At 52.7% G+C, this 138,014-nt stretch overlaps 6 protein-coding genes and 1 non-coding gene across 14 annotated transcripts; 5 read left to right on the top strand and 2 right to left on the bottom strand.

The window, feature by feature from the left end:
• The first annotated feature begins 7,652 nt into the window (after positions 1-7,652).
• Positions 7,653-22,384, top strand: MAP1S (microtubule associated protein 1S). Of its 2 annotated transcripts, none has more exons than XM_025989658.2 (7): positions 7,653-7,840; positions 9,147-9,248; positions 10,696-10,778; positions 11,574-11,714; positions 12,386-14,720; positions 21,089-21,324; positions 22,140-22,384. In XM_025989658.2, the coding sequence occupies exons 1-7, from the start codon at positions 7,717-7,719 to the stop codon at positions 22,293-22,295; spliced, it is 3,177 nt and encodes a 1,058-aa protein (XP_025845443.2). In that variant the 5' UTR covers positions 7,653-7,716; the 3' UTR covers positions 22,296-22,384. The 2 variants fall into 2 exon arrangements, with proteins under 2 accessions (XP_025845443.2, XP_025845445.2); XM_025989660.2 differs by lacking the exon at positions 7,653-7,840 and adding an exon at positions 7,927-8,811.
• A 13,137-nt stretch (positions 22,385-35,521) lies between these two features.
• Positions 35,522-62,985, top strand: FCHO1 (FCH and mu domain containing endocytic adaptor 1). Of its 5 annotated transcripts, none has more exons than XM_025989656.2 (27): positions 35,522-35,622; positions 41,271-41,341; positions 45,417-45,508; positions 46,886-46,960; positions 48,043-48,184; positions 49,265-49,417; positions 49,662-49,766; positions 51,210-51,308; positions 51,401-51,497; positions 52,673-52,717; positions 52,831-52,909; positions 53,412-53,436; positions 53,810-53,867; positions 54,314-54,492; positions 54,577-54,601; positions 54,994-55,045; positions 55,592-55,683; positions 56,046-56,321; positions 57,973-58,085; positions 58,198-58,285; positions 58,432-58,540; positions 59,273-59,428; positions 59,778-59,910; positions 60,333-60,532; positions 61,741-61,796; positions 62,147-62,311; positions 62,705-62,985. In XM_025989656.2, the coding sequence occupies exons 2-27, from the start codon at positions 41,315-41,317 to the stop codon at positions 62,725-62,727; spliced, it is 2,664 nt and encodes an 887-aa protein (XP_025845441.2). In that variant the 5' UTR covers positions 35,522-35,622; positions 41,271-41,314; the 3' UTR covers positions 62,728-62,985. The 5 variants fall into 5 exon arrangements, 4 of the variants coding, with proteins under 4 accessions (XP_025845441.2, XP_025845442.2, XP_072577359.1 ...); XR_011994447.1 differs by having other exon boundaries at positions 35,543-35,622; positions 58,003-58,085; positions 61,611-61,796; XM_025989657.2 differs by having other exon boundaries at positions 35,543-35,622; positions 58,003-58,085.
• Positions 62,986-75,888: 12,903 nt separating this feature from the next.
• On the top strand, positions 75,889-96,331 carry B3GNT3 (UDP-GlcNAc:betaGal beta-1,3-N-acetylglucosaminyltransferase 3). The gene is made up of 4 exons (XM_072721256.1): positions 75,889-76,039; positions 88,392-88,451; positions 90,420-91,006; positions 92,412-96,331. Exons 3-4 carry the CDS (start codon positions 90,440-90,442, stop codon positions 92,961-92,963), a joined length of 1,119 nt encoding a protein of 372 aa, XP_072577357.1. The 5' UTR covers positions 75,889-76,039; positions 88,392-88,451; positions 90,420-90,439; the 3' UTR covers positions 92,964-96,331.
• A 4-nt stretch (positions 96,332-96,335) lies between these two features.
• On the bottom strand, positions 96,336-98,238 carry INSL3 (insulin like 3). Of its 2 annotated transcripts, none has more exons than XM_025989852.2 (2): positions 98,053-98,238; positions 96,336-96,902 (listed from the first exon to the last, which is right to left on the bottom strand). In XM_025989852.2, the coding sequence occupies exons 1-2, from the start codon at positions 98,234-98,236 to the stop codon at positions 96,700-96,702; spliced, it is 387 nt and encodes a 128-aa protein (XP_025845637.1). In that variant the 5' UTR covers positions 98,237-98,238; the 3' UTR covers positions 96,336-96,699. The 2 variants fall into 2 exon arrangements, with proteins under 2 accessions (XP_025845637.1, XP_072574945.1); XM_072718844.1 differs by having other exon boundaries at positions 96,336-96,819; positions 98,053-98,236.
• A 2,717-nt stretch (positions 98,239-100,955) lies between these two features.
• JAK3 (Janus kinase 3) lies at positions 100,956-119,987 on the bottom strand. 2 transcript variants are annotated; one of them, XM_025989780.2, is made up of 24 exons: positions 119,730-119,987; positions 116,365-116,557; positions 115,784-115,907; positions 115,370-115,481; positions 115,046-115,191; positions 114,365-114,659; positions 113,649-113,771; positions 113,393-113,550; positions 112,418-112,529; positions 111,988-112,174; positions 111,335-111,462; positions 110,987-111,118; positions 109,835-109,919; positions 108,910-109,037; positions 108,083-108,215; positions 107,855-108,006; positions 107,549-107,699; positions 106,749-106,888; positions 106,483-106,672; positions 105,921-106,045; positions 105,486-105,658; positions 104,294-104,411; positions 103,815-103,925; positions 100,956-102,241 (listed from the first exon to the last, which is right to left on the bottom strand). In XM_025989780.2, exons 2-24 carry the CDS (start codon positions 116,546-116,548, stop codon positions 102,128-102,130), a joined length of 3,321 nt encoding a protein of 1,106 aa, XP_025845565.2. In that variant the 5' UTR covers positions 116,549-116,557; positions 119,730-119,987; the 3' UTR covers positions 100,956-102,127. The 2 variants fall into 2 exon arrangements, with proteins under 2 accessions (XP_025845565.2, XP_072577355.1); XM_072721254.1 differs by having other exon boundaries at positions 114,365-114,616; positions 119,730-119,875.
• Positions 119,988-131,542: 11,555 nt separating this feature from the next.
• On the top strand, positions 131,543-135,018 carry RPL18A (ribosomal protein L18a). The gene is made up of 5 exons (XM_025989655.2): positions 131,543-131,648; positions 132,918-133,097; positions 133,740-133,869; positions 134,522-134,631; positions 134,860-135,018. The coding sequence occupies exons 1-5, from the start codon at positions 131,631-131,633 to the stop codon at positions 134,950-134,952; spliced, it is 531 nt and encodes a 176-aa protein (XP_025845440.2). The 5' UTR covers positions 131,543-131,630; the 3' UTR covers positions 134,953-135,018.
• On the top strand, positions 134,245-134,378 carry LOC112913340 (small nucleolar RNA SNORA68). Its single transcript, XR_003233668.1, has one exon. It is a non-coding gene; the product is annotated as a small nucleolar RNA SNORA68 (small nucleolar RNA).
• Positions 135,019-138,014: the final 2,996 nt, after the last annotated feature.

Below are 138,014 nucleotides of genomic sequence, written 5' to 3'. Positions count from 1 at the left end.
CGGGTCTCCAGGATCGCGCCCTGGGCCAAAGGCAAGCGCCAAACCGCTGCGCCACCCAGGGATCCCAGAATGATAGTTTAAAACAAAACAAGGACTCCCTTCAACAATTATTGAGCTCTTCCTGTGTACCTTACACGCCATCCCCCAGCTATGTACAATCATTTCCATTTTACAGATGAGGAAAACTGAAGCACAAAGAAAGGACTCTGGGAGCCAAGGTGGTTCTATGCCCAATGTGAGAATGTCAAGAGTATGTGAGGCTCATCCACTGTTGGCCCTGGGTCCAGCTCAGGGGAGGGATCAGTAGGAACCTAGAACCTCTGCCCTCTCCAGCCTCCAAACCCCCACAGCCACCACTGCTCCCAAATAAATCCCTTGCCATGCTCCAGACCAGGGCTGCACCCTCATTCATGCCACCCCTTCAGATCTTGCTTTCCCACCACAGATGACCTGGACTTGTACCCAGATGTGGAGGGGTGGGGGGTATGAGGGGCTAAGAATATTCGACTAGGGGCCTTGATGCTGTCACTTTTGACAGATGGGAAAACCGCAGATCAGAGACACCAAGGTATTTGCCCAAGATACACAGGCAATATAAGGCACAGCTGGACTTGAACTCAGGGCTTTGGGCCCTCGTGCTTCTAGGAATACCATGAAGGCACTGTCAGGCAGGGCTGTGTCAACCCCTCTCACCCAGAATTCCCAAGGACTCTAGGGTCCTCTGAAAATGTTGAGACTCATACACACTGATTCGGAATGCAAAAGGTAAACTGCAAAGTTCAAATGAATCAATGTTTAATTATGTTCAGGAACAGGGCATCAGCTTTATTGGGATTAAAGTTGATGCATCAGAAAACAGGTCTGGGGTAGGATGTGGTCTTGCTGGGAAGACCCCAGCTGGGTCACTGCCAGTTGTCTACTGAAGAGAGCTACCTGTGGCCAGTCGATTTCCAAAGGAAAATAATAAATTACAGGATAGCTAACCAGGTGAGAGTTTAGCACATGCTGGGCTGGATCCTGCACGTTTTAAATCATTTAATCTCCACAGAGACCCTCCTAGGTGGAGGCGGTTATGATAGGGGTTCAAATGATGGGGAAACTGAGGCACGGAGCAGTCACAAGCTGGGGAGGGACATAGTTGGGATTTGAAACCCACCAGGCTTGAGGGGTGAACCTTTGACCTCCGTGTTGTCCTCAGCCTTGTGTTTCCTGTCCAGTCATTAGTGGGATGGGAGATGCGAGGACAATGGTGACTGTCTGACTTGGTTTGGGTGTGGATGTAAGGACATGGTGCTGCCTGGGGTGGGAAGCCTGGTGGACCCATCTCTGTCCCCTCTAGCCAGCTCCCAAGACTGCAAGCCACCCAGGCAGGTCACCTCCTGCTCTGGATCAGATCGGGGCTTCAAAGATGAAATTCAGGGACAACTGTGTGGCTCCATCGTTGAGCCTCTGCTTTTGGCTCACGTGGTGATCCTGGAGTCCTGGCATCGAGTCCGGCATAAGCTCCCCAAAGGGAGCCTGCTTCTCCCTCTACCTATGTCTCTGCCTCTATCTATGGGTCTCTCATGAATAAATAAATAAAATCTTAAGAAACCAAAAAAAAGGGCAGCCCCGGTGGCTCAGCGTTTTAGCACCGCCTTCAGCCTAGGGCGTGATCCTGGAGACCTGGGATTGAGTCCCACGTCAGGCTCCCTGAGTGGAGCCTGCTTCTCCCTCTGCCTGTGTCTCTGCCTCTCTCTCTCTCTCTCTCTCTCTCTCTCTCTCTCCCCGCCCACCAGGCTCTGGTGGCTCTGTGCCCCCACCTCTCCCGCCCGCCTCGCCCCCTCTGCCTTGGCCTCCTCATCTTCTCTAGCATCCTCCTCCAGACTTGTCCTCCTGGATGTCTTTAATTCCTCCGACACAACTCTCCTGCTGGCCTTTGCACGCTGCTGTTCCCACCGCCAGGAACCCCCTTCCTCTCTCTTCTCCTGGATGAGCTGCCTTCTTTCCTGCTCTCAGCTGAAATGCTCCCTCTTCCTGAAAATCTTCCTTGACCCCCAAGGCTGGGTGGAGAACTCCCTGTGCTCTCCACATCATACCAGTTTTCTTGTCTGTCTCCCAATCAGGTCAGCAAGCTCCTTAAAAGCCAGGACGAGATCCCAGAAAATACTGTCTCCCCTTTGCCTGGTGTTCTAGTACGTGCTTAGGTGCTCCTGAAACATGTCAAGCGGAATCATGAATGAATGAATCTAGTATTAAAAATTAGGGAGCCCTCGGGCCTCTTGAGAACACTGAGCTGGGCGCTCCTCAAGGCAGGGCCGCTGCTGGCCTGGGACAGGGTCTGGCTGGCACGCAGGGTGCGCTCCACACACGTGTGTGGGAGGAGGGAAGGGACACACGTCATTTCTGGAGATGACGTGCTCAATATTGGCTCGGAGCACCACTCCAAGGTCCTCTGCAGCCCCCAGGGACCTAACCAGGTCCAACCCGCCACCTCCCTCCAGCCGCTCACGACCGAGGGCCGGCCCCGAGGCGGGGCTGGGGGCGTGGCCTGAGGGAGAGGAAGGGGCGGGAACTTGCATCCTGAGCCACCATTGGGCGCCCGCCGCGCGGCCTCGTCCAATCCGCCCTGGGGGCGGAGTTAGGGCGCGCCGGGGGCAGGTGGGAGCGGAGCGGAGGAAATCGCCATTTCTGGAGGCGCCTTTGCATGGATTGGGGGGGGGTTGCGGGTGGGGCTGAGGGTCCTCGCGGAGGACTGGGCTAGGAACGAACAAAATGCAGCCTCCCCCACTCACAATTGCCCCCCTCCCGCCGCCGCACCCTGGCGATTTGGCACGATGAAGTGATGGCAAGCGGGCCACCGTCTGGACCGGGCTGCTCCAGCTAAGTGGTCAAGAGCCCAGCCAGCCTCCAAAACTGAGGGCATTCAAATCCGAGGTCTGCCACGTGCTGTGTGATGCTGGGCACGTCACTTACCCTGTCTAGCCCTGTTTCCTCACCTGCACAACGGAATGGGTAGTGATGCGCGTTGATCTCATAAAATGCTTGGAACCAGCTCATGATTGTTTTTACAGTTCACATTCTATGTCCCCTTTGCCCCCACACTGTCCATGGGTCCCCACAGCCCTCAGACTAAAATCCACACACCTCCCTGTGACCCGGAGGCCCTGTGTGGCCCACCCCCACAAGCCTCCCCGGCCACACCCTCTTGCATTTCCTAGTTACCCCATCCAGCCACTCTGTGGTCTTCTTAGTCTTCCTGCACACCCAGTCTGTTCTGGCCTCAGGGCCTTTGCACATGCTTTTTTCCTCCACAGGAAATGCTCTTCCTCCTCCAGGTGCTCCTTGTACTGTCCCATACTTGTCCCAATTCCTCCTCCATCAGGTTCTGACTCAAGTGTTGCTTCCCCTGGGAAGTCCTCCTAGATGTCTCCAGGTTTGGTTGGGACCCCCTTGTTCTATTCACAGGTCTCAAATATCTCACATGCATGGACCTCTATCCACAAGCAACAAATCAGTCCTCCATCACCACCACTCCACCAGGCCCATGGGGGTGGGGGTGGGGAAAGTTGTTTTTCCTCCCACATATCTCACCTGGGGAAACAAGCTCCACTGCAAGGAAGTGGTTTGGAACAGGCCCAGGCATCTCTTTGGGCAGAATCATGTCATCTTGGCCTCATTTAACCCAAGCAATATATTCCAAAGTAAAAACGTTCAGTACCTGCTGCTTCTGCTCTGGGAGAGCGAATTGGAACCACAGCTTCTATCCAGGAGACACCTGCTGGCCCCTGAAAAGCACCCATGTCCCTCCCCTCCAGAGTATCTCTATACTCCACTTCTCCTTGAAGCTCATCCATGACCTTTTGGGGAGTCTGTGTCTGGTTCTGACTCCTCCAGCCTGGGGACTCCTTGGGACCAGGCTGGGGTGAGGTTGGCCCAGAGGATTCAGGCTGAAGTGTTTGTTGAACTAATGAATATATCATCTGCCTTTTGTGCACTCCTCAAAAGCCTCGCTCCAATGTCCCTTTTTCAAGGATACCTTCCCTGTCTCCCCAGACAAAGCCCTCACTTCTCTACTCCTAACCCTTCCAGCTGTGGGACCCACCCTTCAGCCCAATCCTGTCGCCCCAGGGCTGGGGGAACATCTGTGGATAGCTCTTCCTCCGACATACTGAGATCTCCTTGGGAACCAGGACTGAGACCTCTCAGGGGCACAGGAAGTTGTTAAAAAGTGCTTGCAGATGAGATGAATGAACAAATGAATGATGAATGAATAGTGCAGGGCCTGGTATCAGAGGTCCTGGGTTTTACATCCCAGCCAGGGTGCTGAACACTGAATCTGTTCCTTGACCTCTCCAAATCTCACTTGTCCATTTATTAAATATGTTTACTCAGAGAGTAAACACAAATTGTTGCAAGGGTGAAATGAACACATAAAGCATACAGTCCCAGGGACTTCAGGCTCCCTTCAGGCCCAGACTGGAAGTGATGTGCACCTAGGACCAACAGTTATGATCCCCTTCCCAGCACCCAGAACTAGGGTTCTCAATACACATGCTTAATGGATGCCATAGATGTACAGCACTGGTGAGAGGGATAGAAGGAGGAAAGAAAGGCAAATACTAAAGAGGCTGAAATTGAAATATTGGTGAGGATGGATGTAGCACAGACTTCCTCACCAACCCCTTGGGAAAACAGTCTGGCCATCTCTTACCCTATCTCCCAGCCATCCTGCCCCTAGGCATTTACTGGGAGAGAATGAGGTATAGTCACTAAAAGACATGTACAAAAAAGGTTCAAAACAGTTTTATCCATGATAGCCCCAAATTGGAAACAACCCAAATGTCCACCGACAGGGGAAATGGACAAACAGGGAAAAACTGGTACCCAGAGGTTTTAATAACAATAATAGTAACGATGGTGATGATAAAATCCAGGTGTTTGCAAGGACACAGAGGCCTTGGAACTCTCATATATTGCTGACGGGAATGTGAAATGGTGCAGCCGCCGTGGAAAATGCTCTGGCAGTTCTTCAAAAAAACTAAACATAGAATTACCATGTGACCCAGCAGTTCCACTCCCAGGCTTATACACAAGGGAATGGAGAGCTGGTATTCAACAAAAACGTATCCATGAATGTTCACAGCAGCACTTGTCACAATAGCAAAAAGGCAGAAACAACTCCAGCATCCACCAATGTATGAATGGATAAACAAGATGTAGTAAAACCATACAAAGGAATAAAGTAGTCAGACATGGATACAACATGGATGTACCTTGAAACAATATGCTGAGGGAAGGAAGCCAGATAGAAATGGCCACACAGTGTATGAAATGTCCAGAACAGATAAATCTGTAGGGGCAGAAAGTAGAATAGTGGTTGCCAGGGGCTGAGGGAATGGAACGGCAATAGGGTTTCCTTTTAAGAGGATGCAAGTTGTTTGGAGCTAGTATTAGTGAAGGTTGCATGACATTGTGCTGTCTTTGAATTATATACTTTGAGATGATTAAAAGAAGTTATATATTATATGTATTTTACCACAACGTAAAAAAAAAAAAAAAAAGCATTCCCTAAGAATGCTACACAGCCATGAAAAGGACCAATGTGTGCTCCTTACCGTAAGAGAAACCAGAATCAAGAGTGGCCACCCTCTGTGATCCCATTTAGGTGAAGTTTAGAACCAGGTAAAACTCACCTATGATGACAGAGTTCGGGGCAGTGGTTGCCTTGAGAGAGGGGAGTGTCAACTGTAGAGTCCAAGGAACTGCCAGGAGCTGGGAATGTCCTAGATCCTGACCAGAGGGCCATCGCCCTCATCAACCACCACTTTTGACACTTGTGAACTTGACCGTGCCTTATGTTAAGCCTCAAGAAAAATGTTAAAAAGAGAAAAGAATTACCAGGGAAAGAAAACAAAAGTGCCCAGCAGTCCTGAAGGCTGAGAGTTCCATTTTTCCCCACAAATGGTATCATCTGATCCCTCTAGGGACAGATGACCTTGAAACAGGCATAGAGCTGGGTGGAGACAAAGGCAGGAGGGAAGTAACCTGAGTCTGCTGCCTGGGATTTCAGAAATGATACCCCAGATGCTTCATCCCTGGGGAAATGCTCCCCACATTTCCCATACAAGCATCATCAACCTGGATGACAGAAAAACCTTAGGACTCCAGAACATTCAGAACATCAGCCCCCACAGTCCTTAGGGAGAACCTTTCCTCCCAAGTCAGACACCCTGGTGGAGACACATCCTCACACATCAGGGCCCTTTAAGACAAACTAGAATTGATAGCAACAGTCATAACTCACAGCCGTAGGCAGGAGGAAGACCATAGACTTCAGTCAGAAGGTCCTGGGTTCAAGTCTTACCCAGTAAATATACATGAAATAATAAGTAATAAATGAGTGGTAGACTAATGGGCTTTTCATCTCCATTCCACAAGCCTTTATCATGCATTTCCAGGATGCTCAGCCTTGTCTTACAAAAGGCCAGGGCTCAGAGAGGCCTCTGACTAGCCTGGCCTCCAACTCCCAGCCTGGTAGGGGAGATAGAGCCTGATAGAGACACTCCCAGTCCTATTATTGCTCAGAGCAATAATGTAAGAAATCACAGGCAGCCAGGACACGGGGGAGGGAGCTAAGAAGGAGGGACTGGGATAGAGGAAGAATGCCAGGGCCAAAAAGGGAGAGGAAGTGGAGTACTGGAACGTTAGACAGCACGTGGCCAGTGACTGTTACACACTGACCAGAGAGGAAGTTGGGCTAAACAACCCCAGATAACGAAGGGCGGCAGGAGGCCAATCCTGTTTCCCAGGCCTTTCCATTTCTGTCTTGATTTGTCTTGTATACGTCCAGAGATGGAGACCTCACTTCCAAGAGAGGCAGCTCAGCCCTCCCTGGGCACAGACAACCATTGAAAAGTTTGATGCAACAAAATATTTTTATGTAGTGGCCACCATAGCTTCAAGGGCTGAATGAGATTGTTTGGGGAAGGGAGGGGTACCCATGCGAGACAGGCAGTCAGTGCCTGCCACAGGCTGGTTCTAGAACCAGACTCACTTGGCTTCTACTCTGCTCTACCACTTAAGGGGCTGGTGACTTAATTTCTCCAAGTCTCGGTTTCTTTTCCTCTGAAATGAGCATAATAACATCACTTACCTCATAAATTTATTCAATGAGCTAATGCAGTAAAATGCCTGGCACATAGGTGCAAACGTGTCACCCTGCTCCAGGGCCCAGAGTGCTCTGGAATGTGCCCCAAACACAAAAGTACTTTCCTACCTCTAAGACTTTGCACATGCTCTAACTTCTGCTTCAGATGCTCTGGCCCCACCACTCACACCTGTCAAACTCCTACACATCCCTTAAAACCCTAGCTATTCGATACCTTTCTTTTCTCTGTTAAGCCCTGACCCAGGGAGCTAGGAGCATGTGGGCCTGGTTCCGATTGGGGCCCCTGCGATCATGAGCCCCCGGAGGGCACGTGGCAGGCATGCAGTTAAAGCTTGTTGAATGAATGAAGGACGCATGGACGAAGGAATGGGCAGTTGGGGCGGGGCGGCCAAAGTGGAGATCCGCTTAGGTACCCGCGTCCCCAGCAGCCAAGACCTGAAGGGGGGCGGCCGGGGGCAGGCGAGGGGCGAGGAGGCTTCCGGGCGGGGTCTCCAGTTCTTCCGGTTCGGCCCCTTTAAGGGGCGGGGCCAGCGGGTGGGCGCTCGGAGCGTCAGTGCGGCGCGAAGATGGCGGCGGCAGCGGCGGCGGGTCCCGGGGCTGCCCTGGCGCCGAGCTCGCTGCTGCTCGTGGTGGGCGGCGAGTGCGGGTGCTCGGGGCTGCTTGCCTACGTGCTGGAGGAGCTCGAGCGAGGTCGGGCCGGCCTGGGGGCGCGGGAGGCGGGCGCGGCCGTGCGTCTGGGCCCGAGGGCTGGGGGGTGGGGCGGCCGGGCTGGGGGCGGGGGAGGAGGGGAGGGGGGGCGGCGGGATCCAGAGGCCGGGAGGCTCGAGCCTCCTCACCGTGTTAGGTGCACGGCGCGGGCTGAGGCCTTGGGTGCCCACGGAGGGGGCGGCGCCCGGGCCTGTTGGGCTGCCCCGCCCCGACTCGGGTGCAGCCCAGGGATGGGACTCGAGCCGGGCTCTGGGACCCGCGTGATTGGGCAGCACGGACCATAGCTCCGCTTCCCGCCCAGCGAGCCGGCCGAAGGGGGGGGTCGTCTCGAATCCCCTGGTCTTCGCAGCCTAGACGTCGTGGAGGGAGCAGGGGTGGAGAGGCCGGGCCCGCAGCCGCGGGGCCCATATTCCGTTGCTCCACAGGGAGCTTGCTAATTGGGGTGTGGGCGGGCGCGGCCTGCCCGGGGGATTTGGCATCTGGGGAGGTGAGTCATGGGTGCACCTGCAAGGTTCACCTGCAGCCACTTGGCACGGTGGAACCGGCGGGCTCGGGCGTGGTGCACCCCACACCGTGTTTGGAGGCCATTCATCCCCCCCCAATCAGATGGGCAGGGCCTGCGGTCTGGCGCCTGTAAAATGGGAAGGCAGCGCGCACTTCTGTTCTGGTGCTCGGGAATGTCGTCAGTCTGCGCCTGAGTCCTCCTCCTTCCCTCCCCACTGGCCCATGCGCAGGGATTGTGTGGAGACCACAGGCAGGTTCAGCTCTGCTCTCACAGAGCCAACAGTCTGGTAGGGAGATAGACCCAAAATGGGTGAGGAGGTGGAACAGGTTTTAAGCTCACAAGCTGTCAGCAGTGCTCAGAAGGATGCAAGGGGCTGAGGACCTGAAGGGTAGAGAGTCAGATGGAAGGGCCTCCTGAGAGCAGGAGCAGCTGGTGCAAAAGCCAAGAGGTAGGAGCCTGTCTGGCAGGATGGAGGAGCTGTGAGACCAGTGGCGGGGGTCGGGGAGATGATGGAGGGGAGGAGATGACTGTTTAATAGGAGGTGGGAGCTTTGGTACTGATGTGACTCTTCTCTGAAATGCTGAGTTACGCTTTGGGTTCCTTGATGCGGGTGCAGGGGCACTTTGGGTAGTTGTGAAACTCCAGGCTGTTGCATAGTGGGGGCAGGTTGAGGGGAGGGGCTGGGATTGCTCCCACCTGCCAGATGCTAGGTACTGAGATTTCCGGGGAGCCCAGCTGATTCCCTCTCTCACTTCTCCTGCTCTCCTTTTCCCCCCATGACAGGCATCCGGTCCTGGGACATTGACCCTAGCATTTGCAGCCTTGACGAGCAGCTCAAGGTTTTTGTGTCCCGGCACTCTGCCACCTTCTCCAGCATTGTGAAAGGTGAGACTGGGGACCCTGCATGCCTCAGCTGCTCCCCTTCCATATGCTTCACCAGGCATATGTTCTCCAAGTGTGAGCTCTGTGACAGGCATTGGGGGGAGGGGGGTCAGGTACACTTGTAAAGAACAGCAATAATACAGCTCAGCTCTACAGAGTGCAGAGCAGGGGTGGGCCCTGACCCAGTGCTAACTCCCTTGGACATCAGTTATACACAAGACAGGAACTCCTGTTTTTGTCCCCATTTTGCAGATGAGGCAGCTGAGTGGGAGGGGCCGGGGGGATCTCCAAAAGTGGGTTCTTTGGATGAAAGGCATCTGGGGTTGGTGTGTCAAGTGGAGGGAGGGGCCTAGGTGAGGTGAGAAGATATTTGGAAAGTGAGGGGCTGCTTGAGGGGCCCTGGAGGGTGGAGTGTGGGCCCCGTGTGGCAGGGACTGGGTCTGGCTTGTGTCTGTGACCCCTGTACAGGACTGGGTGCACAGTAGGTGCTCAGTAGATGGGGAGCTGGGAAAGGAGCAAGATCGAGAAAGGGAGGCCTGGACCACCTCTGCACCGTGCAGGGTGACCCACTGCACAGAGCAGCAGCTGGGCAGGTTCCAGGTGTGTCCTGCAGTCTCTCTTGCCTCAGCCAGCCCGTTGAGTCAGCTCCAGGCTGCTGCAGGAGAGGAAGGAAGTGTCCTTCGCCTCATTGTCCTAACCATTCCTGGTGGCTTCCTGACCCCTCACGAGATGGGGGGGCTGGAAATCCTATCTGCTCTGTGTGACCATGGCAGCCATTTCCTCTCTCTATGCCTTGGTTTCCCCACCGGAATGGGGCAATATCCGTACATGATAATAAGCATGTGATAAATTGATAAAAAGTTGACCAGTGCCAAAAGGTCCTTACTTCTCCAGCCTCAGTCCTGGTGCTCCATTTTTGAAACATTGGGCTCTGGGGGCAGACCAGGTTCAGATTCCAGAATCATCCCTACTCCCCTCTTCATGGCCCCCTTGCCCCCATGCTCCCCTATTCTAGCCTCACCTGCCACTTTGTGATCCTCAGACACTTGGAGCCCAGGCCTGCTTCAGAGCCTTTGCCCACGTTCTCCCCTTTTCCTGGTATCCCTCATTGGCCCTCCCTGGGCTCAGGCTTCTTGCCTATAAAATGGGGGTGACAGTGGCATCCCCCATAGGGCTGACTACTGTGAATTGGGGCCTGCAAGCAGTAGAGTCTATGTTGTCATTGCTGTTTCCAGTTTGAGGCCTGCCAAGGCAGATTTCCTGTTCTTGCCTCATCCTGACCTATAGCTCTACCTTGTGCTGTTGACCCTCAGATGACCCTGAGAAGCAGAGTTCTGGAGGGGTTTATGGCTGCCTGGAGTCACACAGGGAGTCAGGGTTCAACACCGGGACAGCCTGGCCCGGTACACATGGCCCAGCCCCAGACTTACTGTGCCCAATTTCCTCGCAGGCCAGCGGAGTTTGCACCACCGTGGAGACACCCTGGAGACCCTGGTCCTCCTAAATCCATCAGACAAGTCCCTATGTGATGAGGTATGGAATAGTTGTCTCCTGTAGGGAGTAGGCTGCCAGGACCAGAGCCATCCCAAGTCCTGACTTCCTGCCTCCCTGACTTTGTGCTGTTGGAAATCCTCTTGACACCCCGTTGCATCACCCCCCTCCAGGAAGTCTCCCCAGGTGGACCCAGCTGCAGCTTATTCCCTCCTCACGGGCGATGGTGGGAGCAGGTGAAGTCAGGAAAGATTAGAGTTTGGGAGGAAGGAACAGAGTGGGGAATGTCTGGAGGCTGGAAGTCAGGATTTGACTTTTGCATCTTGTGCCTCCCTCGTGGCTGGGCCCCAGGAATTATGTGGATTGATTTATTAATACTTGTACCTTGTGGACACTATGCCTTTCTTCCAGTTATCCGTGGGAAAGATGGACAAGCTAGAGCCCCAGGACACCCCTCTAGAGAACCTGGTTCGGGTTGATCCCTTTGATCAGAAATGGTCCTCGAGGAGTTCTGGAGGAGATAGAGCTAGACACAGATACTGTCTCATTGAGGCTGGGCCAGAGAGAGAAGTGGGCTAGAGGGAGTCCAGAAAGGGTATGGTGGGCTTCTAAGAAGAGGAGGCACTGGAGCATGGCTTTGTAGGATGAGCCGCAGGGTAGGGGGGTGAGGGGAGCAGGGCTCAGCAGGAGGCCCAGAGGGTATGCTTCTGGCTTCTAGTTGAGTGCTGGGCTGGGGTGGTTATATGTAAATTTGGGGTTGGGGTCCATTCCGGCATGGGTGTGTGTACAGGCTTTGTCATCGCATAGAGTAGGGGCTTTAACAGTCTCCGTCCTCAGCTCCGGAATCTTCTGCTTGACCCTGCCCCTCACAAGCTGCTGGTGCTGGCTGGGCCCTGCTTGGAAGAGACAGGGGAGCTGCTGCTCCAGACGGGGGGCTTCTCACCCCGCCACTTCCTCCAGGTCCTAGGGGACAAAGAGGTAAGCCACCTTCTCATCCTGCTTCCCCTGGGTCTGAATCCTGACTCCTACCCATTGGGCTGTGTGGCCCTAGGGACATATCTCCCCTGCATCACATCTCTTCTTCTGTGGAATGGTAGCAGTGATACATGTCTCTTCTGTTTGGGGGGCTCAGTTTCCTCACCCACCACAGTGTATGGTTTGAAGCTAGGCCTATAGATCAGTAGACCTCCCAGAGACCTTCAGTGGCACCCCAGGCTCTAGGCCTCAGTTGGGTAGGGTCCTTTCTAGAGTCTTTAGTCTGGGTGGAGCAGATGAGGAAAAATAATTGGTAAACTATCTTTTCCCATTATAGAGAATGACAAAATGATGGTGAGATAGGAACATCATACAGAGGTAGGGGACATGGAAGGTCTCCCTGGAGGGAGCTGTGCTGTAGGAGGAGAACAGGAAGTGCAAGGCCCTGAGGTAGAGAGAGTAAGAGAAAGGGTGGGGAGGGAAGTAGATGGTGAGGCAGGCCCATGTGTCTCTGTGGACCTGGGGGAGGGCTGGGTTTTGTCCTAAGGATGACAAGGGTTGGGCAAGGGATTCTCCGCCCCAGGAGGCAGCAGGATGGGGGTGTCCTGGCCTAGTTTTCCTAAGGGGCTGGGTATTGCCTGGTTCCAGGGGCTAATAATCATTACCTCCTGCAGATCCGGGATCTCCTGGCATCCTCGCCCCCACCTGCAGACCTGCCCAAGCTGACTATCACCTGCCCGACCTTTGGTGACTGGGCCCAGCTGGCACCTGAAGTGCCTGGCCTCCAGAGCGCACTCCAGCTGCAATGGAACCCCCCCATGCAGCTGCCGGCGTCGGAGGGCCTACGTGAGTTCCTGGAGTATGTGGCAGAGTCCCTGGAGCCACCATCTCCCTTTGAGCTGCTTGAGCCGCCGGCATCTGTGGGCTTCCTCAGGCTCGCCCGGCCCTGCTGCTACATCTTCCCTGGCGGCCTCGGCGATGCGGCCTTCTTCGCTGTCAATGGCTTCACAGTGCTGGTCAACGGTGGCTCCAACCCCAAGTCGAGCTTTTGGAAGCTGGTGCGGCACCTGGACCGGGTGGACGCTGTGCTGGTGACCCATGCAGGCGCCGACAGCCTCCCAGGCCTCAACAGTCTACTGCGGCGCAAGCTGGCGGAGCGTGAGGAGGCAGCAGCTGGTGGGGGCTCCGGGGATGACCGGCTGCGCAGGCTCATCTCCCCCAACCTGGGGGTCGTGTTCCTCAATGCCCGCGTGGCCACCTCCCGTCTGGTGAGCGGCGAGGACGAGGCAGAGTTGGCCCTGAGCCTCCTGGCCCGGCTGGGCATCACACCCCTGACTCTGAACCGCGGGCCGCTCCCGGCTGAGCCCACTGTGCTCTTTCAGAAGATGGGCGTGGGCCGGCTCGACATGTATGTACTGCACCCCCCTGCTGCTGGGGCTGAGCACACACTGGCCTCCGTGTGTGCCCTGCTAGTGTGGCACCCCGCAGGCCCCACTGAGAAGGTGGTGCGCGTGCTGTTCCCTGGCTGCACACCACCTGCCCGCCTCCTGGATGGCCTGGTCCGCCTGCAGCACTTGGGATTCTTGCGGGAGCCCGTGGTGACTCCCCAGGACTTGGCGGGGCCTCGAAGAGCTGAGAGCAAGGAAAGCGTGGGCTCCCGGGACAGCTTAAGAAGAGAAGGCCGGATAACAGCACTCACCAGGTCTTCCCAGGAGCGCCCTGGAGTGGCCCGGAAGGACCCGCCTCGAGTTGAGGGCCCCCGCAGGGCTGAGAAAGAAGCCAAGGTCCCCCGGGAGGTGAAGAAGGACCCAAAGCTAAGCGCCCCTCGGACCCAGCCCCGGGAGGTACGCCGGGCAGTCTCCGCTTCTGTTAATGTGAAGAAGGCGGGTGCCCAGGCGGCCCCCAGACCCCGCAAAGCACCCAATGTCCCCCGCCCAGGTGCCCCACCAATGGAGAATGGGCCCCACAGCCCCCCCAGCTTCCGGTGTGGAGAGGCCAGCCCCCCAGCAGAGGTCTATAGTTCCCCAGCTCCCCAGCTGGTGGCCACACCCAGCCAGGAGAGCAGCCTGGAGCTGGGGCTGAGCCCAGCCGGGGAGGAGAAGACCCTGGAGCTGCTTTTGGATGCTGGCACGCCCCGGCCTCGCACACCCTCACCTACTGGAGCCCAGCAGGGCCCAACTGAAGGCAGTGGGCGACTGTCACTGAGCCCGCTGCGCGGCGGGGAGGCTGGGCCAGATGCCTCACCCACAGTGACCACACCCTCGCTGCCAGCTGAGGTAGGCTCCCCACACTCCACAGAGGTAGACGAGTCCCTGTCCGTGTCCTTCGAGCAGGTGCTTCCGCCACCACCTGCCACTGCGAGCGAGCCTGGGCTGAGCCTCCCACTCCGTGGCCCCCGGGTACGGCGATCAGCCTCCCCGCATGATGTGGACCTGTGCCTGGTGTCACCTTGCGAGTTTGAGCACCGAAAGGCTGTGCCCATGGTGCCAGCACCCGCATCCCCCGGCAGCTCAGATAGCAGTGCTCGGTCCCAGGAGCGGGCGGGCGCTCCAGGGGCCGAGGAGACGCCACCCACATCCGTCAGCGAGTCCCTGCCCACCCTGTCTGACTCAGACCCCCTGCCTGCCGCCTCTGGCACAGCGGACTCAGATGAGGACATGGAGGGCTTTGGGGTCCCTCGCCGTGACCCGCTGCCCGAGCCTCTCAAGTTCCCCCCACCGCTGCCCACCCCACCCAGCATATGCATGGTGGACCCTGAGATGCTGCCCCCTGAGCAGGCACGGCTGACAGAGGGCCTCAGCCGCACCCGGAAGTCCCTGGCTCGCCCCAACCCCAGCACTGCTGCCCCCAAAGCCACTGCAGCGAGCACTGCCAAAACCAAGGGACTGGCTGGTGGAGACAGGGCCAGTCGGCCGCTCAGCACCCGGAATGAGCCCAGTGACAAGGGAGGTCGGGCACCTCTGTCCAGAAAGTCCTCAGTCCCCAAGACGACCACTCGGGGCCCACCTGGTGAGTACCCAAGAGCTGGCATCCTACAGTGTTACTGGCTCAAGTCTTTGTTCCATACTTGCTGTGTGGTCTCAGCCACACCTGCCATCCTCTCTGGGCCTCCATTTCTCACATAAAATGGAAATTCTGGCTCACTGTTTAGGCACTTGTAATTCCTAGGCACTCAAGCATTGCTGTCAGTGGAAACAGAAGGTGGGCATATCTGTCGTCATGAACTTGAGGAGCCCTAGTAAGTAAGAAGAAATAGGTGAAATTAATTTTAATAGTATATTTAACCATTTTGTGTGGAGGTTCCCAATCCCACCACCACCAGGTTCGATGATTGGCTGGGAGAACTTGGTTGACAGTTCTCCTGATGGCTGAATTGTATTATTAGAGCAAAAGGATACAGAATAGAATCTTTGAGGGCAAGGCGCACAGGCGGAGGTGGGGCTCCCTGGGGGGGGGGGGGGGGGGGAGCCAGGCACAGGCTTCTAGAGCTATCTCCCAGCATAGTCACACCATGTGCTTCAATGCCCAAGCAGGGAGCCAAGATGACCCATGTGAAGTGGTGCCTACCAGGGAGGTTTGTAAAAGACACAGTGCCCAGGGTTTCTGGGGGGTGCTGATTACATTGGCACCCTCTGCCTGACACGCACCCAAATTCCAGATTCCTCAGAAAAGGGGGAGCAGGGGTTCAGCAGGAGCCGCAGTGCTGCAGGACAGGTGAGCAAACAGGCCACCCTTGTCACTCAGTGGGGACCTCTCTGAGATTTAAATTCCCAAGACTGCAGCCAGGGGCCACTCTAGAAGCAGACCTTTCTAAGGCTAGCAGTCTCAGGTATGCCGGGCTAACTTTTCTCCTGGTTTTCCTTAGTTGTGATGAAATGTATGCGACATGGCATTTACCTTAATGACATGGCATTTACCTTAATGCCCTTGCATTAAGTACATTCACATTGTTGTGCAGCCATCCTTGCCCTCACTCTCTAGGACTCCTTTTGTCTTGCAAAACTGAAATTCTGCCCCCCTTAAATACTAACTCCCCATTCCTTCTCTCCTCATCCTCAGCACCCACCATTCTACTTGGCTGTTTCTATGACTTAGGTACTCTAGGCATCTCCTGTGAGTAGAATCATACTCTATTATCTTATTTCATACTCGGTCTTATTTCACTTTAGTAGAATGTTTCTGCAGTTTATCCATCCTGTAGCCAGCGTCATAACCCGCCCCTCCACCTTTTTTTTTTTTTAAGGACATTCCTTCCTTGGGTGCCTGGTGGCTTAGTTGGTTAAGCGGACTCTTGATTTCAGCTCAGGTCATGATCTCAGGTCATGATCTCCGGGTTGTGAGATCAAGCCTCACATCAGGCTCTGTGCTCAGTGAGGAGTCAGCTTGAGATTCTCTCTCTCCCTCTGCCCCTCCCTCTGCTTATGCTTCTCTCTCTCAAATAAATAAAATATTTTTTAGTGATGCTTGGGTGGCTCAGAGGTTGAGCATCTGTCTTTGGCTCAGGTCGTGATCCCAGGTTTGGGGATCAAGTCCCACATCGGGTTCCCCATAGGGAGTCTGCTTCTCCCTCTGCCTGTGTTTCTGCCTCTCACTCTGTATCTTTCATGAATAAATGAATAATATCTTTAAAATATACATATATATATATATATATATATATATTTTTTTTTTTTTTTTTTTTTAATATCTGGGGCGCCTGGGTAGCTCAGTTCAGTGTCTGCCTTCTGCTTGGGTCATGGTCCTGGGATCGAGCCCCATGCCAGACTCCCCCCGCTGCTTCTCCCTCTCCCTCTGCCTCTCTCCTCTGCTTGTGCACACGTGTGCTCTGTTTCTCTCTTCCTTAAATAAAGTCTTAAAAAAATGTCCTTCCTTTTTAAGGTTGAGTAACATTCCATTGTGTGGCTGACCATATTTTGTTTATCCATTCACCCGTTAATGGACACTTGAGTTGTTTCTACCTTTTGGTTGCTGTTGGTTGAATCATACTGCTTTGAACATGGTTGGACAAATACCTCTTGGAGACCATGCTTTCAAGTCTTTTGGGTATATTCCCAGAAGTAGGAGTGCTGGATCACATGGGAATTCTATTTTTGATTTTTCGAGGAACCACCATACTGTTTTCCACAGCGGCTGCACCATTTTACATTCCCACGAACAACGCAGAAAGATTTTAGTTTCTCCACATCCTTGCCAACACTATTTTCTGAATTTTGATAGTAGCCATGTGATGGGTGTTATGAAGCTTTTGCTTTGTTCTAAGAGCGTTATGGTTTTGGCTCTTACATTCTATTCCTTGATGAACTAATTTTTTTTTAAGATTTTATTTATTCATGAGAGACACAGAGAGAGAGGCAGAGACATAGGCAGAGGGAGAAGCAGACTCCTCGCAGGGAGCCTGATGTGGGTCTGGAGCCCGATATGCGACTCCCATCCTGGGACTGGGTTCACGCCCTGAGCAGAAGGCAGACGCTCAACTGCTAAGCCACCCAGGCGTCCCAATGAATTAATTTGTTTAAAAAAGATTTTATTAATTTAGTCATGAAAGACACTGAGAGGCAGAGACGTAGGCAAAGGGAGAAGTCTGGACCCCAGGATCACAACTTGAGCTAAAGGCGGATGCTCAGCTGCTGAGTGACCCAGGTGCCCAAGCCTAGAAGAGTTTTAATTACTGATTCAGTCTCCTTACTAATGATAGATCTGTTGAGCTTTTCTGTTTCTTTGTGATTCGGCCTTAGTAGGTTTTGTGTTTCTAGGAATTTACATATTTCTTCCAGGTCATCCAGTTTGTTGGTTGTGCAGCTATTCACGCTACTCACTTACTGCCTTTACGTCTGTAGAGTCAGTAGGAGTGTCCCCACTCTTCTGATCTTCGGAAGTTGAGTCTTCTTTTTTCTTAGTCTAGTAAAGGGCTGTCAATTTTGTTAATCTCTTTGAAGAACCAACTTGCGGTTTTGTTGATTATCTTTTATGTTTTTCTAGTCTCAATTTTAAAAATTTCTGCTTTTATCTTTACTATTTGATTTTTTTCTGCTACCTTTGGATTTCTCTTTGTTCTTTTTCTAATTCTTGGGTTGCAAGGTTGTCATGTTGAGATTTTTTTTTTTTAAGATTTTATTTATTTATTCATGAGAGACACAGAGAGAGGCAGAGACACAGGCAGAGGGAGAAGCGGGCTCCATGCAGGAAGCCTGACGTGGGACTCGATCCTGGGACTCCAGGATCACGCCCTGAGCTGAAGGCAGATGCTCAATTGCTGAGCCACCCAGGTGTCCCGAGATGTTTTTTAATATAAACATTTATAGGTATAAACTTCCCCTTTGTCTCTGTTTTCTCTCAGAGATTGTCTTTCAGCAGTCAGGTTACAGTGGGTCTCTCTGAGGTCATCCCACTTGGAATCTGTTGAGCTTTTTGGACGTTCATACGCACGCCTTGCATTAATTACAGCAAGTTGGGGCCATTATTTCTTCAAATAATCATTCTGCCCTTTTCTCTCCTGGGACTCCGACCTGTGTATTGGCCCTTTTGATGGTGTCCAACGAGTCCCTTAACCACTGTTCACTTTCTTCGGTCTTACTCTCTGTGTTCCTCAGACTTGATCATTGCCATTATCCTGTCATTAAAAATCGCTGTTTAAATCATGAATCAAATTCCTCTGGTGAATATTTCATTTCAGTTGTACTTCTCAGTTGCAGAATTTCTTTCGGATTTACTTTTTACATTTTCTACATCCTTAATAATGTTTATGTTTTGTTCATGCAGCGTTCTCTTGCACGTCTTCCTTTCTTTCTGTGAGCATCTTTAAGACCATCGTTTTAGGGGATCCCTGGGTGGCTCAGCTGTTTAGTGCCTGCCTTAGGCCCAGGGCGTGATCCTGGAGTCCCAGGATCGAGTCCCACATCGGGCTCCCTGCATGGAGCCTGCTTCTCCCTCTGCCTGTGTCCCTGCCTCTCTCTCTCTTTCTCTCTATGTCTCTCATAAATAAATAATAAAATAAAATCTTAAAAAAAAAAAACATCGTTTTAAAGTTTTTATCCAATGAGCCAACCGTTTGGCCTTTCTCAGGAGTGGTTTCTGGGTTTTTCCCCCTTTTTTTCCTTTGACTAGGTTTTGCCTTTCCTGTTTCTTTGTATGCCTTGTGATTTTTGCTGTTGTTGAAAACTGGACATTCAAATTTAATAATGTATTAACTCTGGAGATCCAAATCTCCCCCTCTCCCAGAGGGAGGTTTGTGTGGCTTCTCTGGTTAATTGATGTGTGCTGCCTCTCTGTGCTGGGGGTCAGTCTGAGGTGGAAACCAAGGGTCTTCTCAAGTCTTCTCTGAGTCTGCACCTTTCTCCACGTGCATGGTGACCACCCTAAATCTCTTTTTAAATGTTTTATTTTAATTCCAGTATTATATTAGTTTTGATGTTAAATTAGTTTCAGATGTACAATACAGTGATTTAGTGCAGTGGGTTTTGAATGGCATAGTCCTTACGTGTTTGGCTCCCAAAGGGGGGAAAAAAGCAAAAAATGAAGGGAGGTGGGAGGGAGGAAAAATGTTCCTAGTCCTCTCAGTCTCACATAAGAGGAGGAGGGGCTGCCTGTATGACTATTGTCTGGGTCAGGAGACAGATTCCCTGCTTCCTGCCGCATCAGCATCCTTGAATCCTGCTGAGTTCAGTCTGCCCTGCGTGCTACTGTATCAGAATATTCCAACTTGTCCTCGATATGAAAAATTACTATCTAGTTCCTCTTCTTGTTGCCACACTAAGTCTTGGGTGCCTGGCATGTGCTTTGCACGCTCAGCTCATCTTGGCTAGTACCTGGCCCGTTCTAGTGCTTGGTGACCCCTGCTGGAGGGCGGGGGGGGGAGGGCAGCGATGAAGGTTGGCAGTGATAGTAACTTGAACTTGTGTTCCTGAGTGCTGCTCACCTATTCCAGGTGCGTGGGTGGCCCTGCCCTACGGAAGCTGACCATGTCTCTGGCTTCTCTTGCCCTGTCAGTTCCTAGCATCAGTGCCCATCTGAGCTGCCACCTCTTATCCTTTTTGGGCTCGTTCCAAGACAGGCACCTAGTGGGCCCCTGTGAGCTTAAGCAGGTCGGGGGTCCCCGGCACAGCAGCAGATGGCAACCCCAGCCTGTGGGCAAGGCTGGCAGCTGAAGGCTGAGTCCTCCGAGGCCCTGTCTGCCGGGGCACCTGGCCACTTGGGGTCTCCTCCTCCTACTGGATCCGATAGAATGACCCTCCATGCTAATGTCAGCAAACTGTGTCTTCAGAAGGCCAGAAGCTTTACAGGCCAGATGGTCTCTGCCCCAACGACTCAGCTCTGCCCTTTGGCATAACCGCAGCTTAGTATATAACCAAATGGGCAACCTGGTGAAACTACATTTCCAAAAGCAGGCAGTGCTCTCATTTGGCTGTCCTTGCTCTACCCCTGCCCTCCTGTGCTGAGGCTTCTACCCATGTTCCCCTAGTCTTCTCTTTGTTGTTCTACCTCTTTGCCTCCTGTCTCCCCTGTGCCTTCCATAGCTATGGTGGCTTTCTCTTCCTGAGTCTTAAGGTCCTCACCACCGTTGCACCTAGCTATGGGTGAAGGAGGCCACTGGCCCCAAGCTGAGGGATTCATGCATTCTGCAAGTGCCCTGACAGCCTCTGGATGTACACCCTGAGCTTGGCAATGTTATGATTCTAAGATGCCAAGCATCTGGCTGGGTTCCTATGCCCAAGATCCAGGTATGTCCTCAATCAGTTGATTCTGAGACACACCTGGGACTGGTGGCCTCATCCTCTTTGCACAGGCTCTGGATTCAGAGCCATAGATGAAGTTTTGTGAGAGCCGTGCCACATCCTGGGTCTCCCTCTTGCAATTCTGCCCCTCCCACACCCACTCTATCTCCCCATTGACCTTGAGGACTGGTATTTTTGTCTCTCTCGGTTAGTGCCATGTCCCCAATGTCTGATGCCCAGGAGGGCTTGATAAATGTTCCTTGAATAGTTGAACAGATGGGCGCTGCAGAAGCAGCACATTGTTCTAGGTACTGGCTGCTTTGGGAGCTTAAGCTTGAAAACCTCCTCTTCCAGGAAGCCCTCCCTGATTGTCCCTTCATACCTTCCCTTACCTCTGGCCCTGGGTATGTCTGTGACCAGAGACTAGCCAGGGAGGGTCCAGGCACTGAGGATATGACCATGGGTATTTGCAGAGTTCATTGAGTAACTTTCCATGCCAAGGAGAGCTAATCAACTATAAGATAGTGAGATCAGGCCTTCTCCTGGGGAGGGGGAGAGCTACTTGGGGAGGTGTAGGGAGAGCTGGGAGCCTCTCCCTGGGCTCTGGTTCTCAGCCTCTTCCTGGTCCCAGGAGCTCAGGACTGACCCCGTCCTTCTTGCCCACAGGGTCAGCTGGCAGCCGGCCAGGTGGGTCAGCAGCCCCTCCAGGGTCCCCCGTCTACCTTGACCTGGCCTATCTGCCCAGCGGGAGCAGTGCCCGGCTAGTGGACGAGGAATTCTTCCGGCGGGTGCGTGCACTCTGCTATGTCATCAGTGGCCAGGACCAGCGCAAGGAAGAGGGCATGCGGGCCGTCCTGGATGCACTACTCGCGGGCAAGCAGCAGTGGGACCGTGACCTCCAGGTACGTGACCACCCCAGGGTCTCAGACAGTCTTAGCATGAGGCCTCCTGATCTTCCTGTCGAACTTAGTCTTAGGAGGTCTGTGTGACCTTCACCCACCCACAGAGGGAGTGGGGCCCAGGGAGACAAAGCTGTGTCCCCAAGGCCACAGAAATGAGGGTGAGAGTCAGAGTCCCACCAGGACTCTTCCTGTTGCTTCCACTTTGTCTGCAGCAGCCTGGGTGCAGGGCAGGGCTGGCGTGATCCCCTCCCCTGACCCTCCAGGCCCTCAATCATCCCAGTTGTAAGAATTAGCCAGAAGGAATAGGTGATGTCTGTGCAGTTGACAAAGTTGAAAATTGACTGTGGGCTGGCTTTGTCTCCAGAGGAAGCCTTGAAGCAGATCTTTGGAGGATAAGGCAAGTTTGGGAAGAAGCAGGAGCTTCTGAGCACCTGGCCACCCATGCAGGGTGTGAGTGAGCCCACTCCCAGCCTTACGGGGAACCCACATGGCCCCTGCTCCTCCTGCAGCTTGTAGAGAGCTGGGAGGGAGAGTTTGAGGCACGGGGTGGCAGTAGAAAAAGCCTGCTATGGGCAAGGGAGGAGCCAGAGGGAGGCCTAGTCTCCTGTGTTGTGAGAGGGTCCCTGGGGTGCCATGGGGAAGAGAAGGGACTTTGGGGATGGACTGGCCACCAGCTACAATCGTCCTGGCGACAGAGAAAGGAAGCAGAGCAAATGGGTTCAGAGAAGGGACTTGGGTGCCAGGAGTGGTGCAGGGGCTGGGCCAGGAGGGGAGGGTGCACCCCCTCACTGTCAGTCCATCTGTCTCACCCGCAGGTGACCCTGATCCCCACTTTCGATTCAGTGGCAATGCACGAGTGGTATGAGGAGACGCATGCTCGGCACCAGGCGCTGGGCATCACCGTGCTGGGCAGCAATAGCACCGTGTCCATGCAGGACGAGGCCTTCCCCGCCTGCAAGGTGGAGTTCTAGCTCCGTTCCCGACACCCACCCCCTCAGCCCAGAATCTGCCACTGTCCCGAGATTCCCCTGCATCAGAAATAAACCAGGTACTCCACTCAGCTGTGGCCTTGGTTCCTTCTGCTGACAAGAGACTTGGCAGCGTCTGGGACAGTCATCACCACTGCCCAGGCCCCAAGGTTGGGGGATCCCCAGGAGCCAGGGGATGCCCAGGTCAGGCACACTCTGACCTCCACCTCGCAGATGGGAAAACCCCGGCCCAGGGGAGGGTGGCCTCTCTGGAAATGCTGCTGACTGTGGCCTCCAGCCTGACCTGGTGGTGACCATGAGAGGCTGATTTTACCAGTGGGGAAGCTTGTTCCCCTGGGCAGCTGCTGGACCCCCACCTCACACACACATGCATCAGTGACCAAGGTGAGATTTGAACCCCAGGGGCCCCATGCTCCAAAACTAGAAAACAGGTTACTTTCTGTTCCTAGAGATAAGTGATGCTCATGGCAGGAGAGTCACACACTACAGAGAGGCCTTAAAGAAGAATCTGAAGCCCAAAGGGTAGACTGCATCAATGCCTGAAGGCCCCCTTCTCTGCACGTATGGAGATACCTGGCCATAACATTAGAGAAGATGCCGTGTGCGCTGACCCAGAAAGCATATGCCTGAGTCCTGTCTCCTGGTATCTGGGGGTGTGACCGTGTAGAGAGGTGCAGTTAGTGAAGGATCTTAGGATTATCTGGATGGGCCCTGAATCCAAGGACAGGTGTCTTTATAAGAGACAAAGAAGAGAGACACAGCCAGAGAGAGGAAGGCCAGGTGGAGACAGGTGGAGTTTGGGCCCAGGGGCCACAGGCTGAGGAACACTGGAGCCTCCAGAAGCTTGGAGTGGTGAGGAGTGATCCTCCTCTAGAATTTTCTGAAGGAACTGACCCTGCTGACACCCTGATTTCGGAGTTGTTCTTCCAGAAGTGCTCAAGAGTGAACTGTTTGTGGCCATTTGTGACAATGGCCCCAGAGTGGTGGGCACACCACTCTCTTCCCTGGACGTGGTGGCCTGAAATCCCCACCTGTGGCTGCCTATGGCCTGCAGCTGACTCCTCCCTGCAGTCACATCCGGCACTGGCTCAGCACGGTCAGGCTGCTTGAACCAAAGCCCCAGCAGCTTCTACACTGACACTTCACTTCTCACAGCCCTGGAGGTTGGAAGTCAGGGTGCCAGCACAGTCGGGGTCTGCTGAGGATACCTCCTGGCTTGCAGCTGGCTGTCTTATGGACGGGTCCTCACGTGGAGAGGGACGGGGTGTGGGGGCACATTCTCTCACACCCCTTCTTAGAGCACCAATCCCAGTGTGAGCCCCCCACCTCCACTACCTGATGATCTTCCAAAGCCCCCACATCCACAGACCCCCTCACGATGGGAAGTAGGGCTTAAACATAGTAAATGGCAGAGGGGGGAGGTTGTACTGGTTACGTCCCAGCCTGTCAATATCCAGTGTGTGCTTGGACTGGCCTCTGTGGTGCTGACTGTAGGACACCCTTCAGCAACAACCATCAGGAAACTGAAAAAAGTAAAGGCTCATTCCTTACAAGACCTGGAAGATTGTACAGCACCCCAGGGCCACACAGTGAGGAGTTGGAGAACAGAGAGAGCCACCTGTTCACTGGCTGGGCCTCTGCTTTTACTGGGGTTCACAATGGGAGCCTGGGTCTCCCAGGGCTCATTGTTTATTGATAAACCTAAAACATAGGAGTGGGAATGTAAAGTGCCAGAAGGGGGAAAAAAGAAGTGACCCCAAGGGCCAGTTATCAAAACCAAGGAGCGCCTGGGTGGCTAAGTCAGTTAAGTGTCTGCCTTCAGCTCACGTCATGATCCCAGAGCTCTGGGATCGAGCCCTGAGTCGGCTCCCTGAGTCTGCTTCTCCCTCTCCCTCTGCCCCTTGCTTGTGTGTTCTCACTCTGCCAAATCCTAAGAAAACCAAAAATAAAAAACTCAAGACCCCTCAAATAAAGGAGCCTCAGTGTGGGGAGGCGACCTGGCTCTTTTTATCTAGTAGTGTGGCTGACAAACAGGTTTATTCCAGATAGCCAACTTTGAAGCAGATGCCTGGGCACTCAAAGCTTAAGTCAGACACTTGTGTTACAAGAAGGAAAAAAAATGGACTGGACTTGCACCCCACGGGACACACAGTTCAGTCCAGAGTTGTCAGGGCGGTAGCGGGGGGGAGATGGCTACAAAGGATTGGTGTGGGGGACCTCACTGCTTCCTGTAAGGGCCAGGTGTCTGGCTGTCATCATGTGGCATGTTGGGGCTGGATGGGGCCAGGCTTCCCAGTCGGGAAGCGCAGACGGACATCAGGTGTGCCCGCACCAGAGTCCCCAGGGACGGAACTCACCAGGGTGCCGTGGGTGATGCCACGGCTAAGCTCAGCACACAGCGGTCCCGGGAAAGGGAGCAGCGATCTGGGGGTGCTGCTCAGCACCATGGGGCCTGGGTCTGCCACCCTGCACCCACTTGTTTGCCCCTGCACCTGCCTCCCACCACTTATAGGGAAGCGAGAGTGCTGGTGCCACGCCCGGCCAGGTGTTTTGTGTCCAGTAAAGCCGGCATGGCTGCTGCTACTCCAGGGCAGGCAGGCTATAGCCCTCTGCCCGCTTCTTTTTCCTGTTGCCAGGTAAGGGTGGGCTTCTGAGCCCCGGGCCTCAGGGTGGGTCTCGTGTAAACAGGAGGCCACATTGCCGAGTTTGCACTTGGCCAAACTGTCCAGTGACAGGTACTGCCTCCCATCCTCAGTTCATCTGGTGTATTACCAGGAGGTTTTCTAAAATGAATTTATCCATAATCTGCTTCCACTGTTTTATATGTATGTCTTTTCCTCATTTATACATCATAATTCTGCTTTTTAAATACACTTAAAATATTTTTTAATTGTGCTTAAAAAACATTTACCATCTTAACCATTAAGCTTTTGTGGTAAGCTTTCTTTTTTTCCAGATTGACCTCAATTTCATGATCATTTTTTTTCTGTAAACATTTTATTTTTATGGTTTTCAAACCATGGTTTTTAAATGTCTTTTGCACTATGAGAGGCCTATCTTGCAGCTGGCACAAATTCTCCCATGATTTTTTTTCTCTATTTATAATTTTAACTTTTATTTTTATCCTACTAGTACTTATATAGGAATAAAGAGAGATGGAGGGGTTGCTCCAGCCCAAAGGGCCATCTGATTGTCCCCAGGCTGGGTACAGGTTTGAAACACTGCCTCCTCCCTGAATAAGACCCTAGTGTGTCGGCATCTGTTTCTGCATCTGCTCTAATCCATCACCAGCTTTTCTGGTCCTCTCCAGGCTATTTCATTGGTGTAGCCCTGTGTGTCTTAATAGGTCCTCAGCAGGTTCTTTCTCCTTCATTTTATTTTTTCCCTTCATAAATTCCCAGCTGTTTTCACATGCTCATTCCTATTGGAGTTCTAGAAACTACACAGAAGGGGCCCAAACACACGCTAAAAGAAATGTTACAGAGGCGCCTGGCTGGCTCTATCAGTAGAGCAGGTGATCCCTTGATCTCGGGGTTGTGAATTTGAGCCCCATGTTGGATGTGGAGATTACTTTAAAAAGTAAAATCTTTAAGAAATATTATAAACTTCTGCTTTTGACCATATAGTAGACTAGATTCTCATGCTGATCATCCAAGAAAAACAATGAAAATTGCTGGGTAAAAATGAGTTAAATCCTGATTACTGTGTCAATGAGCCACCAGAGGATAAGAAGCAAGAGCCTCAGGAAGGAAGCAGCTTTTGTGTTACACGAGGTGGGTTTGGTCTTCTGTTTTCATGGACTTCAAAATGGTGGGTCTGTTAAGACCTCAAAGAGTGAAGTCAAGGGACACCTGGGTGGTTCAGTGGTTGAGCATCTGCCTTTGGCTCAGGTCATGATCCCGGGGTCCTGGGATCGAGTCCTGTGTCAGGTCCCCCACGGGGAGCCTGCTTCTCCCTCTGTCTGTGTCTCTGCCTCTTTTCTGTGTCTCTCTCCTGAATGAATGAATGAATGAATGAATGAATGAATGAATGAGTATCTTAACAACAACAAAAAGTGAAGTCAAAATCAAAATAAGATTTTCAAAAAAAAAAAAAAGATTTCCCAGGAATGGAAAGGAAACTTAGTTGTCTCTGGCCTGGCTGTTGGGAGGAAGAGGGGAAAGAATCTAGTGTGAATGGTGAGCTTGCTTGAGTCTGCAGCTCCAGCGTTACCTGGGTGGCCAGAGGCCTCCAGTGGACGAAACGGTTTAAAGCTGTCCAAGGTGATGATGACCCTAGAGGTCTGCTGGATGGGCCTTCAACCCCCATCACATCCCAGAAACTAGGAACCTGCATCGAAACTCACAACCTGTCCCTGTGAGTGGGAGCCAGGGGACACTAAGGCAGCAGAGACTTTCAGTGTCAGCATCATCAGACCCAGAATCAGTGTGTTTAACCCTGAGGTGTGAACAAAGAGCAAGACATTTGTAGAAGAGCCAAATAGAACTAAGAGAAATTATCAAATGATGAAGATTTTGAACGCTGGATGCGACTAACTGGATTTGAGCTAGCTGAAGAGAAACTGGTGAGCTAGAAGATAAGGTGCAGTGAATTTCCCAAACATAGGAAGAGAGGGAAAGTTAAGAGATGGAGAGAGCAGAGGCAAACTCTGAAGAGGGTGAAGACAGAGAATTTTCCAGAAACTGATAAGACACCAATTCACCAGGACTCAGAAAGCTAACCACATCCCAAGCAAGGTGTATATACGTGTGTGTGTATATATATGAATGTATATGTGTATACATATGTATATATATAAAACAGCTGACTTGGGCCTGAAAACCAAAGTCACCAAGAAAAGTAAGAATGACGATGGAGAGGCAACTTCTCAGTCCCAATACCCGGACCTGGGGACACCACTTTCAGGGCTCTGAGAGAAAGCAGCAGCCCAGAGATGCTCACCCAGCAGAAATATCTCTTGAGAAGGATAGAGAAGCGAGCCTCTTGCTAAACAAAATTCTAAGGGAACTGTTTTAGGCAGAAAGAAAAGGAACCAGGCAGGAGGGCTGACATGCAGGAGGAGAGAGTGAGCAAAAAGGTGGGAAATGCAACTGAAGAAACCTCACTTTCAGTAGCAAGAATTTGTAATGTACAACGTGGAGGATTAAAGTCTCAATTAAATTAGACAACAATGGGGGTACCTGGGTGGCTCAGCCAGCTGACTGTTGGCCTTTGGCTCAGGTCATGATCCCAAGGTCCTGGGACGGAATCCTGCATTGGGCTCCCTGCTCAGCGGGCGTCTGCTTCTCCCTCTCCCTCTGCTCCTCCCCTCTGCTCATGTGCTTTCTCTCTTTCAAAACAATAAATAAATAAATATTTAAAAAAAACATAAAGTAAATAAATTAGGCAACAATGGCAAAAAACAGTTGAGTGGAGTAAGGTTTTAAAATCCTTGTGTAAGCATGCCTCATTTTACTGGGTTTTTACAAATTGAAGGCAACTCTGCGTTGAACAAGTCAATCAGCACTTTTTTCCCCAACAGCATCTGCTCACTTTGCATCTCTGTCACATTTTGGTAATTCTCGGCAATGTTTCAAACTCTTACTATATTTGTCATGGTGGTCTGTGATCAGTGGTTACAACTCTGAAAGCCCAAATGATGTTTAGCATTTTTTAGCCATAAAGTATTTTTTAATTAAGCTATGTGCTTTTTTCGGGACACCTGGCTTGGCTCAGTGGTTGAGCATCTGCCTTTGGCCTAGGGCGTGATCCTGGAGTCCCGGGATCGGGTCCCACATGGTGCTTCCTGTGTGGAGCCTGCTTCTCTCTCTGCCTGTGTCTCCGCCTCTCTCTCTCTCTCTCTGTATTTCTCATGAATAAATAAATAATATCTTTAAAAAAATAAAGGTATGTGCGTTTTTTGGACACAATGTTATTGCACAATTAGTAGACTACGTGTGGTGCAAATATAACTTTTATAGGCACTGGCTGGAAGACCTCAAATTTCATTTGACTGGCTTTATTTGAATATTTGCTTTATTGTGGTTATGGTCTGGAACTGAACCCACGGTATCTCTGAGGTATGCCTGTATTGTTTGAGGGGAGTAGGACACATTACTTGGTTGAGTGGGGTAGAAAATATTAATAGTTACAGTAAAAACAAGGAAAATAGAGCCAGTCTATAATTTCCAAACTAGTAGGGGGCAAAAAATTGGAATTAAAAAGAATTAATCCAAAATAATTCTTCCATAGCAAAGGAGGTTCAGGTAACCCAAAATAAGATCATGAAAATACATACAATTTGCCAGCAATTACAATAAATGTAAATGATCAAGTTAAAGGACAAAAGATGGTCAGACTATTATCTTTTTTTAATTCAAATTTTTAAGCAATCTACAAGAAATAACTAAACACTTATGTTTAGATGCTGAAAATTTTAAAAGATGAGAAAAAAATAAACCTGGGAAATGCTAAAGAAATGAAGCTGATATGCTTATATTAATAAAGTTAGATTTTTGTATATTTTTAGAAATAAGGATTATCAAATTAGAGCTTTTAATTCACCAAGAATTACACACAGTTCTAAACTTGTATGCATCTAATAATGGAGCCTCATTATTATACAAGGTCTCAAAATAAAGTTAAGAACCACTGGAGAGGATAAGTTTATCTTTCTTTTAACCCTATTAGGTTTTCTAACACTGATCTATCCTTACATTCCTAGAAAAAAACTCCACTTTGTATTTTTATTTTTTAAAAAGGATTTTATTTATTTATTTGACAGAGAGGGAACAAGCAGGGGGAGTAGCAGAAGGAGACAGAGAGGCAGGCTCTTGGCTGAGCAGGGAGCCCAACGCAGAGCTCCATCCTGGGACTCCGGGATCATGACCTGAGCTGAAGGCAGATACCCAACCAATTGAGCCACCCAGGCACCCCCAAATTTTTATTTTAATAAACTGGGTGAAGGTGAGGAAGTCTGGGCTTTTGTCCTCAATACTTGGCAGTTCTTTCCCTGCCCTTCAGATTTCTGATGTTGCTGTGTTTCTCAACACCCTCGGTCAGCTCAGCATTAGAGGACTCCTACCACCTAGAGCATCAGATGGCCAGGCAAGGAGGGGACATGATGAATCAGGCACAGGTTCCTAAGGGCTTAACTACCAGGTAGTGACATCCCACTTCTCTCATGTCATTGACCCAAGCAGGTCACATGACTCTACCTGATTCAGGAGCTGAGGGGTTCTCTCCTCCCTTGTACCTCAATGCAGGAGGATCAGAAATAGTGATGAAAAATCAACTGATCACTGATGTTCCCGCAGCCAAGATAGTTTTGTCTTGGTGGGAAGTTGGCAAACGTTTTCTGTAGAGCCAGACAGTAAATTGTTTCAGTGTTCCGGGCCCTGCAGTCTCCATTCAGACAACTCAACTCTCCCGTTGTAGCTGAACACAAAATGAAATGACTATTCCAATAAAACTGCACAAAGGAGCTGTGGGCTCAATTTGGACTCAGCGGTGGCTTGCCAGCTCCTGCTCTGGGGTGTCTACAGGTGGAAGGGTTTGGGGCCTGGGGTCTCCCTCCTCTCTTCCCCCTCTTACTCCTCTCTCTCTCTCCCTCTCCCTTTTTTTTTTTTTTTCTGTCTCTCTCTCTGTGTCTACTTCCTCCCTCTCCCCAATCCCTCCTGACAGCTGTCTGGCCCAGCCTCTGCTCTCGAGTGTGCACTAAAAATATCTCCGCGGCAGCCAAGCACCTGGGGGCCCTGGAGCATGCGCCAGGAGCCGGATGTGCGACCTTGGCCCGGGCACCCACTCTCGCAGCGGGCTCCTGGGCAGCCCCTCTCAGATACGCACCCCGAGCCTGAGCCACGACTGTCCCCTGATTTTTCTATGTTCTTTCAACATCTAGACCACACCTTCAGGCCTCTGCACCCCCGGTATCCTCTCCTTGGATGCCACCCCCAGCCATTCATCCATCACCCAAATACTGAATGCCACCCTCATGGGGCAAATCGGCAAGTGAGGGTGTCAGACCCATAGGATACAACAACCCATGGTGTCGGGTGCGGGGGGCAGCACAGTGCCAGAGGAGGACCCACCTGCTGCTTGGGGATGAGAGGAGGCCCCATGAGGTCGAGGATGAAGCCACCTTAGGGGAAGAGGGAGAACACAGCTGGCAGAGGGACCCACAGGGCCCCAGGCTTGGTTTTTAAAGAAACCGAGAGAAGACTGGTAATACTGAAGTTCCTCAAGGGGAACCTCAGGGGTGGGGCTGGCCCTACAGCTGCCAGGATGCCCATGGAGCAGCTGGGACTTCCCCTTCCAGGGGCTGGGGGCGCAGGGGTAAGCTTGGGGGCTCGGACACTTTCCTGGGAAGATGTGGGCTTTTACGAGGTAATAGTGGAGGAGGGAGGGGTTACCTCTCCCAGGAAAAGCAGTGCAATAGCTCTCATCTCCCAAGCCTCACCTCCTAGGGGCCCCTCCTCCAGGAAGCCCTCCCTGTTCTCCCTCTGGTTCTGTCCTACTCTACTCCAGGCCCTCCTCTGGCTTTTCTTGATCCACTCCCTTTAAAATGTCACCGTGTCTGCCAGCAAGTCACCCTCCTCTATTTCCTTCTGGTCCATAGTCTGGGGTGCTGCCAGGACAGGAGAAGGCAGGCACCCATCTACGCACCATATGTGCCTTTCCCCGCCCAGCACACAGTAGGTGCTCAGGAAATGGTTGTGCTGCTGGTGACCTTGGGGATGTTACTTAACTTCCCTGTGGGCCCCCAGCCCCCTCCTTCCCCAACCTCAGATATAAGAAAATTGCCCTGAACCTCCAGGTGGCCTCAGGCTGTGTTGGCAGTGACTGGACCCCAGGTTTCCTTCCCCACAGACAGCTCTGCATCCCGTCCCCTCATCCCCACAGCATCCTTTTAGGATCCAAGGTCAGGGCAGGTGAGCGCTTCAGCACCAGTGCACCTGAGTCAAGTCTTATCTCTGGTAGGTCTTTGGTGTGACTCCAGAGAGTAGCTTCTTGTCCTGGAGCCTCAGTCCTCTATCCTGTAAAATATGAATCACTGCCCCCATCCCGTTTACCCTGGCTGGGGCTTGGGGGAGGCCTGTATGGGGAGTGTAAATGCAGTTGGCTCTTAAGAGTGGTGCCAGGGCCCCCAGGAAGAAGCTTCCAGCCTGTTGGGGGAGAGGCTGAGCCCAACACAATACCCTAACCCTGGGGGGTCATCATTGGGCTGGAAGGAAGGCTGACCAGGGCTTCTGTGTAGGAACTAAGAGCTAAGCTCCTGGTCAGATGTAGAGCTGGGGGAGAACAATCCAGGCCAGGGCACAGCAGGTGCAAAGGCCCTGAAGTGAGACTGATTTGGTCAGAGACAGGACAGGGCTGTGCACAGGCTTTTGCTGCACAGCTCTAGAGGGTTACGGGGAGGGTGCGGCGTCTTTCCTGAGAATACCAAGCCCTAGGGGATGGTTTGGAGCTGGAAAGGAAGTGATCCCTCCATCTGTCTGAAACCCTCACCCGTGGGCACCGGTCAACATCCTGAAGCCACCACCACACATCTACACTGGAGCAATTAAGCAAACAGAGGGTGGAGGGTGGGAGCCAGGTTTCTCACTGTTGCAGTAAGAGGCTAGAGACAGACAAAGCAAGGAGTCTAGAAGAATCCATTTGCTAATGGATTAGGCGTGGAGACATCTGCATGAATTCATGTGTAACTTAATATAGATACACAGTTATATATGGAGATACAGGTCTGTGTATATACACAGATCATATACACATTTTATGTCCTTGCTCTGTCAGCTGTGAGAGCCTAGAAGCAATGACCCCCCCCCACCCCCACCCCCATAGCAAGCAGCACAGCTAATGCCCGGATCTCTGTTTGTGTTAGCACAGCGGTGCTTGTCTGGGGGTTATACGTGCCAGGATCCCCAGTGGGTGCCTGAAACCACGGGTAGTACCGAACCCTAGATCTATACTATGATTTCTCCTGTGCGTACATACCTGTGCTAAAGTTTAATTTATAAATTAGGCACATTATGACAATATATTGTAATAGAAGTTATGTGAATGTGATCTCTCTCTCTCAAATTCTCATCTTGTCCTATACTCGCCCTTCTTGTGATGATGCGAGATGATAAAATGCCCACGTGAGGACATGAAGCTAGGTGAATGACGCAGGCTTTGTGCTGTAGCATGAGGCTGTTGTTGACCTTCTGACCATATGTCAGGAGGACTATCATCTGCTTCTGGACTGCGGTTGATCACAGACCACTGACACTGTGCAAAAGGGGAGACTACTATATTCTCCAGCAAAACGCACTGAGCTGCTCCTAGGAGAGGCTGATTCTAGGATGGGGGGCAGGAAATATACGAGATGAGCGTGATGCATTTTGTAGGGACAAAGTAAGGCCATGTTAAGAGGGGAAAACCACGGGGGGATGGGGGCATGTCAAAGACTCCTGAGCTTCTGATGACCAAAGCTGAAACCATTTGAGCTAAAAACTCAATAAAGTAATAATGGATTTTAACTCAACGTACAAAATAAATATTCATAAGTCCATACTGATGTGAATGATCAAAGAGATAAACAAGGAGAAGAGAGGAATTCAAAATAATTTGTGGGGAGAAGCGTGACTCCCCACCCATTGTGTGTGGGCGGCCCATGGTGACTTCCTTCCATAGAGCACAGCATCAACAGGAGGAAGAGAGTCGCTCCACAGTGGAGACACTTGACAGAGGCCACTTCAGGCAGGTGATCCAGGTCAACATCATAGTGAAGAGTCATGCCCATGGCATGTCCTGTGGACTTGGTGTGACAAGCAGAGCACTTCACCTCTGTAGTCCTCCTCAAAGCTGTCATCCCAGGGCCCTGAAAAGACACAACAAACCACAAATGGGGGATTTCCCACAAGGCACCTGACTAGTTCTTCTCAAAACTGGTGAGGTCATCAAAAACCAAAAAGTCCGGGAAGCCTGGGTGGCTCAGCAGTTGAGCGTCTGCCTTTGGCTCAGGTCGTGATCCCAGGTCTGGAGATCGAATCCTGCATTGGGCTCCCTGAGAGGAATCTGCTTCTCCCTCTGCCTAAGTCTCTGCCCTTTCTTTGTGTCTTTCATGAATAAATACATGAAATCTTTAAAAACAACAACAACAACAACAACAACAACAACCCAAGAAAGTCTGAGAAACTGTCTCACCCCAGAGGTGTTTAAGGGTACTGGATGACTATATGTAATGTGGAGTCCTGGGACAGAGAAAGGATACTAGGGAAAGTGGAGAAAATCTGAATAATATATGGACTTTAGTTAATAATAATGTCCCATTATCGGTTCACTAATTCTGACAAATGTACCATATTAATGAAAGGTGCTAATAATAGGGGAAATTGGGGACGCCTGGGTGGCTCAACGGTTGAGCATCTGTCTTTGGCTCAGGGCATGATCCCTGGGGTCCTGGGATCGAGTCCCACACTGGGCTCCCTGCATGGAGCCTGCTTCTCTCTCTGACTGTGTCTCTGCCTCTCTCTCTCTCTCTGTCTCTCATGAATAAATAAATAAAATCTTTTTAAAAAAGGGGAAATTGGGTGTGGGGTACATAAGAACTCTGTACTATCTTCATAATAATTCCGTAAATTGAGGGGATCCCTGGGTGGCTCAACGGTTTGGCCCCTGCCTTCAGCCCAGGGTGTGATCCTGGAGTCCCGGGATCCGGTCCCACCTCAGGCTCCCTGCATGGAGCCTGCTTCTCTCTCTGCTTGTGTCTCTGCCTCTCTCTCTGTGTGTCTGTCATGAATCAATGAATAAAATCTTAAAAAAAAAAAAAAACAACCCGTAAATTGAAAACAGCTCTAAAATAAATTGTTTAGGGACGCCTGGGTGGCTCAGCAGTTGAGTGTCTGTCTTCAGCTCAGGTCATGATCCCATCCTGGGGTCCTGAGACCGAGTCTCACATTGGGGTCCTGGCATGGAGTGTGCTTCTCCCTCTGCCTGTGTCTCTGCCTATCTCTCTGTGTGTCTCTCCTGAGTGAATAAATAAAATCTTTAAATAAAATAAAATAAAAATAATAAAATAACTCGTTTATTATAAACAAATAAACAAACAAACAAACAAAACACATTTATAGTTACCAGGGGAGCAGGGACTGTTATGGGCAGGGGTGGAGGCAACAAGAGACCCAAGTAGGAAGTGGAGGCAGCCTCCAGGCCTGGTCTCTTGCCACAGGGGCATACAGAAAAATGGACGAGGGGCAGCCCCAGTGGCTCAGCGGTTTAGTGCCGCCTTCAGCCCAGGGCCTGATCCTGAAGACCTGGAATCGAGTCCTACATCGGGCTCCCTGCATGGAGCCTGCTTCTCCCTCTGCCTGTGTCTCTCTCTCTGTGTATCTCTCATGAATAAATAAATAAATAAATAAATAAATAAATAAATAAATAAATAAATAAATAAAATATTTTTAAAAATTAAAAAAACAAGAAAAATGGACGAAGTGGGGTGTTTCAGAGACCCGGGGCCAGTAGGAACAGCGTGGAGGGCAGGAAGAGAAGACTGTGAGACTCCAGGGCCTCTGGCCCACGCTCCTGAGCTGCCCTTACTGAGCTGGGGTTGCTGATGGGGGAGCAAGCCTGAGGCGGGAGGTCACCCCAGTGTTTCAATGAAGGGTTGAACGGCAAGGGGCATTGGACATCTCATTTTATGAGGGCCCAGGTGTGGGGGGCGAAAGCCTTTCTGATTTGTGGCAAGACAGCATTCTTGGGGATAGCTCTTCCCAGTCCTGGGGCCAGCTCCCTGAGACTGCCCCCAAGGATGTGGGCTTGCTGTGTGGCCTCCTGGCAAGTTCTTGCCTCCACGGAGTCTTTCTCCATCTGTAAAATGGGAATCAATGACGTCCCGCCCGCAAGCCTGTGGGGACCTCACATGAGCCCCGCTCAGTGCCTGGCACACGGTGGGACTCCGATAAACTGCTCACCCCTTCGCCCTCCCCCTGGGTCTCCGGTGGCGGGAGAGGAGCCTGTTGCTTTAACTTATGCAAATACACTGCGGGTGGTGGAAGTGGGGGGTAATGAGAAAAAAAAAAAAAGCAGCCTCATCTCTGGATCAGCCAATCAGCTCTCCGGACTGACGGAGCCGGCCGCCTAAATGGCCCAATGGCGGGCCGCGCGGGCTCCAGCCCCGCCCCCGCCTCCGGGTGCCGTCTGGTGGGTGGGGACTCTCGAAGCCACGCCCCGGGGGCGGAGCCAGGCGGCAGCCGCGCCGCAGCCGCGGAGGTAGGGGCGGGGCGGGCTCGGGTGTCAGAGACCGAGCCGCAGGTGGCGGCGGGCGCGGGGCTCGGCCAGAGCTCGGGAGGTGAGTGCTGTCCTCGGGACCCCCCGAGTCCCCTGGCCCGCGCAGCCCCTCATGCGCACCGCGCCCGGTAGCCCCGGAGGCCACTGGGGGCAAAGGCGCGGCGGGGCAGGAGGGATGGCGAACTGGGGGTTGGGGGCTGCGCGGTGGGCCCCTGGCCTCCCAGAGCCCATCATCCAGGGCCTTCGGAGGGAGACAGGGACCCCTCTCCAAGTCCCCCGTCTCCTGGCCTAGAACCGGAGCGTGCAGGATGGTAGCTATGACGTGAGACCCCTCCCCAAATCCCTTTATTCTAAGCCTGGATCTGGGTGTAGATTCCAGGGCTGCAAAGATGGGGGCGCCGCTCTCCCTCCAGCCTGGGACCCAGACAGCCGAAGTGGAGACCACGCTCAATTTCCCTCTTTCCACCTCTGGTCTGCAGACCCCTGAGGACCAAGATGGAAAAAGCCCCTTCCCTTTTTCTCCACGGTGAACCGTGATGGGCCTGGAGGAGGAGCTGGGGGTCCCCGGGCCTCTCCTCTAGACTGTTCTATCCCAGTCCCCTACCGCAAGGATGAGGTGGGGGGCGTTTCACTGTCATCCTCTGCAGGGACCCCCAAAGTTGGAATTCTGGGGAGGGGGTCAGTGTGGGGTGCCTTGCCTCTCTGGGAAGGGCCAAGCCAGGCCTGGGAGGGCCTGAAGCACGGACTTGGGGGTGGTCCCTGCCTCAGTGGGGGGTGGGCAGCAGCATCTGTTCTCTGGGATTAAAATAAATCGAGGTAAATTAGGATCTTGCCGGAGGCTGACTGCGAGTGGGGTGCGGAGGAGGGTTGTGGGGTGGGCGGCCCCTCCATCTGCCTCAAATCTGGGAGTTGCCTGCCCCAGCCGCAGTGGGGACCAGGAGGCAGCTTTGATGGACCTGCCTCACTGGTGACCTTGGGCAGGTGACAGCACCTCTGTGAGCCTTGGTTTTCTCCTTTGAAAATAGGGATGAGGGCTTGAGAGGCTGTATTCTCTACAGATTCTGAACCCACACACCCCATCATATACCAAACTATAACTCCGTACTTCGCTTAAGATGTGGTTTGGGGGTGAGAGGGCAATGGGTTTGGAGACCCCCTGACATGCCTTGCTAGCCTCTGAGCCTCAGTTTATGGTGCTGCAAAATGGATTCGTGGTCACTCTGGCCTTGCTGCAAGGGCTTTTCTGCCAGAGAGTAAAACATGTCACCCGGCTGCAATCATTGGAATAGGGGCTCCACCGCCCTCGTCTTACCGGTGGGACTGCCTGGGGCACACCCTGACCCATATATTGTCACCCACGCCAGGGGCGAGCCGGTTCCATGGGTGGGGTGGCGGGTAGGAGGAGGTGGAAGGCACCAGGCCAGCCTGTCCCCTGACTCTGCGGTGGGCACAGGGGTGAACTCAGAGCTGGGAGTCCAACACAACCAGGTTCAAACTGATTCCTCCCGTGTGTGGCTTTGCCCCCCTGGGCCTCGGTGTATTCTCCTGTGAAATGGGCTGGATCCCCCTTGGAAGATCAGAGGAGACGTGGGAAGACGGGAGCCCTGTAAATACAGACACGGTCATTATAATACTAATTACAATATTAGCGATCATAAATGAGGTCACAGCTGACGGGGAGAAGGGGGGAGAGAGGGGAGCCTGCCGGGGTGTTGCCAGCTGCGTCTCTAGAGCCCGCCAATTAGGTACACAGTTGGCGCTCAATAGGTGTTTGCCAAAGAGATGACAAAGGGAGGAGACTAGTGGCGGAGGATGGAAAAATTGCTGAGCTTGACAGCCTGGTCACTGTGCGACATGGGGCATGTGCCTCAGTTTCCCCATTGGGGTGATGGCCAAGATGAGACACTGCCTCGAAGCGCCATTGTAAGAGTCGAGCCAGATTGTGTAAAGGTCACTGGTGGCTGGTGGCGAAGGGAGGAGGCTCCTGACAGGACAGGTCATTGAAACAGCGCGGCCACAAGGCTGGCTAGTCACTGGAAAGGGAGAGAAAAATCTCAGACTGGCCCCCCACTATGCACACACTAGTGTCCAGGGGGAGCAAAATGTCAGAGCCTGTTTCATAGGACCCTGGAGGCACAGAGGTCAGGGTAGGCCCAAGGTCACAGCAGGAGGTCAGGGCTCTGGACAGGTGGCTTAGAGCCAGTGAGCTCTGCCTTTGCTGACTCCAGTCCTGTCGTGTTTTATCTGTTCCTGGGCCTGCTCACATGCTCCACCCTGTGCAGAGCTGTGGGTTTTGGGGAATTGGTGCTGGGAAAGCAGAATCTCCAGGCAGCACCTGGGGCTGGTGTCAGACACCTGCCCCCCCCCAGGACTCCTCTCTGCTTCCAGAGGATGGGGGGCATCCTGGTCCAGCTGACTGCCTGCTGTGTGACCTTGGGCAAGTCCCTGTCCAGCTTTGGGCTTTGCCCTGGTGCTGTGGAGGCCCAGAGTCCTGGGTTCGAGCAAAGCTATTTTCTCCATCAGCCAGAGAGGCCTCCGTGTCTTGGACACGGCACTTTCAGAGGCCCATGAAAGAGAAGATGTTTTAACTTCTTTCAAAATCAGAAGGGAAAAAACATGGGCTTGGGGGTCAAAGAATACATTTTATTTATTTATTTATTTATTTATTTATTTATTTATTTATTTATTTATTTATTCTTAATGAATTCATTTTAACACATACTATTAATATATTCATCTCTGTGCCAAGGCAATTTGTAACATATAGTTTGAAGTCTTTTTTTTTTTTTTTAATTATTTAGAGGAAGGGGCCCATGAACATTGTCACGCAGCCCTGGGTTTTGAGTGTCGGCTGTGCAGACACGAGCATGTTACACTCCCCTCTCTGAGCCTTGGGTCCCCCTGTGAATCGGTAACCCACCCCGGGTGGGGATGGTGAGCCGTGGAAAAGCTTAGCCCTGGATGGACGCAGTGTGTGGCCTGCTATTATTTCACCACTGTCATCATGATTATTATTTGTTGGGTAATAACAGCCCCAGGCTGGGGGCCCGTAGGCTCAGGTGCCTCAGTTTACCCATCTGTGGCTGGCCCAGTGCCTGAGAAGTCCCAGGGGTGCGGGCCTGGTGGGGGAGGTGAGGTGGCGGTTGGGCGGTAGGCGGGGCAGGGTGAGCTTCCTGTCCCCCCCACGCACACAGGCCTCTGCTTGGTGCTGACGGAAGTGGCAGGGGCCCGCGTGGCCATCTCCTGGTGCCCACCCTGTCTGTCAGGGGCCCCAGCCCTGCTCGCTGCCCTGTCCGGTGAGTTTGAGCCCTGTCAGGAGACCCCTGCCCGTTGCCTTCCCTCGCCCCCCTCAGGAACAGAAGGAGGGGCCCCTCTGCCTGGCCTGGGGTTTCCGAGAGACACAGCAGGTGTCACTTCCTGGGCCGGGCAGGAGCCTGCGGGAGGGCCACCCTTCGCTCTGCCCCCCTGCCCCCCCCCATTCGGGTTCTGAGCCGTGGGACTGGTTGTGGGGGACCAGAGGGGACACAGAGACCCAGAGCCACACTAGGTGGTTCCAAACAGGAGTTCTTTTGGCAGACAGGCCAGGGACAAAATCACAGCAGCCCCCGGGACCTGAGTTACTATTCTGTGCCTCAGTTTCTGCATCTGTAACGGTGGGATTGGGTCCCACGGTGTGGCTGTGAAGGTTGAAGGAGCCCTACCTGTTGGGGGAGTTGGGTACGGACTGGCCCTCGGTGCATTGTGGGGGGAGGGGCCATCTAGCGGGAGTTGCGAAAACAGTAGTGAGATCCTCGGTTTCTGGGGAACTTGGGCCTGGTGGCTCCTCGGATCCTCTAAGAAGCATCTTCTAGCACAACTTTCTCTACCTGTGCTGTCCGATACGGCGGCCACCAGGCCCGTGTGGCTGCTGAGCCCTGAAAGCAAGGCTGGCCCAACTGAGGAGCTGGGGGAGGTTAATGGTATTTAATTTTACTTACTTTAGAATGAAGTCACCACACCAGGATAGTGGTTCCCGTATCAGTCAGCGAAGCTCTGAGGGATTTGGAGATGCTCAAGGCCTAAATCTTGGACAGAAATGAAGACAGGAGATGGGAATTTTAGAGCTTTAATCCTTTTCGGATGTCAGCCCAGCATGCCCCCCTACCAAACTGGGTTTCCTCAGGGACAGTGCCAGTGACGGTTTTCTCAGGGGCCCCTGCATCACCCAGCACAGGGGGGGGGGGGGGGTCATTGGGAATATTTGTGAAATTGAATAATTTTTTGTCTGGTGAACTCCTATTCATGCTTCAGTGCCCCAACTCCCATGGCCCCCTCCTTCGGTCCAGGTTCCCACAGCCCCTTCTTCCATTTGGCCCAGCCCTGAGCCTGCAGGACCGGTGTGTCTGCACCCAGCTCTCTACCCCTCAGCTGGGGACTTCTCAGGGACCAATCTCAGGACTGGAATATCTCATGGACCCTGGCATTGTCTTTGCCATGTGGGCACATGGTGGCTGCTGGGTAACTCATAGAAGTCAAGGAACCTGGGTAATGGTTCCAGTTAAACTCACTTTCAAGATTAGGTAAACTGAGTCTCGGTGAAGGCAGCCTCCTCTGAGGTCCTTGCTTGGTCCTTTCCTTGTGAAGCCCGAGGAGCTTGCCCATTTGTGGTCACCAGCCCTGTCCCTGCTGCCACTGTGCCTCCTGGGCTCCCAGCTGCTGCCAAGCTGCCCGAGGGGTCATGAATTATGGATGAGGCCTGCGGGCTCCTGTGACAAGCCCAATGTCCAGAACGTGCCAAGGACACCAAGTGTCCCTCCCTTGCCAGGCGGCTTGGCCCAGCCCCCTCTTCAGGGAGGCCTGGATTTCCCCAGCAAGACCCCTTCGAGGCATCCCCTCTTGTTTTGCAGATGGGAAAACTGAGGCACAGAGCTGCATAGTGACTCAGACACTGGCTTCTGGGACTCAGGTTTAGGACCCATAGGGGCTCCACTGTCAGCTGGGTCATCATGGTGAGGGGTGCATTGTCTAGCCCAGGAGTGTGCATAAGATGGGAACCATTGTAGAGGGATTTAGGAGACCCCAAGGGATCCTTGGGGACACTGGAGGGACCCCGACCCCCTTGTGGCTGGTCATAGTCCCAGTGTCCATTTCTCAGCAGACTCTTTCCCATAGGAGCTGCCCAGTGTGGCGCTGAGTGCTCAGGTCTTGATCAGTTGGCCCAGGGTGTGAACCTACTGTCATTTCCTGGCTCTGTGACCTTGGCAAGTGGCTTCTCTTCTATAGGGAGGCCTCAGTTTTCCCATCTGTGAAATGGCTCTGAGATTTTCTGCTTAGGCTGGGGCTCATCCAGTACTCTGCTGCCCCCCTCCCAGTGAACTCCTATTTGTATTAAAAAAACCCAACTCCCATGCCCCTTCCTCTAGAGTAGGCTCCCTCTAGACTGGGCCCCTATCCCTCTATCCAGCCCAGCTCTGATCCCACAGGACCTGAGGCATCTAGATCCATATCTGTCCCCCTAGAATGGAGGTTGCTTAGGGGCCAGGCCTGAGGATGAATCATCTCAGGGCACCCCCCCCCCCCGCCCCCGCCGCATGCTCCCAGCCTGGGGCTTTTGGTTCCTCCTCTATCATCTCTCTTCCTCCTCCACGGGGAGGACAACTGGAATTTCCCCTCCTCAGGTCCAAGCTGGCCATGGCTTTGCAGCTCAAATTTGCTTTTCTCTTTGGACAGGCACTAAACAGGAGCCTGCAGGGGTCTCCACAGAGGGCATCAGGATGTCGTATTTTGGGGAGCATTTTTGGGTAAGTAAGACCCACTTTTATTTTGATGGGGGCCCCTGGAAGGGCTTTTATGGAGATGGGGGGACTTGACAACTTATAGGCAGAGCCTTGGACAAGTGGAGCGTCAGCAAGGTATAGAAGGTAAAGTGGGAGGAGTCAGGCTGGGTTTGTGTCTACATCTTCTGACCTCACGGGCCTTGTGACCTTGGAGCTATGACTTGGGCAAGTCATAGCTTGAACAATGGAGAAACTGAGGCCCAGAGTAGGATTCTCTTTTCAAGCTGCTTGGTGAGCAAATGTAGCATCAGGGCTCGAACCCGGGGCCAGGCCAAAATTCCAGGATCCAGGGTCATTTCAGCCAGGGAATTTCCACATCTTTCCCATCCTGGAGATTTGGGGGGTTTCTTGACTTGGGCCACTAGGGAGTGGCCCCCTCACTCTTCTGCCTTCTGGGCTGGGGACCGCATACTATGACTCCAGGGAGCTGAGCGAGACACACTTGTTTTCATTCCTCCCTTCATTCCCTCCCTCCCTCCCCACCACCACCACTCCACACCCAACCGACTGTGGAAGGTGCTAAGGCTCCTCTGAAGGCTTCATCCTGGCTCTGACCCCGAGGAGCTTGCACTCTGGGAGACAGAGAGCCAGCCAGAAACCTTCAGCCCCGCAGGGTCAGGGCTGGGCCCAGCCTGGGGGGCAACCAGAGGAGAGGCCAGGACACTGAGCCATGTTTGCTGTGGGCTTTGAGGGGTGAGATTTTCCAAGAGGTCAGAAAGACGTTCCAGGCAGGGGGAACAGCCTGAGCAGAAGCCCAGAAGTGGGACACAGGTGACTAGTTGAGAGCACAGGGACACACTTACAGGGCTGGCCTAATGAGGAGCCACGGAGGATGTGTGAACAGAAGAGTCTAGGGAGGACCAGGGCTGAAAGCCCCTTCCCCAGTAGGGCCCTGAGCTCCTGGAGAGGAAGCTTGTTGCTAGGCAACTGGTTGCCCCTGGCAACAGGCCTGCTCCCTCCCCAGCTGGGGCTCCTCTTACTGCCACTTGCTTTCTTAAAGGGGCCTCACCCCCCTTGCCACCTGCAGAGAGGGGTGGGGGGGCGGAGATAGCAGAAGGGAGATGGGACCTGACCTCCACCTTCTCACCCGCCGCTGTGTGACCCCAGCAAGGGGCCCACTCCTCTCCGAGCCCCCTTTGGGGCCTCTGTGTAAGGGGATTGCCTGTTTGATGATCAATTGTTGCCCACATTTTGGAACCCTGACAGCGGCACCTACATTTATTTTAAATTCTGTTTAATGGTATGAGGCACCTACATTTATTTCAAATGCTTTTTAATTGCAGGAGGCATGCAAGCTTACTGCAGAAAATTCAGATCAGCAGAGGGAAAATAGAAGCCACCCCCAATGCACTCCCCACCCAAGATAGCCTGGTAGAGAGTGGATGAGGATTTGATTTGGGCTCTGCTAGGAGCTTGGGCAAGTGACTTTATGTCACTTGGCCTCGGTTTTCCCATCCCATCTGGGAAAGGGGATGAAACTCCTGCCTCCTCAGGTCTCAGGGATGTCTATCACTGGCCATGTTTCTTCTAATCAATTGCTTGTATTGGTGGCTTTTTGCTGGGTGGCGCTGGTGCCCTGGCTGGCCTGAAGGAGGCTCCAGTTAGGGGAGATCAAACCAGATAGGGATGCCTCAGTCCCACTGGGCCAAGGCAGCCTGGATGCATAGAGGGCACTGGGGAGTCATGGGGGAAGTGTGAGCAGGGGAGAGATATGATCAAGCTGTGTTAGAAAGATCCCTCTGGGTTTGGCATAGGGACGAGACTGGAGTCCAGAGGTTCTGATAAGAGACACAGGCCCAAGACAGCCCTCCGGGGACCCTCGCTGCCAGCACAGCCTGAGAGAGGCAGATACCACTGGGGGCCTTGCCAGGTCTGGGAAACAGGCCAGGGGTTGGCTCCAAGTCAGCCCCAGATGCTGGCCTGGGCGGCAGTGCCTGGTGCAGCCTTACCCGAGGATCCCCTGGGTGGGGCAGGCGGGGGCCACTGGGCCTGTTTGCTGAGCCCTCACCATGGTACAGGAAGCCCTGTGTTCAGCACTGTCCCAGCCTCATCTCATCAAGACCCTAGGAGGTGGGTGCTGTCATTGTCCCCATTTGTCAGATGAGGAGACTGAGGCCGAGAGGTAAAGTCACCAGCTCAGAGTGACCCAGTGCATAAAAGGAGGCCCTGAGACATATTCCTGGGAAGTAGGAGGGAGCAATATTGAACATTCTGGGAAGTGAGGGTCTGAGAAAATTCCTGAGGGAGGTGGGCCTGCAAATGATCCTTGAGATGTGGAAGGATTTGGATGGGTAGAAAGAGATGCAGCCTGATGAGCTGGGTTGCAGAACAGCCCAGGCAAAGGTGCAGTGGTAGGAAGGCACAGCATGTCTCTGCACTGCTTGCCATTTTGCCGGTGAGGCCAAGAGGATGTTGGGAGATGAGGTTGGAAAGACAATTCCGAGCTAAGGGCTTTGTACCTTAGCCGCTGGTAGGAAATAGGGAGCTGTCAATGATGCTAGAATGAGGAGTGCCTATTGGAGAGATTTGAGCTTGAGGCTGTGCTGTGTCTGCCCCAGGCTCGGCCTCAGTTTCTCCATTTATGCAGCAAGAGGGATTATCAGGTTGTGACTTCTGGCTTCAGCCTTCTGGTTTCCAGGTAAGCGGGAAGGTAAACTCCGCAGGTTGGAAGAAGGTAGAGGAAACCACTGTTAACGGAGGACCTGCTGCCAAAGGGATCACTCCAGTGATGTGTGTTGGGAGTTAAATATCACCAGATTTCTCCACAGGCTTCTTCTTTTGGTCCTGCTTACAAGGGCCTGTTCGGCACTAAATTGTCTCCAGGTCCTCAGACCCCAGCTCATCTCCCTTTTTTGATGAACAACTCACTGTTCAGACATGATGCCCTTCACATGTTACAGGATCTGGCTGGCAGAAAAACAGTTGCTGCCTTATTTTTTTCCTATTCCTTTCATTATGGTCTGGGGGCCAGGGCTTCTAACTGGAATAATGGTAAAAGTTGCCTTTTTAAGTCAATGTATTTGGAGAAGAAATGAGCAAACTTAGCACAAAATGTTAACTAATGCCATGAATTTGCAAAAACTGGGGTTGCCTTTGGGGATTTGGGGGATCCTGGCATGGATCACCATGGCATTTGCTTTGCCCTCATAGGAGAGGTGGATGACTCCCCTGTCCCATCTTAACAAGGAGCCACTAAAAGTTCAGAGAGGGACAGTGACTTGCCCAGATCACACAGCACAGCACTTGCGTCCCCCACCATGGTGACCCCAGAACTGGGAGGAAAGAGGTGCTGTGCAAGGCACCCAGGTAGAGGCACTGTTCCCACCAGCCCCAGATGACAGCAGAATAACTCATTTGTTCATTTATTCAACAAAGGCAAATGCCCTTTTTTTGCTCCACCCTGTCCTGGACATTGCTGGGTCCTGAGAGAAGCATCAGACCCAGACTGTGCTCTGGGCATCTCAGAAAGGGAGTTTCGGTGTGGAAGGGAAACAGAAAACAGTGACTTAACCAACAGGGGTTATATTGGCTCACAAAGGTGAAACGTTGTGAGGAAATATGGCTTTCAGGCTTGGCCTGATCCAGTAACTCGACTCAACATAGTTTTTACTCAGACTTCTTTCCAAATTTCATGGTTTCCACCTGGATTCCAGTATCTCCTAGGCCCACATAACTCCACATTTAAAGAGAGGCACAGACAGAAAAACAGGGGAAGATTGACTGAGACAGAAACAGAGGCAGAGAGACACCTAAAAAGATGGAGACACAAAGAGACAGAGGCAACCCGCTTAAGAGAGCATCTCTCCGTCAGCCATGGGACAAAACCTCCAGCTTCTCTCTGGTTGGGCCAACTTAAGGCCCATGAGCCAATCCTTGTGACCAAGGGGTTATTAGGCAACAGGCTCAGGCCGGAAGCAATCCCTGCCACCAAGGGGTTGGCTTTTGAGGTTGGCTGCTCTGGCCACGCCCCCGTTGCTAGGCGACCATGACGTCTCCTCCACCCCTTTACTCAGTCTCCACCCCCGTCCGTCCCCTGCAGGGTGAGAAGAACCATGGCTTCGAGGTCCTGTACCACAGCGTGAAGCAGGGGCCCATCTCCACCAAGGAGCTGGCAGACTTCATCCGGGAGAGGTGAGGTCCCGACGCCCCGCCCACCCCTGACCACGCCCCACAGCCCCTCCCCCCCGCAGCCTCCGCTACTCGTGGCCCCGCCCTGGCCCCGCCCATCCCGCCTCGGCCACGCCTCACCTGCCCCACCTGGGGGACCCTCCTAACCAGCGGTTCCCCGCACCGCAGCCCCACGTCCGCCCGTCAACCATTCCAAGGCTTCTGACGCCTCCTCCCGAAGAGACGATGATATGACCTACTTACAGGGGGAATTTTGAAAACTCAGCCTCATGCCCTGAGTATGATAAAACACATGTATGATGGAGTAAATCTACATTTCGGCGTGTAAATGCTCCGACGTCCGTATCCCAGAAAACAGAATAAATTCAAATTGCAAGGCAGCCTTCTGCTCCCCGGCCGCTCACTAGCTGGACGCCCATTAAATCCGAGCAGAGTTCAAAAGATGATAACCAGGTTTTTCTCTCTGTGGCTGGATAGCCAGACCCGTCCGAGCTGTACAGGCCGGGGGCCACGCTTTACTTTGAGGGCCTTCAGTTCCTGGATCCATCCACGATTGCCTGCGGCGCCCTGTGGGTGCTGCTATTACAAAATGCCTCCATGAGTAGCTGGCTTTAACTGGGCACATTGCTGCCCCGAACAAAATCGAAGTTCTGTCAAACTGGACTGGGGATCCCTGGGTGGCGCAGTGGTTCGGCGCTTGCCTTTGGCCCAGGGCGCGGTCCTGGATGGAGCCTGCTTCTCCCTCTGCCTATGTCTCTGCCTCTCTCTCTCTCTGTGACTATCATAAATAAATAAATAAGTAAATAAATAAATAAATAAAAATTAAAAAAAAAACTGGACTAAAATACGAGTGGATATTAGATAGACATTTAGCAGTGTCTGTCCGGAGAGAAAAGGGAAATATGAGCTTGTCTCCTGCAATGAAAGGAGACAAAGCATAAAGGGGTGCCTGGGTGGCTCAGCTGGTTGAGCATCTGCCTTGGGCTCAGGTGGTGGTCCTGGGGTCAAGCCCCACATGGGGCTCCCTGCTCAGTGGGGAGTCTGCTTCTCCCTCTCCTGCCCCTCCCCCCTGCTTGTGCATGCTCTCTCTCTCTCAAATAAATAAATACAATCTTTTAAAAATGAAAAAAAATAATAATAAAAAAGACACATTTTTTTGACCCAGTGCTGCTACTGCTGTCCCTACCACTTTTGTTAGTAAAACATATTACTTAACCTCACCTGTGAATTTCCAAAATGCCTCTCCCCGGCTGGAGACCATACACTCCTCCTAGAGAGCTAGTGTTCAGATGTTTGAGATGGGGAAACAGAAGCCCAGGGGAATGGAGTGTCTCCCAAGGGTGCCCAGAACCTTTCACACCTTTTCTCTGTCCTACTCAGGGCCACCATCGAGGAGACCTACTCAAAGGCTATGGCGAAACTTTCCAAGCTGGCCAGCAATGGGACCCCCGTGGGGTGAGTGGGCTGGGGCTGGTGCTGGGGCAGGGGTCACCGAGGCTGCGGGGTTCTGGGGTATCTAGAGCCTACTCTTGGGTGGACATCTCTTCACACAAGTGATATGTAGACTAGGGAGTCAACCCTCCCCCACTTAAGGGGCTAATTGGACAAAGGAATGTAATTCACTCATTCACTTACTACCTCATTCATTTATCGAACACATGTTTACCAAGTACCTGCTGTGTGCGGGCACCACTCTAGGTACTGGACACCCAGCAGCGATAAGTCCTCAGTCACCTTCATGCCATGTTCATGCCACATACCTGTGGGGTGTGGGGCAAGACAGATGTTAACTGCAAACATGAACAAAAGTCCTTTCCTGGGGTGAAAAGCTCTAGGACGGGGATGAAATAGGACCGTGAAAAGTCAGGTGCTTCCTCTGGCGTGAGCAATGATGAGACACAGCCAACTACAGGGGTATCTGGGTCAGAGACCCCGGCAGGCAGCTCAGTCAGTGCAAAGGCCCTGAGGCAACAATGGATTCTGAATGTTCAGGAAGGAGCAAAGAAGCTGGCATGGCTGCAGGGCCGGTGAGGAGGAGATGAGACTGGAGGTGGGATGGGGGGGAGGGGTGGGGCCACAGGTGATGTGGTCCCCAGTGGCACTAGTAAAATTTCCTGGAGATGCCCTGGGGCAAAAATTTTCAGGGGGAGGGTATGGACGGGAGGCAGCAGGGAGGAGAGATATGAGGGGAGCCAAAGAGGGCTTCTGCTGATGTGGGAAAGCCCTGTGAACTTGGTTTTGAGCAAATTGAGTTGTGGCTGCCCTTGGGTTTTAGCTAGGACCTGGAGTCCAGAGTGAGGACCTGGGGGGCCTCAAGGCCTGGATTTAAATAACAGCTCTGATGCTCATTTCCTGAGGGGTCTGGGGTGAGCTGTGGAGCCTCCTATGCCTCAGTTTCCCCATCTGTCACAGGCCTGTCTTGTAGTCGTGGTGCAGCTGCCTCACAGGGCCTGGAGCACAGTAGGTACCTGCTGTGCTGTCTGAGGAGCCCCCAGGGGGGTTGGGCCTGCTGGACCCTGGGTGTGACCTGTTTCCAGGACCTTCGCCCCGCTCTGGGAGGTCTTCCGCGTCTCCTCAGACAAGCTGGCGCTCTGCCACCTGGAGCTGACGCGGAAGCTGCAGGACCTCATCAAGGACGTGCTCCGCTATGGCGAGGAACAGCTCAAGATACAGAAGAAGGTGCGTGCTGGTGGGCACTGCCTAGCTGGGGGAGGGGGGCGGCGGGGAGCTGCAAAGATCCCAGAACTACTGGGGCCTTTGAACCACCAGCCCCCTGTGTGCACCTCTGAGAATTCTGTTAATTCCACGGCATCAAACCCAGAATCCCACAAAACCTGAGCATTGTCAAATTTCAGGCTCAGAATTCTGGACCAGAGGTCCGCAGACCATGGGCCACAGAGCAAACCCAGCCTGGCCCTGGATAGCCTGAGAGCTAAGAATGGATTTTACATTTCTAAATGATGGGGCAGAAACAAAAGAATATTTCACAACAGGTGAAAATTATATGACTCTTGGATTTCAGTGCCAATAAATAAAGTTTAGGGCAGCTCGGTGGCTCAGGGGTTTAATACCACCTTTAGTCCAGGGTGTGATCCTGGCGTCCTGGGATCGAGTCCCACATTGGGCTCCCTGCATGGAACCTGCTTCTCCCTCTGCCTGTGTCTCTGCCTCTGTGTGTGTGTGTGTGTGTGTGTGTGTGTGTATGTCTCTCATGAATAAATAAATAAAATCTTTAAAAAAATAAAAATAAAAAATAAAGTTTAATTGGCTCCAAGCCACTATTCCTTTAGGTATAAAGGTATATATGTTCCTTTAGGTATAAAACGGGAGTGAGTAGTAGTTACTACTGTGCACTTAAAGATGCTGGGCATGGAGCCTACTTAAAAAAAAAAGGCTGAGATGGTAGATTTTCTGTTTTACCATGTTTTTTAAACTGGGGGACAGATCAGGTGCCTTGGTGGCTCAGTTAGTTGAACATCTGACTCTTGATCTCAGCTCTGGTCTTGATCTCAGGGTGGTGACTTTGAGCCCTGCGTTGGGCTCCATGCTAGGCATGGAGCCTTTTTTTTTTTTTTGAATGTCTAAGATTTTGGATATTAATAGAATACTCATACAAAGTACTCTGTGGGACCGGGAACCCCACAGAATGTTTGCGAAGCTGGGAATTTCACTTCCCAAACATACCTGCGGTCTGCTCAGGTCCTGCACCCCAGTGGGGGCTTCAGGTGCTACCCACACTCCCCTTCTCCATCCCCACAGTGCAAAGAGGAAGCAGTGGGCACCCTGGACGCTGTGCAGGTCCTCGCAGGTGTCAGCCAGCTCCTGCCCAAGTCCCGAGAGAACTACCTGAACCGTTGCATGGACCAGGAGCGGCTGCGTAGGGAGAGCACCAGCCAGAAGGAGATGGACAAGGTGCGTCCCCAGGCACAGGTCCCCAGCCACCGTGGGCCCTCGCAGGTCTGAGGAATGTGCCAAGGGGCCCCAGGCCTGCCTGATGGGAGCATGAAGACATATCACAGAGCGTTGGTCATTGAACCTTCTGTGATCATCACACCCTGGGTGCCCCAAGGAGTCTACTTGCTGGGTGGTGGGCCCCTGGGGGAAGAAATGGCCTGCATGTCCCCTCCCGTCCCCATCCCTTCCCTGTGCCTTGTAGGCAGAGACGAAAACGAAGAAGGCAGCAGAGAGCCTGCGGCGCTCGGTGGAGAAGTACAACTCAGCCCGCACTGACTTTGAGCAAAAGATGCTGGACTCAGCTCTGGTAAGAACCTGGCATTGGGACCTTGGAGACCCACACAACCCCTGGCCCGGCATCTACGGGCATTGGAAATCCAGAACCTCTGAAACCATCGACTACCAGGAGGCTTAGAATCACAGGTTTCAAACCATAGAAGTCTAGAGCCACTTAGCTATTGTGATTGTGGTTGCCATTATCATTTCAAAAGCCAAAGCCTTTTTGTGCCTCAGTTTCCCCACCTGTAAAATAGGAACCGTGATTGTACTTGCCTCAGAGAGTTTTTGTGGAGATTAAATGAGTCCCTACGTGTGAAGTTTTCAGACTAGTACAAGGTGCATAGAAACCACTCTAGAAGGTATTACTGTTATTGTTTCTATTATTATTTAAAGACTTATTTATTTGCTTGAGAGGGAGAGAATCTCAAGCTGACTCCGTGCTCAGCGAGGAGCCCAATGCAAGGCTAGATCTCATGACTGAGATTATGAGCTGAGCCAAAATCAAGAGTCAGATGCTGAACCGACTGAGCCACCCAGGCTCCCCTATTTCTATCATTACTGATAAGGTTTTTGAACAGGATAGACAGGGTTAGAAGCCAAGAGCCTACTGACAGTTCATGGTGGCGAAAGAGCTGGGTTCTGCTCCAGCCTCTATTCTTCACCAGCTATGTAATGTTTTTATGAGACACTGTACCTCTCTGGGACTCTGTCTACCCAAAATGTATAAAAAAGCAGATTGGAGGGATCCCTGGGTGGCGCAGCAGTTTGGCGCCTGCCTTTGGCCCAGGGCGCGATCCTGGAGACCCAGGATCGAATCCCACGTCGGGCTCCCGGTGCATGGAGCCTGCTTCTCCCTCTGACTGTGTCTCTGCCTCTCTCTCTCTCTGTGTGTGACTATCATAAATTAAAAAAAAAAAAAAGAGTAAAAAAAAAAGCAGATTGGAATCTCAGGATTAGGAATCAGATTTTTTTTCCTGACTTTGCAAGTGGTAGTTGTAAATGATAGAAACCTTCATTCAAACTGACAAGGAAGATTTATAGACCCAGGGGACTGAAAAGTTTGTGATTGTGAGGAGAGCTTCAGGCATGGCTGGATCCAGGAACTCAAATGGTGTTGGCAGAAAGTTCTGCCTCTCTGCTTTTCGAGACTGTTTTCCTCCCTGGAGGCTTCCCTCCCACGTAGAGATGCCCTCCTAGGCGTATATAGAGGGGTGTGTGTGTGTGTGTGTGTGTGTGTGCATGTGCACAGCAAAGTGGCTTCCAGCAGTACCCATATGTTTACCATTGTCTTAGTGTGTAAAAGTGTCTCCTTTCCCATAGTTTTAGCAAAAGTCCCAGCGAAGACATTTGGGTCTTCCCCAAACCAGTCACTGAGGCCAGGGGTTTGGAACGTTCTGATCAGTCAGGTTGGGTCACCTGGCCACTCGCTGTGGCCTCCACCTCCCCATTTTCTGCTCCCTCCCTGGCTCAGCGCTTCCAAGCCATGGAGGAGACCCACCTGCGGCACATGAAGGCACTGCTCGGCTCCTATGCCCACTCGGTGGAGGACACCCATGTGCAGATTGGGCAGGTGAGTGGAGCCAGCAGTAGGAAGCAAAGTCAAGGGTGCCAGGCAAGGGGCCCTGGCCGTGCCCAGTCACACACTTCATTCACCCGGCCCAGGTGCATGAGGAGTTTAAGCAGAACATAGAGAATGTCAGTGTGGAGATGCTCCTGAGGAAGTTTGCAGAGAGCAAGGGCACAGGCCGGGAGAAGCCTGGTGAGTTGGGACATCCGTGGGGGTCGGGCTCTGGGGCCGCCTCTGCAGGGAAGGAACAGGGGACTGATCCTCCGTGCACCCTGGTGTCCTCATCAGATAAATGGGCTGATGACAAATCTATCTCTGCAGCCCACACAGGAAAAGGATTTGATGTCCATCTTTTTTTTCTATAAGTATATTTAAGTCATCTCTACACCCACTGTGGGGCTCAGACTCATGATCCCGAGATCAAGAGTCACGTGCTTGTCCAACTGAGCCAGTCAGGCCCCCTTTGATGCTTCATCTTACGGATAAATCTTACAACCAGATACCAGGCCTTGAATGCCAGGCCCAGCTGTTCATACTTTACCCTGAGGGCCCAGGGGAGCCATTGGAGATTGGTGAGCAAAGGACCAGTTTGAAAAAAATGTCCAGATAAGGTATCTAGGAAGAGTTGAGAGCGAAAGTTTTGGGGTCAGATCTGGGTCTGGTCTTTTCTTCATTGCTTGCTGTATGACCTTGGATGTCTGTGTTGACATCCCTGAGCCTCAGCTTCTTCATCAGTAAAGTGGGGTTGATAATCACTCCCACCTAATGAAGTTATGAATATTCAGTAATTTGATGCCAATAAAGGGCAAAGTGTGTGCTGAGCATACAATAGGCATTCAATGAATGCTGGTATACAGTTTACGTCCTCAAGTCAGTCACTAACAACTGTCCTTAATCCCTCCTGTCTATAACTCAGCCCTGGCTCAAGCCGTATCTCCTGGTGTGGGGCCCCACTCTTGCTCTTCACTGGCTGCAGATCTGTTATGCTCCTGCTCATGTACCCTCCATGGCTCCCCATCACCTTTGGGAGAGAGTCCCAGCTCCTCATATTGGCACTTGAGGTTCGGTCCACTGCACAGCTTCATAGTCCATCCCTTGACCCACTCAAGTGCCTGTGAGAAATGCTGGAAGTAGGAAAAGGAACTCAGGCATCACCCTCTCCGGTCCATCCCAAGGCGGGACAGAACCCCGGGCGCATCCCACTCACAGGCATCTCTGGGGCTCTTCCAGCATCTCGGCTTGTGCGCTGGACCCTGAGTGGCCTTGAGCTCAGATCCAGGGGCCATTGCGAGTCTGAGGATGTACTGCTCCCCTTCCCAGGCCCGGTCTCCCAGCCAGGCTGAGTTTCTCACTCTCTCCTATCTCAGGGCCTTTGGATTTTGAGACATACAGTGCGGCTGCCCTGCAGGAAGGCAAGTACGTCTGGGCCTGGATGCCCAGGCTGGACGGTGGGGATGAGCAAGGTGGGTCTGAATGAAAGGGGGCACCTCCAGGGCTCAGCTGCATCCCCCTCATCTGTTCTCAGCAATGAAACGTTTGCGGGGAGCCAAGGCCTTTCGCCTCCCAGGATTGAGCCGGCGGGAGCGGGAGCCACCTGCAGCTGTGTGAGGAAGCACCCCCTGCCCCGCCCAGGCCCAGACTAGCCCGGGTTCTCTTCCCTCTTCCCAAGCTATCCTCTCGCAGAAGTTCCCTGCTGAGGGTAGCCCCGGAGAATTCCTGTTCCAGGCTGGCCCAGGAGAACATCCATCCCGGGCCACTATTGCCACTGTCCAACCTAGTCCAAAATTCTTCCTTTGCCAAGGCTAGCCCTAGTATTTCCCTGCTGAGGCTAGCTCCTACATTCCCTGCCTTCTCAAGCCAGCCCTTCAGATGAGCTCTAGGGTCCCTCCCCTGCCAAGCTGTTTGAAAGCACCCTGTGCTCAGTTAACTCCAGACTCACTACCCCCAGCTCCAAGCAAACCTCTCGGCCCCATCACCTGGAGGACTAGCTCAAGTCAATATCACAGCCCAGGGGCTGCCCCCCGGGTGCCATGTCCAGTGTTGGGTGTTGGGGGCATGCAGATGAAGTGGGAGGGCTGACATGAGCATCTCTTTCTCCATCCCCAGAGATTCCCTGGAGCCCAATTCAGGGGTGAGTACTATGGGAGGGGCCGGGGGTGTGTGTGGGGGAGGGCGCAAGTGGGAGGGGTTCAATCCCACCTTGACCCCAAGCCTGGAAGCCAGGCATGGAGCTGGTGGGGCTCAATATCATCTCAGTTGCAGACTCCTGTGGGCCACATGGGAGGGACCGATGTCCTCACTTAGCTTCAATTTGCCCGTCAGTCTCACCACCTTAGCACAGGCATGCTCTGTTCACTCAAGAATCTACTTGCGCCAGGGAATACTCTTACTGCCGTTGGGGCTGTTTTTAGGTCTGAGTCAGGGCCCAGAGGTGGGAGGGGGTGTGGCAGGGCGAGTGGGGAGGTGCGGTAGCGGGGAGTCTGACTCACTGCTTGTCCTGCTAGACGTGTCCAGAGGTGGATGAAGAAGGTTTCACTGTCCGGCCTGATGTGACTCAGAATAATATCCTCCTTGCGCCCCCTGGGGGCAACTATTGGCACAGCAAGGACAAAGCTCTGCCCGCAGTGATTCCCTCCACTAATAGCAACCCTCTCTGTGTTCCAACTGCCCGGAACCTGTGGTGTGGACAAAGCAGAATAAAGACACCTGCCCCATGGAGTCAGGGCTGAGCAAGAGGGAGAGAGGGAGAGCCCAGAGGGCTTCGGGGAGGAGGGGGCACCAGTGTTGGGGTTTAGCGTCTGAATGAGTTTGCGAGTTAGGGCTGGGCACCGTGGTGCAAAGGCTTGGAGCAAAAACACGGTGGCCAGGCCAGGCGGCAGGTGGTGAGAGATGGGATCGTGTAGGGCATTGAAAGATCTGAGCAGGAAGGGGCGGTTTTGAGGGCTGTTTTGAGGGCGGTTTTGAGACCCCCACCCTGGGATCTGCTTGGCCCCTTGACTGTGGCGCATGCGCGGCGGAGCCCTCCCGCTTTTCCTCCAGTGACTCCGACTTCGATGATGAGGAGCCTCGAAAGTTCTATGTGCACATCAAGCCTGCCCCTGCCGGGGCACCGGCCTGCAGCCCTGAGGCAGCTGCTGCCCAACTCAGGGCCACAGCCGGCAGCCTCATCCTTCCTCCTGGCCCAGGGGTGAGGCATAGGAGGGGTGTTCTGGGTGGGGCTGGTGGCGCTGGCAGGATGCACCTGACCTGATGCCACCCACTTTGTCCACAGGGCACCATAAAACGCCATTCTTCACGTGAGCAGCCTGTTAAGGGGTCTTCGGTTTGGGGAGGAGCACGTGGCGGGGAGGCTGGGCGTGGCGTGTGAGTGTGGTTTGAATCCCAGCTCTGCTGTGTGACTTGGGGCAGGCTGCTTGCCCACTCTGACCCTCAGTCTCTTCTATAAAATGGGGTCATTACGGGAATGAAATGAGAGCTGAAGGAAGGAGCAGGGCTAGGAAAGAAGCCAAAACCTGGAGGCGGGTTGGCTCAGGCTCAAATCCCTGTTTGCCTGACTTGCTAGTCACCTTGGGCAGCTGGCTGGACAGCCCCAAGCCTTAGTCTCTTGTTCTGTGGTGGGGGGGGGGGTAGGGGTGGGGGCACAGCATGCAGGGCGAGAGGAAGGCTCAGGGAGGTGCATCTCTCACAGGGGACGCCACTGGGAAACCACAGAGGCCTCGATCTGCCCCGAGAACCAGCAGGTGGGTCCTACAGAGGTGGGACAGATGGCCCACATGAGTGGGGAGGTGGGGGCCGCCCCCAATTCCTCTCCTCCTCCCCTTCTCTCAGCCTGGCAGGGAGTTGAGGGCATGCTGTTTTTGAGGAACTACTTATTCATTTGATGAACATTTACTGAGCACCTCTTGTGTACTTGTGCTATTCCGGGTTCAGAGATGTAGGACCAAGACAGGTCTTCCTTCTCAGATTCACATTCTAGTGGCACGGATTTTAAGAACAGCAAATAAGTTAGAGAATGTTCAGTACTTCCAGGTGCTATAAAGAAACTCAAGCAGGCAATGTGGTGGGTGGAAGATACCAGGGGGCAGCTTCAGTTGAGGAGGCGGAGGGTCCTCTGGAGTGGGGGTGGGGGAAGGGGACTTGGAGCTGAGCCTTGAAGAGAGCAGGATGTGGCCTCAGGGAAAGTGGGGGGTCGGAGCTCAGGACCAAGAGCAGCCTGTGCAAAGGCCCTGGGGTGGGGGGAGCATAGAAGCGATAGAAACTATCCTTCCTGTCCACTTCGTCCACAGCTGTGCAGAGAAGCTGCAGTCAGATGAGCAGTTTTCCAAGAACCTCTTTGGGCCGCCCCTAGAGTCGGCCTTTGACCACGAAGACTTTACAGGTGATGGGGGTAGGGGCTTCTGGGGCACAGCCTCGGTTGGCAGGCGGCTGGGCGGGGCTGTTGCAAGGGTAGGTGGGAGGGTGGGCCAGGCTGGAGGGAGCCCGTGAGGGTCCTGAGTGGGTCACTGAGAAGGTAGGCTAGGCTGGTCCATGGCCTGGTAGGCGGGGCCACAGCCTGAGTGGGCGGGGCCGGCGAGAAGCTGAGGCCTCGGTGGTGTCGGGACTGCGGCTGGATGGGCGGAGCAGCAGCGGAGAGGGGCGTGGCCGGGTGGGCGCGGCTTCGAGTGGGCGTGGCCCGCAGGAGGAAGGCCGGGGCCTCCGTGTGGGCGGGGTCTGGAGCTGGCACCCCCGCCCCCCCTCCAGGCTCCAGCAGCCTCGGCTTCACCTCCAGCCCCTCACCTTTCTCCTCCTCGTCGCCCGAGAATGTGGAGGACTCCGGCCTGGACTCGCCATCCCACGTGGCGCCTGGCCCCTCCCCGGATTCCTGGGTCCCCCGCCCGGGCACCCCGCAGAGCCCACCTAGCTATAGGGCACCGGCCTCCGAGTCGAGGGGGACACGGCCCCTGCCAGCGTCGGACTCGCCACAGCCCCTCGCCCCATCCCCGGGTCCCTGGGGGCTGGAGGCTGTGGCTGGAGGAGGTGAGTCCAGGAGTCAGAGTTATCAGAGCCCTGGGTGGGGAAGACCGAGCGCCTGCTGTGGCCAGGGCCTGGATGGGGTGCTGGGGACACAGCCCAGAACCCTCCCCCTTGCAGGGACAACAGTGAGCTGGATATTTAATGAGGTGGAGGTGGCAGGTGTCTGATGAGGGCCCAGAAGGTTGCAACCTCCCTGAGGAGGTGACCTCTGAGCTAAAATGTGATAGAGGTGAAGAAAGAGCCATTTGGACATGGGAGGCATGGCCTTCCCAGTAGAGGGCACATCCTGTCCTCTGAGGAACAGCTGGGAGGCTGGTGAGGCTGGAACACAGTGATGACAGGGAAAAGGAGAGAGAGAAGGGAGATGGGTCCAAGCAGGGCCTGGTAGTCTCTGGGAGTGATGTGAGTTTTACACTTAGTGAGGCCTGTGCCACAGAGGGGAGGGCTGTGAGCAGAACAAGGATGACACTTGACTCAGACTGTGGGGTCCCTCTGTCCACCTGGGGGGTGACGATGGGGACTGGAGACGAGGGAGGTGAGTGAGTCCAGGGAAGTGGTGATGGGGTAACAGTGAGGAAAAGCGGGCACGCAGATACAGGGAGGGGTGAGAGAGCACAGGAGTCAAGGTGGAAGGCTTGGAGGCAACTGGCCACTCTTCCAAGGAGGGGCGGAAGGGCCAGGAAACATGGGGCGGAAGTGGCTGGAGAGGGGCATTTTGAGACTGGGCCTTTAGACGTCAGGTGCATAGTGGATCCTGAGTTCAGGGGAGGCCAGACTGGAGCACCCCACAGGCAGCTGTGTGAAGCAGGAGGGGAGGCCACCCAGAAGGGCCCAGTGTGAGCTGGGGCAGGGCTGCAGGTTGGGAGGAAGAGGTGGGGGGGGTGCTGGGTCAGAGAGGGCTGTGGGCTGGGACCACATGAGGTTCCCAGCAGTGGCGACAGGGGTGCTTGGCACCATCCTTGATTAGAGAAAGAGCCGGTTTGGAACTGGTTCAAGGGAGGCCCCAGGGGAGTGAGTGTAGACCACGCTTGGAAACTAGTCAAGTGGAATTGTCTGAGCTTCACTCTAGAACTGGGGTTCTCAACCAGGCCAGTTCTGCCCCCAGGGGACACTTGGCAGTGTCACCACTGATAGTAGATTGTCACCGCTAGGGAGATGGATACTGGGGACATCTAGCAGGTGTCACAGCAGTGCCACTGAGGAGTAAGGAGGAGCCTACACCTGGGGTGTAGGTGGAGGGGAGGGGGGGCAAGTAAGCGTGTGTAGCTGGAATAGAGCAGGGGCCCTGAGTGTTAGGCAGTGATTAGTGACCTTAGTGGGCCAGACCCAGGTCAGGTATGGAGACTCCTGCATACTCGCAGAGAGGATGATGGTCATAGAATCACTGATGGTGGATAAAAACCCTCTGCTGATCCCCCCACCCCATGTTGTCCCGGCCTCCCAGCCCTCACTCAGTTATTGGGCCATCAGACCGGTGTCTGGGAGGCTCAGGGTTGCAGATGGCCTCTGCCGTCCTGTCTGGCACTTTGTCGGCAGACCCAGGAGGTCTCCCCAAAATAACCCCGACTCCCAGTGTTGGCCCCAGTGCCTTTTCTGGGGAGGCCCGAGGCCTGGAGCATCTCAGCTGTAGAGCTGTATCACACTCACTCCCCAGACCTGATGCCTGTACCTGCTGACCTTGCAGCCAGAGAAGGCCTGGCAGCCCCGCCCCGGAGAGCCCGCACCAGGAAGGTGTCCTGCCCCCTCACACGCAGCAACGGGGACCTGGTAGGGTGAGGGAGCTCGGCAGGAGTGGGGTGGTGGGGCGCCTTTGGTGGGGGTGGGCAGCATCGGGGTGCTGCTCCTGGGCGGTCACAGCCTGGCCTGTCTCCTTCCCTAGTCCCGGTCTCTGAGCCCCTCCCCACTGGGCTCCTCCACCACCAGCACCCTCTCGGACCGGCCCAGCTTCTCATCACAGACGGGACACGGTACGGTGGGCCCCTCTCTGGGCCTCACTCCCACCCTCTCTGGCCCTCGGTGGGTGGCTAAGTGATGCCTTGGAGGCCCTGCTGGCAGAAGGTGGGTTCTGGAGCCTGGGACCTGGGCCCATTCTGTCTGTCCCCATTCCCACCAGGAGTCTCCCGGGGACCCAGCCCCGTGGTCCTGGGCTCCCAGGATGCCTTGCCTGTAGCCACCGCCTTCACAGAGTATGTCCACGCCTACTTTCGAGGTCACAGCCCCAGGTACGCAGTGATGAGGGGACAGTGCAAATGATGACAGGGGATAAACAGGACTCTCTGGGGCCTGTGGGTCTGGGTTCCAGGAGAGACAGCCCTCAGGTGTATTTCTTGACCTGATTTACCATGGAAGGGCCTCAAACTCTGAGCCAAACAACCAGGCCCCTGTTCTGGGGGCAGTGGGAGCCATGGAGGGTGTCTGACCAGTGCTAGACCTCATAACCATAGTTCAGAGCACCTCCTCTGAGGCTGCTCTGGGCATCACACTGAATGAAGACCATGAGGCCAGAGGCCATGTCCTTGGAGGGCTGGGTTAAGGGTGAGTTGAGGGGCCAGGAATAATCGGGGGGCAGTGCCAGAGGATAAACCTTAAGATCAAATCACAAAGGGGAGGGTATTAGACCTGAAACCCAAGGTGGGGGGACAGTTATATGGCTGAATGTTTTGCTTCAAGCTTCCTGGTGGCCTAGGGGAAAAGAGAGCTAGGGAAGGGGAGGATGCCCCTGTCTCCTTCAGCCCAGTGTGGTTTCTTCCTGCTGCCTGGATCGCTATCCAGGCAAGGACATGAGGAGGGAATGGTGGGAGTAAGGATGCTGGGCATGGTTGAGGCCTGGCATCTTCTGAGGGGCTTAGGGAGCCACAGGCTCCAGTGGAGCCGGGAGAGAGGGGAGGATGAGGTGCCAGCGGAGCCCTGAGCCCACACCCAGTCTCCTCACCGCCCCCCGGCCACCCCCACAGCTGCCTGGCTCGAGTATCTGGGGAACTGACCATGACCTTCCCGGCTGGCATCGTGCGTGTGTTCAGCGCGACCCCACCCCCACCTGTCCTCAGCTTCCGCCTCGTGCACACGTCCGCCATCGAGCACTACCAGCCCAACGCTGACCTGCTCTTCAGGTACTCCAGGAAGAGTGGGGGTCAGAGGCAGGGGGGCCCAGAGGCTGGTGGGGGCCAGGAGCTCCCTCCCTGGGACGCCCTGCCCTGCCTCCTGGGATCTGCCGCGTGGCCCTGGGCCAATCAGTCTCCTTCCCGGACCTCACTCTTCTTTCCTTCTTCGCTTCCCACCCACCCACCCACCTACCCCTCCCACCTACCCCCCCCCCCCCGCCCCGGGGGACATGCTTGACTGGGCCCAAGGTGGACCTGGGAATGTGCACCTGCAGGAAGCCCTAGGGGTAGGTTGGCTGCTGAGGGCCTGGGGAAGGTGTCCCCCGGAGGTTGGGGTGATGGTTCCTGGTCTCTGTAGTGACCCCTCCCAGAGCGACCCTGAGACCAAAGACTTCTGGCTCAACATGGGGGCTCTGACGGAGGCCCTGCAGCGCCAGGCGGAGCAGAACCCCGCTGCCTCCTACTACAACGTCGTGCTGCTGCGGTACCAGGTGGGCCGCGTGGATGGGACCAGGCGGGGAGCCGGGTGGGTTGGGAGGGAGCCCGTGGCTGGTGGCTGGGGAGGGCCTGGGGGGAGGCCCGGGCCCCATTCGTGCAGAGGGGTGGCGGTGGGAGCGCCGGAGTGTAAATCAGAAGAGGCCCCATTCCTGGACCCCCTGCCCAGGTGCCCACTGGGCCGCAAGTCTCAGAATGAGGCATTCTCCTGCCCTCTGCTGGAAGCGTGGTGTCAGACAGACTGGGCTCTAAAATCTGCCTGAGGAGAAAGGAAGAGGTCCGTGGGGTGGTGTATGCCGCCCCGAGTCAGCTCTGACACACTGCGTGCCAGGCAGGGTCAGGGTGGTTGCGTTGCGCACCGCGTGGCAGGACAGGACGGCCTAAGCTGTGTCCTCTCTCCTGTCCTCGCTCCTCCTAGTTCTCTCGCCCGGGTCCCCAGTCCGTGCCTCTACAGCTGAGCGCCCACTGGCAGTGCGGGGCGACCCTCACTCAGGTCTCGGTGGAGTACAGCTACCGGCCCGGTGCCACAGCCGTGCCCACACCACTCACCAATGTCCAGATCCTGCTGCCTGTCGGCGAGCCTGTGACCAACATCCGCCTACAGCCGGCCGCCACTTGGTGAGGGCGTGGGGGAGGCCAAAGGAGGCCCAGCAGTGACCCTAGAAGCCTCCCAGACCTCTCCATGATGCTAGGAGAGCATCTAAAGGACCTATAGGGTCCACCATAGGTCCGACCATGCAGTGTGAGCTCACCTTGCTTCGAGCTAGGGGTGACATTATTAAAAATAATAATATTGGACACCAGCAGCTTCCTGCGTATCGGGCATGTTCTATGTGCTCTACATACAAGGACTGGCTCAGGGCTTCTGGGTGTGGACCACCTTGAGGTGTGGACTGCCATCATCCCCCTTTATGGAGGGAGAACTGAGGCAGAAGGAGGCTAGTCACTTAATCTGGGGTCACACCAGGATTTGAACTCAGCTGCCCACTCTCTGCCCTAAAGAAGCCTGACTTTTTTTTTTTTAAGACTTTACCTATTCATTTGAAAGAGAGAGAGAAGGGGGGGGGGGGTGGGCAGAGGGAGGAGCAGACTCCCTGTTGAGCTCACAGGGCTTAATCCCAGGACCCAGAGATCATGACCCAAACCAAAGGCAGATGCTTAACCAACTGAGCCACCCAGGCGCCCTGAAGAAGCCAGATTTTTTTTTTTAAGATTTTACTTATCTTTCATGAGAGACACACACAGAGAGAGAGGCAGAGACACAGGCAGAGAGAGAAGCAGGCTCCCCATAGGGAGCCCGATGTGGGACTCGATCCCGGACCCCAGGATCACACCCTGAGCCAAAGGCAGGCCCTCAATCGCTGAGTCACACAGGCGTCCCTTTTCTTTTTTTTTTTTTTTTTTTAATTTTATTTGTTTATTTGACAGAAAGAGAGAGCAGGAGCAGGGGGAGCAAGAGGGAGAGGGAGAGGGAGAAGGAGAAGCCAGCCCCCTGCTGAGCAGAGAGCTTCATGCAGGGCTTGATCCCAGGACCTCAGGACCCTAACCTGAGCCAAAGGCAGCTGCTCAACCGAATGAGCCACCCAGGTGTCCCGAGAAGCCAGACTTAAAGGACTAAGTGCATTATCTAAAAAAAAGCTGTAAGGCTGTGGGGTCCTGGGGGCCAGCTACTCTATATCCCACACCCATCTTACAGATCGGGAAACTGAGGTGAGGGAGAAGACCTGCCTGGCTGGGTTCATGTAGCTGAGAGATGACTGAGCTGGGACCCTTGACTCCCAAGGTCCTCTCTAGGAGAGACGTGACTAAGCTTTTCTTGATGCCAGGAATCTGGAGGAGAAGCGGCTCCTTTGGAAGCTGCCAGATGTGTCTGAAGCAGGGGGTGAGTTATGATTGTGCATGAGATCATGGGGTGGGGGAAGGGAGGGGTGGGTTCAGGTTGAGGGTATGCTGGCTGAGAAAGTAGACATGGAGAAGAGCTTAAAAGGGCTTTGACAAAGCTGTGGGAGAAGAAGTGAGGCAGACCCAGCAGGTACAAAGGCCCTGAGGCAGGACTCCTTTGCAATTTACACATAGCCCTGAGGGGGCCAAAGGAGAAGGGTGCAGGGGCACACAAGGAGGTCAGAAGAGGCAGATAGAGGCCACAGACACAGAGCAAAGGGCTTGGGAGAGCCCAGGTCACTGCAGGACTGGGGCTGAGGCTGGGGCACGGCTGACCTCAGGCCTCCCCAGGCTCTGGCCACCTATCTGCCAGCTGGGAGCCGTGCTCGGGGCCCAGCACACCCAGCCCTGTGGCCGCCCAGTTCACCAGCGAGGGGACCACTCTGTCCGGCGTGGACCTGGAGTTGGTGGGCAGTGGCTACCGCATGTCGCTTGTAAAGAGGAGGTTTGCTACAGGTACTCCCGCCCCTGCTGCTGCTCACCCTGGAGTCTGGACCCTTCTGGGCCCTGAGCCCCAGCCCCTGCTTCTGCCAGGGTGCGGGGATGTGGGGGAGGCATCTGGGGTGTTTGGGAAGGTTGGTGGGGGCTGGGCTCTGGAGACCCAGGATGGTAGGTGCTGGTGGGGAGGGATCGAAGGGCCCTTGTGGGGCATCCTGGCAAGGACCCAAGGCAGGCAGCCAGAAGCCACACTGCCCCCCCCATCCTCCGGCCACCACTAGGGGTTGCTGGGGCCCATGGGGCAGTGGGGATAGTGAGCACAGGGGGTTTCGAAGAGGATTGGGAGATCCCAGGGTAGGGGCAAGGGACGCCCCCCCCCCTTCCTTCCCGCTCATGGCACCCTGCCCACAGGGATGTACCTGGTAAGCTGCTGAGCCTGCAGAGGCCGACCAGCACGGCTGGCCCCAGCTCTGCACTGCGTCCTGGTGCTCGCTGACTCATCCCTGCCTTCCTGCCGGACCCTGGGATCCCACCCTCCCTGGGTGGGGGGCCCTGACTCCGTGCAGAGGAGCCCCACACCCAGCCTGGCTGAGCCGGAGACCCACTCCTGTGCAAGCCAATTCCCATGCAGGTCCTTGGACTTTTAATGTTCTTTGAATAAACTTTATTTTCTAATAAAATAAATAAGCCTTTTCCTGCTCCAGGAAATTTCCTTCACATCGCCAGAGAGGAAGGGAAGATGGATGGGGGGGGAAGACGGAATATCCCTAATGTTCCCCAGCTCGCCCCTACCCCCACTGAGCCTGTTCAAGGTGGCACCAAGGGGAGAAAAAGCCAGCCGTGGACACCCCAAGCTCCATGGTCATCTGAGCTGGTGGAAGGGATGAGGACTAGAGGAACCCAGAGGGAGATGTCAGACTCTTCCTAAGGAGAGGGCATTATGAATGGGGCTCTGGAGTATGAATAAGAGTTTGCAGGATGGGGCTGGGCATCCCAGACAAAGGAGTCGTGAGTTCTGAGAGAAATCTATTAGTCAATCCACAAACACTGCTTGACTACCTACTGTATGCCAGGCACCTGGGACATGCCTATGAGCAGGACAAAGCTCTTGGAAACCATAAGCAGGTTTAGAGCCTGCTTGGCCACCAGTAGCTTTGTGACTTGGAGCCAGTGACCTAACCTCCCTGGCTTCAGTTTCCTTATCTGCAACCCACCTCACTGGGGGGCTGTAACGAGGTTGCACACTTTGAAGAGCACCTGATGCAGAAGGAGCACCCCCACAGTTCTGGCAGCTTTTACCTGTTGGGAGCTAGGCTGGAGGGTGGGGATCGCAGGCAAGGCCTGAGTGGGGCCCAGGACCGGGGAGGTAACCAGCATACTCTGCTAGGGTGGAGGTCTGAGCTCGGTGGACAGTCCTGGGTCCCGACAGATGCATGAGGACCCTGAGCCCAGGCAGATCCCGAGGACCCAACCTGCGCCAGGTGGAGCTGGGGAAGCAGGAAGCAGGATTTGGCCTTCACTCTAATCCTCCCACTCTGTCCTCCAAAGACAGAAGGGGACCAGGAGAGAGGGTCTGACTGTGCCTCAGTTTCTTCATCTGCGAAATGGGGGGGAATGCTCTAGCTGGGAGACATCCGGAGAGCATCCGCAGTGCCGTGCACCATCAACATTGCCTGCCTGAACGAATCAGGGCGGTTCAGGCAGCGCCCCCACTTTCCTGCCTGGAAGAGGTACCGTGCAAGGCCTCTGGAGCCAGCTGGACGCCGCAGCTCCTCAGCTGTGGTTCCCTCAGCTCGGGCCCCACAAGGAGCCCGAGTGTCTGATCTGGTGACAGGGTGCCCTCCATCCTAAGTCTGCACCCGTGCACACGTACACACACCCCCAGGGACCTCTGTGCCTCCGCAATGGTCCCTCGTACCCGTCCTTTGTGGCTGAGTGCCTGGGGTGCCGTCTCCCTGCCGAGAGCCACTGCACAACAGGACAGTCACTTGCTGCCACATCCTAGTGTGTTTAATTTTGTTTTCCCGGGGTCACAGGTGAGGTTAGATACATTGTAAAACATTGTAAAATACAGAAGGCATTTCCTGGGTGTGGCCTTCTAATTGCCTCTGGAGGATGAGTCCCAGCAGAGAGGGCACTTGTTTAACTGGCCAACCCTGGGGTGGGCAGGTTGTCATGTAGTGGCTTCTGGTGCCCTGGTCTCCTATGCCTGGGAGGCTCCCAAACCCCAGTTTGGGGCACGAAGTGATTAGGTCACTTGCCCCCAGGTTTTCTTTTTTTTTAATTGAGATAAAATTCAATTAAAATAACAGGAAATGAATCATTTAAAATGGACAATTTATTCCTTGCTATGGCTGAGCAATATTCTACTTTAGGCATTGTTAACCTTAGAAAGAAAACAGCCAGGGGATGCCTGGGTGGCTCAGCAATTCAGCAGACGCCTTTGGCCCAGGGTGTGATCCTGGGGTCCCGGAATCGAGTCCCACATCGGGCTCCCCACGGGGAGCCTGCTTCTCCCTCTGCCTGTGTCTCTGTCTCTCTCTTTCTGTGTCTCCCACGAATAAATAAAAAAAATATTTTTTAAAATGCTCTTAAATAATAGCCTGCAAGTTTGCTGTTAGGACAAGAAGCCAGAGTCAGTTAACACCTCCTATGAAAGAAAAGACTTTGGTGAATTCTGACCCTTCTAAGCCTCCAGAGAAAGCAAGTGAAAAATTATTTGTCACCGGATCATAACGAAACCTTTTTTCAAAGTCCACATTCAAAAGAAGAGGTTTTCCCCCCTTTTTGCAAGGGCTTCAGAAACGTGGATGAGGGCATTGTCCTTCCATGAAATGAAGAATAAACAACCGTGAGGAAAAGCATACAGGCTTGCTCCAGACATCTTGGGAAAGCTGCCTCGTCAGACGTCATCTGCTTCAGTTTGGGGAAATCTTTACTTACGTGTCACCAGATGGTATGCAGACCCAGCCAGGGTTTGGTGCTTTCTTTAGATGTGTCACGTGAACCCAAGAGTCTGTCCTCTGGAGTCTGGTGGCAGGAGGGTGCTGAGCAGTGTCTGAGAAGGGCCTTTCCAGTGAGGTCGAAGAGAGCCTTTCTGAAGGTGTCTTTTCCAATAGATGAAATCACAAAATCACCAGCATGCAAGGCATGATGCTTAACATCATTGTCCCCCCACCTTCTTGGGGAGTGCTCTGCAAAAGAATTGCTCTGCTAAGCATTTTTTTTAAGACAGAGGTGGGGGCAGAGAGAGAGGGAGAGAGAATCTTATGCAGGTTCCTTGCTCAGTGTGGAGCACCCCCTCCACCCCTGCCTCCCCATGCACTGGGCTTGATCTCCTGACCCTGGGATCGTGACCTGAGCCAGACACTTAACCTACTGGACCACATCCAGGCACCCTTAGTGTGGTGATTTTTTCATCAAAGCAATTAGGTCTTTACAATATTGAAGCTTATCCCCTTTATCAACTTTAGGTCAAAAGATGCAGGAGTCAAGTGCATGGGACATCCTGTGACTATCTCAAGGGGTGAGAATCTAGGAGTTTCAAAGGGAGTGCACCTGAGATTTCAAGACGGGTGGCAATGCTTTCGGCCAGGGCCCTACAAATTCTGTGTCTTAAATGGAGTCTTTTGTTTTAAATTTATAATTTATTTTTAGTTTTTTAAAGATTTTTATTTTATTTACTTATTCATGAGAGACACAGAGAGAGAGACACACACAGGCAGAGGGAGAAGCAGGCCCCATGCAGGGAGCCTGATGTGGGTCTCCAGGATTATGCCCTGGGCCCAAGGCAGGTGCCAAACCACTGAACCACCCAGGGATCCCCTGCCTTTTTTTAAAGTGAGCTGTATGGCCAATGTGGGGCTTGAACTCACAGAGATCAAGAGTCACATGCTCTACTGAATGAGCCAGCCAGGGGCCCCTTAGGTTGAGCCTTAATGATGATGTCAGTGTGCTCCACTAACCCTGAGAATTGAGGATGGTATGCACCGTGAAAGTAAAACAGCCAAACAGCAGACTTGTCGAAGTTTGGGGACAAACTTTACTATGACTGGTAAAGTGGGTTCCCCCATCACTATGAGGTTCCAGAGGAGTTCCAGATAGAATCTTTTACTTTTTCTTTTCTCTTTTTCTTTCCTTTGTGTGTGTGTGAGAGAGATAATCTTTTTCTTTTCTTTTCTTTTTTTAAAGATTTTATTTATTTATTCATGAGAGACACACACACACACACACACACACACACAGAGGCAGAGACACAGGCAGAGGGAGAAGCAGGCTCCATGCAGGGATCCCGAAGTGGGACTCGATCCCCGGTCTCCAGGATCACACCCCGGGCTGAAGGCGGCGCTAAACTACTGGGCCACTGGGGCTGCTCTTGTTTATTTATTTATTTTTAAAGATTTATTTATTTATTTTATTTTTTTTTTTTTTTTATGATAGTCACAGAGAGAGAGAGAGAGGCAGAGACACAGGCAGAGGGAGAAGCAGGCTCCATGCAGGGAGCCCAATGCAAGACTCGATCCCAGGACCCTGGGGTCACACCCTAAGCCAAAGGCAGACGCCTAACTGCTGAGCCACCCAGGCGTCCCAAGATAATCTTTTCTAAAACAATTTTAGGGACACCTGGGTGGCTCAGAGGTTGAGCACTGCCTTGGGTTCAGGTCGTGATCCCGGGGTTCTAGGATTGAATCCCTCATCAGGTTCCCGGCAGGGAGCCTCCTTCTCCCTCTGCCTGTGTCTCTGCCTCTCTCTGTGTATCTCTTATGAATAAGTAAAATCTTAAAAAAATTAAAATTATTTTCTTTAAAGATTTTATTTATTTATTCATGAGAGAGAGAGAGAGAGATAGGGTCAGAGACACAGGCAGAGGGAGAAGCAGGTTCCATGCTGGAAACCCAGTGAGGGATTCATCCTTGGACTCCAGTACCACTCCCTGGGCCCAAGGGAGACGCTCAACCGTCAAGCCACCCAGGAGTCCCTAAAATTAAAATTAAAACAATTTTAGCCACAGAAGAGACAGCAGCCTGTTTACAAAGGAAAGCTTTGGTCTGGTGAGAAATACACAAACCATGACTAAAATATATTTATAACCATGAGAGGGAAGCTATATGAAATCTATCTGTGCAAACAGGTGTCCCAGGATTGTACTTTGAACAGGTGAGATAAGCAAAGTAGGAACTTTTTGTACCCTTATTACTATTTCCCTTCCAACGTTGGTTCCCGGACACTCTCATTTTATCAGCAGACAATGGTTTAATGCATATACAGTGATAAGTAGTGGGAATATAAGAACTTCTGGTAGGGCCGAATTGTTATTTGGTCGAAACCAGAGTTCTCTCTTTTTTTTTTATCAAACCAACAATTATTAGATTTCCAGGATAGTTTTTCCTTTACTGGGGCCAATTGTTAGATGTCTTCATTCAGTTTTTTCCAAGTTATCATTTGGGAGAACATCACTTTGGATTTGGCTACTGGCTTCCTTGAGAGCAGCATTTGTTTTTGGTTTTTTGGTGGTGTGGTTTTTTTTTTAAAAGCTTTTATTTATTTATTCATGAGAGACCCAGAGAGAGAGAGAGAGGCAGAGACACAGGCAGAGGGAGAAGCAGGTTCTCTGCAGGAGCCTGATGGGGGGCTGGATCCCAGACCCTGGAATCATGCCCAGAGTCAAAGGCAGACGCTCAACCATTGAGCCCCCCAGGGGTCCGGAGAGCAGCATATGAGGCATAAATATCACCAGCAAGGTGGTTTATTTGGCCTCCAGGAACTCGAGTCTGGAATACCCAGGAATCTTAATTGCCAGAGCAACTGGCAAAAGAATAGCATCTAATCAATTTTGAAGATAGTGGCTTTAACTCGAAGGGCAGTGGCAAAAATGGCTCTGAGGCCAGGCGGATGTCCCACGCCACAGGGCCCAGTTGCTATGATACCCCTTGGGTAACAGTAGAAAGTGCGCTGAGGGCAAATCACAGGCCGACCCCCTGCAATGCCCTCCTTCCCAGGGCTGCTCTGTGGCTTTCCTCAGGCACTCCTGGCTGCCCTAAAACTAAGGGAAGGGAAAACAAATGGTTAACTAATACCTTCCTTGGGGAAGCTCCCCACCATCCTAAGGTTAATGCTTTACTAGAGGGAAAAACAACCGGAGCTTGACAGTAGCCAGGCCTCTCGTATCCCCGGAGTCTTCTTTAGCATATGAAAGTCCTTTGAAAACCTCCCTCCTTCCTTACTTCCCCCAGCTCCCAAGTATATAATCTGTCACCCCTCATAAGCCCCATGCCTCAGGTCTTACTACCCAGCGGTCCTGTCCCTGTGCTTTTTTTAAATTTAATTAAAAAAATTTTTTTTTGTCCGGCTTTAATAAAGTCACCTTTTTTTGCACCAAAGATGTTTTGAGAATTCTTTCTTGGCCCTCGGCTCTGGACCTCGCCAGCCTTCTAAAACTGCATCACCCGTATTGTTGGATGCCCCCTCCAAGGGCATTCCCTTCCCCCTCACATACAAAGAGGCAAAAAATGAAGTAGATAATTAGGATGTCTGTCCTAAGGCAATGTGCTTTTATTAGGCTTTTCTTTATTTTTTTTTTTAAGATTTTATTTATTCATTCATGAGAGAGAGAGAAGCAGAGACCCAGGCAGAGGGAGGAGCAGGCTCCATGCAGGGGGCCCAACGTAGGAGTGGGACTCGACCCCGGGGACTCCAGGATCAAGCCCTGAGGGAAAGCAAACGCTAAACCGCTGAGCCACCCAGGGATTCCCCCTAGGTTTTTCTTTAAAGCCTCAAACACTATGTCACCTTCACCTTTCTGAACAATTGGGTTAGGGCTATGGTATTTTAGTAAAGCACAGAGAGATTGAGCCCTAAGTAAGAAGTCTGGAATCCAGTTTTGACAGTAGCCAGCCAGTCCTTGGAAGTCTTGTAATTGGCACCTAGTTTTAGGTTTTGGGAAAGTCAGGATGCCTTGAAATCTACCTGGATCCAAAGGTTGCCCTCTTTCCCAGAACAGGTGCCCTAAGTCCGGAACTTGAGTTTGGGTAAAGGGCAATTTTTCTCTGGAGATGTTATGTTCCCTTAAGCTGAAAAAAAAAATTGTTTTAAGCTCAAAAATTTTATTTTATTTTTTTAAGTTTTTTTTTTTTTAATTATTTATTTATTTATGATAGGCACACAGTGAGAGAGAGAGGCAGAGACACAGGCAGAGGGAGAAGCAGACTCCATGCACCGGGAGCCCGACATGAGATTCGATCCCGGGTCTCCAGGATCGCGCCCTGGGCCAAAGGCAGGCGCCAAACCGCTGCGCCACCCAGGGATCCCTAAGCTCAAAAATTTTAACAGGCAGATGCAATCTTCCTGTGAAAAGGCTTGAGAAGGGGAGCAGAGAAGCAGATCAGGGGCATATTGTAACAAAGTAGAAACTACAACAGTTAGGTCATCCAAAGCAGCTTCCAAGGTTTATGAAAATTACTGAACATTTCTGGGGCACCTGGGTGGCTCAGTGGTTGACCATCTGCCTTTGGCTCAGGTCGTGATCCCGGGGTCCTGAGATCTAGTCCCCAGTCGGGCTCCCCTAAGGGAGCCTGCTTCTCCCTCTGCCTCTACCCGTTTTCAACTCCAGCAAACGAAGGCTCCCAACCCCATTATTTTCTATTATCACCAAGGGCTAGAACATGAGAAAAGACTGTTACCAATTTAAGTGTTCCAGGTGACTCCAGCCCCCCAGCCAGCCTCTCCGATGCCCTTCGAATTCCCAATAATAGCGTTCTTCTCCTCTTAACTGGCTCAGAGAAACCGCTGCCTGGTTTGGGAATGCATGGCTGTCCTTGACACCAGAGCTACACTCTTGGTCCTCAACCCCACTGTTGTCCAGCAGCCCATGTCTTGGGGGATTAAAGCAGTTTCAGTAGTCGGGGGCTCTAACAGACCCCAATGGGTTCGTGGCTCTGAACCTAATTCCTCTGTCTAGGCCCTTTGAAAGATATGCACCTTATTCCTCTGCCTTTCTTCCCAGTTCCTCTGACCCTATTCATTTTGGGGGCCAAGATTTGTTAGAAAATATCACACTGGAATTTCTTTCTTCCGAAAGGGGGAACTAATTCTAGCAACTGATGGTAGTAATTAAAATACCCAGCCAGGTGAACTAAATGACCCTTTGACTTTTTTTTAAAGATTTATTTGCTTTGGTGGGGAGGGAGAGGGAGAGAATCTAGAGCAGGTTCCCCACTGAGTGTGGAACCCCACATGGGCCTTGATCTCAAGACCCTGAGATGACGATGACCTGAGCTGAAATCAAGAGTCGGACACTTAACCAACCACCCAGGCTCCCAAACCTTTTCACATCTTTTATTTGCTCTGTGTCTGATCACATGATAGCACCATAGCCAAGTCTGCAGACACTGATCATTTTTGTTCATGTGGGATCAGCTATCATCCTCTTTACAGGCAAAATCTTCAACTGATATCAGTGGAACTCACAAAGCATCTCCCATCAAGATTCAGATAAATCCCTTAAAACTTCTCCTGAGAGTTAATCAATATCCTATAAACAAAGAAGCCCTCGGGGCATCAGGCTTATAAAATAGAGGATTACAAGGTGACTTCATTATCCTCTGCACTTGTCCCTGTAATAATTTGGTTTTCCCTGTGACAAAACTGGGCAGGCTGAGGATGGAGTTTTGTCCTGGACCTCTGACCAATAAATAGCATTGTTATTGATGAGGAGAATTAAAGAAAAATGTTGCTTAAATTAAATCTCCCCACAACCTGCAGTCCTCTGATAAATCCCTGAGACCTGCAGAGAGTGACACACTTCCAGGAACTCACGGCTGCCTTAATGTTGATGTGTTATTAGAGACTAAAAGCAACATTTTATTTATCTTTTATTATTTTTAAAGGATTTTATTTATTTATTTGTGAGAGACACAGAGAAAGAGGCAGAGACATAGGCAGAGGGAGAAGCAGGCTCCCTGTGGGGGGCCTGATGCAGGACTCAATCCCTGGACCCCCGGATCACAACTGAGCCAAAGGTAGGTAGCCACTCAACCACTGAGCCTCACAGGTGCCCCCTGAAAACTGAGAATTGATGGATTTTCCTTTAGGTGAGTGATCTAGGATGTGAGCGAGCTGGTTTGGCAAATTAACTAAATCTGGAGTACAGATAGTTTCCCATTCCCTCCTGGTCCTTTTAACTAAAAGGAGAAAGATCCTGGTTCAGCCCATTGATAAAGAGTTAAATGCTATCCAGGTGGATTCAGCATCTATAGGAAGACCAGATTTTTTTTTTTTAAGATTTTATTTATTTATTCCAGAAAGACAGAGAGAGAGAGAAAGAGAGAGAGGCAGAGACACAGGCAGAGGGAGAAGCAGGCTCTCTGCAGGAGCTTGATGTGGGACTCAATCCCGGACCCTGGGATCACGCCCTGAGTCAAAGACGCCTAACCATTGAGCCACCCAGGTGTCCCAAGACCAGAGTTTTCTTTAAAGACAATTTGAGGGGGATCCCTGGGTGGCACAGCGGTTTGGCGCCTGCCTTTGGCCCAGGGCGCGATCCTGGAGACCCGGGATCGAGTCCCACGTCGGGCTCCCTGCATGGAGCCTGCTTCTCCCTCTGCCTGTGTCTCTGCCTCTCTCTGTGTGTGTGTCTCTCATGAATGAATAAATAAAATCTTAAAAAAATATAAAGACAGTTTGAAATTGATTCTAGTGGTCATGAACCAATTCACGAGGCTTTTGTGTGCAAGCCTGAATTTTGTTCCAAAAGCTACCAGAATTGCTCAGTGGAGATTTCCAGCAAGTGTTCTAGCATCTTGCCAAAAGTTAGGAGTCTGTTTCTCTAAACCCTTTTCAGGTTGCTCCCATCTGGCTAGTTTACCCATTGTTTGGCCTCATCCTCCCCAATAAGCATGTGGACTAATTGGTATAAATCTCAGAAGCCAGTTTGGTAAATTTGAATAACTAGCTAAATTCTTCAGCAGACCGGGGTCCTCAGCCTTAGGGAACTGTAGGAAATTTGGGGTTTCTTTGGCTCCTCAAAATACCTAACTTTAAAAGGGCAGGTTTTGAGGGGTTCAGGAAAGAAAGGAGCAGGGAGAGGTTTGGAGGAAAATGAGGAGAGAATTAGTATCCCAAATAAATAAATAAAATCTTTTAAAAAATAAATAGTATTTTGCAAAAAGGCAATTTTTAGATTCCTTTTTTTTTTTTTTTAATTTTTAGATTCCTGATAACCTTTGAAAGCTTCAAAATACCATTAAATTAGGCATCCTGAGGCACCTGGATGGCTCAGTCGGTTAAACAACTGCCTTGGGCTCAGGTTGTGATTTCAGGGTCCTGGGATGGAGCCCCAGGTCTGGCGGGCTCCCTGCTCAGCGGGGAGTCTGCTTCTCCCTCTCCCTTTACCTGCCTCCTCTGCCCCTACCCCTCAGCTGGTGCCCTCTCACTTTTTCTCAAATACATAAATAAGAGCTTAAAAAATAAACATAAAAATAAATTAGGCATCCCATTTCAGTTTTGCCAATTTTAGAGCCACTTGAGAAAAGTAAGCTTGGGGAGATTTAGCTTCCCCATAATGGCCAGTTCTATTTTTTGTAAAGATTTTATTTATTCATGAGAGATATACAGAGAGGCAGAGACATAGGCAGAGGGAGAAGCAGGCTCCATGCAGGGAGCCCAATGCAGGACTTGATCTGGGATCAGGCCCTGAGCCAAAGGCAGCCGCTCAACCACTGAGCCACCCAGGCATCCCAAGAAGGGCCAGTTCTAAATGACGTTTGCTTTAGAGGCCATTTAGTTGGAAATGTGCAAGAGGAGGAACCGCAGTTTGAGAGAGAACGCGAGAACACACAAATAGAGGGGAGCAGCAAAGGGAGGGGGGAAGCAGGCTCCCCCCTGAGCAGGGAGCCCGATGTGGGGACTCAATGCCAGGACCCTGGGATCAAGACCTGAGCTAAACCTCCAACTGACTGAGCCTCCCAGGTGCCCCAGAACTGCAGTTTTTTTTTTTTTTTAATTTTATTTATTCATGAGAGACCCAGAGAGAGAGGGAGAGACACAGGCAGAGGGAGAAGCAGGCTCCATGCAGGAAGCTGGATATGGGACTCAATCCCGGGACCCCAGGACCACACCCTGGGCCAAAGGCAGGCGCTAAACCGCTGAGCCACCCAGAGATTCCCAGAACTGCAGTTTTTAAACATAAAACTGGTTAGGGTCCCAGAAACGGGAGTGTGGGGGGGACTCAAGGCATTTTGATGACTAAGAACCCATTTCTTAGAGGTTTTCCTCTAGAGTGAGAAGAAAAACTCCTAAACAGCACAGTTTCAACAGAAATAGCCCGGTTCCAACAAAGGTCAGGGCAGTTCCAATGGGAGCATCTCAGTTCCCAAAAGAAGAAAGCCCAAAGGAGTCAGTTCCAACAGGAACAGTCTGGTCCCGGAAAGGATCCAGACCAGAGGCCAAATGAGTACTCTGAGAAAGGACAAAGCCTTAAAACCGATCCTAAATAAAAACCTGGAGAGCTCAGAATGCAAAGAGAGTAGAGCTTGAAATCCAGGAGAGACTTATCCTTCCGTGGTGGAGAAGAAAGCACTGTGCTCATCTGGCTCTGTGGGTTCTGGGAACTGCTTTTCTCACCAGCCTCAGAGTTGTGGGGAGTCTTCTCTGGATCCCACTTCTGATCACCAAGCAATGCTCATCTTAAAAATAAAACAGACAGTTATTTTACCAGCAAAATGGGTTTATTCATGAATAGCAGAGGAACTCCAATTTGGGACACGCAGGCTATAGCAAAACCATAGGCATGTCCCATAAACAAAGGAGAGGTGCATTATTTTATGGAGAAGGAGGAAGTCGGGAGAGGTTGTTTTGAACTAAAGTCCACTGGAGAGAAACAGGAGTTTAGGGTGATGACAGTTTACTAGCTGAGTTGCAAGGGTCAATGACTTTTTGTGGGAGATGCCACGTCCACCTTTTCCCATCTGGGGAAATGTCATTGATAATTCCTTCCTGGGATGCCTGGGTGGCTCAGCAGTTGAGCGTCTGCCTTCGGCCCGGGCTGTGATCCTGGAGTCCCGGGGTCAAGTCCCACATCGGGCTCCCTGCCTGGAGCCTGCTTCTCCCTCTGCCTGTATCTCTGCCTCTCTCTGTGTCTCTCATGAATAAATAAATAAAATCTTAAAAAAAAAAAAAAAAGATAATTCTTTCCTGTTGGGGATTCTTCTGCTAGAGTCTGTAATTGATACTTTTCCTGTAATTGATGGAGAGTGGTAGGGCTCTCTCTTCCTGACTCGACTTTAGTGAGGTTTTCCTTAATTAATTTGCAGAATAAATCACGTTTTGTTCATCCATTCATCGGTTGATGGGCACTTGGGTGATTTCCACCTTTTGGCTATGCTGAACAGTCCTCCTGTGAACAGGCATGTACAAGGATTTGTCTGAACACCTGTTTTCAATTCCCTTGGGTAGACAGCTAGGAGGAGAATTGCTGAGTCCTAAGATAATTCGAGACCAAATTCGAGCCCAGGCCCTCTAATGCCATAATCTGCTCTGGAAGATTTCGGAGCCCCTTCTGCTATCTCCATGCTTCCGCCTTCCGACCTGGCAGGCCTCAGTTTCCCCCTGTGAGTAGGGGTTGGAACGCCCCAGATCACTTCCTCCACCATTACTCTGAACACATGATTAGAGCAATGTACGTTTCCAGGGCAAACCGGGGTAGGAAATGTCTGTTGTGCAGGGGACGAGATGGGCCACTCCCTCCAAATCAGATATTTGGTTCCAGCTGCTTGTGCGGCCCCATAGGGCAGGCAAGGAACTTAAGCTGAACCTGAGCAGTCGCCCCCTCCAAGTGGAGACCTGGACTCAACAGGCTCCAAAGTTTGTGGCAAGCAAGTGTGTACGCCTGCGCCACTTTGGCTGAAAGGCCCTTGTTGTTTGGTGCACTGACATTTGGTGTACTGGCCCTTCACTCCGGCAGTGTAGATCGTGTGCTGGCTCTGTGTAGGCCCTGCTCCCCACACCTCTCCCAACTGGAAGAGTCAGGGCTTAGATCCTTCATTTTACACAGGAAGAAACTGAGGCACACTCAGGACCCTCCCCTTTTCCTCTCGAAGAAGTAAGGGTGGGGCAGGAGGCTAACCAGAACCGGCACCTGGCTCACACCTAGGGACCTGGATCTTCCCCACCCCAGACCTCCCGGCCCCAACACGTCTAGACTAGAAATGGATCCGAATCTTCAACTACCTTAACCTCAAAAAACCTTCAAACCTGACTTCCAACTTCCAGAACCTTTGCCAGCCTGAGGGCTATGGGCTCAGGATAGGTTTCCTGGGTTCTGGAATCTTCGAACCCCTTGCAGAGATCTGAAGAGTCCCCCTGGATTCAACCAGCCTCCTTGTCCCCCTTCCAATCATTTCTCCATCAAACACACTTTAGGTCAACCCTGCACGGGGCGCCGCGGCCGGGGCTGGGAAGGCGCTGCTTGCACATCTCCAGCCGCCTCTGGCCAGGCCCCAGGTGGGCTGGACGCCCCGACAGGCGCCGGAGAGGGGGACGGGGAAGGTTGCGGTGGGGGCCGGCCAACCGGGCGAAGGGGCGGGGTCGGGAGGGGGAGAGGGAGGCAGGAGGCGAGGCTGGGAGGAGGCAGGGAGGAGCCCGACCTGGATGGGGGTGGGGGGAGGCTCGGCGTCAGGTGAAAGTCTTTCCGGAGTTCACAGCCCGGAGGAGCTGAGATAAGAGGTTGGACTCTGGGCGGCCGGACTCTGGGTGAGTGTTGGGGGCCCCTGAGGATCCGGCGGCCGTCTGGGGTGGGGAAGAGGAGGATCGCGGCTCTAGGGGGTCCCAGCGGGGCCCCGGGGTCAGGTGTCCACCACGTGGAGATCCCGGGTCTCCGTAACCCCGTTGCCCTCACCCATCGGTAGTCGCCAGCGTTCCCGAAGCCGGCGCGGGGCGGGCGGGGAGGGAAGTCGCTCCGGTGGGCTCGGCGAGGCTCCGGGACCCCCGTCCGCACCCCCGACGCCCACCTCCCAGGATAGCGCGGAATGGGGATGCAGACGCGGAGGGCGCTCTCTGCGCCGCGGCGGCCGCTGCTACTGTTGGGTGGGGATTGGGAGGGTCCCCCACGTGGGGTGTGTATTGTTTCTTCAGGGGACCACCGCTGACCTCCAGCCTTGGCAGGTGCTGGGCGCCCCTCCTGCCTGGGGACCTCCGCTCCTGGCTTCCCCTGGGGCTCAGTGCAACCCCTGTCCGCTGACTTGGGGCTCTGTGCCCCCCCCCGCCCCCGCAGGGTGCTCCTGTTCAGTTTCCCCTCCCAGACTAGGTCAGTGACCCAGCTTCCACGAGGATGCCTGAGATGTTCAGCCAGTGGAAGCTTTTATGATGGGGGGGGGGGGGCTCAAGTGAGGGACATTGGGTCCCTGAGCTTCTGTTTCCTTATGTGTCAAGGGTGGCTTGTGCGGGAGTCGATTCACACTGTAGGTGCTTAGTGGGTGCCGGAGGGTGGGGGGTACAGCTGTCACTATATTAATAATAATTATTACTATATCCTTAGCCATGCTTCCAGGTTCCCGACTGACTTTCCCGGTGGGTCAGAGTTTTTTCATGGTCTTTTTTCGGGTGGGGGAACTGAGCTCACCTGCTCCCCCACCCCACCAGAGCCTCCTGTAGTTCCCATCTGGGCTCATGGGGAGCTGCCCACATTTGGGGCCACCCTGGGCCATAGCTTCCTTCCATTGCTCCGTTGGCTCCTAAGGTCTTGCCCCGTAGGGCTGAAGAGTCTAGAGAAAGAAGTGTGGACCCTGCTTTGGGCAGCGGGGCCCCCCACTTGACCTAGGTGAACAGATTATGTTTGTTCACCCCTGTCCAGCCCTGACTGCCATCCTTTGCTTCTCCCTCACACCTAGGGTGTGGTGATTCCTGCCTGCCAGGTACTCTGGATGTGGGGGAGCTTCTAAGAAGGAGCCTTAGAGCGTCAGCTTCAAGGCGCTCGAGGACTTCGGACAAGCTTCTTTGACCCAAGGACCCTGGGGCTGGGCTGAGTCAGGTCAGCCCTAGAGAAGGAAGGAAGGTGTCACTGGGCAACTTCTCTTCCTGCCACTCTCTGAGGTCCCCACCCCCGTGACTCAGGGAGGATACCCATTGTGGTCCCTCCTCCTGACAGGGAGTCTGGCTCAGCTTGAATGCCTCCTCCCCGTAATGGGGAGCTCATTACCAACACAGCAAACTAAAGGAAGCCCCAGCAGGTGGTGGCCAAAGGCAGGGATTGGGCTCCCACCTGACCTTCCTTGAATAAATTCCTTGGATGAGCGCTCTGTGCCTCAGTTTCCCTATCCGTAAAAAAAAAAAACAACGCAGCTAACAAAGCCCTACTCTCCAGCGCAGGTGTGATGAGTAGAAGAGCAGATGGTGGAAGGGCCACACACCGGGCTGCTGCGTTAACTCTAATCATGATTACGTGGCTCACTCTGTTCCCATCGGTGATATTTATCTTTGCATGAGAGAAATAATGTGAAGGTTGCAGGGCTCCAGCACAAGGCCTGGAGGAGGGCTCTGAGCTGTGTGAAGGTGTGGGGGTCCTTCAGGTGGTCCCCAGAGGAAGGCCCATGGGACCACAGTTGCTCCAGCTAGGAAATGAGTCCAGAGATGCTCTTTTGAGGCTCAGCTACGGCAGGGCCCGCCATTTAGTTAGGGGCCTCCGTCCAGCCCAGGTCCCCTCCTGGACCCATCCCAGGTACCTGGAGCAGTTTTTGAGGTGGGCTCCCCAAGGTCAGCTCCTTCAATGAGGAGCCCCGAGATTCCCAAGGAACGTAGACGTCATGGGTCTAAAGGGCATGTGTCACCCTCCCCACCCCCCATCCCATCATCTTCTACACCCCAGGTGCCCCAGGGCCTCTGTTGGCATAAAATCAACTTGCTCACATGGTTTCACTAAAGCAGCGTCTGGCCACAGCGACCCTGAGGGGTTATCTTGACTGGGCTTTTTCTCTATTTTTTTTTCTTCTATTTACAAGAGGAACATAATGCTTCTTGCAGAAAAAGACCAGCCTGTCATTACTTACTTACTGGGAGGCCTAGCTGGAACGAACTGGTGCGGGATCACCCTCAGGTCCAGCAGGCTGGGGTTCAAATCCTAGCAGGTGCTCTCTGCCCTCTCCCCCCGTTGGCTGTGTGACCTGTGGTGGGGGGCCCTCTCTCTTGTGCTCAGCTCATCTACTTGGTAACTGGAAACCAGCCCCCCTACAAAGCGCAGTGAATCATGGGGCTCATCTGCAGGCCAGGAGCTCACATCCTCTCCTGCAAGCACCAGCCCCCCCCACCGACTCCCATCCTGGAGTCTCTTCCACCCTGGAACTTGCTCTTCTCACGAAGACTGTCTTGTCTGCTGCCTGTCTGTCGTCCCGCCCCCCTTAGTACATAAGCTCCTTGGGGACAAGGCCTTTCTTTCAGACTTCTTGACTGCGTGCTCAGAGCCTAGATCGGGGCATGGCACATGCTAGGTACTAGGTGCTCAATGCTGGCTCAGAGAGTCACCAGTGTGCTTGAGACAATCGTCGCTGACGTTGATGTTAATATTGTCACTGTTGGCGCTTCCTAAATGGGTTTGGAGAAAAGGCAGCTGCTTTCTCAGGACTCAGGCCGCGTAGGCACACAAATGGGGTTCTCTCCTGTCACCCTCACCCCTCACCTTGGTTTTTGGAAGTCCCAGAATGTTCCATGCCCCTTTCGAAATCCCAGCTGGGGTCTGTCAGGAGGTACGGAACCATGATGGCCAGAGTGAAGCTGATGTCCAGCACCTGCTGGAAGTCAATCAGGGGTTGGCAGCTGACACCATCCAGCTCTGCAGATGAGGATGCTGAGGCCCAGAAGTGGCCAGCCACTTGGCCCAGGTCCGCCGCCACCGCTGGTCAGTAGGCAGGTCAGGATTTCTCCCGGGAACCACCACAGCAGCTTCACGGGCACCAGCTCTGTTTTCCCAGCTGCTGGACAAGGGGAGATTAGTCCTCATTTTCCTGATTCCAAAACTGAGACCCAGTGACCACCAGGCCTATGGGTCACTGGAGCTGGAATTGGGATAGGAAGGGACACAGGTGGGTCTGTGTCTAATGGGCCAGGAGAGTGACTCAGGACTCACCCTCTCGGAGCCTTGCTTCCTCTTCTGGAAAGTGGGAGCGTCATGCAGGGGAATCACCTTGATTTGATGGGAGCTTCCCAGCCCAGGCAGGCCCTCCATGGTGTCACAGTAGCGCAGAACAGGTGGGGGTCAGGTCCGGGCCCTGAGGGTGTGAGCAGGGGGTACCTGGCCACCTGGACTGCTCGACACATTCTCACACTTGTGTGTCTCAGCCTCTCTCCCTTCCTGAACTGCTAAGGAATGGTGACGAGAACAGGGTGAGGAGGACAGAAGTGCTTGGGGACTTGCCAGGCCCTGGTTATCAACTGGGAGTGTAAGTAGAGGATGCAGGGACAGAATTCTGTTGATAATGGGGGTCCTAAATTAATTCTGTTGAGTACCGGGGCCGCTTCTGTACCTCTAGTGCCTCATTAATATTCAGTGAATGTGAGCCACTGGGGAGGGGGGCACTCAGTCGGTTAAGCATCTGCCTTTGGCTCAGGTCATGATCCTGTGGGGTCCTGGAATGGGGCCCCACATCTGGATCCCTGCTCAGTGGGGAGTCTGCTTCCCCCTCTGCTCCTCCCCCTGCCCTAGCACACACACAGTTCTCCCTGTGCTCTCTCGAATAAAATCTTAAGAAAAAAATAGTGAATCCTTAATATTTAGTGCAACAAATCCTTAATATTTAGTGTGTTTGCAACAAATAGCTGATATTCAGTGACAGTATATTGGTGTCTTGGGACGGTTTAGTGACTTATGCATATTCATTGTGATAATATTGATTCATGCATCATGAATGTGCCTTGCAGCTCTTCATTGTTCCTGTAAAACTATTTCATAAAACTCCTTGTGCCTCCTGCCTGTCTAGCAGGTCATAAACGGTACTTATTGTCATTTGGCTTCTTGCTCATGAACTGCATCACGAGTATCTCAGTGCTGTGGATATTTGGCTCTTTAGGGCATTAGTACACCTTGGTCCTGTCTCCGCTCCACACAGGCACTTGCTAACTCGTGACTGTCCTGCATCCTCCAGGGCCTGTGGGGCCCCAGGCAGGTTGGTGGCAGCTGTCATCTGCAGTGGATTTGGGCTGAAATGAAGCCCGAGGAAATTGCTAATATGTGGATCATCATTAGTATTTTTCCCTTGTTCAACAAACACCAGCAAATGTCACATGGGGACACAGCTGTTGGGAACAAGATACCTGGCCCCACCTCTGGGGGTCTCCAGGCTGGCTGGGGAGATAAACGAGACAGAAGAGAGTGCATTTCCCATGTGCAGTGGTGGTGAGAGCTGCAGAGAAAATCAGAGCCAGGGCAGGGTGTTCTAGCTTGGGAGGTTGGGGCCCTTTTATTTATTATTTTTTTAATTTTTTAAAGATTTTATTTATTCATGAGAGACACAGAGTGAGAGGCAGAGACACAGGCAGAGGGAGAAGCAGGCTCCCTGTGGGGAGCCCAATGTGGGACTTGATCCCGGGACTCCAGGATCACAACCTGAGCCAAAGGCAGATGATCAACCACTGAGCCATCCAGGCGCCCCTGTTACCTTTTAAAAAGGTAAAATTAAAAAAAAAAAAAAAAAAAAAAAGTAAAATTGTGAGGCGCCTGAGGGACACAGTCCGTTCAGCTGCTGACTCTTGGTTTAGGCTCTGGCTGTGATCTCTGGGTTGTGAGATTGAGCCTGGAGTGGGCTCTGAACTCAGGAGTCTGCTTGAGATTCTCTTTTTCCCTCATCCTCTGCCCCTCCCACTCATGCTCTTGGGCTCTCCTGTTCTCTCTCTCTGTAACACAAATAAATAAATATATATATTTTAAGATTCTCTCTCTCTGCCCCTCCACCCAACATACCTGCACACATGCTTGTGCTCTTTCTTTCACTCAAATAAATAAATCTTAAAAAAAAATGGGGATGCCTGGGTGACTCAGTGGTTGAGCGTCTATCTTTGGCTCAGGTCATGATCCCGGGGTCCTGGGGTCAGGTCTTGCGTCAGGCTCCCTGCAGGCAGCCTGCTTCTCCCTCTGCCTATGTCTCTGCCTCTCTTTCTCTCTGTCTCTCTTGAATGAATAAATAAAATCTGGGAAAAAAAAAAAAAAACAACACTGGGGTGAGCCTGAAGATCAAAGAGAATCTGGGGGAAGAGCAGGAATCCCAAGCCGAGAGGACCAGGGGGGAAGAGCAGGAGTCTGGCAGGTGCAAAGGCCCTGTGGCAGGACTGAAAGCAGCTGAAAAGGCTGGTGTGGCTGGAGCTGACCAGCTTGGGCAGGGGGCATTGGGGATGGGGCAGCAGAGGCTGAGAGGTCCCACACGTGGCAGCCACAGCCTGGGTGGGGAGGCTCTTGGGTCTTGAATACAATGAAACAAGTGGCTCCTCTGTGTACGTTCAAGGAAGCAGGCTCTGGGTGATGGCAAAATCAGCACCAGTGTATGGAGAGCAAACAGCCAGGAACAGGAATAGCTGGTCTGGCAGTGAGGGTCCCTGAGAGTCAGCCCAGATGTCACTGCTGTGACTCTGTCCACAGCCGCTATGTCCTATCTGTAGGGAGAAATATGGAGGAGGCCCTGCCACAGGCAAGCAGTGTAAGGATTGCTCATTCATCATACCTGTTGGGCCTTCCTGGCTTCCTTGCCATCGTGTGCCCATAGCTCTCGGCTGAATGCCACACCTGGGTCAGCCACTGCCCCATGACATTCCATGTGAATGGTTCCTGGGCTTCTCAGTCTATTGTTCCTGGTCCTTCCTTCTCCGTCTCCTACAGGCTTTAAACACTGGTGACTCCCTTCACTTTATTTCCTGAACCTACATACTTCCCTGATCCTCGCTGACCAGCTCTTGTCCGGGCCCTCAAATTCTTTGGTCTGGTTGCTGCCCCAGTCTCTACTTCCCCCCTGGCTGTCCTTATTCCCCCAGTGCCCCATTTCCACCCCCCCTTCCTGGGCATGGTCTGGCAACCCACCATCATCTCCCCCTCTGTTCCTCTGCTCCAGCCGCATTGGCCCCTCTCTCTGCCTTCAGCACTTTGCATCTGTGCTCTGGCCCTTTGCACCTTTGTCCTCTGCCTGGAATGCCCTTCCCCCAGGGCTCTGACCAGGTGATTCCTCATCATCCTTCAGGATGTCCCCAGGCTGGTCAGCACCCCCCCCCCCCCCCATGAACCTTTCCTTCTCAACAGTGTTTATCATGTTGCTACTACACTAATCGCCTCTTCCTGTATTCCTGCCGTCAGTGGGGGCTGATCTGGTCATGCCTGTTCACGGATTCACTCTCCAGTCCGCGCCCAGGGTGGCCTAGCGGTGGAATGTTGTCTGACCTGGGCTCTGGTTCTCTGTTCTTTGTCAGATGTTGAAGTGCATGGTTCCTTGTGAAAGATTCTGGAAGGCTCTGAGTTTCTGGGTGGGGAGTCCCCCAGTGAAACTCCACATCATGGGAAGGATAGGATACAGACCCCACCCATCGGGGTCCTGGGTTCCAGTCTGTTTTATGCTGAGTCTCAGTATCCCCATCGGTAAGCAGGGCCTCTGTGGGGCACTGAAGGAGCCAGTACAATGAGCCCAGGTCACTGAGTGGCTGCTACACAGCCAGTGGCACACAACCCCAAGTGATTCCATGGTGGGGATGCTTGGCGCTCCCATCCCCTAATGAGGAACTAGACTCCGAGGGGAAGTGGCTGATCAAGGTATCAGTGCCAAAGGGACCATTCAGCAGCACATCTGACTTTCTGCTCCCTGCTCACACACCCTCTGTGGCTTCTCCTGACCTCCAGGACACAGCCCCACTTCTCAGTCTGGGGTTCAAAGTCTTTACAGGCCCTTCCCTAGCCCCAGAAATCACCCCCCCCCCCAAAAAAATTCTACTTTTCAGCAAAATAAACTACAGATGGTTCCTTGATAAGGCCTTTTTGGTTTCCCCACCACGCTTTTGCATTTGTTCTTTCCTCTACCTGAACTCCCCCTTGGTGAGCTCCTCTGCATCCTTCAAAGCCTCAGCCTCAATATCCTGGTCCCTTCTTCTGGCCCAGCCCTTATCCCACGAGTGTCTGGATTTATCTCTCCCACCCCAGACTGGGAGCTTCTGGGGAGCCAGACCCAGGGTCGAGGCTTCTCAGGTTCCCCAGACCCATTTGTTGAATGAATGAATGAGTGAGTGAGTAGTTTTCATATGCGTTTTCTGGGATGGGGGCTGCTGAGACCCTTCTCAGGCCTGAAGGACCTGGAGACAAAGCAGGTTGTTTCTGTGGTGATATGAGGAACCCACTGGGCTACCCTGGGATAACTCTGAGTTCTACTTCCCCATCTATGAAACAGGTATGGTGATTCCCCCAGAGTTATTCAGAAACCCACAGACTTCACTGAGTGAGCAGCTGTTTGGGCTTCCACAAATCCAGTTGTCCTGTCCAGTGAGACCTGGGGAGGGTGAACAGCAGAATCCCGGGCAGGGGTCAGGGAATCGGACCTGGGCCTGTGAGGAGCTTCTCATCAACCACCTCGCCCACCCAGCAAAGGCCCCAGAGTTCCTCACTGCTGCTCAGTTACTTGGAGGAAAATTAATACCAAGAAACTTCCCCTCCTTGGTGGAGCTGAGCCTCTAAGACTCTGTGCCTTCAAGTCATAAAACCCTTAAGGACAGATGGGTGACTACCTGGGGCCTGGGGTGCTACCCACAGAGGCACCCAGACCAGTAAAATCCTCAACACTCAGCCTTGCTGACAGGGAGGCCCAGAAGTTTGCCCGTCCGTCCATCCGTCCGTCCTTCTTTCCTTCCTTCCTTTTTATTTTTTTATTTTATTTTTTTAAATTTTATTTATTTATTCATGAGAGACACAGAGAGAGAAGCAGAGACACAGGCAGAGGGAGAAGAAGGCTCCATGCAGGGAGCCCGACATGGGACTCGATCCAGGGTCTCCAGGATCACACCCCGGGCTGAAGGCAGGCGCTAAACTGCTGAGCTACCAGGGCTGCCCCCTTCCTTCCTATTTAAAGATTTTGTTAATTTTTTTTTTTTTTAAGATTTTGTTTATTTGGCAGAGAGAGAGAGAGCACGAGCAGGGGGAGTGGCAGAGAGAGAAGCAGGCTCCCCCCTGAGCAGGGAGTCAGAGGACATGGGGCTCCATCCCAGGACCCTGGGATCCTGACCTGAGCAGAAGGCAGATGCTTAGCCAACTGAACCACCCAGGTGCCCCAAGATTTTGTTTATTTATTTGAGAGAAGAAGCAGGAGTGAGGGTGGGGAGGTGAGGGAGAGGGAGAAACTGACTCTGCTGAGTGGGGAGCCTGACAAAGGGCTCATCCCAGGACCCCGAGATCATGACCTGAGCTGAAGTCAGACACCCAACCAACCGAGCCACCCAGGCATCCTCCCAGAAGTTCTTTCTTATGCCAGGCCAGTGTGAGATTTTATGAGGTTTACAACATTATCTGCTTGAAGGTTTAAGGGGCTATGAGTTAGGAAGGGCCTTGGTGGATCGTAGAGGGAAGGAGATCTTGGATGCATTAATAGAGGTCTAGCATAAGGTGGAGGGAAAGTGAACCTTCCTCCCCCACCTCCCGCTTGAGCGCTCAAACCCTAATCAGGAACCTCAGGGGGCTGAGAGGGTAGAGCAGCAGAATCCCTCCATTGAGAGAAGCCTAAGACCGAGGGAGAAAAAGTTGGGAATGCAGGTAGCCAACAAAGGCTCAGTGTTCCATATGCAAAGAGTTCTTATAAATAAACAAGAAAGAAAAATGCAAGAAAAACAACAGCCATTAATGGAACTCATTAAAACCAAATGGCCACCCTAAGAGGTTCTCTTTTGCCCTGAAACCCTAAGAAAAGCCATTTAGCCATTTCAGTTCTTCTCCTGCCTCCCCTTCCCAAAGCCCAAGTTTGGCTGAGTGGTAAATATTCATATTTGCCAAAGTATCTTCCTTCATTTTAAAACCCTTGTTTGGAACTTATAAAACACATTTCCAGTGAACTGATCCTTGGCCACTTAGGTTTAATTTTCTATTTAATAGATGTTTAATAAGTACATATATAATATAAAAATAACAAATCTCGGGGGATCCCTGGGTGGCACAGCAGTTTGGCGCCTGCCTTTGGCCCAGGGCACGATCCTGGAGATCCGGGATCGAGTCCCACGTCAGGCTCCCGGTGCATGGAGCCTGCTTCTCCCTCTGCCTGTGTCTCTGCCTCTCTCTCTCTCTCTCTCTGTGACTATCATAAATAAATAAAAAATTTAAAAAAATAACAAATCTCATAAATACTTAATATGATGAATTTATACAAACCTGTATCAAAGGCTTTAGTCTGATCCTGATTTCCTCTTCTAACCTTCCCTCTTTTGAGCTCCTCATTCCGGATTTCTATGTTGGTTTAGACCAGGATATCTCCACCTTAACAATGTTGATCTTTGGGGCTGAATTATCCTGAGGTAGGACTATCCTGTGTTCTGTAGGATGTTAATTCATGCAGCGTCCCTGGCCTCCACCCACTTTTTTTTTTTTTAAGATTTTATTTATTTATTCATGAGAGACACACATGGGGGTGGGGAGGGAGAGAGAGGGAGAGAGAGAGGCAGAGACACAGGCAGAGGGAGAAGGAGGCTCCAAGCATGGAGCCCGATGTGGGACTCGATCCTGGATCTCCAGGATCACACCCTGAGCTAAAGGCAGGCACTAAACCACTGAGCCACCTAGGGATCCCCTACACCCACTTAATGCCATTAGCAGTAGCTTACCTCCACCCTGCCCAAATCACGGCAGCTAAAAATGTCCCCAAATATTACCAGGTGTTCCCTGGGAGATAGAGTCACCTGTTTGAAGATCCCTAATTTAGGCTCCAAACTGTAGATGGAGAGATGGGTAATCACTCTCTAAAATTTTAAGAGTCCTGGAGCACTTGGGTGGCTCAGGAGGTTAAGCCTTTGTCTTGGGCTCAGGTCATGATTTCAGGATCAGGACTTTGCACTCAGTGGGGAGTCTGCTTGTCCCTCTCCCTCTGCCCTTCCCCTTGTTCATGCTTTTTCTGTCTCTCTAAAAAAAAAAAAAAAAAAAAAAAAGAAATCTTTTAAATAAATAAAATAAAATGAGATAAAAATTTTATGAGTGTTTAACGAGAATGTCTCTTTCCCAGGTGTTGAGTTCTGAGGTGAGCTATTGTTTTCCAGGATCCGTGGGTCTCTAGCCACAGGTGTGGCCCAAGAGAACACTGTGGCATTTCTAGTCTGATTTCCTTTTTTGGTGATATGGTCTTTCTATTACAGTTTGTGAAGGTTTTTTATTTATTTATTTTTTTCTATCCTTGAAGCTTCAGGGATCAGCACCAGGTTTGCCTGGGAGCATTCCTTTCCCATTGTCTATCCTGGACTTGGGCCTGTCTTTGGCTCAGGAAAATGTCTTTCTAGGATTCAGCTCATTCTTGTATCACATTCACCAGTACACAGTTTCATCCCAAGATTATTTGCCTTTTGAGGTCACCCAGACCTGACTTCCAGCAGCTGAACCCCCAGGGCAGGCAGCCAAGCTGGGGTGCCACAGCAACTAGATGGGTTCTCTGCTGCCAGCATGCAGGGTTTTGAAGCCGCTTAGGCTCCGCTGGCCCGTTGTACCTGCCATTCCCTCCCCTGGGACCTTCCCCCCCAGATCTCAGCCATACTGGATCTTCTGTGCCATTCACATCTGACTTAAATGTCATCCAGACCTCAAAATCCAAATCTGCCACCCAACCCAATTTCCTCCATTTCATTGCCTCTTATCATTTCGTTGAGATTTTAATATGTTTGTTCTCCCTCAAGGGTCTGGGTTCCGTAGTGGAGACATTTAGGTATCCTCTGTCTGCAGAAACCCAACATCCATGCACCAGTCATTCAATACACATTTATTCATTCATTCATTCATTCATTCGAGACACACACAGAGAGAGGCAGAGACAAGGCAGAGGGAGAAACAAACTCCCTGTTGAGCAGGGAGCCAGATGCAGGGCTTGATCCCGGAACCTCAGGATCATGACCTGAGCCAAAGGCAGACACCTTTGGTTGGTTAGGTATCTAACCAACTGAGCCACCCATCATCTGGGTGGCTGTCCTGAGATGGAATCTCGCATCGGGTTCCCTGCTCAGTGGGGAGTCTGCTTCTCCCTCTGCCCCCCGCCCCGACTTGTGCTCGCACTCTCTCTCTCTCTTTCTCTAATAAATCAATTAAAAAAAAAAAAAAAAAAAAACGAGATCCCTGGGTGGCGCAGTGGTTTAGTGCCTGCCTTTGGCCCAGGGCACGATCCTGGAGATCCGGGATCGAGTCCCACGTCGGGCTCCCGGTGTATGGAGCCTGCTTCTCCCTCTGCCTGTGTCTCTGCCTCTCTCTCTCTCTCTCTCTCTCTCTCTGTGTGTGACTGTCATAAATAAATAAATAAAATAAATAAATAAATGAATGAATAAATTCCTTTACAAAAAAAAATTATCATGTATTTTAGAAGGTGAAAAGTGGAAGAAAAGTAGAACAGGGTCTGAGACCAGGGCTACCAGTGAGACACTGTATCCCGAGGATTCCCTCCTGAGAAAGGGACGTCGGAGGAAAGGCAAGAAGTGAGGGAGGGAACCAGGTGCATATCCTGGGAAGAGTATTCCAGCCAGGCGGGAATAACCTGAGCAAAAGTCCTGAGGCAGGGTCATGCCCTGAATGTTTGAGGTCAAAACCCCCACAACAATACTCTTACATAGGGTTAATTCTCCTCGTTTTTCATGGAGGCTCAGAGAAGTCCAGCTTCTTTTCCAGGGTCACACAGTAGAACCTGTGGGGTAGGATCTGAGCCCTGTGTCTGGGAGACACCTCGCTGGAGAGGCTTGGCCAGGCCGTGTGCAGAGACAGCAGGGGCACGTTGGAGAAATGGCCTCCTGGGTGCAGGCGGAAAGCCCTTTGCCCACTTCTAGGTGGAAATGCAAAGCCACTCTTCTTTGCTTCCAGGCAATAGCTGGTTGGGGTCGCTTGGGGCAAGTGGAGCCTTCCAGAATCTACTGACTGTGTCATGTTTTCCAGGTGCCAGTGGAAAGAACAGAGAGACCCCAGAACAGCACAGACAACCCACGGCAGCCTGAGGTAAGTCCTAAGCTTCACGTATTCACTCAACAAATAGGCATTGAATGCCCACGAGGTGCCAGGTGCTGGCAGCTCCCTTCATGCCTGCACAGTCCCGTGAGTTGAGGACTGCTCAGATGCCCCCTTTTACAGCTGAGGAAACTGAGGCCCAGGGAATGGAGGGCACACAGCCAGAAAGTGATGCAATTGGGATTTAGACCCAGGAGTTGGGCTCTAGAGTCTGTACCTCTCCAGGTGAGTCAATAAGTGTTTTAAGAATGGTTAAGTCCTACTTTGGGTCTAATCCAGCACTTTCATGCTGCACTGGAAAATAGCCCTTCAAATTTAGGACTGAAAAACAGGGCAGATACTACCTCTCTAGACAAAAGGACATTAAGGGAATCCAGGGAAGCCTGGGATCTGGAAGGAAGACCAAGAGCTCTGCCTGGATATGGGGAAGGAAAGCTTCTAGGAGGAGGCGACATTAGAGCTGAGGTTTTGAAGAATGGATAAGAGTTTGCCGGAGAAAACTTTAACAAATTTACTTTTATTCATAAATTATATTCGTTCAAACACTCCCTGCTTTCCCCATGTGTCTGCCTCATGCTGAGCGATGCAGGGACCCTCCAGAAGCCCCCAGTCTCAGAAAAACAAAGCTAAACACAGACACCCCCGTGGGATCAAGACTGGGTAGAGGTAGACAGAGCTTGAGGTGCCAAACAGACCCAGCAGTGTTCCTGAGGGGTTAAAGAGAACTTCCCAGAGAATGGATCATTTAAGATGGGTTATAAAGGAAGAGTAAGTGTTTAACAAGGAAGATAGCTCTGTTTGAAACATGCCAGGCCTAAGGGATCTGTGAAGAGCCGGGGCCATGCTCAGGTCACAAGACCATTAAGAATAGTCCAGAAGAAGGGTGCTTCGGTGGCTCAGTCAGTTAAGTGTCGGCCTTAGTCTTGGGTCACATCCCAGGGTCCTGGATCAAGCCCTGCATCAGGCTCCCTGCTCAGCAGAGAGTCTGCTTCTCTCTCTTCCCTTCCCCCTGCATGTGGTCTCCCTTTCTCTCTCAAATAAATAAAATCTTAAAATAATTGTCAAGAAGAATGGATGATGGCTTGTTTCAGAACGCAAGCAGCAGGCACCTGGGTGGCTCAGTCAGTTGAGCATCCAACTCTTGGTTTTGACTCAGATCATGATATCAGGGTCCTAAGATCGAGCCCCCCGTTGGGCTCCACGCTCAGTATGGAGTCTGCCCCTCCCCCCACTCTCTCGCTCATTCTCTCTGGAATAAATAAATGAAATCTTTAGAAAAGAGAGAGAGAGAATGCCAGCAGCTCTCAGCTTCCTGGAAGGACTGGGTTAGGACCCCAGTAGCTCTCAGGGATAAAGAAGCAGTTCTTTGGGATCCCTGGGTGGCGCAGTGGTTTGGCGCCTGCCTTTGGCCCAGGGCACGATCCTGGAGATCCGGGATCGAGTCCCATGTCCGGCTCCCGGTGCATGGAGCCTGCTTCTCCCTCTGCCTATGTCTCTGCCTCTCTCTCTCTCTCTCTCTCTCTCTCTCTCTCTGTGTGACTATCTTAAATAAATAAATAAACAAACAAACAAACAAATAAATAAATAAATAAATAAAAGAGGCAGTTCTTTGCCTCCCTCAGGGGGGCTCCTGGGCCATCTCTGAGGTAGAGACATGAGGAGGACCAGGTTGAAAGGGGGGATTCTGGGCACACTGAGTCTGGGAGGCTCACCTTGGCATCTCCATGTCTCAGTCTTCTCTTTAAGTACTTAATCCCCAGCCGGACCTGGGCAACTGTCAGAGCCACCAGGGGTTGAGGTGCCAGAGGAGGAGATGGGGGGCATGGGGGTATAGGTGAGGGTGCATCTCAATGTCATACCTCCCTGAGCACCTACAGGTCTGCAGCCAGGTGTTGGGGTCCGCTGGTAGCTCAGGGAAAGTGCTTGGCCCATCCCGTCTCATCAATGCGTTCTTGGCAGGAGCCGCCAGGCCGACCAGGATGAGGTGCCGCCGTCCCCTGCGGACAGAGGTGGGCTTGGTCATAGCCCTGAGCATCCTCATCCTCTTCCTCTTCTGTCTGCACGTGTCACCACCCACCTTCCAGAGTTCGGAGGAGCTACAGGACAACCCCAAGACTCTGGCCTGGCCCACTCAGCCCTCCCGCCCACTGCCCACCCCCTGCAGGGCCAACACCTCCATGGCTGCACTGCCAGGCTTCTCTGGGCAGCCACAGCAGGTGCGCGACTTCCTCCTGCATAAACACTGTCGTGACTTCCGGCTGCTACAAGATGTTCCCCTGAACAAGTGCGCAGAGCCTGTCTTCCTGCTGCTGGTGATCAAGTCCTCACCCAAGAATTACGAGCGCCGGGAGCTGGTGCGACGCACTTGGGGCAGCGAGCGCCAGGTGAAGGGTGTCCAGCTGCGCCGCCTCTTTCTGGTGGGCACAGCCCCTAACCCCATGGAGGCCCGCAAGGTCAACCGGCTGCTGGCAATGGAGGCGCAGGCGCACGGAGACATCCTGCAGTGGAACTTCCATGACTCCTTCTTCAATCTCACGCTCAAACAGGTGGGCCGGCAGGGGTCACCTGATCCGGGCCACCCATCCTTCCTGCCCACTCACCATCACCTCCTCTGAGGGGCCCCGAGGAACCAGGAGTCCCCACCCACCCTACCCCATTCCCTCTGCTGTCCTCATGGTGATCTGAGGTCTTCTTCCTCTAGGGGAGGCAGGGAGAAAGGGCAGGGTGGCCTGAGGTTACGAGCCTGGCTCTCAGAGCCCATGATCTGGGTTCGAATTCAGACTCTGCCACTTACCTGCCGTTTGCCTTTGATAATCATTTACCCCTCTGCGCTCGTTTCTTCATGGTCATCAAGGAACCGGGATTTAGTTGGATCCAGCTGCCTCTGAGGGCTGCTGTGAGGATTACGGGAGAGGATGTTTACAGGGCACCTGGAGTGGCGCCAGGTGCTCCAGTAACAGTGGCAATCAGTGGGGGTGGAGGGGCACTGGACAGGACGCATCTCGTTTATTCTTATTCTCTCTCCCCATGAGGCCCACATCTGTGCAGTTGATGCTCAGTAAAGACCTTTTAGCTGGACAAAACCCCTCCAGAAGTGGAGGGAATCCTGCCTGTGCACAGATGAGGAATTAGAGGCTCCAAAGACCCACCCAGGAATTGAAGGGGGCCCAAGGCAGGTTCCTGCTCATAGTAGGCACAGAAAAGTCTGGGCTCAAGACCTTGAGTACCAAGAACAGTACTTTTCTGTGTGTGACCCTGTTTCCGGCATTTTTTCTGGAGATCCTCTATTTCCTCATCTGTAAATGAGGTTGAAAACTACTCCTGCCTCCTAAGCTTGCATGAGTGATTCGAGACAGGGGAGGCACTGAGCACCGTCCAAGGCATGCAGCAAAAGTTATTATGGAGGAAGCTGAAGCCGAGGTGGGTAGAGGGCCAGGACCTCTCGACACACCGTGTTCTTCATGCAGAACACAAAAACATGTAATAAATGTCCATTTGACAAACATGAGTCCAGTACCTATGAGAGGATGACCCTCAGTGGGTGCTGGGGAGATGTCACAAGGAGGAGAGACATGCCCACCCAAGGGAAGCCTAGAGTCCGGTGGGGAAGGTAGACGTCAATAACAATCACATAAGTAATTATTTAACAGCAGTGCTTGGCCAGGAAGAGTCAGAAGGAATAGCAATAAATGTAAATGCGACAATTTTCAAGCACTTCTTGGTGCTTCACGAGGATCATCTCCATGGATCCCCAACACTCCCAGGGGCAGGTCCTACAATGAGGTCTGTCTGGAAAGTTGGTAACTGAGGCTCAGGGTGGGTCCTCAAACCCATGGCTGGCCTGACCAGTAACACCCTCAATTGGGCTCCCTGGGGTGGGGTGGCCAACAGGGACCCAAGGCTGATTGCCCCAACCCTTAAACTTGTGTGTCCCGTCCACCTTGCCTGCAGGTGCTCTTCCTACAGTGGCAGGAGACTCGGTGCACCAATGCCAGCTTCGTGCTCAATGGGGATGATGATGTCTTTGCACACACAGACAACATGGTCTCCTACCTGAAGGACCACAGTCCTGACCGCCACCTCTTTGTGGGACAACTGATCCGCAATGTGGGCCCCATCCGGGTGACTTGGAGCAAGTACTATGTGCCAAAGATTGTGACAGAGGAGGAGCGCTACCCGCCCTACTGCGGGGGTGGTGGCTTCCTACTGTCCCGTTTCACGGCTGCTGCCCTGCGCCGGGCTGCCCCCAAACTGGACCTCTTCCCTATCGATGATGTCTTCCTGGGCATGTGCCTGAAGAAGGAAGGCCTGGAGCCTGCATCACACAGTGGTATCCGCACAGGTGGCGTTAGGTCTCCCTCAGGCCGCATATCCTCCTTTGACCCCTGCCTCTACCGGGAGCTGCTACTCGTGCACCGCTTCTTGCCATTTGAGATGCTACTCATGTGGGATGCCCTGAGCCAGCCCAAACTCATCTGTGGCAAGCAGTCACAGATCTACTGAGGTGGTATCAGGACCCCTAGCCTCTAGGCCCTGGTCTCTACCCCCGTAGAAAGGGGCAGCAGCATCTTCCTCCCCAGAATTGGAAATCTTTGTTCTAAGTGGTTGGCATAAGAGAGTGTCCCCAGGGAGGTTTGGATGAGTGCATAGTCTAGCTGACAAACTCCTAGACATCTTTCCAAGCCCACCTGGTACTTGAACCCATGTTCCATCATCCTCTCTAGATTCTCAGCTGAAGAGACCTCCTCTTTCCATGGCAGCTAACTGCAGGAGCCCTTCTGCTAGGCTTCCAGTTGTTCCGTTTGAGTCAAGAACCATTTTCCAGCTCCGACTTTGATCTTGGGTTGGATTTTAAAGGGTGGCCAACCCCTCCTTGGTTGTAAACTACAGTGGTTTAGTGGTAGGTGAGTCCCAGCCATGCTTCAAGGTCAGTTGGGAATTCCTAGGTCCATTTGCAACTGAACTGAGCAGTATTTCTCAGCCTAGGAAAGAAGTTTTGTTCTCAACCTCTCCCTGCCAGTCTCCACACACCTCAGATGGTAGAAGGGGCCAGAGAAACCATGAGTGGGACTGCCCCCTCCCTGCTCATGGTATCAAGTGCTCTAAAGGCAGAAGCATTGGGCACAGAAAGGAGGCAGCTGTCTAACTCAGGCTATGCCAGCTCAGGGTTTCTGGAGTCCCTGATGGGGCCCAGCCCCCACATTTGTGCTCCCCAAGAATTCAGGTAATGATACTGGGGCCAGAGAGTCTTCACTGGGCCCACGGTCCGCACACACGCTCACCCCAGTGTTCAGAGAAGAGAGAGATTCAGATCCTTGGGTGTCTGTGAGCTCTGAGGACCCAGGACTGGCCCCTGCCCCAGTATGTCTTTCAGACTGGGGAGACCCAAGCAAAATGGTGACACCTTAGTTCTGCTGACTCTGGGCAGAGGTCTGGGGCCTGGGTTTCACAGGCATTCACAGGTAGGAGGAAGTCAGACAGCAGAATGACCACTGGGGAATGGGTACTCAGGGAATAAAATGTTTTGTGAAGACCTGAGATTGTTTTTTTTTTAAGTGATTTATTTTTAAGTTTTAATTCAGATAAATCTACAATCTGTAAAAGTCTCATTTCCAATAGAAAATATGCATCAATAAAAATGGCAGGGATGAAATGAGGGCTGTGGAGCTTCCATTGGGCGGGTCTGATGCCATCCTGCCCCTGCTCACACATCCTCCATGGTTCCCTATTACCCTCAGATCATATCCCACCAAGACAGTCTCATTACCAGCTCGATGGCACGCTCAGGAGAGGCACAGGGGTGAGACTGCTGCTGGCTCTGTGGGACAGCGGGTTTGCCTTGGCCTCTTGCTTCTAGCCAGGCTCCCTTCTTTCCACCAGACTCCTCTCCCACTAGCACTGCAGCTTTCCTGTCCTCCATCCCACCCTCTTTCCCTTCCATAAGCATATAAGTGTGTATGCTGCACACTTTGCCCTATACTCCTGCTCCCAGCCCCATTAGGGTGGCAGATACCCACCTAATAGTAAGAAAACAAACCTGTGAGCAATCAAATGGGAAGTTATCAGAAGTGGTAAGAGCTTCAAGTAGTAAAACGAAGCAACTAGATGCAACAGTGATGGGAAAGAGTATTAACTGAGAGATCAGGGGACTGGGACAGAGGAGGTGACATTGGATCTGGGACCTGAAGAAAGAGGACATGGCCTTGGGAAGAACCGGGGGAAGGATGTTCCAGGCAGAAGGCACAGGATGTGCAAAGGCCCTGAGGTGGGACAACCTGGAAGCATTCAAGTTGCAGCGAAGAAGCCCTGGCTGGAGTTTGGTGAGACATGAAGTCACAGGGGCTGGCCACATGGGGACTTATGGGCTGGGGTGAGAGAGAGGAGTTATTTTGGGAGTGATGGCACTTTGGGGGCAAGGAAATGACATGATTGATTTTTACGTTTTAAGAAGCCCTGTGGCTGCCGTGTGGACTGTTGGAAAGGGAGGTGGAGACTGAAGCGGCATCCAGGCAAAGAAGGCAGGCCTGGATGAGATGGGGGCTTTCGGGGGTTTCTAGCCTACATCTGACCTCATCCTGCCCCTGCTCACCCATCCCCTGGGGAGAGAGTCCTGCTCCCCTGCTGTTCCGGGTTGAACAATATACAGCCCCCCAGAACCTTAGAATATGGCCCTATTTGGAAAGAGGGTCTTTGCTGGGTCACCTGGGTGGCTCAGTTGGTTAAGCACCTGACTCTTCATTTTGGCTCAAGTCATGGTCTTGGGGTGGTGAGATCAAGTCCTGTGTCAGACTCTGCACTCAGAGGGGAGTCTGCTTGGGATTCTCTGCCTTTTCCTCTGTCCCTCCCCTCCCTCAAATAAATAAATACATCTTCAAAAAAGAGAGAGAGAAAGGAATAGAGTCTTTGCAGATATAATTAAGGTAAGGATCAAGGTGAAATCATCTTGGATTAAGTGGGATGGGCCCCAAATCCAATGACAGTGTTTTTTACAAGAGACAGAAACGAACACACAGAGATGCGGAAAAGAAGGCCACGTGAAGACAGAGACAGAGCTTGGAGTCCTGCATCTAGAAGCCAAGGAAGGTCAGGGATTGTCAGCAGCCACCAAAAGCCAAGAGAGAGACTCAGACCAGGTTCTTCCTCAGAGCCTTTCAGAAGGAAACAACCCTGCCACACTTTGACTTCTGTCTCTGGCTTCTAGAATTGCAAGGAAAGAAATCTCTATTGTTTCAGGACTCCCGATTTCTGGTAATTTGTTATAATGGATTTAGGAAATTAAGACACGTGACTGGCTCACATAGTCAAATGCGGTCGTTCTGCCTCAGGAGTCCTAGCACGCAAGTTCTATCTCAGGGTAAAGGGAGGGGCAAGGAAAATTGTCAGAGCTGGAACAGTACGTGTCCACTGTGATCCATTCCCATGTCTGTGTGTCTGTCCATCGTATAGTGTGGACTTTAAGCGATGTTAAGCCCCCCCCCCCAGGTGGGTCTTGACAGATAATCTGGATTGGAATCCTGCACTCAGCCATTCCCTCTCTGACCTTGCAAGCAGCTGTCTCCCCTAGCCTCAGTTTCCCCACTTCATATGGTGATGACTCTGAAATTGCTATCAAGCTTCTGAAAGTATTGATGGGTCCATGGCTGGGGGGAAGGGGGAAAGACAACCTGCACAAAGGCTTATCCCTCTTTCTTCAGAAAAATGGAAAAAGCTGGGACACCTGGATGGTTCAGTGGTTGAGCATCTGCCTTTGGCTCAGGTCATGATCCCAGGGTCCTGGGATCTAGTCCCATACTGGGCTCCCCACAGGGAGTCTGCCTATGTCTCTGCCTCTGTGTGTCTCTTGAATAAATATATAAAAAACTTAAAAAAAACTGCTTCAGATTCTGCAAGAGCTTCATTTATTCACTACTGAGGAGAAATAGCAAGGAGGGTGGCACAGATGGGAGGGTGGCGCCTGAGGCTCCTTGAAGGGGTAGACAATTGGCCATGAGTATCTGGCATCTCTGCAAAACCAAGGATCTTCCAGCCATGATGGAGGTGAGATTTTTTTTTTTTTTTTTTTTTTTTTTTTTTTGCGGTTGGCCCCACAGAGGAAGGCAGCCTGGGGGAGGTGGGAAGCATGGGGAGATAATTCTCACCATCCTCCCAGATAGGGCTTGATGGTGCTGTGTGGCTTCAGGAGGTCACCAGACCAGATCTGTCTGGTCTCCGGACCCTCTGAAGCCACACCTGGGAGGGTTCAGTGAGGACACAGGGTCAGCAGGTCCTGTCGTGAGCAGCCGCTGAGGCAGCAGTAGTGTGCGGGATTGGTGGCAGCTGCTCGCCGGTGGTGGTGATGGAGAGAAGCCTGGGGCAGGGCCTGTGGAACGAGAACCAGCATGGGGTCCCCATCGGACACCTGCCCATGGAGATGTCGTCCTTCCAGCCACTGCAACAGCTCACCTGGGGACAGAGCAGAATTCAGCATGGACAGGGGACCCTAGGGGAGCTCTCCCCGAGATATGCATAGACCTGCACACTCACGTCCTGCTGAGTGACCCACCAAACACTCATCCTGGGCACAAATAGAAAGTGAGCACCTATTAAATGCCTACTATATGCTGCACTGAGCACAGATGTGTGCATCCAGTGTGTGCACTCTCAACCCACACCCACACTCAGGCCCCCAGCTGTGCACATTCCCACAAGCCAGCTATCACACAGACGTACAGACACTTCACAAAGCCAAAGACAGCAGGGGTGACATGTGACATATACATGTGCCCATGTGTGCAGGCAGTGGGCTCACATGGACATGCACACACACAGGCACATACCCTCACAGACCTTCCCAGTCCTCCCCCATGTGTGCCCCTGCACATCCGTCTGCATCTGTATCACGGAGATGCAGACATATAGGCCACACATGTGTGACACACGGGCATACCACCCCCCTCCCGGTTCATACTCTCTGCACCAGGGCCTGGCGTAGGGTGAGAAGAGCGCACACTGGCCTCAACGCACAATTTAAGGGGGCGCCAGGGCACTCAACAATGAAGATCCATTACATTTTTTTTTATTTTATTTTAAATTTTTTAATTTATTTATGATAGAGAGAGAGAAGCAGAGACACAGGCAGAGAGAGAAGCAGGCTCCATGCACTGGGAGCCCGACGTGGGACTCGATCCCGGGTCTCCAGGATCGCGCCCTGGGCCAAAGGCAGGCGCCAAACCGCTGCGCCACCCAGGGATCCCCGATCCATTACATTTTAATGCAATGTTTCTAAAAATCAAAAGTAATGCAAAAATTCACGAAGATCAAAGTACTGAAATTGTAAATAAGAAGGGATCTGCACTCGCTCGTCACGCACAGATTCCAGCCTGGCAGGGGACGCATCCTTCGCGAACTTGCGCACACCAGCCTCCGGGCAAGCGGACCGGGGCTAGCGGACCGCGGCGCATGCGTGCAAACCCGCACATTCCCACAAGCCAGCTATCCACCTGCCTGCCCCGACGCCCCGACGCCCACCCGCCTGCCCCGACGCCCACCAGCGCCCCGTGCACCTGCCCCGCCGAGAAACCCCGGGGCTCGGTTCGCGCCCGCCCGCACTCACGGTCGCCGCCAGCCACCCGCCGCCCGTCCTCGGAGGACCAGCGCGGGCCCCCGCACACCCGCACCAGCGCCCGCACGAAGTGGTGGCCACACAGCTTCTCCCGCGCTCCCGGAGCGGGCGCAGAGCCCAGCGCCAGCACCGCACCCAGCAGCACCAGTGCCCAGGCGAGCGGGCAGGGGCCCATGGTGGCAGGAGGCCGGCCCCAGCGGGCACCCTTCTTATAGGCGTCCAGCCCGCCCCAGCTGAGGACCTTGGATGGGGACGGAACGTTCTGCCCACAGCTCAAGGAGAAGGTCAAGGGCGGGGTGAGTGCAAGTGTAGTGTAAACCCAGCAGTTGGGTTTTCTCTTTCTCTCTCTCTCTTTTTTTTTTCTTTTCTTTTTTTTAAATAAGTAATCTCGAAGCCCCACGTGGGGCTCGAACTCACAGCCCACAAACCCGAGATCCTGAGTTGCATGCTTCACCCACTGAGCTAGGCTTTTTTTGTAGTGTCTGATTTAAGCTCTGAGTGCCCAGGCATCCCCTTCAATGATGGCTGTTTGGAATAAGCCTATTTGCCAGCAACACCACTGGATAGAGCCAGGCCGCCTCCCCACACTGAAGGCTCTCTTGTTTGAGGGGTTTTGGTCGGTTTTGATAACTGGCCTTTGGGGCCACTTGTTTTTTTTTTCCCCCCTTCTGGCACTTAACATTCCCACTCCTATGTTTTAGGTTTATCAATAAACAATGAGTCCTGGGAGACCCAGGCTCCCATTGTGAACCCCAGTAAAAGCAGAGGCCCAGCCAGTGAACAGGTGGCTCTCTCTCTGTTCCCCACCTCCTCACTGTGTGGCCCTGGGGTGCTGTACAATTCCCAGGTCTTGTAAAGAATAAGCCTTTACTTTTTTCAGTTTCCTGATGGTTGTTGCTGAAGGGTGTCCTACAGTCAGCACCACAGAGGCCAGTCCAAGCACACACTGGATATTGACAGGCTGGGACGTAACCAGTACAACCTCCCACCCCTGCCAATTCCTATGTTTAAGCCCTACTTCCCATCGTGAGGGTGTCTGTGGATGTGGGGGCTTTGGAAGATCATCAGGTAGTGGAGGTGGGGGGCTCGCACTGGGATTGGTGCTCTAAGAAGGGGTGTGAGAGAATGTGCCCCCATATCCCGTCCCTCTCCATGTGAGGACCCGGCCAGAAGACAGCCAGCTGCAAGCCAGGAGGTATCCTCAGCAGACCCCGACTGGCTGGCACCCTGACTTCCAGCCTCCAGGGCTGTGAGAAGTGAGTGTCAGTGTTGAAGCCACCAGGGCTTTGGTTCAAGCAGCCTGACCGTGCCGAGCCAGTGCCTGATGTGACCGCAGGGAGGAGTCCCCAGCAGCTGTAGAGGGAAGAGAGTTGTGTGCCCTCAGCTCAAAACATTAAATTCCTGCTCTATGACTTTTTTTTTTTCTTTTAAGATTTTATTTATTCGTGAGAGACATAGAGAGAGGCAGAGACATAGGCAGAGGAAGAAGCAGGCCTCTGCAGGGAGTCCGATGCAGGACTCGATCCCAGGACCCCGGGATCAAGGCCTAAGCTGAAGGCAGATACTCAACCACTGAGCCACCAGGTGCCCCCAGCTCTAGGTGCCCCCATTCTAGGACTTAAATCTACCAATAAAGAGTAAGCTGGGGAAACTGTAGGCCCCCCGCCCTAGTCCCCAATAAAAGCAGAGCCCCAAGCCAGAATTGGTCTCTGTTTCTATGCATGACCTCACTGTGTAGCCCTAGGTCCGGTCCGCTGTGTGACTCTGAGGTCTTGTGAGTAATAAACCTTTACTTTTTCAGTTTCCTGATGGGTGGTGCTAAAGGGGATCTAGCAATCATAATAAGAACCACAAAGATGGTTTTAACCTCAACACTGTTTATTAATAGCTGAGAGCGCCACAAAACAGTGAAGGTCTCTCTCTGCCTGGGCCAGGGCCCTGGGTGTGCCTCCCCTAGGGGGAGCACTGGCTGAGGAGTCTTTTTAAAAACAACTATTTTAGAGAGGTGAACTAGATAAATAGAATAATTTTGCGGGGTGGTGGTCGGGCATCCAGCCAACTGAGAGCAGGGACAATCAGAAGATTGTTGTCCTTATTCCTGTATAAGTAAGGAAACTGAGGCTGGGGGTGGTGGTGCTGGTCACCACACTTGTCCATGGTCACAGCAGGCTGGGGCTCTTGGCTGGCTCTGTCTCTCCCACATCGATCTCTTTGGGTGGGGCAGGGACTGGAGGGCCCAGAATGAAGTTGGCTGCGTTTGCTCATTATGACCTCGGTTTACTGAGGAGGGAAACGAGCAGAGGGAAGGCAGGATACTCCATCCAAGGCAAGGGAGGGCCTGAGCTGAAAACCCTGTCTTGCTTGAGCCCAGACCAGCCCCCTCCTGCTTTTCACCAAAGCAGGTGACTTTCTCTGGGCTAAGAGGGTAGGCCAGAGAGACAGAGAGAGAGAGAGAGAGAGACAGAGAGAGAGAGACAGAGAGGACTGCCTCCTCCTCCACTGTGTCTTTCTGTTACTCCTCATATCTGTCCTGCAGTCCTAAGGGAGACTTGCTTGTTCCCCACTAGTGTTGGACCCCTCCCCACAGCCTCCCAACCCAACCTTGCCCTTGGCCTCCCCCCAGAGCAGCCTGTTCCTTCCACCCAACCAGAGCCTGTAATCAGTTCCCAGAGCCAAGGCCAGCAGCTGGAGCTGGGGGGAGGGCTTTTGTCCCCCAGCCCATGCCCCACCCTGCTGTCTCTCCTCCCCCAGCCAGCCCTGAGGCTTCCATTGTGGCCCCCAGGGGGTCTCCATCCCCCCCCCAACACCAGCCCTAACCACATTCCTCCCCAGCTCACAGCGGGGGGGGGGGGGGGGGCACAAATTCCCCATCACCCAAATCCAGCAACATACCATTCTTTGCACAGAACTTTATTCATTCAACAAACATTCTGTGCCCTTTCCAGCCCAGCCTCCAGGGAGCCTCCAGGTCAGAAGAGGTGGATCTAGACAGACACCCCAGCCCTAGGGTTGGAGGGAAGTACACTGGCTGGTGAAGAGTGGCATAAGCATTACAAGGAAGCCTACAGGGAGGTGATAGCTGGGGTTTTGAATGATAAATAAGAGTTTTCCAAGGGGTGAAAGTGGCAGAAAAGCCTGCAGGCAGGCGAGGAGTGGGGGTGGGGGGGGCGCGCTTAACCTATGCTAGATGCCTTCTCACAAACTCCAGAAGCTGACTGTATACAGCAAGGCACCAACACCATTTATCTGCCCATTGTACAGGGGATAGAACTGAGACCCCGTAGGGGAGGCAACTTGCCCACCATCCCACAGCAAATAAGACGCAGAACCATGGGTTCCAACACCTGGGTTCTTAACCTCTGTACTCTGAGCCTTCTCACTCTCTCCTCACTGTTCCCTCTGCCAAGAAGGCCTTTCCTTCCCGCAACTGCTGAAAAGCTCCTGTAAGTCTCCAGTGTCATCAATCATGTGACCCTCTGGTCCAGACAGAGGGGCAAACTGAAGCCCCGGGACGATCTGGTACAGTTAGGGTAGACCAGGACCCCAGCGTCTCCTGGACCCTCACATGATCCCAAAAAGTCATACAGGCTCCCCCAGAAAGTCAGTTTCCAGCCAGGGCAAGCTGCTCTTTTCTGTGGCTTCTTCCAGCAAAAGAGGGATGGGGAGGGCAGAAGCCTGAGAGCATATATTTAAAGCTATGCAACGTCTTCACTGAGACAGGAAGCTCAGGGCCAACCCTAAGAGGATAGGAAGATGGGAGGGACTTAAATTTGTTTCCTCAATTCTGGGGGCAATGCATTCATCTTGAAAATCTACACGTTCCTAAGGCTACAGGACTCTTGTTGCCTCACAAGCCAGGGATGGCTCCCCAAATGCAATGTCAGCTGCCCCACGGTGGGGGAGGGGGGAGTCTGTAGAGCAGGAAGCCCAGAGAGGAGCAACTTCCTGCCCCAGGTCACATAGCCAGTCCACAGAGACCAGAACCCAGGGGTATGTGCGCAGGAGATATAAAAATGAAGTGAGTGGGTTTCTCCTTCCAGACAAGCAGAGAATGCTGAGTCTCACACTATGCTACCCCCCGGCCTCCACTCCAGAGTGCATCCAGCTGGGGGCCCAGGGCACTGAATGTTGGCCGGTCGTTCGGGCTGGGGGCCCAGCACAGCTTCATGAGCTCGTGAACCTGAGGGGGCAGGAGGAGACAACAGGATCACATGTGAGCATAACTCCTAGTCACAGCTTTATTTGTTTTTATTTTTTAAAGATTTTATTTATTTATTCATGAGAGACACACACACACAGAGACAGAAACATAGGCAGAGGGAGAAGCAGGCTCCCTGCAAGGAGTCTGATGTGGGACTCGATCCCAGATCTTGGGATCATGTCCTGAGCTGAAGGCAGATGCTCTACCACTGAGCTTCCCAGACGTCCCCTAGTCACAGCTTTAAAATATAGACTCCATCCCCTCCTCTGCTCCAAAGCCTGCCATAGCTCCCTACATGTCTTAGAACAAAATCTCATCCCCTCCCTTACCTCCTTCCATCACCTCCTCTCTTGTTCCCTGCAGCCACATCTGCCCCAATCTCATTATTTAAATGCATCAAAATGGGGATGCCTGGGTGGCTCAGCGGTTTAGTGCCTGCCTTTGGCCCAGGGCATGGTCCCAGAGTTCCAGGATCAAATCCCAGATCGGGCTTCCTGCATGGAGCCTGCTTCTCCCTCTGCCTGTGTCTCTGCCTCTCTTTCTCTGTCCCTCATGAATAAATAAATAAGTAAAAATCTTTAAAAAATATAAACGCATCAAACTCATTCCCACCTCAGGGCCTTTGCACATTTTCTGTCCACCACTGAAAATGCCCTCTCCCACCTTTCCCCAGGGGTGGGCTCCTCTTCCTCCTTCAGGATCACCCCCTCTCAGAGGCCCTCCCTGACCACCACCACACCGCCTCATCTGCCCCTGTTCAACTCTTTCCAAACACTGATAAACACCAGAATGCTCTTGTTAGCCTCTGCTGATTACTAGGAGAACAGGGTAGTATCTGTTCTGTCCCCTGCTGGGTCCCCAGCACCTAGCACAGAGCCTGGCACACAGCACTCAATAAACATCTGTGACCTGGGCAGATAAATTTATTTATTTTTAAAGATTTTATTTATTTATTTATTTATTTATTTATTTATTTATTTATTTGAAAGGGAGCCTGTGCATTGGGGGGAGGAGCATGAGGGAGAAGAGGGAGGGAGAAAGAATCTCAAGCAAACTCCTCACCCAGCGGAGAGCCCAACGTGGGCCTTGATCTCACGACCCTGAGATCATGACCAGAATGGAAACCAAGAGTCAGTCACTTAAATGACTGAGCCACCCGGGCGTCCTTGGGCATTTCACTTTATGAATGACCAACCTCATGTCAGACACTTCCACAAAAGTTGTTACAATAAACCGTAAGAGTCGTTAACATTTATGGAGTGTTGACAGCGTGCTGGACTCTAAGCTGAGCGTTGGGGAAAGGTGGTAACTTGTCTGATCTTCCCCCACACCATAAAGCATTGTTGTTCCCATTTTGGAGATGGGTAAACTGAGGATCTGAAAGAGTTTGCGAGAACAGCAAGGTAGAAGCCAGAATCCTCTTTGGCGTCATGCCCCAGGGCATGCTCTCAATCAAAAGCCATCAGTGGTGGCTGGGGAGACCCAAGGGGCCAGCTGGCTCACCCAGAAAAAATCCAGAGTGGGAAACTGAGGCAAGACCTCCAGTGCTCACCTCACCAGGGCAGGCAGGAGGCGCGGGCAGCCTCTGGCCCTCAGCCAGCAGCTCCAGCAGGCGGCAGAGGGCCGGGACATCTCGCTCACATCCCATCATCCTCAGGAACTCCTGGGGGGTCAGGAGGGAGCACCCTCAGTGGGGGAGAAGCCATCCGTGAAGGAGGGAGAAAGGGCTGCTAGTGATTGGGGAGGGGCAGGGGGCAGCCCTAGGGAAGGGCAGGAGAGAACCACCCGTGGTGGCGAGAGGGGCCATCCCTAAGGGGGGGGCAGGGGTCATCTGTGATGGAGGGGGACTGGGCTGCCTTGTGGTGGGAGTCGGCCTTAGTGAAGAGAGGTCCTCCCCACTATGGAGGGCCTATATGATGCTGGGAACAGGTAACACTGAGGAAAGAGGCACTCGGGTACAAACAGGCCAGGGATTGGCCCAGAAGGGGTTGGGGAGAGGAGGGTCCTGGGGATGCAGGGGTGCCGACTCACGGCTGAGGGGCTGCAACTCTTGTTGCCATAGGTGAAAAGCTCGTACAGGACAACCCCGAAGCTCCAGACGTCCGACTGGCGCGAGAAGATGTTGTCAGAGAGGGACTCTGGGGCGTACCTGTAGGGGACAAGGAATTCTTGGGATGCGAGAGGACGGGAAAGGGGACAGCCTTGGGCTGGGGGAGCCGGTCAGTTGTAGGTGGGGGCTGTAAGAAGGTCGGTCCCAGCTCCGGGGTCAGGGTTTCCCTGCCGGTGGGATGGGGTATTCGCCAACCTTAGGAGGGCCTGGGCGGGGTCAGGGCGGGGCCGGGGTTAGGGGGCGGGGCCATAATCGGGGGGGCGGGGCAGGGGACCAGGGAGAGGGGCGGGGCCGGGGCCCTGGGGGTGGGGCCAGCTCCGAGGGGCGGGGCAGGGTGGGACCAGGCTGTGGGGAAGGACCGTACGCGGAGAGGAAGGCGGGGCTGGGGCGGGGCTAGGGCTGTGAGAGGGGCGGGGCCGGGGCCTGGAGGCGGGGCCAGCTCCGAGGGGCGGGGCAGGGTGGGACCAGGCTGTGGGGAAGGACCGTACGCGGAGAGGAAGGCGGGGCTGGGGCGGGGCTAGGGCTGTGAGAGGGGCGGGGCCGGGGCCTGGAGGCGGGGCCAGCTCCGAGGGGCGGGGCAGGGTGGGACCAGGCTGTGGGGAAGGACCGTACGCGGAGAGGAAGGCGGGGCTGGGGCGGGGCTAGGGCTGTGAGAGGGCCGGGGCCCTGGGGGCGGGGCCAGCTCCGAGGGGCGGGGCAGGGCGGGACCAGGCTGTGGGGAAGGACCGTACGCGGAGAGGAAGGCGGGGCTGGGGCGGGGCTAGGGCTGTGAGAGGGGCGGGGCCGGGGGCCTGGAGGCGGGGCCAGCTCCGAGGGGCCGGGCAGGGTGGGACCAGGCTGTGGGGAAGGACCGTACGCTGGTAGGTGACGGAAGAGGGGCTTAGGGCCGTGGGAGAGGCGGGGCCGGGGCGGCCCCAGGACACTGAAGGCAGAAGGGTCTGGGTAGAGAGAAGTGGGGGCCTGGGCGGGGTCAGGACGGGGCCGCAGCTGTAGGGGCAGGGGCGGGGCCATCACGCTAGGGGGAGGGGTCAGGACTGAGGGAGGGCGGGGCCATGGCGGGCCCGCCAGGGTGGGCGCGAAGTAGCCGCCAGGGTAGTGGGGAGGGGTCCACACCAGAAGATGGGGCTCTGGCCGGGCTCGCGGACTACGTAGTAGTCTTTGTCGAGGGGCAGCAGCTTGGCGAGGCCAAAGTCGGCGATCTTGACGTGCGTCTCGCTCTCCACCAGGATGTTGCGGGCTGCCAGGTCGCGGTGCACGCAGCGGCGGGAGCCCAGGTACTCCATGCCCTGCAATTGAGCAGGAGGTACAGACTCCAGCATAACCCTCAGGGGCCCCAAGCCTGACCTGGAATCCAACCCAAACCCATTCCAGACCCCAAGTCTAACCCTGCCCTGGACCCAGCCTGCCCTCCAGTCTCGATCTTAGCCCTAACTCAACTGCTCCTCCAACCTGACCAAACTTCAACGCTCAGCCTTCCCCGCGACCCCACGCAGATCCCTGCCCAGACTCGGCCCCCTTAGCCCCCCGGTCCCGGGGCGAGCCCCGCACCTTGCAGATCTGCGAGGCGTAGAGGAGCAGGCGGCCGGCGTCGAGGCGCGCGCGGTGCCGCTGCAGGAAGTCGCGCAGGCAGCCGCTGGGCAGGTACTCCATCACCAGCCGCAGGCTCTGGCGGCCTAGGGGAAGCGAGGGGAGGCTGGAGGAGGCACCGCAGGGCCCAACTCTGTCTAGTGCCCCTCCTGATTCTTTCCGTTCAGAGTGCCACCCTGGGGCCCTCCCAGCCTCCCAATGCTTTTTGTAAAATGGGAACATCTATAGTGACACCTATTGCCAATGGCCGTTGAGTAATTTCTACAATATCCATGGATTCATTTAAACCTGATAGTGACCCCATTTTTCAGATGTGGAATTGACTCTCAGAGAGGTTAAATCGCCAGCCCAAGGTCTCCCAGCTACCAAGGGTTTGAGCAGGAATTTGAACCCCAGGTGATCCAAACTTGGATAAACAAGCAAGCCAATAGCCCCTCCTGGTGTTCCCAAACCACTCTAAAATGTTCCTGCAGGAGGACAAGGGTGTGTGATTTGAAGAGCACCCGTTTGGGAAATAGCTCACCTGGGCCATAGCTGACTCCGCGGTACTTGACAATGAAGTCGCTGTGGAGGGCTTTGAGGATCTGGATCTCCCTCTGGAAGTCCCTCTGCTGGTCTGGCCCGCTGTGCTGCAGCTGCTTCACAGCCACTAGGGCGCCCGTGTTGTCACCCAGTGGGTCATAGCGGCACAGTTCCACGCTCCCAAAGTTGCCCTGGGGGACAGGAGGACTGGTATACATGTGCACGGGTGCTTCCCTGCCCACCCCACCCCAGCCCAGCCCACCTCACCTTGCCCAGCTGTGAGATGTACTTGAGGTGTCTCTCCTCAAAAATGGTAGGGTCCTGGTATGCATAGAGCTGGGCACCGTTCCACAGCCCATCGCGGGGTGCCAAGGCACCAGGTGTGGGATCTGAGAGAAGCTCATAATCTGTGGGGCACAGATAGTAAGTGACCCTTATTATTGGGCCCTGGGTCCCCCTCCTAAGCTGACTTGCTATGGGACTTCTTTGAACTGCATGCTTACTTTTTCCGAATATTATGACAGGGCCACTGCAAGCCTAAGGGTATTTTGTGGGGGGCTGGAAAAAGATGCCAGCTGGGCAAAGGCAAACCCCTTCTGTATGCTGTGCAAACTACACATGGTTTTGGAGACAGAAGGCGTTTTCCAGACTCCACTGCTGTGAAGTGTGACACATGATTGAGCTCAGGCTGACAGGGGAGAAGTCCTGGGTTTCTTTCAGGCCTGGCCCATGGAAACCTAGCATGAGACCCTCCACAGCCTCTCTCTTGTCTGCAGAGGATGCAACAGGGACTGAGGACATGGGATGTGGGGAGCCACAAAGGGAGAGGTGCCTGTTGACCTGGACACCCCCATTGAGTGAAAAGTAAATATCCGTCACATTCAGCCTTGAGCTGAGGGGGTCTGTTTGTTACAGCAGCAGTTGAGGCTCATGCTGATTGCTACAGTCACCAACCACTCCAATCCTGCCAAGCACACAGGGCTGGCTCTGCATGCAAATTTCATTTCCCCCCTCTGTGCCTAATATAATATGCCAGCCCTGCCTGCCCTGCTGGGCCCAGTGGGCACCTGAAGTGATGAGGCTGTTCAGGTCACGGATGATGGCACGGAAGGAGGGCCTCTGGCCTGGCTCATAGACCATGCACTGTTGGATCAGGACAGCCAGCTCCATCCACTTCGGAGCAGGTAGCTGCTGCCGTTCCTCATAAAACTGGAGCTTCTGAAGTTGAGAAGCGTGGCTGGTCACTCCCGGTACACCTTCAGGAGCCCCCCCCCCCCCCCCGCCAGACCAGCCCATTTTCCCCAAGCTGGACCTCAGGCCATTCAACCCTTATACCAAATGGGCATTCAAGAGGCCGGTGCTGGTGTTCTGACCTTGGCTGGATCCAGGGTGCTGATGGGCATCGGGATCCCGCTGAACACTTCCCAGACTGTGGCACCAAAACCCCACTTGTCAGCTTCCAAGCCAAGTGTTCGGGCCTCCTGAAGACACTCAGGGGCCACCCAGGGGATCCTGTCAGTGAGCACTGGGGAGTGGGGCTGGGATCAGGATCTGCTCCTCTGCACCATTAGGCCCCTCCATCTCCACCCTTCTGTACGTACTCTCCAGGCTTAGCACAGTGGGGCTGACACCAGGATCACTCAGCTTGATGAAGGGCAGGTTCCCATCGGCCCCCTCCCGAGCCAGGAGTACCTTCCGGGCTGAGACATTGCCATGGGGGAGGCCTTTGTCTTCCTGGGTGGGCCAGGCATAAAGAATACCAGGGTTTGATGAATGAATAGTCTGGCTGGAAAACTACTACACAGCCTTCAAAGCACACCTGGTGCTGCTCAGACCATACTCCTAGACCACCCTCTAGTCTACCGGCAACCTGTATTGCCTCCTCTTGGTCACCCCCTACGCTGACCTGAGTCCCTCCCCTTCTCAAACCCACCCTAAAGGTAATGGGGTGGTAGCCAGAGGTCCTGAGCCTAGTGCTCAAGGCCCTTTGAGATACTTGCTCACTCTTCTATGACATTCTCTCTTCCACACCCCTACCCTGGTCTCCTGTCAGCTGAACTGCCAGATGCATCCCAGGACATGCAACACATCTAAGCAGCAGTCCTTTGCCTAGGCTGTGTCCTCAACCTGACAGACCCTTCTTATTTTCTCCTCTTGAAGCTTCTGTTCAACCTTTGAGGCCCAGCTCCCATATTTCCTCTCCTGGAAAGCCTTCCCCATGCCTGACCTCATTGCTCACTACTCCCCTGAAATCCACCAATGACCAGCCGTCCCCTTCTCCTGCACCCTACATCTTTGAGCATGTACATATGCTGTTCCCTCAGTCTAAGATGCCTTCCCCTTGCATTCCTGCCAAACTCTTATCCATACCACAGAGCCCACTCACTCTCAATTTCCCCTCCATTCTGTGCAGTGAAGGAGCACTCACCAGGTAGTTGAGGGCATATGCCAGCTGTTTTATCACCTGCAGCTTCCAGCTGGCTGGCACCAGGTGGCCAGACTTGCGCAGGTATGTGTCCAGCGCTCCCAGGTGTACAAATTCCTGCACCATGATACCTGGTGGCAGCGAGGTGGGGGAGGAGGCAGGGCTGGGAGGCAGGACTACATTTGTCTTGAACAGGCCCTGCTCCACTCCACCCTCAGGGCAGGGGGGGCCTGGTACTCTCAGTTGTGACTGTTCCCTCATCCTTACCTTACTCACTTCTCCTCCCCCTCCTCACCTCTCATATGGGAACTATTGGCCAGAAATCCCAGGAAGGCCCTAAACTCTCTTCGCATCTCACTTCCAGCCCTTTGCATGTTCTCTCAGGAACATCCCTCCTCCTCCTCTTCTCTAATTCCTACTTATCTTTGCCTTCTCTGCTTAGAACTTGTCTTTGCCTACCCAGGATCGTTGCCTAACCTCCAAGCTGGGCTAGTGGCCTCCGACCACCTGCAGTGCCCTGTGCTGCCCCATCACACATGATCATTTATCACCCTCCCCAGCCTGTCATATTCCACGCTGTGTGTCCAGCTTCTGGCACATCCTGGGCAACGATAAATAGCTGCTGAACTGATCTGGTGGCACTGAACCTTGGAAAGGTAACTTGGCCCTTGCAAAGCTGTAGACAGGCTATACTGTGAGGTGAGGAACCCAGGCTTGTCTGACTTGAGATCATTTTGAGGGACTGGGTATTGGTGGAAGCCTAGAGCTGCTTCCCCAAGAGTAACCAGTGAAGGGCACAGGTCCAGGGTGATGGACCCTGGGGGACACAGGGCCCCAGCTAGGGCAGGCTCTGGATCTGTATTGCTAATGCTGCCATAGAGGGTCTCAGTGAGGAAGGGCCAGGGTCAGGGCGAGGGTAGTCTCTCACTGTCTCCAGCCATGCACACGCCATGGAGCAACACGAGATGCTGGTATGACACTTGGCTCATCAAACTCGCTGCTTCCAGAAATGACTGAGGAGAGGAGAAGGGGGAGAAAAGGTCCACGGGTTCCTCCCACTCTAAGATTAAACCAAGCATTCCAAACTTGCTGCTCACAAATCTGCCTCTGGGGACACCTCACCACAAGTCTTTGACCTTGGAGTCCACCACTCGTATACACAGGACTCTGAATCATGATTTTCGAATGAAGTCCCCATTGTAACTACTTTGGGTCTCTTACACAGAAAGGGGAGATTTGAGGTTCAAGGAGGGCTCTTCTTAGGATGGCCCAGCCCCTGCTGGTGCTCTAGCATCACTTCCCTCTTCTCCTTGGCTCACTCCTCTCCAGCCCACTGGCCCTCCTTCACTTTTTTTTAAAGTTTTATTTATTTAAGTAATCTCTGCACCCACTGTGGGGCTTGAACTCATAACCCTGAGATCAAGAGGCACATGCTCAGGCACCTGGGTGGCTCAGTGGTTGAGTGTCGCCTTTGGCTTGGGTTGTGATCCCAGGGTCCTGGGATCAAGTCCTGCACCAGGCTCCCCATGGGGAGCCTGCTTCTCCTTCTGCCTATGTCTCTGCTTCTCTCTGTGTTTCTCTCATGAATAAATAAATAAAATCTTAAAAAAAAAAAAAAAAAAGAATCACATGCTCTTTCAACTGAGCCAGCCAGACAACCCCTCCTCACTGTTCCTTAAACAGGACCTTTGCGCTGGCTATTTCTTCTGTTTGGTGTACTCTTTCTTTTTTTTTTTTTTTAATTTTTATTTATTTATGATAGTCACAGAGAGAGAGAGAGAGAGGCAGAGACACAGGCAGAGGGAGAAGCAGGCTCCAAGCACCGGGAGCCCGATGTGGGATTCGATCCCGGGTCTCCAGGATCGCGCCCTGGGCCAAAGGCAGGCGCCAAACCGCTGCGCCACCCAGGGATCCCCTGGTGTACTCTTTCTGTTTGCATCTAAATTCCCTGATTCTTTTGCATGTCATGGTTTGGAAAAACTAGAGCTCCATTTCTGTTGTTTTAAGACCTGTGTGTTTTTAAACTTCTCTAAATCCACAACAGTCCTGACCCCAAAGTCCTGGTCCCCATCACACTCACCTCCATGCAGTTTTTGTGCTTGGCATCCATCACTTTGAGCAACACCTCTGTCTCCCGGGCCTCCCCATCCACGACCTCATGGCGACAACCCCGGTAGATCTTGGTGAAGGACCCATGACCCAGGTTCTCATGCTGGAGGGTGAGGGAGCAACGGGAGAGGCTGGTAAGGGGGTTCCTGGTGGGACCCTGGCCCCCAGCCCTGGCTCCATTTTTCAGATAATGAAACAGGCACAAGAAGGCTATGTCACATGCTTGAGGCCATACAGCAGAGATATAAATAGGATGAGATGTAGATCCAGGATTTGGATCCCAACTGAGGTCCCTCCTCTATTTCCTGAGGCCACTTACCCACTCCAGGCTGTCAGCAGGGATCTTGTGAAATGTCATCTGACTGAGCTGGCATTGGGATTGCGGCTGAACAGGGGATGATGTGGGTGGGCTGCAACCCCTCCGCACCACAATCAGGTTGGACTTTTCTATGGGGAGTGGATGGAGGGAGAAAAACAGAGGTCAGAGGTGGAAGGTCCCCTAAGTTTTGCTCACTCCCTGCCTTAATTTGGGGTCTCCCCGAGAAGCCAAAGGTGTACCCTGAGGTGAGGACTCCAGGGTACACAGTTTATTTTTGAAGGAGGCTCCAGGAAGCCCCAATGGGGGTGAGTCACCAATAAGCAGGCAACCCTGTGGGTAACCTCAGTCCTGCTAGAGATTCTGGAAGACTCTGAAGAACTCACACCTTGGAGTTGTCTCACCCAAAGAGCTCGTCTGAGAATGAAATTCACTCAGGGACGAGTCAAGAGATGTAGAAAGACTAAGTGCCAGTGACATCTCTCTGATCCGGTCAGCTGCAACTGGATCTCATCGTGCCTGAAGATAGCATCCATTCCACAAGCCAATAATCACCTTTTCTTCCCTAACCCATCTTGACCTGCAATCTCTGCCACTTGCCACACAAGGCAGGACCCCAGATTGCTTGTTCAGCTCAGCGGAAGGGGCGGGCTCACCTTTGGGTCTGGGGGTGCAGCAGAAGGTGAGGTTCAGTGCAGCTCCGTCCATGTGCAGCCCGCCATCCCAGCAAGCTGTCAAGAGTTCTCGAAGGCTGCTGTGGGGACGGCCAAGCCCAGCCAGGGAGAAGGTTCCCGTGGGGTCACACCGGATTAGGCAGCCCTTGTAATCAGGACCCAAGGGGGTCTGCAAGGAGGAGTGGTCCTTGAGTGGAAGTGGGTAGTACCTTCCCTTCACCCCATGTTCATCGAGCACCATAAGCTCATTCCAATCTCCAAGCCTTTACATATGCTGTTCCCTCCACTGGGAATACTTTTACCCTTCCCTTCCTCAAGGAGCGAATATTAATTCATCTTGCAGGACTCAGCTCAAATGTCATCTCCTTCAGAAAGCCCTCCCTGGCCACCTGGCTCCTAGTGGTGGACTGACCTGGACACAGACAGTGAGAAGGAAGCTGTCAAAATCTTGGGGACTGCGGCGGAGAACGTAAGAGCCAGGAAGTGAGCCTCCAGTCTTGAGCTTGTTGATGGCAAAATCCAGCCTGTGGAGATAGGTGAGAGGAAGAGACAGAGACAGAGAGATAGAGGCAGAGAAACCCAAGCTAGACTTGGGTTCTAATCCTGATCCCTCTGAAGCCTGGGGACCCTTACCAGCTAACATTCCCTGTCTTCTTCCTATTTTTATTTACTTTTAAAAAAGATTTTATTCATTTATTCATGAGAGACACACAGAGAGAGAAAGAGGCAGAGACACAGGCAGAGGGAGAAGCAGGCTCCATGCCGGGAGCCTGACATGGGACGATCCCAGGACTCCAGGATCACGCCCTGACAGGCGGCAAACCGCTGAGCCACCCAGGGATCCCATTTATTTATTTATTTTATTTATTTATTTATTTATTTATTTATTTATTTATTATTAAATTTTTATTTATTTATTCATGGCGGAGAGAAAGAGAGGCAGAGGGAGAAGCAGGCTCCACACAAGGAGCCTGATGTGGGACTTGATCCTGCGACCCTGGGATCATGCCCTGAGCAGAGGACAGATGCTCAACCACTGAGCCACCCAGGCGCTCCTCCTTCCTATTTTTAAAATGAGCCAAAAGTCACGGCTTCTACTAGGGGATTAAAGAAGACGCTGCAGGTGGAACCTCGGTGCCATCATATCCCCAAGACTGGCCCTGCAGCCCTGAGGAATCAGAGAGGGAAGCTGCTGGCCTGGCAGCGGAAAGGAAAGCCTAGTCTCCTCGAGCGCCAACCATGTACCAGGCGCTGTTCCAGCACTCGACCCTTGTGCAAGGCCCCTGGGAGGGCGGGACACTGAGGCCCCAGAAGGGGCATGGTCAAGATTGGAACCCAGTTCTGGCCACCGAGGGCAGGCACGGGGCGGTGGGGGGCAGACCCTTACGTGATGGGGCCGTGGCACTGCTCGGCCACCTCCTCCAGCAGCCGCGGCGGCGCAACCTCCTTGCAGAAGAAGTGCCTGGAGTCCGAGGTCAGCCGGAAGTATCCGTCGACGAGCGCTACGAAGGACAATGCGGCAGGCAGCCCCGGGAACTCGGCCTCCTGTGAGGATCCGCGTCAGCGCCGCTGCGGCCCGAAGGCGACGGTCCCACGTCCCCGCGGTCGGCATAAGGCGGGCGGGGAGAGGAGCCAGCACCCACCAGGATCTGGTTGTCCGTCCTGGTGACGGTGACCAGGCGGTGCTCCCCAGCCGGGCCAGCACGCGGAGCCTGCTTGATGCTGATGTCCACAATTTCTGGAAAGTCGCAGAAGGGCTGGAGGGCCTGGGAATGAGGGGGAGGGCTGAAGCTGGCGGCCCCTTCCCTCCGAGCCCCCAGTCCCTCCTCGAAGCCTGGACCACACCATCCCACGCCATAAGCCCGGTCCCTCTCGGCCTCGCCCCTGCCAAACCCCGCCCCCTTCTGTCAATGCAGCCCTTCTCAACACCCCCCCCCCCCCCCCCCCCCGGCAGCGCATCCCCAGTTCTCCCACCGCACCCCTGCTAAAGAGAGAGAAAGAGCAGAGACACAGGCAAAGGAAGAAGCAGACTCCATGCAGGGAGCCCGACGCGGGACTCGATCCGGGACTCCAGGATCACGCCCTGAGCGGAAGGCAGGGGCCAAACCGCTGAGCCACCCAGGGATCCCCTTTACACACACAGGCCACCTCCATCGGCCGGCAGGTGCCCTCGCTGAGCCCCTCCCTCTCTTAGCTCCACTCCACCTCCAGGCGGGAGCCCCGCCCCCACTCAGCCCGACTCCTCCCCCGACCTTCAGTTGGCCCCGCCCAAGCCCCGCCCGCCCCATTCCCTCTAGGCCCCTCCCGTTACCCCTTCCCGCCCCCGCCTCGCTCAGCCCCGCCCAGCGGCCGCCCACACCTCCTGTCCTCCGGGACTCCAGGCGATGCCGAGGTCACCGGCCACTCGGAGCAGCCCCTGCGCATCCTGACCACCAGCAGCCCCGGGGAAGCTCACGAGGAAGGTCTCGACAGCCCTGGCCGGGTCGAGCCTCTCCAGGTCCATGATGTACTTGGCCATGAGCGAGTGCCGGTCAGCCTGGCAGGCGGTCACGCGGCGCAGGGCCCGGCGCACCGTCCTCCGGATGCGCTTCCGCGTCACGAAGCTCAGGCCCTGGATCAGGTCGCGCAGGTCGGGGGGCAGGCAGACCTTGTAGCTACGAGTGGGGGTAGCGGGTCCTCACTGTGGGGAGGGATCTCCACAGGTATGAACGGGGACACACACACAAACCCGAATTTTAGTTGGGCTGAAGTGTGGCCTCAGTTGGGGGGCACGGAGACAATGACACACATGGGGGAAGGACCTCGGGGTGGGGGCACGGCCATTGGGGTCTACAAGATAGACGGACACACACACAGGCCTTTAGCTGCGGGAGGGAGGCATGGACTAGGGTTGGGTTGGTGGGGTCCTGGGTCACATGGACACACTGCAGGCTTGTAGGTGAGGAGCTTCATGGGAGCCCGGACTCTAGGGATGCCCTGGTGGAGCCACGTTTGCTCACCCCCAGGTAAATGCCGGTAATCACTGGCTGGAAGCCCTCACCTGACAGTCTTCAGCAGCTCCTCCGGCTGCTGAGCCTGCTCGCGGGCCATCCGGGCCAAGTCCAGCACCGCCAGGCTGAGACATTCACCTTGCTCCTTGAGACTGAGGCCCACGGGGAGGCGGCCGCTCACCAGGTCATTTCGGTGCTGGGGGCCGGTCACAACCCTACCGTGAGCTCTGATGTTGCCCTACAGACCCCCCACCCTTGGGCTGATCCCCAGCCCTGAGCTGCCACAGACAGGGTCAGCCAAGGCCACCCAGCTGCGTGCCCTGATGCTGCCCTGTGGATCCCACTCCCTGGCTAAGACCCAGACAGACCCCTACCTGGGCAAAGAGGTGCTCCAGGACTGGCAGGTCAAGGATGGCACTGGCCAAGTCCTTTCGTAGCCCGAAGCGGTGGCACTTCTCTAGCCCAAACCAGTTGGGGAAGTAAAAGCTGTTGGGGAAGAGGAGAACCTGGAGTAGGGGTATGGAGGGGTGGAAGACCGTGCCAAGACTTCACAGAACCCAAGTTGTGCCACTGACTTGCTATGTTACCTTGGGTAAGCAACGCACACTCTGACCTCAGTTCTTCACCTGTGATCACATCCTCCCTAGGGCACCCATCGGGAAGTGCAGGGAGATGACAATGTTGTAGGATGGTGGTTGTTTTAAACTCCCCTTGCCCTCAACAAAAGGCATCCCCTCTTGGTAACATTTAGCCCATGCCTGTGGGAGTAGGGGCGATGTGCTTCCTACCGGAGCCTGTAGACCAGGACTTGGGTGCCCGAGTCCTCCACGGAGAAGATGTGGCTCGGGGGGAACCAGCAGGACAGGTCCTCGGTGGCCAGAGCAAAGAGGGAGTGGTACACAGGCAGGATGCCTGAAGGGATGCCTGCATCAGCACCCTCCTAAGTCTCCCCATCTGTCCCTTGCAGGGCTGCCATGGTTATGCAACCCCCATGCAGCCCTACAGGGCTCTTTCTCACCTTTGGTTCTCACACTATGACCCACCCCGGCTCACACACACTCCAGGCCTCCCATTGCCCTTAGTAGAGAATCCACACACAACATGCTTCCTGGGGCTCCCTGCCTCTCTCCCTAGAGTGCTCCTTCCACTCTATACTTTACCTCAAGGAGTCACCAACTATTTCCCCTCATGCGCCTCAAGTCTTTGCACAGCCTTTCCCTCAGCACCTTCCTCCATTTACAAAATCTTATTCATCCCTCAAAGCCCCAGCTCCAGTGCTGACTCCACTTGAATGCTATTCCAGCTCCCAGTCTGGACCTCCCACAGCCCTACCCCCTTCTTTGGCCCAGCCTTCCAGGGACCCACTCACCACTGGCCTTAGCAGCCCAGACACAGAGCTCTTCAGCTGAATGGTCCCCAAAGGAGAAGGATAGGCGCTGTGGGGGTCCAGGGCCCCGAGGGGGCAGCAGCACGTGCAGGGCACCAGCCTCTGAAGACGAGAGGCTGCAGGAACGCTGGGGGATCAGGGGCGTCTCCTCGCTTGGAGGTGCCATAGGTGTAGCCTGTGTGGACACAGAGAGAAGCATCCACTCAGTTCCAGCCAGAGAGACCACAAAGCTTCTAGGGGTGTGGGGGGCAGAGATGCTGCAGGGTGAGGTAATGTTGAAGCTGGTGAAACAGGGAGGAGAGAAGAACAGAGACATACAGAAAGAAAATGAGATAGAGAAAGAGAGAGACAGTGTTGCTGAGTGTGAAAGGTGGGTGAGGAGCCAAAAGTCCCCAGATAAGGGAGATAAGGGTATGCTGGGGAACCTTTTTTTTTTTTTTTTTTTTTTTAGATTTTATCTATTTATTTATGAGAAACAGAGAGAGAGTCAGAGACACAGGCAGAGGGACAAGCAGGCTCCCTGCAGGGAGCCTGATGTGGGACTTGACCCCAGGACCCCAGGATCACAACCTGAGCCAAAGGCAGATGTTCAACTACTGAGCCACCCAGGTGCCCCCCCCCCAATTATTTCTTCTTCTTCTTCTTCTTCTTCTTCTTCTTCTTCTTCTTCTTCTTCTTCTTCTTCTCCTTCTTCTTCTTCTTCTTCTTTCTTCTCCTCCTCCTCCTCTTCCTCCTCCTCTTCGTATGGTTAACGCACATAATTTGTGCATATTCTTGTCAGTGTCCAGGGCAGACATCTCCAGTCAATTTGCAGCCTCCTCATATTCCTTACTGCAAAGCCCCTGCCCCGGGCAGGCATGAGCAATCAACCACAGATGTGCAGATTTGCCAACCAGGAAGCCAGTGGATGCTGGTTTGTGTATATGGGGGTTTAAGGGGATGCGGTGGCCCATCACTTCCTGCGGGTGTAGGAAACTCAAGCTCTTCTGGGGCTGGAGCTAGAAGCTTTTGCAGCTGATGTAATGTATGCCTTGCAGCGTGCATCAGATGCAGACTGATGACTCGTTCAAGAGGGACCTCTGGGGATCCCTGGGTGGCGCAGTGGTGTGGCGCCTGCCTTTGGCCCAGGGCGCGATCCTGGAGACCCGGGATCGAATCCCACGTTGGGCTCCAGGTGCACGGAGCCTGCTTCTCCCTCTGCCTGTGTCTCTGCCTCTCTCTCTCTTTCTCTCTCTCTGTGTGTGACTATCATAAATAAAAATTAAAAAAAAAAAAACAACAAGAGGGACCTCTGTGTCTTATCTACCCACCATCACCAACTCTGTCCCCTTTACCACTCCCACTGTTTAGACCCCTGTAGCAAGCAGCCTTCTCTGCAATGGACCCAGGAGGAAACTGCCCCTCACTCTTTATTCCCAGACTACTGGCTAGGCAGAGGAAAGGATGGGCTTTGAACCCAGCAGGGAAAGGTGTGTAGTAGATGGACAAGACCCACTTACATTGACTTGAATAAAAAAGATATGACTTCAGCCCAGGGTGTGATCCTTGAAACCTGGGATTGGGTCCCACCTCAGGCTCGTTGCATGGAGCCTGCTTCTCCCTCTGCCTGTGTCTCTGCCTCTCTCTCTCTGTATCTCTCATAAATAAATAAATCTTAAAAAAAAAAAGATACAGAGAAAATATTGGGCAAAAAAAAACATGTTCCAGGGGTGCCTGGGTGGTTCACTCAGTTAAACATCTGCCCTTGACACAGGTCATGATTCCAAGGTCCTGGGATCAAGCCCCGCATTGGGCTCCTGCTTCTCCCTTTCTCTGCCCCTCTGCCCTGCTCATGCTCTCTCTCTCTCTCTCTCACTCTCTCTCTCTCTCACACACACACACACACTTGCTCATTCTCTCTCAAATAAATAAAAATCTTAAAAAACAAAACAAAACAGGGTAGCCTGGATGGCTCAGCGGTTTGGCGCTGCCTTCAGCCCGGGGCGTGATCCTGGAGTCCTGGGATCCTAACCCAGGTCGGGCTCCCTGCATGGAGCCTGTTTCTCCCTCTGCCTCTCTCTCTCTCTCTCTCTCTCTGTCTTTCATGAATAAATAAATAAAATCTTAAAAAAAAAAAAAAACAGACAAAAACCATTTTCCAGAATAATAGTAGGAAGTGGGGGAGGGGACAGCATTAATGAGGTTTTAGCACATCCAGCCTATAAGCCTGGAGCTGGGATAGGTGAAGACCCTAGGCTCTGAGTTTCAAATCCTTACCCCACCATATTCAAGCTTTGTGACCCTGGCAGGGCTCCCACTTCTGGGACTCCACTTTATCAGCTGTAAAATGAGCTGCCCCACCTGCCTCGGTTTGCTGAGCTGAGCCCAAGGTGTCAACATTTTTAATCCTCACTAACTGGGGCAGCCCAGGTGGCTCAGTGGTTTAATGATGTCTTCAGCCCGGGGTATGATCCTGGAGACCGAGGATCGAGTCCCACATCGGGCTTCCTGCATGGAGCCTGCTTCTCCCTCTGCCTGTGTCTCTGCCTGTGTCTCTGCCTCTCTCTCGCTCTCTCTGAATTAATAAATAAATAAATCTTTAAAAAAAAAATATCCTCACTAACTGGCACAATCCTTGGCAACATGCCTAGCAAGCCCTTGACAAATGTCAGCTAAACAGGAAAGTCCCTTGACACAGTGGTTTGGTGGTTCCTATGAGGGGAGGGAGGGTATGAGGGAAAGAGGAAATTTCCCCTGGGGGCACCCCAATTTACCAGACCAGGAATTGGAACATTCCCAGTCCTAGGAGCTGTGGGGCCCCTGTCACTCCCCACAGAGGTGATCACCGTCCTATTTCTAATAGTCAACTTAACCATGGTCTTTGCACTTTGATGTAAATGGAATCACACTGTGTGTGGTTTTTTGTTTAAAATAAAGATATGTATATTATTTTAAATATTGAAGGTTAAAAAAAGAAAAAGCCAGAGGGGGTGTTTGGGACACAGAAAAAATGTCCGTTTCAACACCCAAAGTCCCATCCCCTACCGTTGGTTGGTCACTCTATGTTCTGGCCTGGGTCCTGGGAAGGTGGAGGCTGGGAACTGTGTCCCCAGGTATCAGGAGCTCCAGGCCCAAAACACAGAATCATTCAGGCCCAGGGAGCTGGGGATTTCAGGTCTCATTTCATGCAGAAAAAGCCGAGGCCCGGATCGAAGGGCACTTTGTTGGAAGCCACAGGGCCAACCCTCCCAGCTCTTGTCTGTCTGTCTGGCAGCTTTCCTCCGAGGCCTTGCCTTTGTCCCCAGCCACCGCCATTCACACACTCCCCCACCCCCACCCCAGAGCCATGTGGCCCCGCCAGCTCTTACCTGGCAGCTGGGACCCCTGGGCCAAGGACAGGAGGGCAGAGCCAGGAGGCGGGAGGCGGCAGGAGGAAAGTCCCAGTCGGCTCCTTCCTGTGTGGGCCCCTTGGCTTCCTGAGCTGCTGTCACTTACCGAAAGTCATGGCCCAAGTGGGGGGATGGGGACTAGGAGGCGAGAGGGCCCAGCCGCGTGGGAGAGGCAGAAAGTTCCAGAAGCCTCCACAGCAGTGGCCCTCTTCAGACAGGGTGCTGGAAAACCTGGACCTAAGGGGAGGAGTGACAGCACAGAGAAGGGCCCCGGTCAAGAGGGGTTTTCAGTAGGCTTCAGACTCACTCATGGGTGGCCCTGGCAATGTCCCAGCTCCTTGGGCCTCAGTTTACCTATCTGTGGCATGTCTGGGTTGGGCATCTAGCAGAACTAATTCTCCAACCCAGAGAAGGAAACTGGGCTGAATCTACCCACGAAGGAGGCAGGAAAGTTGCCCCAGACAAAGGTCAAATTTTTCTTCAGGGTGTTCTCCCATGAGACCCTAGGAGGAATAACAGGCCCCTCTTGTGCACCATGCCCTCTACCTAGAAACAGTGCACACCAGGCAGACCAGGCCTGCCTTCAGGCTTCAGGCTCACCTCACCTTCTGGTCTGTCAGGAAGACAATCACTAATTATGGATAACAAAGAAAAGCAGGGTGATGGGACAGGCACAGGCTGGGGCTCAGGGGTGGGTGTGTGTGTGGCAATGGGGAGATCTCTGTGCAGAGGTCATGATTAATTGAGCTGTGATCTGAAGCAGGACAAGGAAAGAACTCTCCTAGTGGAGGGCACCGCAAGTGCAAAGGCCCTGAGGCAGAGTGACATGAGCAGTTTGAGCAGAGACGAGGTGGAAATGGCAGGAAGAGGTAAGAAGCCAGAGTGGAGGGGCAAGGGTCAGGTCTGACTGACCATTTAACACCCCTGACTTTGTCATGAGTGGAGGAGGCAGGAGGCTTGGGCACCATCCTGGTGAGACCTGACCCAGGGTCCTTAGCCCAGAAAGTAGAGTTTGGCGGATAGATTTTAGAGGGCTCTCTTACCTCTCTAATATCATCACATGTCCTGTCATGAAAATGACTTTGGTACATATGCATTTTGTCAACCTTAGTTCAATCACCTACAGACACTTATCGGGCACCTCCTGTGTGTAGAACTTTGGGAAATACATCAGGAGACAGAGCAGACCCAGTCTCGGCCTGGTGGAGCTGACAGTCTAGTGGGGGAGATGATATTGAACTAATACTGAGGCCTGGCTGCCTCAGTTGGAAGAGCATGTGACTCTGGATCTCCAGGTCGTGAGTTCGAGTCCCATGCTGGGTGTAGAAATCACTTAAAAAAATAAACTTAAAAAAAAAAAAACCATCCAGGGTGCCTGGGTGGTTCACACCCTTAAGTGTCTCTGCCTTTGGCTCAGGTCATGATCCTAGAATTCTGGGATCGAGCCCCACATCAGGCTGCCTTGCTCAGTGGGGACTCAGGTTCTCCCTCTGCTCCTCACCTGGCTAGTGCTCACTCTCTCTTGCTCTCTCTCTCTCCCAAATAAATAAATAAAATCTTAAAAAACAAACAAACCCAATAATTAATTGTTTTAGTGGCCCTCGGGGCCAGGCTGCTAGAGTCTTCCTGGAGGAAATGACTGATTATACTGAAATCCAAGGACAAGTAAGATTAGCCAAAGAGTGATCTGGAGGTGTGAAGTGTTCATGCAGAGGGAAGAGCCCAGGCAAATGTTAGGCGACTGGATCAGATCACAGTGTTTCTGAGAAGGGCAGGGTGTCAGGGACTTGCTTAGAAGCATCAGTGGGGCCTTGTGGGTGGAGGGAGGAATATGAGTGTGACCTTGGTGCAATGGGAGATACAGCAGACTAGTGGCAGGAAATGCTGCATGGGGACTTTGCTGTAGTATTTTTCTTTTACTTCCTGGGTGGCTTCAGCAGAGAAGAATGAAAGGTACTCCCATCCCTGGCCCTGAGATGGAGGCTCAGCCCTCAGGAAGGACAATGACTTTCTAGGCTCCTGACAACTCCAGTGTGATAGTGACTGTGGTATTTCGAGAATGAGCAGGAAGGGAACAGGGTTAGGACAAAGGTGACACCCTCAGCTCCAGAGAGGAGTATGAGAAGGCTCCATCAGGAAGTTTCAGGGAGGTAGAGCCCAGAAAATTTGCTCAAAGACAAATTGGAAACTTTAGTGATGTAAATATCCCAAATTTTCTGCTGGCAAGAAGCCCAAAATGCAGTCAAAGAATAAACAAATGAAACTAGAAACAAATGTGAACTCATATCGTAGATCAAATATCTTTATTACACAAGCACCTTCTAGAAAACAGTAAAAAAAATCCCATTAACTTAGCAGGATATGAACCCAGAAATCACAGAAAATGAAATACAAATAATTCTTAAGCCCAGAAAGAGGGGCACCTGGGTGGCAAAGTCATTTAAGGGTTGGACTCTTAGTTTCAGCTCAGGTCATGATCTCAGGGTTGTGAGATCAAGCCCTGTGTCGGGCTCCATACTCAGCATGGAGTCTGCTTGGATTCTCTCTCCTCGCCCCCCCCCCAAATAAATAAATAAATCTGTTTTTTTTTTTAAGATTTTATTTATTCATAGAGACACAAAGAGAGAGAAAGAGAGAGAGAGAGAGAAAGAGAGAGAGGCAGAGACACAGGCAGAGGGAGAAGCAGGCTCCATGCAGGGAGCCTGATGTGGGACTCGATCCCAGGTCTCCAGGATCACGACCTGGGCTCAAGGTGGCGCTAAACCGCTGAGCCACCCAGGCTGCCCAAATAAATAAATCCTAAAACACACACACACACACACACACACACACACACACACACACACAGGGGCACCTGGGTGGCTCAGTGGTTGAGTGTCTGCCTTTGGCTCAGGTTGTGATCCTGGGATCTTGGGATCAAGTTCTGCATTGGGCTCCCCTCAAGGAGCTTGCTTCTCCCTCTGCCTGTGTCTCTGCCTCTCTCTGTGTCTCTCATGAATAAATAAATTCAAAAAAATCTTAAAATATGGGATCCCTGGGTGGCTCAGTGGTTTAGCGCCTGCCTTTGGCCCAGGGCATGATCCTGGAGTCCTGGGATCCAGTCCCACATTGGGCCCCCTGCATGGGGTCTGCTTCTCCCTCTTCCTGTGTCTCTGCCTCTCTCTCTCTCTTTCTGTGTCTCTCATTAATAAATAAATAAAATCTTTTTAAAAATCTTAAAAAAACAAAAAGATGCTCAGCCTCACTCATAATAGGAGAAACACTATTTTATTTTATTTTTGAGAAACACAAATTTAAAGCATAGTGAAATTATATAACTATTTCAATGGATACAGAAAAGACCTGACAAAATTCTACACCTATTCATCAAAACTTTTAGCAAAGTAGGTGTAGATGAGAATGTCCTCAAACTGGTAAGAACCATCTCCAAAAATGCATTAGGTAATATTTTACTTAATGTGAAAGACTGAATCGTTTCCTCTTGAGATTGGAAAGAAGACAAGGATGTCCATTTTTACCACTTCTATTCAACATTCCTCTGGAGGTCATAGTCATTACAATGAGGCTAGAAAAATAAATAAAAGTACAAAGACTAGAAAGAAGGAAGTAAAACTTCCTCCTTGATGATATGATTATTTATATCTATGATGACAACTAGAACTAATACAGTTATTTAACAAGTCACAGGGATTCCCCAGGTGACTCAGCAGTTTGGAGCCTGCCTTCAGCCCAGGGTGTGATCCTGGAGACAGGGGATCAGATCCCACATTGGGCTCCCTGCATGGAGCCTGCTTCTCCCTCTGCCTGTGTCTCTGCCTCTCTGTCTGTGTCTCTTATGAATAAATAAATAAAATCTTAAAAAAAAAACAATTTCACAGGTAAAAAAATTAATATACAGGGATCCCTGGGTGGCGCAGCGGTTTAGCGCCTGCCTTTGGCCCAGGGCGCGATCCTGGAGACCCAAGATCGAATCCCACGTCAGGCTCCCGGTGCATGGAGTCTGCTTCTCCCTCTGCCTGTGTCTCTGTCTCTCTCTCTCTCTCTCTCTCTCTGTGTGTGACTATCATAAATAAATAAAAATTTAAAAAAAATTAATATACAAAACTCAATGAAAAAAAACAAAACTCAATTGAATTTTTATATATGTTCTCATATAATAGCCAATAATTGGAAAATGACAATTTTTTAAAAATCCCATTTGCAGCAGTACCAAAAAATTTTAAGTATCTCGGGGTACATCCTTTTTTAAGGTTTTATTTATTTATTTGACAGAGAGCACAGCAAGAGAGCAGTAGACAGAGGGAGAGGGAGAAGAAGGCTCCCTTTTGAGCAGGGAGCCCAACAGGAGACTCGATCCCAGGACCCTGGTATCATGACCTGAGCTTTAACGAAAAGCTCATGCTTTTTTTGGTTAAGGCAGATGCTTTAACCAACTGAGCCACCCAGGTGCCCCACCCCCAACTCATTTTTGAAAGGAAAGTCACAGGACTTACTCTACCTGATTTTCAGGCTTATTACAGAGCCACAGTAATCAAGACAATTTGGCATTGGTGAAAAGATACACATGTAGATCAATAAAACAGAATAGATAACATACCCATATAAGTACAGCCAATTGGTTTTTAACACAGATACTAAGCCAATTAAATGGACAAAAGGAAGGTCTTTTCAACAAATGGTGTTAGAACAACTGGACATAATGCAGAAAACAACTCTGACCCTTTCCTCACACCACATACAAAATTAACTCAAAATTGATTATGGATTTGAGTGTAAAACTAAAGCTATAAGACTTCTAGGGGAAAAAAAAACATAGGGGGAAATCTTAACAAACTTGTGGCAGGCAATGTTTTCTTACCTGGAAAAAAATGATAAATTAGGGTAAATCAAAATTTGAAAGTTTCGCTCTGGGACGCCTGGGAGGATCCACCGTTGAGCGTCTGTCTTTGGCTTGGAATGATCCTGGGGTTCCAGGATCGAGTCCCACATCGGGCTCCCCACAGGAAGCCTGCTTCTCCCTCTGCCTATGTCTCTGCCTCTCTCTGTGTCTCTCATGAATAAAAAAATAAAATCTTCAAAAAAAAAAAAAAAGTTCTACTCCTCCAAGATAGCACTGAGAAAACAGAAAGGAAGATCCAGATCAGGAGAACATACTTATAATATGTGTATTAAATAATCCTTACAATTCAACAATACAGGCAGCCCGGTGGCTCAGTGGTTTGGCGCCGCCTTCCGCCCAGGGCCTGATCCTGAAGATCCAGGATCAAGTCCCACATCAGGCTCCCTGCATGGAGCCGGCTTCTCCCTCTGCCTAAGTCTCTGCTTCTCTCTCTTTGTTTCTCATGAATAAATAAAATCTTTTAAAAAAAATAGTAATAACATGGGGCAACAGATACGAGTAGATACTTCACCAAAGAAGATATATGAATGGCCAAGAAGCACATGAAAAGATGCACAGAATCCTTAGCCATGAGGTAAGCGCAGATCTACACCAACATGAGATAGCCCTTTATGCCCAGTAGGTTGGGCAAAATTAAAAAGACAGGCAATAACAAGTGTTGACAATGTGCTGCTGGTGGCAATGCAAAATGGTGCAGCCACTGTGGTGAATAGTTTAGGAGTTTCTTTTCTTTTTTTTTTTTTTAAGATTTTATTTATTCATGAGAGACACAGAGAGAGGCAGAGAGAGAAGCAGGCTCCATGCAGGGAACCCAATGTGGGACTCGATCCAGGGACTCCAGGATCACGTCCTGAGTCAAAGGCAGATGCTCAACCGCTGAGCCACCCAGGCATCCCAGTTTAGGAGTTTCTGAAAGTTAAACATACATTTACCATAGGATCCAGCCTTTCTTTTCCTAAGTACTTAGAGGAATTAAAGCCTACGTCTATACAAGGGCTTCTAAATGGACATTCACGCCAGCTTTATTTGTAACGGTTCTAAATTGAAAACAACCCAGATGTTCATCCAGGTGAGTAGATGAACAACCTGTGGCCCAGCCATGGAATACAACTTGGTTAAAAAAAAAAAAAAAAAAAAAAAAGGGCAGCGGGAAGAAGGCTGGGTGGCTCAGTCAGTTAAGTGTCCAAGTTTTTATTTTGGATCAGGTCATGACCTCAGGGGCCTGAGATGGAGCCTGGCATCAAGCTAGCACTGAGTATGGAGGCTGCTTGAAATTCTCTCTTCCTCTCCCTCTGCCCCCACCCCCCGCCACATGTGTGCTCCTTCTCTCTCTCTCTCTCTCTCTCTCTCTCTCTCAAAGGAAACAAAAGGTAATCAACTACTGATACAGGCAACAATTTGGAACAATTTCAGAATCATCATGCTGAGTGAAAGAGGCCAAGCACAAAGCTTATATATAACATTCTGGAACATGCGAACTATTCTTAGTGATAGAAAGCAGATCAGATTGCCTGGCAATGAAAGTGCAGAGAAGAAGGCACTTGTGAAGGGGTGCAGGACACTGCCAGGGGTATGTTGGGTGTTCATCATCCTGACTGTGGCTATGGTTTCCTAGATTCACATACTTGTCAAAACTGCTCAAGGCGCCCACTTCACTTATGTGCGATTTAGTGTACTCCAATTACACTTAAAAAGGTTGAGAAGGGGAGCGCCTGGGTGGCTCAGTCAGTTGAGCGTCTGCCTTTGGCTCACTCAGGTCGTGATTCTGGGGTCCTGGGATCCAGTCCCACACTGGACTCCCTGCTCAGCAGGGAGCCTACTTCTCCCTCTCCTTCTGCCTTTTGCCCCTGCTCGTGCTCAATCTCCCTCTCTCTCAAATAAATAAAATCTTTTTAAAAAACAAAGTTGAGGGATCCCTGGGTGGCGCAGCGGTTTGGCGCCGGCCTTTGGCCCAGGGCGCGATCCTGGAGACCCCGCATCGAATCCCACATCAGGCTCCCGCCCGGTGCATGGAGCCTGCTTCTCCCTCTGCCTGTGTCTCTGCCCCTCTCTCTCTCTCTGTGACTATCATAAATAAATAAAAAATAAAAAAAATTAAAAAAAAATTTTTTTTAAAATTTAAAAAACAAAGTTGAGGGCAGCCCAGGTGGCTCAGCAGTTTAGCACTGTCTTCAGCCCAGGGCGTGACCCTGGAGACCGGGGATCGAGACCCACATCGGGCTCCCGGCATGGAGCCTGCTTCTCCCTCTGCCTGTGTCTCTGCCTCTCTCTGTCCCTCATGAATAAATAAATAAATCTTTAAAAAATAAAAAATAAAAATAAATAAATAAATAAATAACAAAGTTGAAAGGGTGGGGGCCAGGAAGGAATAACAAGGGGCTGTTTCCCACCTGTTAGACGGACACAGATAAAAATGTAAGACTTCAGTGTATTATCCCAGGGTTCTGCACCGATTCTCATGAGTGCCATCAGGAGTGGAAATGGCCCAGCCCGATGGAAGGAATCAGGCAAAAGCAGGAGAAAATGCCCTTGGCCCCAGCAAGGCTCCTTCCAGCAAATCAGCCTCGCGGGAGTGATACCTGTACAGGGCTACGGATTCATCACGGGGCTCTCTGTAACAGCAACCAGCTGGAAATGACCTAAAGGTCCAGCCACAGGGGGTTTGCAGTATAAACTCTGGCCATTCTCACCACTGAATATTATGCAACTGTGCAAAAGAACAAGGCGGCACAATGCTGACAGTGTGGGAAGACCCTCTGGTTTGCATAGAAAGAGATGATGAGGATGCAGAGACCCTTTGCTGGGGAAACATAATCAGAATTATAGAACTCGTTCCCGTGGTGGCCACTGGGGAGCTACGGTAGACAAAAGAGGGAGATAGTTGTCAGTCACCTTTTCATGCCTGTTGAGCTTTCTATTTGTTAATAGCATTTAAAGGTAAGTGTTTACTCAAAAAAGGGAACGTATGTAAGCACATGGGACGGAAGAGGAAATAGGAATGAGTAGAACTGCTGTTCAGGAGTTGACGGTGAACCAAAGCAATTAAATTGATCACGAGAAGAGCAAACACATGGAGTGCTCACCAGTGCACTATAGCTTTGCACACAGAGCAATTCATTTAATCCCTGCACCAGCCTCAGATGTGTGGACTGTGATTCCCCACATATAGGGGGGAAACCGGCTCAGGAGGACCCACTGACAGGATAGAAGAGCCACCAGCTTGTTGTGTTTTCCCTACTCACAATGCCCCAGGATCCTCTTCCAGTTAGGCTGAGGAAAGGGAAATGGGACCTGGCCCCTGGCTGGGGATGGGTGACAATACTTGCATGGAGCCTAAAGAGACGCCCCTACTTGTTTATTTTTCTCCCCAGTACACATCACACTGCTGTGGTGCCTATTCTTATTTATCTTCTGTTTTTCTTTTTTTTAAGATGTTATTTATTTGTTTGACAGAGAAAGAGCACCCACATGCAAGAGCATAAGCAGGGGGAGCTGCAGGCAGAGAGAGAGGGAGAAGTAGGCTCCCCACCAAGCAGAGAGAGGCAGGTTGGGGCTCCATCCCAGGACCCTGGGATCATGACCTGGGTGGAAGGCAGATGCTAAACTGACTGAGCCCCCCAGGTGCCCCTTATTTATCTTGTTTTTGTCCATTTCTCCCATTAGGATGTCTTGCAAGCCTGGAGTATTTGGTTGTCCTGATCACTGCGGTGACCTCCAGTGTCTGGCACCTAGAGGTACTTGAATGAATGAATGATAGAATTGGGAAGGAGAGCCTTAGGAGAGTCAAGAGCAGGGACAATTAGGGGCAGGAGGCCAGGGCCTGGGGGCCTTGCAGCAACTGGATTCCAGGGGAATGAGTGGATTGGGGGCAATTGTGGGACAAAGGGACAGGAGCAGAATCTTGGGTCACTGCATGGAGTCCTGGAAAGATGGAGGTGCTGGTAACCTGGAACCGGGAAGGTGGGAAGCCGGATGGGGGCAGCTCAGGCTGTAACCACCACGGTGGTGATCCAAGCTGGGGTGAGGCTGGGTATGGCCAAGGATCCTGGTTAAGGTCGGGCACCGTCCAGGTCCAATGGAAGAACAAAGACTGGGAGGACAGGAACTGGCTGGGCCTGAATGGTGGTGACAGGCCAAGGGACACCAAGCCCGAACCAGCTGGCCTAGCTGGGCTCCCCACTTGACCCAGGTTGGGCAGGGGCAGCCAGGAGGGAGTACCTGGGAAGGAGGGGGCAGGTAGGAGGATGGGAGGCGTGGCAGGGGCCAGGGCAGCGCTATCCAAGCAGAGCCAAAAAGGAAAAAAAAACTATCTTCTTAACAAACTTTAGACAACACACACCCGCCTCTCACCTCCGGGGTTCCTCCTTCTGCTCCAGCTGCTAGGGTCACCCTGACCCGGGCCTTGGAGATACAAGCACCAGGCTCCAAGGCTGGGGCGGAGCTTGGGGCCCTTTCTTCCCTCACCCTGTACCTCCCTGCTCCCCCTCCTCTGGCTCCTCTCTGGCCCTCCCAGCACTCCATTTGTTTCATTTGCACCGCAGGCCTGCTCTAGTTTTCCAGGACCTCTTTCTACTCTCCCACTTCCTGGCTGCAGCCTGGGGAAACTGAGGCCCAGGGCCAGCCCTGCCATAGCCACACAGCCCCAGGGCTAGGGCCTCTGTCATCCTAGACACCAAATATTTAAATCTCATAACCCCAGGAGCTGGGGACTATTACTAGCCTCATCTGATGGATGGGGAAACTGAGGCCCAGAGAGATAATGCTCTGGGGATACGAACCTGTGCTGGCCCCACCCACACCAGCTTCAGGCACTTGGCCGCAGCCCTGCAGGCAAGGCAAGAGCTCTGCTGCCACCCTGTGGCCACTCGCAGCAGCGTCTGCCCAGGGAAGGGGCCAGAGCCTGGAGGAGGCTGCCTGGTTCCCTGACTACACTTCGTCCCCCATGCTCCTCTCCCTCCAATTTCCCGATTTTTCAAGACCTCAATATCCACCAAGAAGGCACTGCCTATTTCCTGCTCATGTTTGGTTCAAGACTGACATTAGAAAAGACCCTAGAGGGCAGCCCTGGTGGCGCAGCGGTTTAGCGCCGCCTGCAGCCCAGGGCGTGATCCTGGAGACCCTGGATTGAGTCCCACGTCAGGCTCTCTGTATGATGCCTGCTTCTCCCTCTGCCTGTGTCTCTGCCTCTCTCTCTCTCTCTCTCTCTCTCTCTCTCACTGAATAAATAAATAAAATCTTAAAAAAAAAAAGACCCTATATGTTAATCCTAACACAAAAAAAATGAAAAGACCACACAAAAGACCATTCTGTAGTTATAAAAGGCAGCACAAATGCATTTTTGTGGTCACTTAACTGATTTTAAAAAGCAATTGTATGAAAATATATATTACTTGGGACGCCTGGGTGGCTCAGCGGTTGAGCATCTGCCTTTGGCCCAGGAGTGATCCTGGAGTTCGAAGATCTAGTCCCACATCAGGCTCCCTGCATAGAGCCTGCTTCTCCCTCTGCCTGTGTCTCTGCCTCTCTCTGAGTCTCTCATAAATAAATAAACAAAATCTTAAAATACATATATATAAGATATTATGTATATAATATCTTATATATATATATTGCATCATTGAGGGATGCCTGGGTGACTCAGTTGGTTAAGCATCTGCCTGCGGCCAAGTCATGATCCCGGGGTCCTCATATCCAGCACCCCATTGGGATCCCTGCTCAGCAGAGAGCCTACTTCTCCCTCTGCCTGTTTCTCCCCCTGCTTGTGCTCTCTCTCTATCTCTCTGATAAATAAATAAATAAATAAATAAATAAATAAATAAATAAATAAATAAAATCTTTAAAAAAATAATTGTGTCATCAGCTCTCTATAACATTCAGAAACATAATACATTTGACAATAGTACAAAGCAGGTGAGCGAAGTATAGGAATAAGGAAATGACACCCGCTAGTAACGCTAATCCACAAAATCAAGTGACGAGAACCAGAAATGCAAACGGAGAAAATTAATGTAACAAACTCTATAAATACATACTTGTCCTCTTCTATTTTCTCAGATTCTTTAACAGCTGTACAACTTTAAGTAACAATTATAACAACGTATTGTTATGTTTGTAACATATATGGATGTAATACGTATAAGAATAATCGCACAATAGCAACAGTAATGAGACAAAAGGAGAAAGAGGAAATAAGCTATATAGAAGTGACATTTCCAAATCTCATTAAAATTAAGGTATGTGGGTGGAGCACGGGACTCGACCTTCAGGTTGTGAGTTCAAACTCAGCCTTGGGTGCCGAGGTTACTTAAAAAATAAAATCTTGGGATCCCCGGGGTGGCTCAGTGGTTTGGCGCCTGCCTTTGGCCCAGGACGTGATCCTGGAGTCCCGGGATCGAGTCCCACATCGGGCTCCCTGCTTGGAGCCTGCTTCTCCCTCTGCCTGTGTCTCTGCCTCTCTCTGTGTGTCTCTCATGAATAAATAAATAAAATCTTTAAAAAATAATAAAAATAAAATAAAAGCTTAAAAGAAAAAATATTAAATATACATAGCAAAATATCATTAAAGGAATTAAAACAGTGCACTAGGAAATAGTCACTTCGTGCAATATAAAGCAGTAAGGAAATAAATTCTACACAGGACCATACCCGGGGAGTGGCACTCTCTGCCACCCAGACCTCCCAGGGTGCCTACAATTCCCGGCATGCCTCATGCGACGCTCCCTTACGGCCAAGGTGGAAAGGGAGGGGCTAATGGAGCTACCTCCTGTGAGTTGTAGTCTTGCTGCGAAGGAAGGAGGGGCTGTGGAAGGTTGGTGGATCTGGAGCCAATGAAAAAGCACATCTTGCTGAGCGTCGGATCGAGAAGCCAATGGGCGTGCGCCTTGTGGGAGGCGGGACTTCCGGCAACGAAGTCTTGGTGAGCGGCTGCGCGAGGACGTCTACTTCCTTTTTGGTGTGGCGGCGAGAGCGGAGAGTACGCTATGAAGGCCTCGGGCACGGTAAGGCGAGCGCGCGGCGGGCTGGGGGGCCGGAGAGTGCAGTGCGGATCGAATCGGGGGCCCCGGCTAGCGGTATAGGTCGCGTAGGGGGAGCACACTCTTGACTGGGTCCCGCGCCCTCGCGCGCCATCGTTCTCGAGTGCAAGCCAACATGGCGGCCATTGCAGGCACCGCGTGGGGAGGCTTGTGCCGTGGTCCCGGCCCGCTGAGGAATCGCGGGGGCCGGGGAGGCCGGGGCTCCTTTCCAGGGAAAGGGACAGGTTACGCGGCTTGGACGCTCTAGTCACGGGACCTCGAGTTTTCAAGCCTCGGTTTTCCCGTTTGCAAAGTGGAATGGTGGGAGAACGTAGTAGTATTTCTTTTCTACTGGCGGGGCTGTGAAAAGGTAGAAGGAAACTGTAAACTCGAGCTGACACGGGGAGTGAGAGCCTTATCGCTGTGGCAAGTGCTGGGTAAAATCCTAGGGCGCTGTGGTGCAGAGATGGAAGAGCAAGCCCTCGGGAGAAAACAGGGCGGGCCCTGTACAGCTCCCTAGCCTCAGTTTCCATCTGGGAAAGAGGCCAGCTGCATAGGTCCCGTTCCTCAGCGGGTGGTGTTTAGGGCTAGATTTTTCTCATTGATAAAACGTTGGCAAGTCCTACAAAGATGGGTTCTTGGCACTGTGTCAGGGGGTTTGGCCTTGGCGGATATTTTTTTGTCTTTGCATCCATGTAAACAAAGTTTCCACTGGGAAATCCAAACCCTTTTTATTGTTGCTGGGAATACAGAGGCAGCTGCAGGTCCCATGGCAGCAGGACTGGGAAGGGAACTGGGTTCTTGTCCTGGTTCTACCTGGTGTGGGCTGTCAGATCCCAGGCTGGTCACTGTCTTTGGGTCCCAGAGCGAAAGAGGACTTTGGGAAGATGTGAGCTGCAAAGATGTGTGGAGAAAAGAGGTTGCAGATCTAGACTGCAGCTATTTTCACGAATATAAATGGAAAGGGAAGGACAGTGAGATTGACAGCCCTGCCCAGCTTTCCTGAGTCCAGGTAGAGGATACTAAGCCATCTTAGTTCATCTTCCCCACCCTCAGTACCTATTCTGGGAAGTCTGGAATGGTGGGGCATGATCCAGTCACCCAGATTCCTCATGGATGCCCTGGGATGGGGCAGCCTGTTGTCACTTTGGGGATGCAGTTCTCACCTGGGCTTGGGGAAGGGAGTAAGGTGAATCTTCACAGTTATGGCAGGGCTCTGGGTCAGGCCCCACCTCACCTCTGTTTCTGTTTCAGCTACGAGAGTACAAGGTGGTAGGGCGCTGTCTGCCCACCCCTAAATGTCGCACTCCGCCCCTGTATCGGATGCGAATCTTTGCACCTAATCATGTTGTCGCCAAGTCCCGCTTCTGGTACTTTGTGTCTCAATTGAAGAAGATGAAGAAGTCTTCTGGAGAAATTGTCTACTGTGGACAGGTACGGGATGTCTGAGACTGGGGGGATAGGGGGAGCTGGAGTGGATTTATACCTTCTTGTGAGGGGCATTTCTCACCCCACAGAGTTCGCAGATTTCATAACCCCTGGCTTGTTCACATGCCCTAATTAAGCCCTAGGTTGGAATGTAATGGATACCTCGTGGTTTTTTTCCTAATGAGAGAGCCCAAGGCCCAGGAAGCTGTGCCTGGCATGCTTGGATACTTTGGTTGAGGCCAGCACCTTCGCTGGGCCTCACGTATAAAGTGCGGAGAGATGCTGTCACCTGGGTACATTTGCAGTGATAGGCACTGGATTCTGTACATCATACGCTGCACTGGGTGGCAGTTGCTTTTTGGCCCAGATAGGTCTGAGAGAGTAGTTTTGGGAGGAGTTGAGTTGATGGTCTCCATGGGAGAAGTATGCTAGCCTGGACTGTTCTGTACACCCTGCTGTTGCCATGGGGTTTGTCCAGTACAGCAGATTTTTTTCATATGCTGTCAGATTCAAGGACTGGGAAACAGACGCAAGAGAGGCCTGGGGCTGGGCTTTCTTTGGGAACAGCAAGGGCACAGGATCAATGAGTTGGACCTGGGTCGGAGCCCACTCACCACCCTGGCCTCCGCTATTGTCTTTGGCATTTAGGTGTTCGAGAAATCTCCTTTGCGGGTGAAGAACTTCGGCATCTGGCTGCGCTATGATTCACGCAGTGGCACCCACAACATGTACCGGGAATACCGGGATCTGACCACCGCAGGCGCCGTCACCCAGTGCTGTGAGCCATGGGGCCTGTGCCCAGTCCCTCCTTAGACTCCTGTTGGAGCCATCTGCAGCCCATTGGGCCTGCGCTCCCCTCTTCCCCAGACTGAGGCAGGACAAATGCAAGAGGCTTCTGGGATTGGAGGGCGGGGAGTCCTGGGGGTGCTGATGGGGGGGGGTGCAGAGGAGGTGTTTGTGTAGGGGGTAAGAGTAGAGAGGATGCTCCAGGTACATCTTTTTTCTGGAACCTGGCAGCAGGTGAACCTGTGGAGTTGATGACTTGTGTAGACATAATTCCCACCCAGAGTCTAGCCCAGGCCCTGTCAGTCAGGATCTGGTGCTAGTGGCCCCAGGCACACATAGAACAAATTAACCTGCCAGGGCCCAGACCCCAGCACCTCAACCCAAGAACTGCTGTTTCTCATAGCAGCGGTTTAAACAGAGGTGCTAACAGCAAAGTGGATCTTGTCGCCTTTGGGGGGCTGTGGCTGTGCTCCTCAAAGTGAATTTGGAGGTTCTACACCCCTGATAATGCCAGCACCTGCTGGAGCCAGAGGTTATAACCACCTGGTCCCTAAGTTGGGGTACTTCTAGGCCAGCAGTCAATGGGAGGTTTCAGGAATGCCCAGACATTGGGGTACACATTTGCCCTGCCTCCCTCCCTGCAGACCGAGACATGGGTGCCCGACACCGTGCCCGGGCCCACTCTATCCAGATCATGAAGGTGGAAGAGATTGCAGCCAGCAAGTGCCGCCGGCCAGCGGTCAAGCAGTTCCACGTGAGTGCTCTGAGGGCCCTGTTGGGTAAGGTGGGTGGGCAGGAGGATGACACACATCCCCTGGAACATGGAGCTGGCCCAGCTGCTCCCCTGTCCCCTAGCCTTGGGAGCTGCAGGGAGGGACTGGGTTTGACGCAGGAGCCCAGTGGGGGGTGGCCACACTTCAGTGGCCCTGGAAGACAAGGTTGAGAGGCTTTTAACTCCCTCACCCACCTCTCCTTACCACAGGACTCCAAGATCAAGTTCCCACTGCCCCATCGGGTCTTGCGTCGTCAGCACAAGCCACGCTTCACCACCAAGAGGCCCAACACCTTCTTTTAGATGCAGAGCCGGCCGGTGCCCAAGTCTGTTCAAATAAACTCCTCGGGTAAAACCAAGGCACTCAGACACATTTGTTTTCTTTGTACACCCTGCAGAACTCAAAAGGGCACAGCCAAGCTGTGAGTTCTCTGCCCTGGGAGGGCTTCTCCTCTCTTGAAGTGGGGCCCAGACACCTGGTTTCTCCAGAATGGGAGCCTCCAAGAATGGCAGAGGCCACACACCCCCAAATGCTCTCTCTCCTGCCTACTTGGCTCCCCAGGGCTGTTAGCAGGATCCTAGAGCCAGAGGGCCCGGTTTTCCACCCTATCAGGTGGCTCTCTGCTATGATCTTTGTCTTGCAGACCACAAGATTTGGTCGCTAAACCTGTCCTTCCTTGTTAGATACAAGCTTTGGCTCCCCATACCACAACCACCATGTCTTTGGTGAGATGTGGGCAGTCAGGTGCCTGGAAGGAATCAGGATTATGGGGTTGGTTCATTCCCGTGCAGATTTTCCTCTCCAGGTTCAGAACCTTGGTCTTTGAGTCCAGGATCCTCAGGCCAGACATGAGGGGGCGCCAGAGAGGACCAACAGCTTGCTGTGCTGTGGCTGTTGTCCTTCACTAGGTGGGGGCCCCTTGAAGGACACCCTGATCCTGCCCAAGAAGGTCAAGGTCTCACTGTGGGTCTCTGTCTCTAAGAAACCACTTGAGGCTTGAGGGAATTCCAGGCATGAAGCTAATCCCACCCTGGCTGAACCCCCTCAATCAGGACGCTGAGGCACAGCTAGGAGCGCAGATCTTGGGAAGCATCTGTCCTCAGTGCATGAACTTGGGCAACCTTGGTCTGCTGAATGAGTCTTCATCAGAAAGTTAGGGGGCTCAGCAGATTTATTCACTTGATACTTGGAGAATCAACTGTAGGCACTGGGGGGCAAAGGTCAGTCAGAGATGTGACTTCTCTTCCAGAGAGCCATTGAATAGAAAGAAGCCAGAGTACAAAAAGGCAGTGTGGGGTAGGGGCCAGGGCAGCAATCAGGCCTGCAGTATTGCAGGCAAGGGTACAGCTTCCCTTCCCCCACTGGGGGGGCGTGGCTAGTTGGCAGGAATAGTCCCAGTGGTTTCCAGAAAACTAGGTCACTTCATACCCCACCTGTGTTTGGAGAGGTGCCCAAGGCAGAGGTTGGGCACAGCCAGCAGCCATCGTCACAGGGAAAGATCTGAGGACAGAGTACTAGGCTTCCTGGACTTCACTGGCTGCTTTGCCCACTGCTCCGAAGTGGTTCCTCCCTATCTCCGTGCCTGACCTTGCTGAGCCTCCTCCCTGGGCTGTTCCATATCATCACTGGCTGGGCCTCCTAAAGTTTGTAAGTCACATGCATATAAGAGTGACAATTGGTGGGTTTTCTGTGCCCCACCAGATTGAGAGGGCAGGGACCACATTTATCACTCCCTGGCCCCAGGACAGGTTCAGTAATTTGGGGGCCCAGAGAGGGGCTATGACAGCCAGTGACTATTGCTTTGTTTGTACACACCACAAGGAGTAAGGATGGTGGTAAACAACTAGGTCTGGCAATGCCGGACCCAAGTTTTGTATTTTGACCTTGCCAAACAAAATCTGTTGCACCAGCACCCTGTAGACCCTCCAGTTTACTCTCCTGATGGCATTTAACCATGTCAGCAACCATGGGTTAGCAAACTTTGACAGCTGGAAAAAAAAAAAAAAAAAAAACACATCTTAGGATTAGTATTTGCTTTTTCTTTTCAGGAAGTAAGTACTTTGCCTTAAAATAAAAATCATTTGTATGGACTTGGTTCTTTTCTTCATAGGACTGCTGGTTATCTTTTTTTTTTTTTTTTAAGTTACTATTTTGTAAAAGCTTTCATAGGTGGGGCAAAAAACGAATAACTAAACGGGTTTTACCCCATACATGGTACAAATTTTTTTATCCAGGGCACTTGATGTTTTTTAAGGTATTTTTTGGGAACCAGACTAGAATTTTTTGCCTTGTTGGTGTCATTAATCTTGTGACTTGAGGCAGAAACCCTAGTTGCCCCCCACATACTCCTTCCTCAATAATAGGGTTTCCATATCTAGATGCCACCCACAAATACATTTCCCAGCCTTTTCATCTGGGGTAACCATGTGATACTAGAGTAGCAATGTGTGCCATTTCCAGGAAATACCCATCTGGCTGGAATATAGGCACAAGGTCTGGTGCTCTCTCTGGCAGCCAGCCGCCTTTGGTCATCAAGCCACCCTAGAGCAACAAGGTAGAACTTTGGGTAACTGATCCTATGTCCACGTGCTGAGAACAAGGGGGAGAAGGAAACCCCAGTCCTGCTTAGGCTGTAATCTGGAGGCCTGAGGTAGGCCCCAATGGTTTTGCCGGGCCAGGTCACTATCCACACACAGCTTTAGTTTCTTCCTATGTAAAGTAAGGTTGGTTCCGGGGGTGGGGAGACTTCAGATGAGCTAAAGATGGGGTGTATCACCAAGAAAGTGAAGACCAGGGCCCCATGAAGGCCTACTGTGCACCCCCATCCCCACCTTGGGGCTTCATCAATGCTTCATGGCAATCAGTTGAGAGGGCTCTGCCTCAACCAGCCAAAGGATGGGGTCAGTCCCTTATTGAGGGACCTATGAACGGAAGATGAGTGAGCCCCAGCTTTCACACCTAGACATCCACCCACCCTGCCATCTACTCAGCAAGGTTGCCACAGACCCTCTAACCTGTAACCCTCCTGGGAATCCCTCCCCCCCCCCCCCCCCACACACACACACCCTGCACAGAGCAGTTGTCTGGACACTGGCTGGATGTGAGGACTCCTGAACTGTGCCCTCATCCTCCAGAGTGTTGTGCTGGATCAAGCAGAGCAGAAGCTTGGAGACCAGCAATGATGAGCCCTTCGTTGTGGGGCCTGTGAGTCAGAACCGGCCTCTGGGACCATTGACACCCCTCTGGTTGCCTGGGGCCCAGGGAGGGGAAGGCTCTGCTGGGGTCACCCAGCCAGCTGAGGATGACAAGGACAGGAATTTGGAACTAGCATGGCCCTAGTGGGCCCCTCCAACCTCAGGTGCTG

Source organism: Vulpes vulpes, chromosome 9, assembly GCF_048418805.1.
Source record: "Vulpes vulpes isolate BD-2025 chromosome 9, VulVul3, whole genome shotgun sequence".
NCBI lineage: Eukaryota > Metazoa > Chordata > Mammalia > Carnivora > Canidae > Vulpes > Vulpes vulpes.
Note: the sequence above shows the minus strand (reverse complement) of the source record. Positions and strands in the feature narration are given on the sequence as shown.

Bases quoted from the DNA above. Each gene is read 5' to 3' on its own strand.
- MAP1S (XM_025989658.2), top strand. From the start codon at position 7,717: ATGGCGGCGGCAGCGGCGGCGGGTCCCGGGGCTGCCCTGGCGCCGAGC. The intron at 9,249-10,695 runs GTGAGACTGGGG...ATTTCCTCGCAG, and splicing joins CTTCTCCAGCATTGTGAAAG to GCCAGCGGAGTTTGCACCAC. The intron at 11,715-12,385 runs GTAAGCCACCTT...TACCTCCTGCAG, and splicing joins AGGTCCTAGGGGACAAAGAG to ATCCGGGATCTCCTGGCATC.
- FCHO1 (XM_025989656.2), top strand. From the start codon at position 41,315: ATGTCGTATTTTGGGGAGCATTTTTGG. The intron at 49,418-49,661 runs GTGCGTCCCCAG...TGTGCCTTGTAG, and splicing joins GCCAGAAGGAGATGGACAAG to GCAGAGACGAAAACGAAGAA. The intron at 59,911-60,332 runs GTGGGCCGCGTG...CGCTCCTCCTAG, and splicing joins TCGTGCTGCTGCGGTACCAG to TTCTCTCGCCCGGGTCCCCA.
- B3GNT3 (XM_072721256.1), top strand. From the start codon at position 90,440: ATGAGGTGCCGCCGTCCCCTGCGGACAGAGGTGGGCTTGGTCATAGCC. The intron at 91,007-92,411 runs GTGGGCCGGCAG...CCTTGCCTGCAG, and splicing joins TCAATCTCACGCTCAAACAG to GTGCTCTTCCTACAGTGGCA.
- INSL3 (XM_025989852.2), bottom strand. From the start codon at position 98,236: ATGGGCCCCTGCCCGCTCGCCTGGGCACTGGTGCTGCTGGGTGCGGTG. The intron at 96,903-98,052 runs GTGAGTGCGGGC...CTCTGTCCCCAG, and splicing joins GCGGGTGGCTGGCGGCGACC to GTGAGCTGTTGCAGTGGCTG.
- JAK3 (XM_025989780.2), bottom strand. From the start codon at position 116,548: ATGGCACCTCCAAGCGAGGAGACGCCCCTGATCCCCCAGCGTTCCTGC. The intron at 115,192-115,369 runs GTAGGGGTCTGT...ACCGGCCCCCAG, and splicing joins TGGAGCACCTCTTTGCCCAG to CACCGAAATGACCTGGTGAG. The intron at 108,216-108,909 runs GTGAGTGCTCCT...TGGCCCACCCAG, and splicing joins CATATGCCCTCAACTACCTG to GAAGACAAAGGCCTCCCCCA.
- RPL18A (XM_025989655.2), top strand. The intron at 133,870-134,521 runs GTGAGCCATGGG...CCCTCCCTGCAG, and splicing joins AGGCGCCGTCACCCAGTGCT to ACCGAGACATGGGTGCCCGA. The intron at 134,632-134,859 runs GTGAGTGCTCTG...TCCTTACCACAG, and splicing joins CAGCGGTCAAGCAGTTCCAC to GACTCCAAGATCAAGTTCCC.